This window comes from Pimephales promelas, chromosome 15 (assembly GCF_988280905.1).
Source record: "Pimephales promelas chromosome 15, fPimPro1.hap1.1, whole genome shotgun sequence".
Taxonomy (NCBI): domain Eukaryota; kingdom Metazoa; phylum Chordata; class Actinopteri; order Cypriniformes; family Leuciscidae; genus Pimephales; species Pimephales promelas.
This window is the reverse complement of record NC_142783.1, coordinates 16,103,778-16,237,338: the sequence shown is the minus strand read 5'-3', so window position 1 is coordinate 16,237,338 and position 133,561 is coordinate 16,103,778. Positions and strand designations below refer to the sequence as shown.

At 36.6% G+C, this 133,561-nt stretch overlaps 8 protein-coding genes across 8 annotated transcripts; 6 read left to right on the top strand and 2 right to left on the bottom strand.

Annotated features, from left to right (window-relative positions):
- Positions 1-4,630: 4,630 nt before the first annotated feature.
- On the bottom strand, positions 4,631-19,426 carry rragd (ras-related GTP binding D). The gene is made up of 7 exons (XM_039671514.2): positions 19,031-19,426; positions 14,978-15,273; positions 13,676-13,875; positions 13,465-13,579; positions 10,503-10,645; positions 9,238-9,386; positions 4,631-5,245 (listed from the first exon to the last, which is right to left on the bottom strand). The coding sequence occupies exons 1-7, from the start codon at positions 19,158-19,160 to the stop codon at positions 5,094-5,096; spliced, it is 1,185 nt and encodes a 394-aa protein (XP_039527448.2). The 5' UTR covers positions 19,161-19,426; the 3' UTR covers positions 4,631-5,093.
- A 6,649-nt stretch (positions 19,427-26,075) lies between these two features.
- ankrd6a (ankyrin repeat domain 6a) lies at positions 26,076-36,718 on the top strand. Its single transcript, XM_089119960.1, has 15 exons — positions 26,076-26,349; positions 26,444-26,646; positions 28,500-28,598; positions 28,838-28,936; positions 29,274-29,372; positions 29,470-29,568; positions 30,546-30,644; positions 30,785-30,862; positions 31,718-31,822; positions 32,033-32,158; positions 32,442-32,603; positions 32,675-32,827; positions 33,895-33,993; positions 34,089-34,401; positions 35,754-36,718. Exons 1-15 carry the CDS (start codon positions 26,076-26,078, stop codon positions 36,317-36,319), a joined length of 2,574 nt encoding a protein of 857 aa, XP_088976086.1. The 3' UTR covers positions 36,320-36,718.
- Positions 36,719-44,556: 7,838 nt separating this feature from the next.
- gja10a (gap junction protein alpha 10 a) lies at positions 44,557-46,248 on the top strand. Its single transcript, XM_039671581.2, has 2 exons — positions 44,557-45,936; positions 46,210-46,248. Exons 1-2 carry the CDS (start codon positions 44,557-44,559, stop codon positions 46,246-46,248), a joined length of 1,419 nt encoding a protein of 472 aa, XP_039527515.2.
- A 430-nt stretch (positions 46,249-46,678) lies between these two features.
- On the bottom strand, positions 46,679-76,077 carry bach2a (BACH transcriptional regulator 2a). Its single transcript, XM_039671567.2, has 5 exons — positions 75,778-76,077; positions 60,364-60,617; positions 56,215-57,633; positions 49,185-49,391; positions 46,679-49,090 (listed from the first exon to the last, which is right to left on the bottom strand). The coding sequence occupies exons 2-5, from the start codon at positions 60,601-60,603 to the stop codon at positions 48,659-48,661; spliced, it is 2,298 nt and encodes a 765-aa protein (XP_039527501.2). The 5' UTR covers positions 60,604-60,617; positions 75,778-76,077; the 3' UTR covers positions 46,679-48,658.
- Positions 76,078-78,635: 2,558 nt separating this feature from the next.
- manea (mannosidase, endo-alpha) lies at positions 78,636-82,801 on the top strand. Its single transcript, XM_039671592.2, has 5 exons — positions 78,636-78,744; positions 79,333-79,963; positions 80,048-80,157; positions 80,243-80,319; positions 81,405-82,801. Exons 2-5 carry the CDS (start codon positions 79,450-79,452, stop codon positions 82,039-82,041), a joined length of 1,338 nt encoding a protein of 445 aa, XP_039527526.2. The 5' UTR covers positions 78,636-78,744; positions 79,333-79,449; the 3' UTR covers positions 82,042-82,801.
- A 4,840-nt stretch (positions 82,802-87,641) lies between these two features.
- On the top strand, positions 87,642-96,145 carry fut9a (fucosyltransferase 9a). Its single transcript, XM_039671603.2, has 3 exons — positions 87,642-88,027; positions 90,030-90,130; positions 91,571-96,145. Exon 3 carries the CDS (start codon positions 91,579-91,581, stop codon positions 92,656-92,658), a length of 1,080 nt encoding a protein of 359 aa, XP_039527537.1. The 5' UTR covers positions 87,642-88,027; positions 90,030-90,130; positions 91,571-91,578; the 3' UTR covers positions 92,659-96,145.
- An 8,119-nt stretch (positions 96,146-104,264) lies between these two features.
- fhl5 (four and a half LIM domains 5) lies at positions 104,265-107,618 on the top strand. Its single transcript, XM_039671614.2, has 6 exons — positions 104,265-104,307; positions 104,522-104,692; positions 104,874-105,048; positions 105,151-105,320; positions 107,080-107,266; positions 107,380-107,618. Exons 2-6 carry the CDS (start codon positions 104,534-104,536, stop codon positions 107,529-107,531), a joined length of 843 nt encoding a protein of 280 aa, XP_039527548.1. The 5' UTR covers positions 104,265-104,307; positions 104,522-104,533; the 3' UTR covers positions 107,532-107,618.
- Positions 107,619-109,982: 2,364 nt separating this feature from the next.
- On the top strand, positions 109,983-118,972 carry LOC120479316 (transforming growth factor-beta receptor-associated protein 1). Its single transcript, XM_039671626.2, is given in 12 exon segments — positions 109,983-110,033; positions 110,149-110,935; positions 112,163-112,357; positions 113,381-113,535; positions 114,451-114,533; positions 114,788-115,129; positions 115,212-115,269; positions 115,365-115,508; positions 115,855-115,995; positions 117,576-117,735; positions 117,953-118,374; positions 118,468-118,972. Coding segments are annotated over 11 exon segments (2,511 nt in total). The 5' UTR covers positions 109,983-110,033; positions 110,149-110,271; the 3' UTR covers positions 118,615-118,972.
- Positions 118,973-133,561: the final 14,589 nt, after the last annotated feature.

Sequence of the window (133,561 nt, the reverse complement as noted above, 5' to 3'; positions counted from 1 at the left end):
AGATTACGTACAGCTAGGTGTTGTCCCGCTTGTTAAATGCTTCAAAGCAAATAAATAACATTAAATATTGATGTAAGTTGGAATCATTTATTATGTGAGAAAGAACACCATAAAGGTGATAAGAAACTAGAAACTATGTAGTTGCCTGGCTCAACTATGCAAAAATACACAATTGGCCAATCAGAATCACGTTTGAAAAAACTAAATGAAGCCATGTTACTTTTGAAATGTAATATTCATTTCGCTATGATTTCTTATACAAAATGACTATGAAAGATACAACTACACACTGTAAAAAAATATTGTTGGTTTAACTTAAAAAAGTAAGTTACATGGTTGCCTTAAAATATTGAGTTCATACAATTACTGAGATCGGTTTAATCAACAGAAATTCAAAACATTATGTTATCTGAACCACAATATCTGAGTTGATTTAACAAAAGAAAAAAAGTTGTGATAAATCATGGAAATAATTTTATATATCATAGCTCGAAATTCAGTACCTTTGGATAAGTAACATCAGGGCTCGCCAATCAAAATTAAGTATTCTAGGGAGCAGTGTAAATTATTGTGATATTCATTTTGCTATGATTTCTCTCATAACATAAAAGGTCCTAGCCTCAAAGATGATTTTAATTACAAATCAGATTTTGAAGCGATAATAGATGTTGAATATGTGGAAAATGATTGCAATCTCAGCATAATCCAACAAAGAAGAAAGATAAACCAGTAGTTATATAACCGTTAATGAATACTATGGGATAATTATTAATTCATGAGCATTTCCAACTCAAGTGTAGAAACCAGACAGTTTAAAAGTAGCTACTTTAAAAGAATTTTAGAAATTCTATATTTATTATAATTAAATTCACATGAGCGTAAGGAAGGAATGTAGATTTATATGACATTTTTGGAGTTTGAAATGCACAGTATTAATAAAATATGTATTAGGACCTCAACTTTTTGTATGCTGACCCTGTTTTATTTCCCTGAGAACCTTTTAGGTTTACAATTCTGGACATAAGTTTTTTATGTGAGCTTTTACAGACTTTAAAATTAAAGCCTTTGTAAAGTTATTAGTTATTAGTGACTTCAATGCAGTGCCTCTCTATACACTCAAAAATGCGCAAGGTTTCATGTTTCAGCTTTATGAATGATCTTCAGACCTTAGAAATAGTTTTCCAAGGTGATAAACATAATGAAAAAAAATTGCTCAGTACCAAAAGTTACATTTCTAAGCAATTTTTTTATATGGATGTGCAGTTTGTAACAATTAACTGAAGAAAAGCTCACATGTGCTTGTTTTTTGTCATGTATGATTACTGATCTGACATTTAATCTAAACTCAAGAAACATGTGACATGCTACATAACTGCAAAGAACAAAAGCAAAAACATCTGTTGTCATCAACCCTTACTCTAAGGCGTAAATCACATGCAATCTCTGTCAATACAAGAGAAAATAAGGACGGTTGTTACCATTGCCAATACAAGGGCACATACAAATATAATTGAAAAGTTTTTAAATCATTTATAATCTCATTTTTAAATTATTTATTTAGGCACATTAAACTCTTTTTTTTTTCAGCAAAACCTTAATTTCCCTTTTGCTGCATGGGTTGCAAACAAATTGTGGCACATGACATGATATTTGAAAATGGGTCACTCAAAAAAAAAAGATTAAATTGTTAAATTGTTAATTTATCATTAAATTAAATGTTTGCCTCGGTTTCTGAAAAATTGAAATGGTTCTTAGATTTGCTGGATGCTGAGTCTAAATTATAGGTTATCTTTAATGAGGCACTTCTGAATTGTTAATAATAATATTCGGGCTGCATATTCATGTGTCAGCAGGAGGTAAACTCACAAGTCAGATCTGCTGTTCCTCCAACTTTTTCATTCCATCGGGGAAATGGCAATGTCAAAGAAATGCAGGCTGGATGCTGGGCTGTCCTCACTCTTCACAGAATCTGGGGTGTTGATCAGGGCCAATAGTTATGCAACAACAAAGATTACTTTTAAGAGAGGTTAAAACTGAAGAGAGTTCCTCTGGACTTTAAATCATCTCTTGAACCACATACACCCTCACTGACTTTCATTTGACATCAGAAATTGAAATCAACTCGATGCTATCTATCTATAGTGTATCTATCAAGTTTGATTAAGAGGAAAATATTTTCTATTGAAGATGTCAATTTTCCTAGGCCAGACATCACTTATTGAGTTATATATGCTGATAGTAAAAGCATAAGTTAGTGAACATTCAAAGACTTTTATTAATACAGTATTAATCCAATCTATATGTTTTAACGACTTCCTAATGTTCATTATCAAAGCATAAGGCCTACTAATGAGTTTCATTTTCCAAAGTGAATGTGCTTCACTCATAATATTACACATTAATAAGCAATTCGCAAAAAACAACAACTAAGAAGCTTAAATATACATTGAAAATTCATCAACAGTGTTTGTGTACTTGGAAGAACGGCAGCGGAAGTATCTGGATAACTTGACATGAGACTGGCGTGTACTTCATGTCTGACAGCACGAGTTACAAGAAGACTGCTCTCTTTTCACCCAATCAATGAAGACCTTGTATAGAGCCCATAAAGCCTTTTCTTAATGTGGAGCGACAGCTTAAGTCTCAAAGCAATCTAATCCTCTATGACAGCTTCTGATTGGTATGTTCACTGGAGTCGCTGTGCTGACTAGTTGTGACTGATAATAACCACTATGGCTGATAGATTTAAAAAACACTCGGTTTGACAGCAGCGCTGTTTCAAATGCTGCGAGGAAAGAGTCTTTCCTAGATTCGAATATGCTCACACTAGGAGAGTTTCAACTTTCACTTCAACCTCAATTGTGTGCCTTAACAATACACAAGCACAAGAGGAAAAGCCCTCAGTTACAGATCAGTCCTTGCTCTAGGCCTGCTGATAGAGATTATAATACCAAACATGAAATTGTCTTACATAACACATTGTAGTTTCACTACAGATGATTTAGTGTCCATCCAGAGTGGAGCAGCTCTTACGTAAGCGGCTCTGACCTCATGAGATTTACCCATCAGCCCTCATTGCCGAAGCAAAGGTATCCCCTGGGATTAGCACTGGCGCTCTAACCCGCAGCGGGACACTTCCACTGCGTGGGCATTAAAACCCTGACAACACACACCAACCTCTGAAATCGGTTACATGATATTAGCGTCTGGGCGGAGGCGGGACCATGTACTTCCTGTGACGCCAAAGAAGTCAATTGTTTCTTGCGAGCAAAAGCGAAGAGTGGATGGCCTGGGAAGTGAAAAGTGTTTGACTGGATGGTAACCCAATTGTGCGACAATTTTGTAGCATTAAAATATGCTAATTTAAAGAAAAGATATTAGCAAACTTTTGACCACAAGGTGGCACTGCTCCGAAACGTTTTTTTTTTTTTTTTTTAGTACTGTCAGGGCATGGTGGCGAAGACACATACATAGTTTCGTAACGATGTGCCAATACGTTTGTTAAATTTAAGCATTTTACTACAAAATTCAAAATGGCCAATATGAGAAAATTGAAGTGAAAATAAACGTGAGTGCTGCTTTGGACAGTTGGTGGCGCTAGAGGGAGAATTAGAGACTCCAAATTTGCTCTATGAGTGTGCCAAATTTCATAACGTGCCTGCAAACAGTTCTATGGGCTGCCATAGACTCAAGAGCGGAAGAATAAATGGAATAATAAGAAGAACGCCGACGGATACAATACTTCAGTACTTGGCCCCTAATAATTACTGAAAGGGGGGGGGGGTGTCTTCTTGATTTAATAAAAAAAATTGTATATATAAATATATATTTAATAACATATTTTTTCTATATTTTAGTTTTTAATTATAACATTAGTATTATAGTAGAAATTACTTTCATGGGACATGGCTGTGGTTACAAGAGGTAAAAAACGATATAAATACTGTTCGTTTTCTCACACAAACCGCTCGTTTCATGTCTTAGGCCTTCAATGTGTACTTACATTTACGAGTCATTAAATCATGTTTAATTTGGACTTCTCTGTGCATGCTCTTTGAGGTGGACCCCCTAAACCTCCATTGAATGACTGACAGACAAAAACGTTTGACCTAAAAACATCAAAATTGAAAATACTGTGGAAACAAAGACACCTACATCTTGGATGCCCTTGAGGTAAGCTAAAACATATCAACAATTCATTTCAAAGTGAACTATCCCTTTAATAATAACATATTAATATATTAATATTAATTATTTTAAGTCACCCAGTATTTTAAGATACTCCAGTAAATAAACAAAAAACAAAAAATCAAAAGATTAAATTTAGATCAAAGATCATATGGGGAATTAAAAATAAAATAATTACGAATTAAAATAGGAAAATAATTTTTAATTTTAAGCCATTAAATAAGCCAGTAAATACGAAAGGTTGCATTGTTGAATTCTTATAAATAAAATGTATTATTATTATTATTATTATTTGCAAAGAGTTAAGACATGAATGGGAATGGCTAAGTTAGATGTGCAAGATATTTAATGCACAACATTCTCTGTTTTAATTTTGGATTGCTGGAAAGCAGTATAAGTGGCCAAAGAAGTTTCTGACAAACATAAAAATGACAATTTTAAGTTAATAAAGCAAAATTCTTTATGAAACCGAACAGCCGTTTAACCATGAACAAATGACAAAGTAAAAAACATCAGCAGGGGCAATGAAAAATATAAATAATTCTGAATAAAAAGAGTGAAATTCTATTTTAACTGAGCAATTAAATGCCTTTCTTTCTTTTATAGTGCATGAAGAAAGTTAAATGACATGTTTGTGCCCTACTGTACATATGTGATAAATATCTTTGGAAATGGCTTTTACCATGTATTTTGCGGTAATGGCTGAGTTAGAAGGCTGGCTAAGAATGGCATGGATGGCTAAGTTAGAGGTGCAAGATATTTAAGGCATAAATCAGTCTGTATGGCCCTTTTGGATCGCTGAAGAGCAGTGAGTGGCCGTGAAAAGGACTCAGAGCTCAAGCAAAGTCTGTGTGAATCCTTCACACTCGAGTCACTGTAACAGGCTGGATGGCTTTCCATGCTCTTCAATGAGGATGCACCTGAGTCCCGTTTGGCACGGTCTGTCTGCTCCACCTCCTTTGGCTCAGAAGCTTCCGACTCCTCTGCACTTTCAAGCGCACGTCAAACACCTCCTCTATGGCTTTCTTGAAACAGTGGAAATTGTAGTCGATAAGTCCTGTGTGAGCAAAGAGAAGTGTAACTAGTCTGCGGTAGGAAAGTCGTTCGACCCAATCCCAAATTAGTCCACTGCATAAATGCACTTTGAATTAAGACTGACACACATAACAAGAGATGGCATTTATCTTTGATCAAGAGAATGAAAAAAAAATCTACATTAAATATTTATAATAACACCTACATGGAGCTATACTATGAAAGCTAGTGTACAATATTCAGTACCACTTGATGGGTGCCAACTGCCTTTATGAACTCACAAATTATGAAATATTCAGTTTAACCAAAGACTTAAGACATACACAGATACATATTACATTATCATATTCATATACTCAAATTACTATTGCTACATCCCTCGAAAGACTTATTCGATGTGGCACGGCGAAGGCTGTCCCATCATTTATTGTGCGCCAGTGAAGACAGGATTTTTTGGGAGAAATTACTGAATTACACTTTTAAATGCAATTATTGGGTTTTAACTTACTCGAATATATAATAATATAAATGTAAAAATAAAAAGCATATTTAAGCAGTTCAAATGTTGACGTATGTTACTAAGATGTGATTATGAAATCTAGTATACTTTTTACTATACACAGAAATGGATCATAGTGAATATATTTAGACCGTTTGTGAACCCTGTTTAGTTTTTAGACAATTTAATATAACTTTAATAAAACTTTAGGGTCAGTCAATGGCAGATGTCACAGTTGCTAGGCGACAAGAATAGTCCTAGGATAGACCATCCCATTTAATAATACTCAGTCTGACCTTCACGGCCTTCAAAGACGTGACCTTTAAAGTCCGAGTCCTTCGAAGGATGTGTAGCCCTTTGAATTGGGACACATCCTATGAATTGGAGAAAGTGCAATGTGCAATATGGCGGAATAAGTCCCACCGTCTACATCAAAAATTGGTTAAAACATTGTCACTGACTGTTTATGTAGCAAAAAGAGCTTTTGAAGACAGCTGCAGTGTTCACACGCGCGAATGACTGTATGTGCACACTGGCTGGTCCAGTCTCAAAAATGCTGATTTTTTTTGTCATGATTTGAGCTTTTAGAAAACAAAATTAGGACACAGTTGTTGTCAGATTTCATTGGTGATTTCAAATATGAAATTTAATTGAAAGCTTGGTAAACAGCTTTGGAGAATTTGATGTTCTCCATTCAAATTGATGGAAGCTGTACTTGCATGACTGAGATAGCAGCCAAGAGGCGTTCCAGAGTTGGCCCCAATGGGTAATGGGTAGGGTTAGAAGTAGGCGTAGGGGTGGGTGGCCTTTAGGGACAGGCCTAAGTAATGTCCCAATAAGGATGCATCCATTTATGATTTTAATGATTACAATCATTAATTCGATTAATAGTTATTAAAACAAAATGTTGTGAATTTATATTATATATATATATATATATATATATATATATATATATATATATATATATATATATATAAAATGTGTTAATTCACTTTAAAAAAAAAACTTTTGCTGATAATTTACTCACCCCCATGTCATCCAAGATGTCCATGTCATTCTTTCTTCAGTCGAAAAGAAATTAAGTTTTTTGATGAAAACATTCCAGGATTTTTCTCCAATATAATGGACTTAACTGGGCACCAAACGGTTCAAGGTCTAAAAGACAGTTTCAGTGCAAACTGCAAACTGAGTTTCAGTGCAAACTGCAAACTGTTCAAAGGGCTTTAAACGATTCCAGACGATGAATAAGTGATCGCTCATTTAAAAAAACAACAACAATGTTTAAGTTTTATAAGCTCAAATGCTGGCCATGCTCTGTTAGGGTTAGGGTGTGATGCACGTTCGTGACTCTCCAGTTCGAAGTCGTTCATAAAAATGAACAAATCTTTTTCCGAGTCAATTTGTTCATTTTGTTTGTTGAATGAACCAAATGACTCGAAAAAAGATTCATTCATTTTGATGAACGAGTTCGAACAGAAGAGTCACGAACATGCATCACAGAACAGAGCAAGGCGAACGTTTGAGCTTATAAAACGTAAAACTTTTTTTTTTTTAAATAACAGATAGTTTCGCGTAATAAAACGCTTATTCGTCGTCTGGAGTAATTTAAAGCCCTTTCAACAGTTTGCAGTTTGCACTCAAACTGTCTTTTGGACCTTGAACCATTTGGTTCCCACTGAAGTCCATTATATGGAGAAAAATCCTGGAATGTTTTCATCAAAAACCTTAATTTCTTTTCGACTGAATAAAGAAAGACATGGATAATCTTGGGTGACATGGGGGTGAGTAAATTATCAGCAAAAGTTTTTTTTAAAAGTGAACTGCTGTTTTAAATGAGTGTAAAATAGCCTTTAGCAAAAATGAATCAGTTCAGTTCTATAAGATCTAGTAAGATCTATTAGTGTGAATAAATAACTATAATGTATATAATACTATTAAACGCTAAGTTATGTCATCAAAGAAGTCAGTGCTGTGGGTTTCCTCTGAACAAATCCACGCCTATGTAATATGCCTTATTTTCCCCACTGACTAATATGGTTTTGGTTTCTCATGATACTCTCCCTAACCTCCTTAGTATTCCCTAGAATGAATATTTCATCATCAACGCAACTTCATTAGCTTCCCAAGGATTTCACTAATTATCCCATTCTCTGTGAAAGCAGCTTCTTTTTTTACTGTAGCTGTAATTGCTAAAAACAGATTTTTAGTAAAAGCTGATCTATAGGTTATTCCTGTTGTCTCAGTTTAATCTATATGTTCTACATGAAGATATTGTTCAAAAATATTTGGCGCATCAGCTATGTCATATTAGTATGGTTTATTCACATCAAACTTTATAGTTGGGTATAGTTTACCCCAAAATTTTAATTGTATCATCATTTACTCACCCTCAAGTTGTTCCAAACCTGTAGCCTATGAGTTTCTTTGTTCACAAATTCATTCACAAAAAAATGTTGGTAACCGGACGATGTTGGTAGCTATTGACTTCCATAGTATTTTTTTTCCTGCTATGGAAGTCAATGGCTCCCATCAACTGTTTGATTACCAACATTCTTCAAAATATCTTCTTTTGTGTTCAAAAGAGGAAGAAAAAAAAAACTCATACAGGTCCTATCCCTTTAATGGACAATGTACAAGGAATATTGATATTGCTATTGATAACTGGAGACAGGGGTTTGCTCCTTGCTGTCACTTTTTACTCCAGTGAGTATTTCTGTTTTACTTTTTTAAAAGCCAGTTTGTGCTTGGCTTCATGACATCTAAATAAAATCAAATTTTTACCATAATTGCTAAGGAAATCAAATACTCAGTTCAATTAAACTCATTTTAACTACAATTGGAGAATGCCACTGAATGTGGCAACTTGTCACAATAGGAATCAACTATTATTATTATTATTTTTTTTTTTTAAAGTTTAAAAGTTTGGGATAATTATTTTTAATATATATAATATAATATAATATATTTTTTAAATACTCCGCATGGATGCTTTAAATTGATCAAATGTTATAACAGACATTAACAGACACCAAATCAGCACATCTGAATTATTTCTTACAGATCATGTGACACTAAAGACTGGATTAATGTCTAATGAAAAATCAGCTTTGTCATCACATAGAAAACAGTTTCTATAAATTGTAATAGTATTTCACAATATTACAAGAGACTTAAAAAACATTTAAAAAATCTTAAACTATTAAATGTAGTGTATGATCATGAGAATGGAAACCTGCCATTTAGCAATTAAACAGGCTTTTCAGCTACATTTAAACAGTAAAAATATTTTTCTACTCACAAAAAAGTAATGAACCATATGGCTAAGAGGTTTTTGAACAAATTGATTAAAACCCACAAAAAAAAACTCAAAATCTGAATGTTACTGAACCACTAAGAAGCCATTTCGACTACTTCTCCATGTGACAACTACCTGGTCTCCCCTAAATGGAGAATGGAAGATTTCAACAATAATATTACACCAAACATATTTCCTCGTTGTCCAGAAAGCTCACCTTTCCTCTCAAAACTCTCTTCCCTGAGGAAACACACCAGGGCAAGAAACTTGGTGACCTCTTTTAGGTACATGACCGTAGTGTTGTTCAAGTGGATTATGGCCATGGATTCTTTATCATATGGAGTTCCTGCCTCATCTCCAGTCAATCTGTGTGTATATATATATATATATAAATTTAAAAGAACAATCAAAACCAAAAACAAAACCACCTCTCATCATGTGAGAGGAGTTCCAAATACATTACATGCTTCTTTTTTTTTTTGCACTTGTCCTTCAATAATGAATCCGTAATTAACACATGCTTCCTCCGAGGACGGGCGGCTTCCTCTCCCAATTTAGCTAAAGAACAGACTACAGTTGAAAAAAAAAGTGAAATTGTATCTGTGTGGAACAGATGTTGATTCATATCGCAATTATCAAAATGAACAGATGCCCTGTCATAATCCCCTGCTTTTATAACCAAACAAAGTTATGCTATTATGCGTGGATATTACAAATATAGAAATATTTTCACACAAAAAAAGAAAGCACAGAAATGATGATGAACAAATTGAGACGACACAATAATGGGTGTAATTTGAAGCTTCCTGATACCGAGAGCACGGATCAATGCGAACATGATGAATAGGAAAAAAAAATAAGCAGCTTATTAATTTCAATGGGTAATAAACAAGCCGGCTTGCAGAAATTAATTTCACAGCAGCTCGAATAATGTACACATATAAATAAAAGTCGTATTCTCCAAATTAGCCCACAAGCAGGAATGCAAAAATGGGCCGAACTGAATAAACTCCTGAGAGGCAGTTACAGACTAAGGCTAAAATTCGCAGGGTTAACAGTGCTGTCTGCTCCCCAATTCATGGGATAGTGCTGAGGTGGCCCATCTGCTCTCGCAAGCCACTGCGAACCGACAGCTGTGCTGCCCTGGGTCAGGCCTGCGTTCCTGTACCTACTCAGACCGCGGTGTCCCGTCGAATTACAGGACAAATGGGGTCGACGGTGCTGGAGGTGCAACTCTCTGCCCTTCCAATGTTTACATATCCCAGAGTTATATGCTGCTAATCCACAAAAGATTTAATCACAGCCAGCAATGGCTATAGGGAAACAAAGTTGTTGCATGTAGAATTTGTGTGTATTTTTAGATGCATGGCAAGAAATAATTAAAGTGAGGGAAGGCGCAAGGCTTGCCATGCTGCTTCATGTCTATGGGATAAGAACGTGTTACTGTGGATTGAGATGGTGGGGAATCTAGGTGTCACTCACCCATAGATGCACGAGATGTCGATAACCACATCTATCATGTCACAACACAACTCGTAGGTCTGCATGTCCACCGGGCTGCTGTCGGTTGCTATGTAAATCTTACTAACCACATCAAAGAGAAAAGCCTTTTCAATCCCTGAATTCTGCAATGAGAGCACAGGGCCGGGTTAGGGGTCAACAGTTATTCTTAAGAAGAAATGCAGCGGAACAGGACATCATATCTTAGAACACTTTGAAGTGGAAATGAATTACGCAACCAAGTAATCAACTGCATTGCAAGTACTGTTAGAAAAAGCATCTAATTCTATAAAAGCTGTTGGAAGACTGGAAATCCTCTTCCCAAGATAAATGTGACTTTTGTGACTGATGTTTTTTAGTTTGTAAAAGCATGATAGTAGATTTTAAATTGCAGTTAAATACTTTAAATTAATATATATATATATATATATATATATATATTAACCTCTTAACTGTCACTCCCCCTTTTTTTGAATAGACATGGAAATGCACATTTCAATCTTAAATGGTTGTAATTCAAGAATGCTTTGGAATATAGACTTAAGATTGGTCTCGTTTTAAAGAAGACATTTGGCAGATTTTTCTCGAAGTGAAATAAATTAGGAAAGTGAACCAGAAAAAAAGTTATAGAAGTTTGAGTTTATAGAAATGTACAATGTAAAAAAATTAATTATTCATATTTTTTATAAAATATATATTTTCAAAACCTGGGCTACTCTAAAACTGCAGAAAAATCAAAGCCAAAAATCTGAACAAGTTGTGTTTCAAATTTTAGGTTGATATCTCAAAAAATGAGCTTTCAGTGAGATTTAGTTTGGGCGCAGTACCAAAATTTTTCACTAGGGCACAATCAGACTCCATTACTGCCCATATAAGGGCGTCTTCATTTCCATATGTGTTTTGAGCTATCTGAACCATTATTTTCACAAATTTCACACAATTTATGAAGTAGAAATCCTATTCAGAAGTAATATGGGTAGTTTGGCAGATTTTGATATGAATTCAACCTCTAGGAATCACATACAAAGCACACGCATGCGCGTTATAGCTTATTGCCATAACACAAATGGTGAATCTATTTTTTTTTTTCGTAATATTTAAAACATTTTCAGACCTTTTTTTCTAAAATAATTGAATGGATGCAATCTTTTGAACTCTTGGCATGAAATCAAACTGAGGTTTCTAACTTTTTTATGATTTTTCATTTGACATATGACATATCATTTCAAAATAAAGGTCTAAACACGCTTTATGAGTATGAAAATATTCTTGTTGCAAATTGATAAATTACGACTCGTGTGTAAATTATCACCAAATATGGAAACTAGAGATTTCAAATGATATATAGTTTGTTAATATTACTTAAGGTCTTTTCTAAGATATTATTGTTTTAAAAATATAATGGCAAGTGTCCCACCTGTGGGACGGTGACAGTTAACTGGTTAAATAACTACATTGTTCATATTATTCAAAAGTAAAACATTTTATGCTCACCGAGGCTGCATTTACTTACAGCAAAACTGTAATATTGCAAAACATTATAACAATTTAGCTGAATTTTCAGCAGTCTTCAGCCACATGATATTTCAGAAATCATTCTAATATGCTGATTTGGAGCTAAAAAAATATTTCTTATTATTAGCAATGTTGAAAACTGTTTTTTTTTTCTTTCAGGATTATTTAATGAATAGAAAGTTCAAAAGAACAGAATTTATTTAATATAGAAAACATTTCGAAATACTGTAAATGTCTTTACTGTCACTTTTCAAATCAATTTAATGCATCCTTGATGAATAAAAGTATTAACTTCTTTAAAAAAAAAATCTTACTGACCCAAACTTTTGGACAACAATCTACGTAAATAATCTAATTTAAATATATTCCCAGTGTAGGGGCAGAGATCAAGAACACAAATCTATAAAACCAGACAATGCATAAAAAACAGATTAATATATCACAATGCATTGGCAGACGGTTAAGAGATTTCACTCTAGTCTACATAATTTCAAATCTATAAATTGTTTAGCTTTCAAACTTGTAGCATAGTCAATTTAACCTCTGCTGCCTCCAGCTGGCGAACTGCTCAAGTATTTATGATTCTGCTAAATGTGATTGCTTTTCTGCTCAACATAAAAATAAAACACGAGCACCAAGCAATTATATTACGTTTGGGAGAGATCATAATAAATAAGAATGGGTTTTTTAATAATCACGTTGAATATTTTTTCCATTATACTTTACTTCAAGCAGCAAATCACAGGGCAGTGCAAATGTACCCATGCTAATGGATGAATGTGACCATATTTAATGTGCAACAGATAGCAAATTATTCTTTCTGGTTATGCGTCTATATGTGAAAATGATTAGCAAAAAACCTCAAATACATAATTTCTTTTGACATGTTCTTGATACTGAAACCACTTTGCAAGTTATAATTAGTGTATTGCTCTTAATGCTAAATAAGACTTCCATCATGATTTACAACCAATGATATCATAATTGGTCAATTCTTCCTACCTCATTTCATGCACAGACACACAAAAAAAATTATATATATATATATATATATATATATATATGAAGAGTTCAGATGCAAAAGCCTCTAATTGCCATTTGAAATTTTCTTCTTTAATGATGATTTTTATCAAACTTGTATATTTAAGTTCAGTAATTTCACTTAAATAACAATTAATAGGTAATTATCATTGCCATTTAAGTGAAATCACTGAACTTAAATATACAAGTTTGATAAAAATGATCATTCTAGAAGAAAATTTCAAATGGCACTTAGAGGCTTTTGCATCTGAACTCTTCATATATATATATATATATATATTCATCACTGATAAGATTTATCAATGCTGAAAATAAGCGAAACCAAGATATTAAAACTAGTCAGAGTTAAAACTCTAGACAGAGAACTGAAAGATGTTCAGCTACTCACAGATATAAAAATGTTAAGCAGATTCTCAAGGGTGGGAAGTTGAGGGATGAGTTTCTGCACAACTTTACTGAAAGCCTCAAAGATTGAATGATCATAGATGCTCGTCAAGTAGAAACTGAAAGAAATAATACATTTCACATCACAATTCCAACATCTGAAGATACTGTATTTCTTAAAACTGCCACAATCTCTGAGCAGTTATAATACATACCTTAAGTGTATTCTTTCTAAACCGGCATCGGCTAGATCATCATTGGCTCGTTTGTGTATGTCCCTCTGTTTCTCAATCTTGTGGTCATCTGACAGCCCATCCACCTTGTGGATGAACACCTCAAAGTTGATATCTGGGTTGACCTTGTAGGCTCTTGTCACAGTGAGGTGAAGTCTACTCAGTGCCTCCACATAATCATCCTGAACAGGAAGACATCACAGTGTGTTTTTAAGACAGACAGACAGACAGATTTTTAGACAGACAAAATTTTTTAAAGCACTACAAACTCAACAATTGAACCCCGAAAAAAGTCCCCTCAGTCAGCTGGTTCAGATACTTACTAACCTGACTAACTCTACGAACACTAACCAGTCTAAGACCAGCACTGCTTCTTACACAAACATAAAAATAAACCAAATTATTGAACAGTTCACAATTACAATTCTAGCAAACTCTGAAATCAAATTATGAATCGGAAGAATATCTCCAGAGTGTGAGAAACACAAAGCAGAGATGGACCCAGAGCAAATATAGGCTGAGAGAACAGTCTAGCCATCGAGACCGGCAGACACAAAAAGAGCTGGTTACCCCAAAAGCAAAGGGTGTGTGTTCAGTGTAGGACAGGTGAGATCCGAGACAGAGACGCACTTCCTCCTTCACTGTCACAATTACAGTTCAATCAGAGACCTCTACATAAACAAATTCATACATTTTACAGCCATATTTTCATCAAAAACCTTCATTTCTTTTCGACTGAAGAAAGAAAAACATGGACATCTTGGATGACATGGGGGTGAGTAAATTATCAGCAAAAGTGTTTTTTAAAAGTGAACTACTCCTTTAAGTATTTGGCGTGTGGTTACAATTGTAATTGTCCCTAATCCAAGATTCAAGCTGTTTTTTAAAAGAGGAGAGACTATTAAAGTCCCTTAACTCATTGGGCAGACTATTCCAAAAAATTGTAGCTCTGACAGAAAAGGCTGTGTTTCCAATCCTACGTTGTCTATATTACTATATTGTCTAGATTCTATATTGTCTATATTACTATACAGTCCCCTCTGGTAGTTGCTCTGGTTACTCTATTGACCTGTGGTGGTGGCACGTATATGTTAAAACACAATGGTATCAAATTTTAATTTGTTACACTGTTAGTTTGTACATTAAGTCATTTTATAATATTTTATTATTTTGATGTCTTTATAATTATTCTATCTATTCCAAGCTTTGGCTTTATTGTATTATGTACAGTCATGCCAATAAAGCAATTTTGAATAAACAGACAGACAGACAGATAGTCTTCACCTGCGAGTCTATGACAAAGATGAGAGCCCCTGTGCCGCGAAATATCATCTCATAGTCGAATGTGGGGTCGAAGAAATCAATCTGACCAGGAAAGTCCCAGATTTGGAAGCTGACAAAGGAACTGTTGGAAACATCCTCTCGGCAAATCTTATTGGTGCTTTCCAGAAAGAGAGTCTCGTTGGGTGACATCTTGTGGAACACGACTTTCTGAATGGAAGACTTGCCACTTCGCCTCAGGCCCATGAGCAGGATCCGCGGTTTCACCTCGCTGCTGAACGGATCACTGAACCCCAGCACTGTACAACAGCCAAACACAGGAACACTGCTTGAGAATATGCAGCATTAACACGCAGGCTATTTTTGGTTAATGGTAAACCAAAGGCAGAATTCAAACAACTAAACTGAGCCAAAATGAACTGCTAGTGACACAGCTATACCACAACTAATGTTCAAAGGTTTGGGGTCAGTAAGATTAATTTAGTTAACACCTTTATTTAACAAGGATGCATGAAATTGACCAAAAGTGACAGCCTTTTACATTGTTAGAAAAGATTTCTATTGGTAAATTCAGTTTATGTTTGTTTACTAATTTAGTACTATAGTATTGTCGGTTTTGTACTGTAATGCTATATACAGTATGTCCCTTTTTATACACAGAACTGATAGGAATAAGAGTGACAACCTTATATTTCCAGGAAATGTGAGAGGGAGTTGGGTTTTGGGTATGGCATGAACAGACTCACCCTCATGTTGTTCCAAACCTGTACGAGTTTATTTTTTCTGGTGAACACAAAGGAAGATATTTCAAAGAATGCTGGTAATCAAACGGTTAAAGACACCCATTGACTTCCATAGTAGGAAATACTGGGGACCATAACCTGCCTTGTTACAAACACTCTTTAAAATGTCTTCTTTTGTGTTTGTTTCATTTTTGGGTGAACTATCCCTTTAACAGCTAATTGTCACATCACTGACGTCGCCTATAGCATGAGATTTTGCTGTCAATCACTAATGTTAGGGGAAACTGTGCTCATAGAGTGAGACACAGCTGGAGTATTTTGAATTACTCAAAAAGTTCCTAAAAAAGCGAAACGGCTTGATATTTACTGCCAAGTCTGCAATTATCTTGTCACCATGGTTACTGGAATCACTCAAGGTTGATTGACAAAAGATTGACGTTGGTTATGTTTACTGTAGCCAATACAGAAAGTATTTAATTGAAAATCTTGAATTGAAAATGATAATAACTAGTCCAAAATGAAAGTACACCTAAAAAAGATCTGCATGTAAGGATAACAAAAATGATGGCTAAACATTGTTTTTATTTTCCTGTAGATAGCCGAAACCATGAATGTTTTGACATAAAACGTATTATAAAAAGATTAAAGGCGCAGGCGGCATTTGTATAATTTTCTTTTTTTTTCCAACAATGTTTTTTTTATTGATTTTCCAATAGAACAAACAGTAACCAAATAACAAAAATAACACCACAAAAATATATAAAAAATAAAAATATATATAAAAAAATAATTTACAGAAACATTTCAAATATATTAATCAGAGTAGCAGCCATTAAAATAAAACAAAACCGAACAAAAATATGTCACACTTAAAACATTAATATATGCACCCTCCTATTTCTTAAGGAAATCAATTAAAGGTGCTCACATCTCTTCAAATTGCTGCGCTTTACCTCTTGTACGTTAATTTCTCTAAAGTAACACACATTGCCATCTCCTTAATCCAAGAATTTGCAGAAGATATTTCGATCTCTTTCCAACTCAAAGCAATTATCCTCCTAGCCTGCAAGAGGCCAAATTCAATAAGAGTCCTCTGATTATTATTGATAGAAAGATGATCTGGGTATACGCCAAGAATGCAAAGTTTTGCAATGCACGGTTTTTGAGAATTTTTATTTAATTTCAAAACAGTATCATTCTGCATCATTGCACAATACTTTAACATCTAAAATTGCCACAAACTGCTGTTAATAACATCTGCTGGGGGGACAAATTCATACACTCTCCATTAGGCATGTATAGCTAAGAAGTGAAAAAAGAAATGGCATACACATCCCATCAGTTTAAATCATATCAGCAGGATGACTGGTGGAGTTGTGGGCACAGCCTACACTGGCATTCCACTCCTTCATATCACATGCTGCAGATGATTTGATGACTGTGACCTTGCTAGCTCTCAGCTGAGGAATGTCAACTGCATTTGGTGAGACTGAGGGACACTTCTAGTCTCAAAATACAGCCTGCAGTGTTTATCGAAGTGTCTAACAGGGGCACCACATAGTGAGGAGTAGCAGTGTGTTGGTGTTTGTTAAACGGGAAACAACTAATTGTAAAAAAGCAAATCCAGGAAAACTTCAGCTGACAATTATCGTTTGTTTCTTAAGGTGTGTGTAAAAACAATGGAAAGAGTCATAAGAAATGCTTAGCTTAAAAATCAAATTGCTTTCAAAGAAATCTTGTTCTTGAAGTTGAAGCTTGAAGCTAAATGATGCCTTCTGTCTGAACACTCGACTAGACAGTTTAATGCACGGGTAGTTCCAAGTCTAATTTCTGTTCTCTATTAATGCACTGTTTTTTTGAAGCTCATACGTCACTCGTGGACAGAGATCAGAGACAGCAACTTTAACGGGTTGAAGCAAGCAAGCTAGTTTTGGCTGTGATTGCTTGTTTTGAATAGCAACCAGGCTGGATTTGTTATGGAGACCTGGCAACCCTGATTGAAGATAGTGCTGCTCAAAAACAGAAACAGAAACTAGTCAATGCTGCCCTGTGACTTTTTTATTATTAATAAATTAACTTTTCTACTAAATCGCTACATTATAATATGCAGCAAGAGCAAGGAGAATGCAGTGTTGCTGTTTTTGAAGTAATTAAACTCACAGCTTCATTGCTAAAGCTGCACAGACGCAGGTAATTCACACACACATTTCTCTATCTCTCTCGCTCTCTCTCTCCATAGGCTAATTCATTTAAATAAATATTATAATTAAATCAAATAAACATAACCTTACCACACTACTTTATCTCTCTGATTTAAAGCAGGCAGAATGTTAGAGCTAACGAGTGATAGCTGACGTAAATAACAGTGAGCGTCATTTTAGCCCTTTCATTCAAATTTAATGCTGCGAATACCAATGACAGCTTTAACTTGACAATGCTGGCAAATTACCATGGTATAAACGGGATAATCCACGGATAGCTGTGAATTAAATGATTTTAATGCACGACATGGAGACAAAGAACCACCTGTCGCAAAGCTTTCACAAACTTAAATCACTCAAATCCATACACAAACTTATAACAGATGGTCTTTAAATAAAACCAGGCAAGACAAGGTAAGAAATGTGTGCACTCTCATTAATAAAAACCCCTTGTAAATATTTGCCATAAGTATTTCCACCAATTAGAAGTACCAATTTAGGTTACAGTTTGTTGCTACTTTCAAAACCATATCACTGTTTCAAACAGCTATTTTTTGTGATACTGGACTGGTGGCTAATGCCAAATCACCACAGTTTTTAATTTAGTAACACAGTTCCCTTTTTAATAAATCTCTTATGAACATTTACCAAAACACAGTTCCTACCAAAACACCTTACAGTAGTAAGTTATTGGGCTAGTATTCCATTTAAAACCATAATACATAGTAAGAGGAAGAATATATATATATATATTTTAATATTATCAAGTTACGAGCCAAAGTTTCCAACAAAACACTAGTTGCTGAAACTATTATTAGTAGGCCTACTTTTAAACATGATAAATTTAAATATAATCTCAAACATTGTAAGAAGCTTAAAAAATAAATTGACTATTTATTATTAAATATGTATTTATTTTTTTACATTTGGTAGCTAATAACATCAAATAGCCTAACCACAGTTCTGTGACCTGTAGTAACTGTTATTTTATAGGGACTTACTGTTAACATTTTCTGTAATGGAATTACACTTTGCGCCCGTTGGCATTTATAAACATGTAAAATATAGATGTGCCCTTATTTATGAGTGCAAAATTAAATCTATCCCCTAACCTCCTTCATCACAGCCGCAGTCTCCGTCCCCGTCAGTGAATGTGTCGAAATCATCATCGTCGTCAAAATATTCGAACGATAGCGCTTCGTTTTCTCCGTCCACTTCAATGTAGCTCCTTTCGCTTGTCATTCTCTGAGTTTGGGAAATTTAATCTGAGGAGGCAGCCTAACTTTTCCACATTGTCACTTGATATGGCCAAGCCATGGTGAACTTTCACCTCCCCCTCTCACACACACACAGCCCGCCTGCGTGAGGAATCACAGCACATTGTGACTATTCATCACGGTCACCACAGAACGAAGGAAGAGCTGCAGCGGAGAAGAACTTTGAGAAGAGTGAGAGCCGAGGACAGACGCCTCCCTTCCCCAAACAAACAGACCATGGATTCCTACGATGACTGTCACTGTGGATCTCGGGATATGTAGTTTTTTCCCAAACACTTGTTTAGTAAACTTCGCCTAATAGTTTATTTTTATTTTATTTTATTTTTATTGTTTTATTATTATTATTATTATTATTATTATATTACACAGAAATGCTAAAGTGTAGGCCTACACCAAATGGCAAACCAAAACAATTGATAATAATATATTAATAAAGAATAATACATGGTAATTTAATGTATAATAACACAACAATAATGATAATTTATGTATATTAATATATACATAATATATATTGGCCTTGTATAATATATATACTTTAGGCATAACATATACATATATATATATATATATATATATATATATATATATATATATATATATATATATATATATATGGAATTAAATGAGTGACTGGATGCCTGATAGGTGATAGTTTCATTAATCATTTAATGTATGCTGACGATGTAGTTATTATGTGTCCGTACAGTGCTGGCTTACAACAGTTGCTTCGAATTTGTTCAAGCTATGGTATGAAGCATGACATAAAATTCAATATTAAAAAGAGTTTTATTATCATGATTGTTAAAGCTAAAAAAAAAACATAAACTAAATTTTCCTTCTTTTTATTTAGATGATCAAGTTTTAAATGTAGTAAATAAAGTAAAATACCTAGGTCACATCATTAAAAATTATCTAAATGATGATGATGATGATGATGTGCAACGCCAGTGCTGTAAACTGTATGGGCAGGCGGCTTGCTCTTAAATTGTATATGTGTACAGATGAGGTTAAAATAACTCTATTTAGGGCATACTTTACTTCTTTATATACATCCCACCTTTGGTGTAAATACTCTAAAGCAAAGATGAGAAAGCTTCAGGTGGCATTCAATAAACACTTAGGCCTAGAATTTTGCTTAAGCACCCAAGATGGTCAAGTGCAAGTCAACTGTCGGTTATATGTGCCTATGTTGAATGCTGTTTTAAGAAAATGTATGTATAATTTTGTAGATGTAGATTGAGTGTTTCAACTAACAGTATTATTAGGGTCTTTAATGACATTGCATTGAGTGATACAAGGTATTTTTCTTGTTTTTGGAAGCATTGAAAAGAAAGCTTGTATGTCTTTTAAATTTGTTTGGTGTCTGTTTATATGTTGTATGTTAGTCTATATGGACCGGCCCATGGGTCTGAAATAAAGAATAAACAAAGAATAATCACATGTAATGTTGATGACATTTTAACTCTTACGTATTTTGTATTTTAGTATTATTACAAAAATATTAGTTTACATCAATGTATTATATAAATGAAAAACTAAGTATCAGTAAATATGAATATTATTATTATTAATCTAGCTATCATAATTTTATTTCATTTCTAAACTAGATGCTAGTCGAAATTATCTACTTTTTTATTATTTCAGAAACCAAAATGGATTTTAAAGCCAAGGACAGAATGTCATTTGATTTTGAGCTGTCCATCTGTTGCAAGCCGCTGGGTGGCGCTGCGATGTCGCGCGCTCAATATGGAGAATATTCAAGTACGCTTATGAAAGACCTCTTATGAGAGAGATCGCTTCTCAGTCTTTCTTCTTCAGGTTCAAAATTGAAAATATAAATAATTAATACCATAATTGTCATTAAGATTAGTCTAATTCTCTAGTTAACTTTCTAATTTAGCTCTCTTTCTGTTTGTGGTAAAACTTCTCAAAGTCTCAAAATTTATTACACCGTAGGTAGGCATACTTTGTCCTGATGTTTAATGTGAGCTTTGCAACCAAAAAAAGGGAATACTCAATGCACTGCCTAATGCGGAATAAAGACAAGTGCATCATAGAGCTGGACACTCTTAGCTGCACACTAATAAGGTAACATACAGTATGCACAATGACTCCAGATTGAACTTAAGCCCATCATCTCTTGAAAGCTCGCTGTCATAGGCATAGCCTCACATGATTTGCCCCTGCTTCATACCGCCACAAAGCCAGCAGACTGCAGCTGATGTTGGGGATTTCCTCTGGGACAGCAGACGGGTGAGTGTGTGAGGTGGTGTGTAGTACAGATGTTTAGTCTGTGCACTGCTGTAAGTGGGCTATATGAACTCTGGCCTCTGCTTTCTCACACACTGATGCTGTGTATATGCTCTGACCAAACGGAAACTCTAAAAAGGTAATTTATTAGTTTTATTATTAAGTCATCTTTGATTACCTTTTTAGTTGATTATTATGTTGATTATTCAATCTTAATAAACTCAAAGTTTTTTTTTCAACTGGTTAATGGTTTAAAAAAATGGTCATCAATCTTTATTTGAAACATTGTAATGCCTACAATATGTAGACATAAGATAAACAATCTATTTCATAACTATATTGCACTGCTATTACATGGTGGAACTAATTTATTAAACAGATTGATATTTAATGCATACAATATGCTGTTGTTGCTTACAGTGACAGTTGATTTGAATGTGCTATATAGTTTTGCTCTTAGCAGAGTGAGGTTCAATTTAAGTTGATCATTATATAGCCTTACAAGATCAGCTCAGAAATGACCCGAGGATCAGACTATAAGCAGTAAGGCCGGTACTGTAATGACATGGAGCTGTACATCTGTTCCAACGCATTCTCACCCCAAGGCGTCACCTTTGACCATGCTTCAATATTTGACGTTTTAGGCGCCCTTTAGCGTCACTTACATGACGCGATCCTACGGCGTCATCTAACTGACGCTAAAGGAAAGCGTCTGTTAGAGGACGCGGTTAGGTTTAGGTGTGGGGTGGGGGTAGGGTACATGCGATCCTAGGGCGTCATCTAACTGACGCTAAAGGGCGCCTAAAGCGTCAGATATTGAAGCATGTCCAAATGCTTCCCAAGGCGTCAGTTAGGTGACGCCTTGGGAGTGAGAATGGGCTGTCTGTTCTGATTTCAATTTCCAGATAAAATATATTATAGGCCTACTGTAAAATAACCACAATATATGCTGAAGCATTATGTGATTTATATAGATTTGACCTGAAACAGAATTATGTTGTGTTCTTTGCATGTGTAAGTTGCCAAAGGAAATTTTATGAGCAGAGATTGTAACTGTTTGTTAACCATTTTATGACAGAGTACCTTATACCGATCCACCCTATATCCTGCAAACACTTTTAATCTTTGTGTTATCTTAATATGTATAATTTCCCTGTGGACAGAGTAATGCAATATTCATGAATCCGTGAGTACGGCCTTGAAAACAACAAAAACTGCATGAGCAAAGCACACGAATCCAGAATTGCTGTTGTGCATGCAACCCACTTTGAACTCCCAGATGTTGCTTTTACATACTTCATGATGACTTCAAAGGAGAAACATAGTAGAATGTCATTAATACGGAAGTGCTGTGTTGAGAGCTGATTGAGTTATTCTAAGATCTGAGAGACATTAACATCTCTGTCTCCTTGACATCCAGCTGGTCCACCCGACCAAGTGTCGAGGAGTCCATGAGCAAGACGCCTAACCTAAGCTGCTTCTGACGTCGTCGGTGAATGAGTGAGTGAATGGGTGAATGTGAGGCACTATGTAATTTACCATTTACTTAGCTTAAAAATGCACAAAGACAAATATTGAAGTGTATGTTCATGCATAAGTCTCAATATGATATGACCTGTAGTAAAAACCAGTACTGACTGCGAGATGCACAAAATGTTGGTAGGGATCGATTGTGCTCAAGAAATAGGTATAGAGACTTCTGTCAGATATGAGCAAAGAGTATTAAAAGTGTAGTATAAATAAAGTGATGTATTAATTAAACATTTGTGACCTATACTTCCAGTATGAACAACTTAAGACCAGCCTGATAACCTAAATTATTTCAAATATTTAAGAACAAAGCTTGTTTCAGTGCAGTGTGACATCATAATTCATGAGCTTGCCTAAAAGTTTGAGTGTCGTTGAATTCATGAACTTCATGAACTGTTGAGCAGCATGCAACAGTAGTATTTCTATGTTATATATACTGTATATATATATATATATCCAAAATCCCCCTCAAACCTACGATCGCTACAGCCTTACAATTTTGAGCCTCCCAGGCGTGAGACAGATGAGGAACCAAACAGAAATTTAAATAATTCCTATCGAAGAAACATAAATATCTGGTGTGAAGAGAACCAGTGGAGAGTTGGTCAGGTGTCTTGGTAAATAAATATAGGCATAACTTAGAGGTGGGACGGTACATGTATTCGTATTGAACCGAAATGTATATATTATATATATATATATATATATATATATATATATATATAACATAGAAATACTACTGTTGCATGCTGCTCAACAGTTCATGAAGTTCATGAATTCAACGACACTCAAACTTTTAGGCAAGCTCATGAATTATGATGTCACACTGTACCGAAACATATTCATATATATATATATATATATATATATATATATATATAGCTCTTCTACATCTGTCCTGTGCTCCAGTTGGAGCTCCTAGGACTCAGAGACTAAAATCTTTCTCTTCTTTTTTTTTTTTTTTACAGCACATTTGGTCCAGGCTTTTAATGTGTCCTTTGTTTAATACATATTTTAAGCTGTTTTCACCAGACTTCAGAGCAAATCTCTCTAATGCTGCAATGTTTCTCTGTGCAATCCAGATCTTTTCAGTGAGAGAATGAGCACATGCTCTTTTCCGAGAGATACTTATTCTTTAGGCATGGGACAAAAATGTCCTATATTCATTTAGTCCCATTTTCATTTTTTCAAAGTGTTATTTTAGTATTGTATATGGTATTGTTATTGTTATTTATTAATTTTGTGAAAATCATTGATAATAACAGTATTTTAGTGCTTATCATTTAGTATTTGTTCATATTTTACATATTTATATTTTGAATGTGTAAATGTAGCCTAATTATAGTACTTATACTTTACTTATTTACTTATACTTAAGTTTTTCATCTAAAAGTTATATTTTATATTTTTCAGTTCTCTTACGAGAGGTTCTCTCGTACTGCGTAATGTCGCTAGGGGGAAAACCTCTTTTCCACAAGATATTGAAGCCAAAAATTATCCTTAATTAATCCTTGATGTAAAACGCGTTGTGGCAGCATGCAGACATAGGCAAGATGGCTCACGTACCTATTGGCTGTCCTGCAGGACGAGCCTTTCCTTCTGAAGACGCTGGCCTTATCTCGCCGCCTTCAGTTATGCTTTCTGGCATTTATATCCTTTTTACTGTGCCGAGTGTGTGTTCAATGCTGTGACTCACACTCTTTTTATCTAAAAAGCAGCATCTTTTGTGCCGAGCCGCACTCAGCGACGGGGACCACCATTTCATCTGCGTTTCCTGCCTGGGTAAGGATCATGCAGCTCTCACGCTCGCTGATGGCGGCTGCCATCATTGCGAGCTATTGCCCATGGTGACTTTGGGGACTCGCCTGGCATTTTTCTCAGAGTCTGCACTTCCGCCCGCGAAAGTGCCGTGCTGTAAAAAGCACCCTACTCAGTTGGCTCCCAAGCCTTCTCCAGCCTTAGAAAGCTTGCCGGTTCGCCCGCCAGCTTCTCTCCAGTCGCTCACCGTCAGACAGCGGCCACCATCCGCCACTCCTTCCGCCATTAATGATGACGAGATAGCTGCATCTGTAGAGGAGGCCAGCTGCTCTATCCTGGCGTCGGACAGTGAGGATTGGGTGAGCTCTGTGGACATCCCCCCCTCTGCTCGCGAGTCTTTAGGGAAACGGGCCAGTATCGAATCCGGTATTGATGCGACTGGTGGGATGTTTCCTGCAAAGGGACCACATACCTCTGTCTCAGCAGCATTCTCCGTGGTGGACGGTGATAAAGAAAGAGGATACCACTCTCTTCCTCCAGTAGAAGAATCTGTAGCAGCCCATCTCTAGCAGCCCTCTGCTGGATGGCAAGCTAAGATGGCGCTACATTCTAAATGTGTGTTCACACCAGAGGCGAATAGTGCGTCAAATCCGCGCCTACCGCATCTAGTTATACGCTTGAACACTTTGAATCCATCCGCGAGTCAAGAGCAAAATTGACGCGTGTAAAAACAAAAGTTTGAAGCGAAATTTATGCGCGTCAACCGCGTCAGAATCAAAACCCGTTGGCGGCCATCTTTTTTCATCTAGATCGAGCATTCACCGCTCTGTATTTGCTCTGGACAACAGAACAGCATCATAGGGATCATCGTCGGCGTATTTGTTTCGACCAGACCCTTCGGAGGCAAACCCAATTTGACGAGTTTCGCCATTTGCTCGCTCCAAGAATGGTGCGCCTGGATGACGGCCGCTGTCAGCAGTACTTCGGCGTGTCCCGAGCCCAGTTTGATGACCTGTTGTCGGATCACCCTTGCCCTCATCCGCCTAATATGTAATTTATTTTTATTTTGATGATAAATAGAGCCAGCCTCCAAAAATTATTAACCTGTCCTGTGATTTTTTCTCTCTCGCGTCCAGACACGATCATATTTTTCAATTCTCTTACGAGAGGTTCTCTCTCCACCTCGGGATGGGGAGCGCTGCTCGAGGGAAGACCATTCTTTGGCCAGTGGTCAGAACGGGAGAAGCTCCTACACAAAACTGTCTACAAAGGATTGCAGTCGACAACACGTTTTTGTCCCCGAATAAAAGGTCACCACGACTTGGTCCGCTCGGACAACATGTCAGTTGTGGCCTACATAAATCGCCAGGGTGGCGTCAGGTCACGAAACCTTTACAGGCTGACGGAACGCCTCTTGGTCTGGGCTCAGCACAATCTGCGCTCATTGAGAGCAGCACATGTGCCTGTTCACCTGAATTTGGGACCAGACAGACTGTCCAGAAACAATGTTCCAGCAGGAGAATGGTCTCTGCAGCCCAAGACCGTCCTACTGCTGTGGGAGGCATTCAGCAGAACGCAGGAAGACCTGTTTGCATCCCAAGAAAACGCTCACTGTCAGAAGTTTTTCTCCAAGAGCAGGGATGTGCTTGCCCACATCTGGCCCCGCTGCCCACTCTATGCTTTTCCCCCGTCTCGCTCCTGCCTCAGGTACTGGAATGAATCAGGGAAAATGGATGCTCAGTGCTACTTGTGGCTCTGGAAAATCAGGCTTGGTTCCCAGTTCTGATGCAGCTGACAAGCACTGCGCCATGGCCAATACCGACGAAGAAAGACCTCCTCTCTCAGGCCAAGGGCTCGATTTGGCATCCTCGGCCGGAGCTGTGGTCCATGCACGCATGGGCCATCAACGGGTACCTGCAAACGTCCTGGAAGGAGTGTTAAACACGATCACGCAGGCTAGAGCGCCGTCTACTAGACGACTCTATTCCTCAGAATAGTCTGTGTCTTCTGGGTGGTGCATTGTCCCCATTGGATCTGATGTCACCAAGGGCCTCTCTCGAACACACATGCCAACCCTCTCGATTTTTCCAGGAGACTCCCGAATTTCAAAGGCCCACCCGAAAATCTCCCAAACCGACCGAATTTCTCCCGATTACCACCCAGACAACAACCGTCCGTCACTGGGCGCTGTTTCAGACCGAACAATAATAGGGGAAAAGGAAGAAAAGACCATGGCGAATAAAAAGAGAAAATATGCCTGCAAATTCCTAACTGAATGGAAAAAAATAATTCACGTTCATCCAGGATAGCTCGAAGGGATTTCCCGACCCCTTCCGGTTTGTTATTTTTCCCGGGAAACTCCGCATGGCCGAAACTCGCATGGCCGAAACTCCTTTATGAATAATCCAACCAATATGTTTGTCTAATGTTGACCAGTTGCCAGATTTGATTAAATGCATTATATTCACACAATCCACAGACCATAGCACACAACTGAAGTTGCATCCAGAGGCCAGACAGACTCACGGAGGCGACTGGCATCTCACACATAAAAATGAGCATCAAACATGATATACCTAACCCTCATACATGGGGTGTCCGCATTGACAGTAAAAGGGGTGTTCGAGGCACACGGCACATACAATACAATACTGCCGACAGTTCAACAAGGAGCGCACAGCTCTTAAAGGGGCCACACCTTATTTGTACTCGCCAACCAACCAACCCCCCCAGCGTAAGTTCCCTCTTCTAGAGAGAACCGATGTTACGTTAGTAACCGAGTACATTTTATTTCAATTAATTAAACTGATTTTTAACCATTTTAGTTAATAACAACAAAATAGCATCAAGCTTCAGATATTTATAAAGATATTAATATAGTATTAATGGTAATTTTATATTTATACATTTCTAGTTACGTGTATATAAAAATCAGCCTTCTGATGATTAATTTATTTTCAGAATAGATTTCATTGGCTGATTATTTATTATAAATATTTTCCATGACCATACACATTATTATCCTACTGTGTTGACAAACTTAATAACAGAAAGAAAAAAATTTGCAGGGATTTTTTTATTACTTTTTAAACTTAAGTGAAGTCAGTTTATGAACACTTAGGCCTATTTTCAACATTTTTTTATCAAAAAAGAGGAGCATATTGACATGCGAAAAATTTCCAGAGACAGACCTGAAATCAAACCAAGAGCTTAAATCATAGAGTTTGCTTATCCTGAAATATTCCCTCTTGCCCATGTGCAAGACCTAAAGGAAAGACTACAATGAATCCCCCTCTGTTCATGTGCAAGGGATTACCCATGTGACTCTTTTAATGTCAGTAAAGCCAGCTGGTCATACACTCTCAATCCTGCGTGCGGGATTGTGCCACATCTGCGTATGATTTCTTTTTACGAGAGCATGCGTGAATTGTTTTCCACAGGACGTTTGCTGTCCAGCTCACCTGATCTAACTTGACGGTCCCCCGGAGGCAGCGCAGGGGGGATGTCGGCGGTTACCAAGGCGGGCTGGAAGATGTAAACTCATGGTCTATCTCTTTTGCTTCTCTTTTTGTGTCTGTCAACCATTATATCATTGAGTGAATGATAAGACTGCTTAAGCCCATATTCTTAAGATTTTTTTTTTTTTTTTTTTTTTTACTGAGGCCTAAATTTGCAGTCTTTAGCAAAAGTTTGATCGGTCGGTCACACAACTGTGCTAAATGTTAACCATGATCAAACTGGGTGTGTTTTTCTTTTTTTCTAGGGTCATCAAACAGCCCTGCACCGGGCAGCTGCTGTGGGGAACCTTGACGCCATCTCTGCCCTCATCCATGGAGGCTGTGCACTTGATCTACAAGACAAGGTCTGTTCATTTGCAATCCAAAAATTGTTGCATTATGAATATTGTAATATCAGAACTATGGCATACTGTTCTAAATTATACATAAATCTTGCTAGCATGTAAATTAACCTGTCAGATCTACATAAAAATCCAGACTTTAGTGTGTTATTGTGCTGGAGTTACTTTAACCTACATGAAAAAGATTTATGTGTGGTAAAATCCGTGCTATAGAATATGGAAGAATGATTTTCTTTCATCAGGAAGGAAACACTGCTTTGCATGAGGTATCATGGCATGGCTTCAGTGCATGTGTAAAAGTACTGGTCAAAGCTGGTGCCGATGTCCAAGTGAAGAACAAAGTAAGTAGAATTTATTTGCATTGAAAAATATTTATTACACTTTATTTTAAGGTTATGTGGTTATTGTACTTATTCAAATAAGTACTGAGTAAGATTAATGAACTACATGTACTTACTATAGAGTTACGGATAGGGTTTGGTTTAGGGTTAGTTACTTGTAATTACGCATAATTTACTGTTGTAAATACATTTAGTAACATGTAAATATGCCACCAAAATAAAATGTTCCCAAAGAATCTTCTGCTAACATACTTATAACATAACAAGTGACATTTACATTTAAAAGGATATTCTCATTCTATATGCAATGATTTATTAATTACTATTTCATTTTAAGGCAGGAAACACTCCTCTACATCTAGCCTGTCAGAATGGACATTTCCAGAGCGCTCGAGTGCTACTGCTTGGTGGAGCGCTGCCTGACAGCAAGAACAATGCACGTGCACTCTTTTAAAATCATTTTAAGAAATGTTTACGATTATACATAACTTGCAATGTGAAAGTAAACATTGGAATCATTTTTTTCCTTGTAGGCAGGTGACACATGTTTACACATTTCTGCACGCTACAATCACTTGGCCATGATTAAGATCCTCTTGGGTTCTTTCTGCTCTGTGGCTGAGAAAAACCAGGTCAGATCCTCATTCTGATTGTTTTGGATCCAGCACTAATGTCGTTCATTTGTAATGTTCTAGTTTCAAAAATATTTTTTCTATTAACTTAATATGCAATTATTCTATAAGCTGTCAAAAGATACCAAAACTATAAATACATAATGATTTATGGATGATGTATTATATGACCCTGGACCATAAAACAAGTTTGAATTGAGATTATACATCACTGAATAAATAAGCTTTCCGTTGATGTATGGTGTGTTAGGATAGGAAAATATTTGAAAATAGGGATTCTGAGGGTGCAAAAAAATATGGAGAAAATTGCCTTTAAAGTTGTCAATTTCTCTTGATGATTTTGCTGCATCCACTCACAAAAATTATTTTTTTATATATTTAAAGTAGGAAATGTACAAAATATCTTCATAGATCATGATCTTTACTTAATACCCTAATGATTTTTGGCATAAAAGAAAAATCGATAATTTTGACCCATACAATGTTTGGTTGGCTATTGCCACAAATATACCCGTGCGACTTACAGTATGACTGGGTTTTGTGGTCCAGGGTCACATATGAAGAGTTCAGATGCAAAAGCCTCTAAATGCCATTTGAAATTTTCTTCTAAAATGACCATTTTTATCAAGCTTGTAAATTTAAGTTCAGTAATTTCACTTAGATGACAATTAATAGGTAATCTTCATTGCCATTTAAGTGAAATTACTGAACTTAAATATACAAGCTTGATAAAAATGATAATTTTAGAAGACAATTTCAAATGGCACTTAGAGGCTTTTGCATCTGAACTCTTCATATTATACTTCGACAAAACTGTAAGACTGAAAAATTCTGAGACAAAAGAACAAACAATGAACTGGTCTTTGTCTGTTTTAAACTCTAAGATTGTGGTTTAGATTACAGCAGTTTTCTCCTGTTAATTCCATATACGATTACAGATTGTCATAATCTTTAGGGATAAACTACATCTTTTTCAGATAGGAGACACTGCACTCCATGTCGCTGCGTCTCTAAATCACAAGAAAGCTGTAAATATGTTACTGGAAGCAGGAGCTGACACAAACATCAGAAACAATGTAAGTCATGTAATCTCATGATATGCCTGAATATTGTAGGGTCTATCTACAATCAATCAATATTATCAATATTTTGCCCTTGACCATGGCATTTAGCCGTATCTGTTAAATAACAACTTACATGCTAAATCTGTCAACAGACAGGCCACACTGCTCTTGATAAAGCCCAAGACCATAACAACCGAGATTTGGCTATTCTTCTTGCAAAATCCAGCCAGGTAAGCAATGATATTTCAATTATATAGATTTTCCATTTAGAACCAGTTCATTGTCCCATTTGACATTCTCATTTTAGCTTTGTGTCTTCAAATGGTGTAGTTACTCCACTATCACTATCTTAAAGGGATAGTTCACCCAAAAATGAAAATTCTGTCAGTAATTATTCCCCCTCATGTTGTTCCTACCCCGTAAGACCTTTGTTCATCTTCGGAACACGAATTAAGAAATTTTTGGATGAAATCTGAGAGCTGGATCACTCCTGCATACTAGTCCATAGGCTTCTTGAGGGATTGAAACTTGCCGGCCTCAAAAAGTTATTAAAAACATCGTTAAAATAGTCCAAGTGACTTCAGTGGCTCAATCTTTTTTAACGATTTAAATCACTATTTTAACGATGTCTTTAATAACTTTACAACAACAGATCATACACTGTTAAACTAGTAACCTGCTTTGAGGCCAAGAGAGAAGGAAATGAATATTTGAAACAAAGTCATTATTTTTTTGGGGGGTGGGGTTTGCGCACAAAAACTGTTCTCGTTGTTTGATAAACTTAAGATTGGGTCACAGTAGACACTTGTACTATTTTAACAATGTCTTTAATAACTTTTCGAGGCCGGCAAGTCTCAATCCCTCAAGTAGCCTATGGACTAGTATGAAGGAGTGATCCAGCTCTCAGATTTCATCTAAAATATCTTAATTTGTGTTCCGAAGATGAACGAAGGTCTTACGGGGTTGGAACAACATAAAGGCGAATAATTACTGACAGAATTTTTGGGTGAACTATCCCTTTAAACCATCCAAAAACCCTATTCAATCAACAGCTCCTCTAACTCAAATTGTGTCTCCCTGTTCAGGTCCAGAGGTTTGCTCGTGGAAAGACAGTGAGAAAAAGAAGAGATGTGTTACGCGCCCAGAGGAGAACTCAGTCCCTCCCCAGAGCTCAAACGTCCCGAGAGAAGGTGGAGCATTCAGATAAGATTCACCCATTTAAAATGACATCTGCCCTGCTGCAAATTCATCATTTGTAATGCGATTGGAGTCTATAGGCCAGTGAAAAGAAAATATCACTTGACTTACTAAGCTTTCATAACTCTAGAAGAGATCAGGAGATCATGTGATTATTTAGCCTAAAACTCCCTCTCACGCTGAGCACTGCCATCATTGTGCAGGACTGTACCGAAGTGGCTGAAGACACAAACAACAGTGATCAAGTCTTTCACGGGATACAACCTGAACGGAAAACAGCAACTCTGAGCCCCTGCACGAGGAGAAAGATCCGGAGTCCAAGAACGAAGGTAGTGATATTAAATTCATTTTATTATTAATTACAGTAATACCTATTATAATATTGAATAGTATCGAATTTAATGTTCCATGTAAGGGATGATGTAAAGTAATGATAAAACAGGGGCTTATTTTGCAATAATGCTGACATGTTAGTTATACAGTATTCTGTTCATTAGATTGCCTAATAACTTTATAAATAAACATGAAATAGATTTAAGTTCTGTTATTTTAATATTAGTAAAATGAATCTTAATAATTCTAATGAAAAATGTTTTTTTTCTATTAAAAAAGTTGGAACATGTGTCCCGGAGAGAGTATCAGCTCCATGAGAGAGGATCTCCTTCCCAGAAACTGAAACACAGCAGCCCCAGCTCTCAGGAAGAAGATCAAACTCCGGGAAAAGCCTATCAGCTTTATACACTATACCGAGACAGAGATGGACAGATAAAGCAGGTGAACTCAACATTAGAGCTGTAGTGCAGTGTTTGTTTTAAACCTCTTAACCAGTGACTGTGTGGAAACAGGCTCCTGCAAAGGACTGTCATTGTAAGCCCCTGATTAAAACGCTGGAGAAAAAGCTGAAAGCCACAAAGATGGAGATGAGGTCAGAAATTCACACTGTCCAAGAGGAGATGAACTGCAGGCTCGGCAGAATAGAGCAAAAACACAAGCATCAGGTACTGTAGGTCTTTTCTGTATTTTGTAACTTTTTTGTTCCTTTGTAACTCCCCTGCTATCTTTCAGTTAGATTTTTTCTTTTCTTTTACTCACCAAAGCTATATTTATTTAATCCAAGCATTCAGTAAAAACTGTAATGTTGTGAAAAATATTATTAATTTTTTTTATTTGTATATATTTTAAAATGTAATTTATTCCGGTGATGGCGATGCTAAATTTTCAGCATCATTACTCCAGTCTTCAGTGTCACATGACCCTTTTGAAATCATTCTAAAATGACCATTTGATGCTCAAGAAACATTTCTTGATTCTTATTAATAAGAATATTAATATTTCTTATTAGCATTTCGTGCTGCTTAATATTTTTGTGGAAACTGTGATTCATTGATGAATAGAAAGTTCAAAAGAACAGCATTTATCTGAAATATAAATCTTTGTATCATTATAAATGTCTTTACTGTCACTTTTGATCAATTTTGCGGAATATATAAGTATGAATGCCTTTAAAAAATCTTAGAATTTTTTGACATTTTTTAATATTTTTATTCATTTAATTTAAAGGTGCTCTAAGCGATGTCACACGTTTTTTAGGCCAAAACATTTTTTGTCACGTACAGCAAACATCTCCCCAATATCTGCTAGCTGCCTGTCCCCTAAACACACTGTAAAAAAAGCGGTCTAGGCTCCACAAATGGCAACAAAAACAAACTGCGGCAACCCGCTCCACGAAACATAACAAACTGTTCCAGCCAATAACTGACAAGAAGGCCCAGGGGGTGGGGTTTGGGGGGTCAGTGCAGATGAGGAGGAAGGAGGGTCTATCTTGCTTCCATTTTGTTTGAAAATACTTTAAACGTCAACAAGAAGTCATGTCACCCGACATCACTTAGAGCACCTTTAAGTTGTATCATTTAGATTTAGGAAGACTTGATCAGTTTTAGTGCATGTCTCTTTTTTTTTGTGAAGATTTCTTTGTTATCCCTATGGATAAAATAAATTAAAACACTTCTGAAACCAATGCCACTAAAAACATGGGTATTAGAGACTCATATCTCTTCCTGTTCAGGTTAAAGTGCTTGAGAAACTCGCGCAGGAGCGGACGGAGTGTCATTATCGAATCAATCAGAGGGCCACGCTGGAAAGCATGGAGGGCGAGAGAAAACAGGTACATCAGCTCTAGAGAAGAGATGCAAGACCACACCATCGCATCAGTCTAGACATGATTAATCAAGCGGATGTTGCTCGGTTTTATCTTTCAAGCAGGTAGCTGCTGCCAACGCTGTAAAAAGCTGGTGCATGTCTAAGATTCAGGATCTTGAGGTGCGAATGCCTGCAGACACACAGTACTACAAACTCCTGCGCTCTCCATCAGTGGATCACTCTCTGGTGGACTCAGACCCTGAGGGCGTCCCGCTGCTGTCACTCGTCTCTGAGGAGAGCTCCAGCTCACTGGCCACCTACGTCAATGTGTTACCCAGCCCAGGACCAGCTCCTAGCACCGATGGGAAAAGTCTGGAGTTTGGGGACACGCTTGGGAGGAGATACTTTGAGATGAAGCTGAATGGTTCATCAGGTTTGAAATCAATGCTTTGGAAACATTTACCTAAAAATAAAATAAAATGTATCTACAGTACAATGCATTTTTTGTTAATTGTATATATATATATATATATATATATATATATATATATATATATATATATATATAGTGCCAGAGAATAAAAAAAAACGTTTTTATACATTATAAACTTTATAAAGTTTGTAAACATTACTATTTTTTGTTTTTGAAAGAAGTCTCTTATGCTCATCAAACCTGCATTTTAATCAGAAATACATGAATGGCAGTTATATTTTGAAATATTATTACAATTAAATAGAATGGTTTTCTATTATAATATAAATATATATATTTCTGTGATTCAAAACTCAATTTTCAGCATCAATATTCTAGTCTTTTGTGTCACATCATGATCCTTCAGAAATCAATCATGCTGATTTGATACTCGGCTATTATCAATGTTGGAAACTAAGTTGTGCTGCTTAATATTTTTTATAACCTGTGATACTTTTTTCAGAATTCATTGATGAATAAAACCAGCATTTATTCAAAATGGAAATCTTTAAATGCAAAATGGAAGTCTACTATTACTTTTTTTTTTTTTATCAATTTAACACGTAATTCTTGCTGAATAAAAGTATTAATTTCTTTCAAAAAAAGAAAGGAAAAAATTACTGTCCCCAAACCAACAAAAGATTTCTATTTTAAATTAATTCTTTATTTTTTACGTTTTAATCATTAAAGAATCCTGAAAAATGTCATTCAGGTTATAAAAAAATATCAAGCAGCACATTGATAATAAATCAGCATATTACAATGATTTCTGAAGGACAATGTGACGCTGAAGACTGTATGGCTCATAAAAATTCAGCATTGCATCACAGAAATAAATTATATTTAATAGGACATTAGAATAGAAAACCCTTATTTTAAATTGTAATTATAATATTTCCCAATATTACAGTTTTTTTCTGCAGTTTTGATCATATAAATTCAGGCTTGATGAGCATAAGAGACTTCTTTCAAAAACATAAAAAAAATAGTAAAGGTACATGATTTTGTCCATCAGAAATTGATTGAGAAGTTGTTAGAGGGGAGGGGTTGAAAAATTAGATGGATTGGTCGGTGACATCAACCCAAGCTGTTTTTGATGAAAACAATGAATCGTTCTTAAAGGCCAGAAACAGGTTTCATTTTTTACTTCATGTTCACTTTAAACATCAAACTTTAAACTTAATATTTTAAATGATTTCATTGTTTTGTAATATGCTGTACTCTATGATATTTTAAAAGAAGATATTTTAAATTTATTAAGAGCCCAAATCAATTAATAATTTGTTTAACTATATCTTTCCATATTCACACAGATGATTATAGTGATTATCTTAACCTGACAGCTCCTTCCATGGTCAAACACAAACCTCTTTCACGGAAGCTGGCGACTGCTGACGCCAGGTGGCATGGAGCAGAACTGCAGGAGGTTGAGGTCTCAAAGCCCGGGTCAGACAAGGGGGGTGACCTCTGTGCCAGCAGTAGCCTGTCCACGTGCAGCCAGCGATTCAATGACAGCGACACAGAAGCAGAGCTCGGGCCGGCCTGGAAACACGGCAGGCACCTGAAGGATAGGGTTAAAGCACATCACGCTCGAACCCAGCAGCACGGCACCATGAAGACCCTGGAGGTGTTTTCCCAACGGCCCCCAGAGGCCAGCTTCATTCAAGAGCGGGCTAACTTGCACGCCATGGAGGTGACGCAGCGTTTCTTTGAGACGGTCTCCACGCAGCTGGAGCGCTGGTATGAGAGGAAGATTCTGGAAGCTCAGAAGATGTCGGAACAGAAAGCTCTGCAGGATAGAGCCAGTCTTATGGAGAAGATCATCGCCCTGGAGGAAGAGCTACAGAGGCTTCGCACTGACTCTAAAACCAACTCTTGACACATATGGTACAATGCCCACAGGCCCGAGAGGTCGTAGCAATAAACAAGATTGGAGCTTTGTAAACTGTTGCAGAGTAAACTTAGTAAAACACAGGGATGCAAAACTCTTTTAAATGTATTGGACTCCTTTTTAAATTTTCCTTTACTATAGTAATAACAGTAAATTATGAATAATCATTTTTAGAATTACAAGTAACTAACCCTAAACCAAAACTACAGTATAGAGTAAGTAGATGTAGTTCATTAATATTACTCAGTACTTATTTGAGTTAGTACAGTGTATCTAATATATAGCGTATTTATACAGTGTATGTAATATAGTGTAACCTAAAATCCTTTCATCATTTGATTTAGAGTTGAAAAATTGGCTTCTTTTCACTGAGTAGGAATGTGAATTGGATTGGCCACATCCCACAGGAAGTTCACATGTAATGTGTTCACATTACATGTGAACTTCCTGTGGGATGTGGCCATGGGTAACCAAATGTTCCTCTCTGGAGAAATATATAAAGTGTATAAATAATAATATATTTACAATATAAATAATATAAGTAATAAATATTGAGCACTACATCCACGTATTAGAATGATCATGTGACAATAAATAGTGGAGTAATGATGCTGAAAATCCAGCTTTGCATCACAGTAACAAATATTTATTATCTATTTATTAATTACATTTTAAATCATAATAATACTTCACAATATTAGTGTTTGTTCGGTATTTCTGAAAATGCAGCCTGGATGACCATAAAAGCCTAGTTTTTTCCCCCATATATATATATATATATATATATATATATTCTACCCTATAGCTAGAATTACTAGATAGGCTACTTGTTATAAGTATGATTTCTTGTTCAGTTCTTCAGTCTGTGAACCTGTTCAGGCAAAATGTAATTAAAATGTTGTAATTAAATTGCATTGATATCAGTTTAACTTGATAATAAAGAGAAATGTTTGCAAAGAATGCAGTTTTTTGAATGCATGACCATAGCTCCACATTTCTGTTTTGCAGGAGTCTAACGAGTTGTATGCATAATCATCCTATATATAGTAGAATTTCATCATTGTATCTCATCGTTTCATAGTCTACTTTTCATTAAGAATTTATGTCTTTTCAACTAAATGATTAATGATTGTGTTCATAATAAATCTGAGGTTGAAAACTATTTAATACTTTGCAAGTACAAGACTATATGGAAGAATATTTGATCCTGATCTGAATCATAATCCTGGGTTTGTTCATTGACCAGAGGAGAACTGGACCCCCGACTGAGCCTGGTTTCTCCCAAGATTGTTGTTCTCCATTTTGTCACCTGATGGAGTTTGGGTTCCTTGTGAACTGTCTCCTCTGGCTTGCTTAGTTGGGGACACTTAATATTCAACAATATTATTCAACAATATTATTTATCTGACTAAAAAAAATAATCGATAAGTTCAACAACAAAAACATACGTGTTTTTTTAACTCATCAAAATAAAATAAGCAATTAGCAACTTTATTATACATGATTGAACTGTTTTTTATTAAAGTCAGTTTAATGTTTTAAGTTGTAATGACTTAAAGGTGATTGTAGGCTACTTAAAATTATAAGGTATAAGTATAATTTTTACAGTATAATGACGCTGTTGAATGAGAACTGAACTGAGCAGGGTTGCATTTCCAGATAACGATGGATTAGCACTTACGACGATTTTCTACAAGTGACGTTACCAACGTTTGTGTTTATTTCACGTGGATTGCACAAAAACACACTTGGCAGCTGTGTTTTAAGTGCTACTTAAGAGTCGCTGTCCGTATGTCAAGTGCTGAAATGTCAGCTTGTGGAATGGCTCGTAATTGTAACACACACTTGTATTTTTAAATCTATAAAAAACACAAACGGGTGGAGACACCAGCAAGATGGCTGAACCAAGAAACAAAACAAAAACTTTTTTTTTTTTTTCAAAAAGAGGAGCTCAATGTCATTTTAAAGGAGGTGGAGCCATACAAACATTATTTTCAGCGGGTTTAAGGGCAGTCCAACAAATAAATAAAAACTAAAAATCTAGGAGGATATTGCTAGAAAACTCACTGTATTTTGAGGCATTAAAGGTTCAGGGAAGGAGGTCAGGAAAAACTGGGAAGAGCCTAGGCACTACAGAGGACAACATAAAACAGGTGGTGGGCCCAATGAGTCCTCCCTTCTCACAGCAAAGGAAGAAAAGACCTTGTCAATACGGGACAAGTGCTTCAGATGGCATTTGTGGTGGTATTGACATCCATGGAGGAGTAGGGTAACTAACCTGAGGCTGAGTCTCAGAGGAACTATCAGTTTCATCTGCCATCTCCCAACACATCTCCTAGTCCTCCAAACAACCCTCCCAGGCATCAGCCTCTATTTTCTGTTGTCCAGACTGCAGCCACAACACCTCAGCAATTTGAGAACATCTAGTAGCCTAATGTTACATCTTTTTCTGCAGAACTTATAGATGAAAATGAACTAATTTAATGATGATCTTTACAATTGATACAACATTTAACTGACTTCAGTTGAACCACGGCCAAAATGCATCATTTTCCTGTAATTGTAAGCTGCATTGTATAAAGCGCTATTAAATGTGACAATACTAAACTAAAAAAAAACAAAAAACGATCCGTCAAGTCTAGCGTTATTTTTAGATGTTTGAAAGGGAAAGCTAGTCACTGTTCCTTACCTCGTTCACACGCAAAATCTCTCCTCTGTAAATATCCGCAGGCGTGCTGGAATCTCATTATCTCCAAACAGTCAGATCAGGGCTGCACGAGTCTGTATTGATTGAATGAAATTAATCTATCAGCAGTGAAGTAATCTATCAGCATGGTGGACGTCCATCTAACTGCCGCCATTCATTTTAAACTCTCGCCCCAACAACAAAATACTTTTACACTCCAACAAAAACAAAAGACTGTTACTGTCATAATGTGGTTTTGTGTCTTGTCATTTCATTATCAGTGGTTCCCTGTCCATTAATTGTCCCAGGTGTTTCCGATTTCTCACGCCCCCTTGTTACCTTGCCTCGTTTGTCTCTGATTATTTTAGCCCTGTGTTTCAGCCTTGCCTTTGTGAGTTCTTGTTTAATGTCGAATGGTTGATGTTGGTTGTTCCTGAGTCCCGAGTCTAGTCTCTTTGTAGTCTGTTTAAGTTTTGGAGTCTGTTAAATAAAGCATGTTCTTCACTTGGATCCAACTCCTTATTCTTGCTTCAACCGCACAGTTACATTGTTACAAATTTAAATATTTTTATTTTTGAATATTTAAATTGACAGTAAAAGTATAAATAAAGGAAAATTTATAGAGAATAATTTTTAAATTAATATTCACGGTAAATCACGCTAAACCCCGGGTAAATGGAATCCTGGGCTATGTTGATTTAAGTTTCACAGAGCTCATTATTTTTTCCCTGGGTTTAATTCATAAATTCATAAACTGCCGTTTAACAGCACACACTACATTCCTAAACCCGGGCTTGGCGGGCTCACTGGCTGGAGCCGATGTGTGTGCTGCACACACACACAAAATAGCCGTGGCCACGATGATCAGTGCTGCATCAGCTGACTCAGGCGTGGCAACCATCTTGGTTGAGGGCTCTGGCGTGTCGGTCATCTTGGCAGAGGACTGAAAATGGAGGCCATGATGGGACGAGACTCTGAAAGGACAGCCATGATGGGATAAGACTCAGGCGTTAGAGATTTGACAGGCTCGGCAGGCGTGATGTGAAGAAGCTCAAGCTCGGCAGATGTGACATGAAGAAGCACAGGCTCGGCAGACGTTGAGGCACTTGGAGGTTACCGGAAACTAAATCAGGCTACCAAGAAGAATGCGTTTCCCTTACCTAGGATTGAGGATTCGTTGACTAGTCTAACACATGGCGCCTGGTATTCTACCCTTGATCTTGCAAGTGGATACTGGCGGGTACAGGTGGAAGAAGGAGACCGGGAAAAGGCCGCATTTACCACGCCCTTTGGACTGTTTTGAATGGAATCGAAATGCCCTTTGGACTCTGCAATGCCTTTGCCACGTTTCAACATCTGATGCAGCAGTGCCTGTCTGAGAGGGCAATTGGAGGACTCCACTCTGGTCTATCTGGACGACGAGATTGTAAACTCACCTGACTTTGATTCCCATTTGTTACATCTAGAGCAAGTATTCCGAGTCATGGAAAAGTATTGATTGAAGCTCCAGCTTGGGAAATGTAAGCTACTTCGTAAGGAAGTAAAGTTCTTGGGCCATCTGGTGGGGGCTGTGGGAGTTGCAGTGGACCCCGATAAAGTTTACCTTGTGCAAAACTGGGATCCCACTAGAACAGTGAGACAAGTGAGGTCCTTCTTGGGATTTGTGGGATACTATCGGCGCTTTATTAAGGATTTCTCTAAGATCGCTAAACCACTGAATCAACTGTTTGCCGGTTCAAGTCCTTGTGGCCGTGGTTCCCCTTCGGTAGACTGGAGCCCAGACTGTGAGGTTGGGTTTCAGAGGTTGAAGCAGGAGCTGTTACAGCCCCGTCTCAGCCATTGTTGAACTGCGTCGGAAGTGGACATGCACAAAGTTGACAAATCCTGCCCATGAAACCCGGAAACGTGATAATCCCCTATTACATATGCCAGTTGGAGTCTCCACCCAGCGGAGCGGAACGATTCCAACTACAGTTACTTCAAGATTGAGCTATTGGCCATGAAATGCTCCAGGCGTACCATGTCCAATTGGGACATCAGGGGAAGGAGAGAACCATGTCCTTGCTGCGAAGACATTTCAATTGGGTTGGGATGGATGTGTTTGTGGGGGCGTATGTGCAGGAGTACCCCCGATGTTGACACTGTTTAAGGCCAAGAGAGAAGTGAGAGTGTCTCTGGTTCATCTCTGGTTCACTCTCTTCACCAAGTATGCATGGGCAATTCCGACTCTGGACCAGACGGCTACCACCACAACAAGTGCACTTTAGAGGGCAGTGTTTCAGCCATTTGGGTGCCCCAAAATCCTCCACTCTGACCAGGGGCCTAACTTTGAGTCCCAAAGGATTCGGTAACTGTGTCAAGTTTGTTATCGTGTACAAGTTGTTATCGTGAGAGAAACAAATGGGCACCAATTCGTCAAACCTGATAGTGGATTGAAGGTATACTTTTCACTGTAAAGTGGTGTGTCATTGCAGATATCCTGTCATCCTCCGCCACATGCTGCCATTACTGTTCTGTGGTAAGAGAAGACTCAGTTATTAACTGCTGGATTGTGTACTCACCATTGCTGTTCTGTGAACAGAGAGATCCTGTCAGCCGCCGCTGCTTTCTGCCAGCAGTTGCTCTGCGAAAGAAAGGTGACACTTAATTGTCTGATGCTGTCCCGTGAAAAGAGAAAGTCCACTTTCTGCCAGTATCTAACTGTAGTCCCCAGTGTCCTGCCTACCACTTACTGTTGTCTGCCGCTCTTCATTGGAGAGTCCTGGTCCTCTGTCCAATCCCCCCCACTGTGGTCCTACAAGCGGAGATACCCAGTCATACTTACCTGAAAGCTAACGCCCTCGTTCCTCCACACTGCTGTTCTGTACAAGGAGATGGCCAACTGCTCCATTGAAGACTCCTTTGACTTGCACGGTGACGCGAGCGCAGCCATCTGACGACGATTAATGCAGGCAGGCTCTCACTGCAATTCGGACGAGAGGACTCGACCAGCGCTTCGGAAGGGGGACAGATCTCGGGAGACGAATGGGGAGCCATCACTGCGTACGAATGGGGGAGCCTGCAATTGTGAAAATACACTGTATTTTTAGATATTCTTATTGTAGCTGGGGTGAAAATGGCAAGTCAAAATTGATTGGAAAGTGGTTTGGAGAGTGACAATGAATGGAGCGTGACAGGTGATGGGAATTAACGATTTAATTGGTTAGGGCTTGGTGATGTTTTTGATTTGGAAGCGGCTGGATCTAATGTAGGTTTTGAAAGCTTCAGATGACCATCGACCAAGGGTTTGACTTTGTTGTTGGGAAAGACCTTTTTGTGCAGAAGTGGTTGCTGCTCCGATGCGAAAGGAATGGCTTGAAAATGAGTTTGCTGTGATGCCGGATTTGATGAGGACTGCTTTGAGGTGTTTTTAGAACCAGATTCTCGTGGCTGGACGTTTGGAGTCGAAAAGTGGATCGAGAGGGGATTTGAGCGTAGAATGTTTATACTGAATGTATTTTAGCAGAAAATGGTACGGTTGGATGGGAGTTGGCAGATTGAAAATGTAAATAAATATTTTGTTTAAAAAAAAGATATAGTTTCATTATTTATCTGTAAATCTGAAAATGTAGGGTGAATATCATGGTCGAAATTAGATGTGATGGTCAATTCAGAGCAGCGGAGAAAACAGAAAAAAATATTAGTATTTGGGATCATGGGTGCTCACTCAAGCCTTCATGAAAAATGAAAGCAGAGTTTCACATGAAAAATGAAAAACTGTACAGCACGACAGGTCAACAGCTAATTAGTAACATCCTCAAGAGAAGGCAGCACCAGTTCAACAAAAACATACTTTTTCTGCAATTGTACTTTATGAATGTAGTAAAAAGTACATTTCTGCAATTTTCCCCAATTTAAGGATCCTACAAACAGTTCCTCAAAAAATGCATAGAATTCACTGTGCACATTTTAGCCCCAATCAAGGCAATTACATCAAATGAAGCACCACAGAACAAAGACCAATAGATGGTGTTCCGCCGTTCGCTTGGTACCGTATGAACTCATTATGTAATGCAACGTCCCTGATGTGACTTCTGGCGTTTGCAGTTCAAGCTTCTGCAAGGGAAAATCAAATCAATCCCCCATTGACTCTGTCAGCATGTGATGGAAAGCTAATTAAAGGCCCAGAGGGATGGCTGGTCATTTTATGAAGCATGTAGTGTGATCGGCGAGATGATCCAGTTGTGCAGTGGCTGAGAGGTTCGGACAGGGACAAATCAGGATAACAAAATCACGTGCACATGCTGATTGGTGGATCCCGGCTTGTCACGTTCCCTCCTGTTGTTCCAACATAAACCCATGTTTTGTTTTGTTTTGAATCAATTGCTATTGGATTTAAAGGGTAGATGCACAATATTGTGCAAATATGCTTTTAATGAGATTTGTGGCACATAAAACCAGAAAAAAATACCACGCTAAACAAATCACTGCAGTATTGATGGATTGAGTTTAGGAGGGGATGGGGTGGTGTGGGGGGGCCTGATGCAATCGAGCGCAAGGTCTTTCATTTGACATTGAGTGCTCGCAAACGTAAACAACATGGAAAGCTTTGGCCTAAACTCAAAGGGGAAAACAAAGAAAAATGGTAAATTAGAGTTGATACATCTATCGTTTTGTGCTATAGGTGCTGGGTCAGATAAAAAGATCACCTTTTGGAAATTCCATACGACAAACATGCACAAGAAATTAAACACAGTTTGCTATTAAAACTGGGCTTTCCTATTATAACACTTAAGATTAACGGTTAAATAGGATGAAGATGCATGCTTACTAAAGTTTGAGACCCATTTTGTTGTTCGAGTCAACCCGGTAGCTCAGCTAAAATGAGTGCGATTGCATGAATACGGCTCACTAGAGAGCAATATCATGATATTTTGTGTGGCAGAACATTGTATTGACTGACTGCATGAGGGACATTCGGTTGGTTGGCAACTTTTTATGTGTGTGGGGGTGCTGTTTTCAGCAATTGCTTGAAAAGATCAGCCATGGGGCATTGTCCTGTCAGTTTCTGATCAATTTCTAAATCCCGTGAACTCGCTGCATGAAACAACTGTGGGGAACATTCACTGTAGCCGACATTATGCGGAGAGACTGGCTGTGTTTTAATGTGCAAACTCCATGGCTTTAAAATGAAGGAATGATTTTCCTCGTTGGGGAAAACATGCTTGTTTATATACCAAGGAAACTAGACAGCCAATCCCACTGAAATGTAAGTGCATTTTAGGTTGGTTTTTGCTTTGATTCGCTTAGTTATGTCATTTTGTTTGTGCCTGTGAACTATCACTTTGTGCTAAATTAAACATTGCATGTGCATGTCTTCTAGACTTTTAGTGATTTACGTCAAACATCCTTACTTTGTATGTCGGATCCATGCAAAAAGTCTCATGCATGACGGCTATGCCGTTTTCATGCAGAAAAATAAAGAATAGACCAACTTGAACAATAGGCTAACCTCATATTTGTTTTGTCTTAAACTAAGCACGAACATGTTGCGGTGAAGATGGGGGACTGGAACTTGTTGGGGAGCATTTTAGAGGAGGTTCACATTCACTCCACCATCGTGGGTAAAATCTGGCTGACCATCCTGTTCATATTCCGGATGTTGGTTCTCGGCGTGGCGGCCGAGGACGTCTGGGTGGACGAGCAAAGCGAATTCATCTGCAACACGGATCAGCCGGGATGCAAGAACGTCTGCTACGACCAGGCTTTCCCGATATCGCTAATTCGCTTTTGGGTACTGCAGATCATTTTCGTTTCCTCGCCTTCGCTGGTGTACATGGGACATGCTCTGTACCGGTTGAGGGCTTTGGAGAAAGAACGACACAGGAGGAAAATCCAGTTGAGAGCCGAGCTGGAAGAGATGGCACCCCTCTTGGAGGAGCACAAGAAGTTGGAGAAGGAACTGAGGAAGCTAGAAGAGCAGAAGAAAATAAAGAAGGCTCCTCTGAGGGGCTCCTTGCTACGCACATATATTATTCATATCCTTACCAGATCAGTGGTGGAAGTGGCGTTCATTGTGGGGCAGTATATCTTATATGGCATAGGACTGGATCCTTTGTACAAGTGCGAGAGGGTGCCTTGCCCGAACAGCGTGGACTGTTACGTCTCCAGGCCGACGGAGAAGACTATCTTCATGGTTTTCATGATTGTCATTGCAGGGGGTTCGTTGTTCCTGAACCTTTTGGAAATATCCCACCTGGGGGTGAAAAAAATTAAACAGACTCTAAGCGGTCTCCAGTTCGTCGAGGACGACAGTCTTTACAAACCCAAGCATTCGACTATTCAGCAACTGTGTGTGATGACGGACTATTCGCCTCACAAAAACCCGCAGTTGAAAACGTTTATCCCGCAGGGGCAAACGGACCCACCGCCGTTCTTAAACAGCACTTGCGTCGGTTCGAGCAGCGACATAATGCGGCACAACAGTTTCGCCGCGGCCACTCTCCCGGTGTCCTGCATAACCCAACAGCCCCGCCAAATGCGCCAGCCCAGCCAGGGAATGATCCATGAACTGCACTCCCAGGCATCCATGGAGATGCTGGAGGACCGGGAAAACCGAAACCACCATCTAGAGAGCTGTAACGGCTCAGAGATGGACGTTAGGCCTTTTAACTTGGGTCATACCGAAATACCAGCCTGCCTTCGAAACGCTCTGCACAGGCCCAGCCGCTTGCCGGACCTGGGGGGTGATACTTTAGAGTCCTCCGAGAGTGACTTTTGTCCACCAAACAGAAAAGCCAGTTTCATGGCACGTATGCCCTCGGACAGCATGTCCGGCAGTCCGTCCTGTCCTTCCACTAGAAGTTCGGAGTCCGAGCTGGGCTCCCTCAATGACCTGCCCATGAACCCACCACCAGGGGGTGGACGACGGATGTCTATGGCAAGTAGACACACAGCCACTCTGCTGGTCATATAAAAGCTTTCTTATCCAAAATGACTTTTTGCATAAACATGTATCCCATTTAAGTATTTATTTTGTAACAGTTAAATGAATTGATTTTGTGGTTCTTAACCAAAAAACTGTTAAAACTATTAAGAAATTGTGTAAAAACTGCCAGCTACATTGAAGAAATTTTACATTATTATTATTATTATTATTATTATACATTATTACTTTTCAAATGTGTGCCTAATTTGTTTACTTTTTTTACAGAGTGTATTCTTGGATATCTCTTCCATCATGAAAAAGTGAGAAGGACAACAGGAATGTAACAGGCCGTTCATGAGCAGAAATGAATGGAGATATCAGCGACAAATGGTTTAACTCTGATCTGCTCTGCTTGGAAAGCACTGGTTTAACACGGCTTTATTGTGGTATAAACAGTGCTGTTTTGTACCATTGATTTTTTTTTTTTATTGTAAGCACCTTAATTTACCAGTAAAGCACGGTGTAATTATTTTCCATGTCTAATTATGGAAGCCAAAAGACATCTGTGCATGTTTCTAAAAGCTTCAGACAGCTGGAAAAAAAAGCTTACATCCATAAAATGTGATGCAAGCTGATGGATTCTCTACGAAGAAAATAAAAGTTTTCTTATTTCCAAAAGTGTTCGTGTTTGAATTCAGGGTGAATACAGATCATGCAAATTGTATGCTCCTCTGAGCAAATGATGCAACACGCGTTCAATCTGCATAAAACATGCTTGGCAATTTATTTAATATCCTAGTAGACAAATTCAATGTGGACACATTCAAGAATGTAACAAATACAGATTGTGATCATTGAGGTCACAACTTTTCAAGATTTGATTAACAAGGGAAAGCAAAAAAAAAAATCATTTTCAAAGAATCCCACAAAAACTGTAACTATAAACAGAATATGTACAATACATACAAAATATACATAAAAGAAATGATTGTAAAACATCTTTTAAAAATGTTGTAAACCAGTTCTGTGAGTCGAGAGGTATATCGATTTTATAGGTAGATCTGTGAATGTTCAAACTCTCCCTACTGCATGTAAACTAATAATGAATATTCATATTTGCCCTTATCACAACTATTCAACTGTGATGCATGATAAAACAAGGCCATTATAAAATGCTTTATCCAAATTCAAAGGTCATGATAGATATTATATATACATATATATATATAATTTAAAAAAAATCTGAATATGCACAGAATTTTTAAAAATTTAATCTGGTAATTTGTAAACATTATGAAGCCATATTTGAAATCTTGTTAGTCAATTATTTGAGCGTCATCGTTTATGGTGCAAAACTGAACCCACATGACAATATGAGATTTTTTAAGGGTCAAATCTATTTGATTTTTTCCCAATACAGACTTAAGCTAACATGTGACATGTTCGATCAGAATCCCAAAACTTTTGGTACAAACAAAATATTAAAAAAAAAAAATCTGCTTTAATCACATATTCATGCAGTTCACAATAATTTGAAGTAAATAGACTTAATTAAAACTCACCTTTGAACTATAACATTGTGACGATATAGATGCAAGTCACTTAAAGCAACAACAATGTAACGAAGCAATGAGATTTTTCCAACTGTTGTCACCTTAAGGCTTGAACTTTCACCTCATGTTATTAAATCAAACGTGTAAAAGTGTTATAATTACACTGATTTAAAGGAGGGAGTGTATTGGAATCTTTTAACGGCGAAAACATTCAATTAATTGAACCCCGGGAGTGGAGTGTGGTTAAGTGTACAAGTTAAACATTTAAAAAATAATAAAAGGTCCACCCCACTAAAAATATCTAACCAAAACATAAGAGAGAAAAATAATATTGATTTGCTTTGATATCTGACAACAGTCAAACGACAATGTGCCTAACACCCTGAAGGAATTAAAACAGATCAGAGAGATCAAAATGTGAGCTGCCAAAATGTACAAGGTCAGAATGATTCATTTACGTTTTATGTACGCTTGGAGAGTTTTATACACAACAGACATCCCTGATCAAACATATCAACAGTCTAGAAAACTGAGCTTCGAAAAAATCTGTAGAAAAAATCTGGACCGTATCAAATGGTGCCTCATCACAAAATATTTGAGGGGACAATCATATATAGGCAGCTAATCGTCAATCCTGACTGGATTGCTTCATGATCTATTCTGAAATTTTGCAGAGAAAGAAAGATCCGATGTTCATTTCTCAGTGCTGAAAAACAGATTGATTGCAAATTCAGGCGAGAAGCTGTTTAGTTTCTCTGTTATTCAATTTAGTTTTTTCTTTATGCACATTAGGAATGCTTGAACGCACAATAGGTACAAGACAAACGTCAAACACTCGATATTATATTTGCATATTCTGCTTGATTTGAAGTTGCCTTGCCACCAAAACTAAGTTTGAAATTCCTGAGATAAATCTGAGAACTATATATATATGAATGAAACGAAAGTAATAATCAAAAAAGAAATTATTTTAGCATCCTATACAGTATGTATGAGAACACATCCATGTGCACGCACAAGCAAAAACACATGAGGTGCACCATGTAAACAGAACAGTTCCCTAAAATGAAAAAAAAAAAAAAAAATTATATATATAAAACAACATTGGAAAAACAATAAAAAAAAAAAAAAAGTAACATTAACACGTATTGACCCAATACTCAAAATGCAGTTTACCAGACTCAGTTCCTCTCAATGAGCTCTTCTGTCGTACACTTCACAGTCATTTCTTGGCAAAAATCAAATGTCACACTTGAGCTGCCCGTCTGGGAGGGCTCCGACCTCTCCTGGGGCGGCACAGCCTCTCGGTCCACTCTGAGGTGTGGGTGTGAAGGTTCAACTATGGTGTGACCGTCAGGGGACGACACCACTTTGCCATGTGAGGTGAGGGTGATGTCTATACTGGTGGGACTGGGACAGATTCTACGGTCTGTACCGGTCGAACCGGATAAAACTGGGTCTTGTTGCAGACCATACAGAGATAGAGACTGATCCGGACTCCGTTGTTCCTCCCTGCAGACCTCCTGAGACAGAAAGGAGAAGTTTTCCCACAGCTCCCCCATGCAGGTTTTCAAATGGCTGCGTTCGGTTAGGAGCTTCTGTCTCTCGCAGACCTAATGGAGGAGAAGCACACACAGTAATGAAGGTGGACAGAAAAATCTAGATTCTGCTGGTGAATCTGGTAGGGTTGTTTCTGGTGTTGCCTACCAGTTTGTGAATCTCACGCTCCAGGTTCTGGATGCAGTCCAGCTTTCTTTTCCTGCAGCGCTGAGCTGCGACTCGGTTTTTACCTCGCCGTCTCATGTCGTGGATGAAGTCTAGCTGATCCGTGGTCAGTTTGTGCATCTTTATCATCAGCTGAAAGTCGTTGCGTGGAAGCTCTGTGATCTGGTCGACTGAGAAAGGCAGTTTCACCTGCAAGTGTACAGAGCATAGTTAGATGCATTTGTTGCAATATATGCTACTTAATATACAAGCAATTATAATAAGTTCATTTGGAAAATTTCACACATCCTTTACAGAATATATGGTGCTTCACCACTAGATGACACTGTCATCTAACTTGTATGAAGTGTTTTTTTAATTTGTTTTCAGAGCACTGATATAGTAAAGGCCTCATCTGCTAAAATGAGCAAACTTATCAAATTCAAACAAAAGTTTAGGAAGAAATGATCACAGTATGAACAATATATATATATGAAGAGTTCAGATGCAAAAGCCTCTAAATGCCATTTGAAATTTTCTTCTTTAATGATGATTTATCATCAAACTTGTATATTTAAGTTCAGTAATTTTACTTAAATAACAATTAATATGTAATTATCATTGCCATTTAAGTGAAATCACTGAACTTAAATATACAAGCTTGATAAAAATGATCATTCTAGAAGAAAATTTCAAATGGCACTTAGAGGCTTTTGCATCTGAACTCTTGAAGAGTTCAGATGCAAAAGCCTCTATGTGCCATTTGAAATTTACATATATACATATGCATATATATATATATATATATATATATATATATATATATATATATGTATATGAAGAGTTCAGATGCAAAAGCCTCTAAATGCCATTTGAAATTTTCTTCTTTAATGATGCTTTTTATCAAACTTGTATATTTAAGTTCAGTGATTTCACTTAAATAACAATTAATAGGTAATTATCATTGCCATTTAAGTGAAATCACTGAACTTAAATATACAAGCTTGATAAAAATTATCATTCTAGAAGAAAATTTCAAATGGCACTTAGAGGCTTTTGCATCTGAACTCTTCATATATATATATAAATATATATAAAACTAATATATATATTAGTTATTAGTAAAACTCCTGAAAGATTTTCACAGAAATGCTATATGACAATAAAATTATTCAATATCAGAGCCTTTGTTTCAAAATATTTGGTCTTTTACACTTAATAAAGGATTTTGGGTACACTACCAGTTTTGGGGTCAGTAAGATTTTTTAAGGTTAAGATAACTTGATTTGATCAATTGAGAGTCATATTTTGTCAACACAAAAGTTTTCTATTCATCAAAGAATCCTGAAAAAAAAAAAAATCAAGTTTTCGACAAAAATATTAAGTAGCGCGGCTATTTTCAGCACTGATAATAAGAAGGAATGTCAGCATATTAGAATGATTTCTGAAGGATCATGTGACACTCAAGACTGGAGTAATGATGGTGAACATGCAGCTTAACCATCACAGGAATAAATAAATACATTTTAAAATATATTAAAACAGAAAAAAACAAAAATGTAAAATATGCTATAATATCTTCAAATCATAACTTATTTAATAATATATATTAACAGTTTTGAATGTATTTTTTAATGAGCTTCATTTGACTGGCTTTAGATTGTCATGCAAATGAAGCAGCGCACAGGACACATTATGGTTCAATTAAAATTCTGTAAATAGAGCAACCCGTATTCTTGTTTCAGTGCAATGACAGATATGACACCTGACTTAAAACTCAGCTGAGGGAGTCCGTCATGTTCACCATGACGAATACTCCCTCTCTCTGCTGTGACCTTGTGCCACTGCTCAGTCTGTGTAAAATGGAGGTCTATATTTAACCACTCTACTACAGAGAGCTCCGTAATAAGGCTAGAATGACAGATTAGGCTTCCAGCAGCACAGGCATGTTTTCTCCTCTCCTTCTCTCTGAAGTCAGGTCGTTTCTGGGAGAAGACACTCATACTGTGAAGTAGGGCTCATCTGTTAGCCAGTGAGGTGAAGCGGCCCATCATCAGATGAGAGCCTGGGGGCCGCTGCCCCACTTCTGTCTGGGGACCTGCAGCTGGGAGCTTTGAGTGAAGGGCAGAATAAAGACGGCTATAGAAAGATTGATTCAGCAGAGATTTCTACACTATACTGGGCTGAAATTTGGCATTTTGTTTTAACCTAATTTTCCTTTTATTTGTGACTAATAAAAATAAAAAAAAAAATCATCAAATAGTAGCATGGTATTATCAGTGTTTTGGACATGTACTATTGTATTCTAACAATAGTTGAATAGTTAATTTTTGGAAATTATAATAAATAATTTCCCATTTAAAAAATCTAATAACACCCAAAAATAATGGTACTTTATTCAATGAGAACAAGAATATTTATGGTCATGTCTTTAGAATTTTCAAAGTTTTGAATACAGTGAGTAGATGGAGTTGTTATAAATGTACAGTATGTATGATTAAATAGGCTATTCATGTAATTATTTTTATATGGGATAAAGTCAGATTGAATAATGATTACGGTAATACGTTTATAAATGACCGCAGATGTATGTCTGAAATATGGCACTGATGAAGGGTTGAACCTGAAAACATTTTGCGCACCTTGCACTTTATTTGTGGCCTTTGGAAACACTTTTTTGGATCTACACACAACGCAAGAAGTTTGTTCATTCATATGTTTGGGACTAGACTAGTGTTTGGTGCTACGCCTTTCCATTCTCTCTACAAAAAAGTTTCAAAGATGAAGAAGAAGAAAAAAGAAAAAAAAGAAAAATCGATCTGCAAAGTGCAGTAATTATTTATATCTGTAAAATGTAATAAAATCAAGAATCTGCGATTTGTTGATTCTCTTTAACTGACAAAAGAAAAGAAAAAAATCCAATGTTTCCACTGATCAATTTAATTTAGTACAACACCCCAAAAGAGGTCAAATAACACTAAAAGATTATAGAATATCCAAGTTAAACCGTTTTGAAACGTCCACAATTAGCAGAAAAACTGGAAATAGGTGAGGGTAACGTGTTTTGGTGTAATATTAGCATCCACCAAAGACATGAGCTGCGTCCGAAATCGAATACATCCCTACTATATAGTATGCGAAAAACAGTACGCGAGCAGAGTAGTATTTCCGAAATCAGAATTCGAAAAACTTTAGGCGAAAAGTAGCCTACCCGGATGACCTACTACTTCCGGCGAGATTCTGAAGTGCGCATACGATGGTCACTTTACTATCCCATGATGCCACGAGAGAGGAGTTGTCGTTATGTTTGAAAATGGTGGAAACCGGAGATGCGGCTGTAACGTTAGAAGATAAACACAGACACACATCCGTATCTCTATTGATTCATTCCTGTTTATTTATCAATGGTAATATCACAAGCAAATAAATGTTTTTTTTCTTGCCAAAAATCAACATCTGTCATTGTTCATAGGGGTTTTGTGTGTGTTTTATGAGGTAAAATTTATTAGGTAAATAAACGTTATTTGAGAGATTCCTTAAAAGGCGTGATCTGCGAGCAGCTGACCGACGCCTCCTCTTGGTTGTCGTCTCGGACGATGTAAAAACGCAGATGAAAACAGAAAGCAGATCTAAAAACAGCTCGAAGTTGGTGCAGTCACTGGAATCGGCTCTTTAAATTTTCGCACTGTTGTGACAGCGTACGTCACGTGACAACAACATGGCGCATGTAGTGCATCCGGACTCATTCATACTACCCGTATTCATACTATATAGAACATACCTTTTTAACAGTCGTGAAGTACGTTCTTTTTTAAATATAGTACCTACTCTATAGTAGTACACAATTAAATATAGTATAGATATAAATATAGTAGTACGCGATTTCGGACGCAGCTTCAGTCTTTGCATGCAAAGATGGGTCATGGCTCACCACTTTGTGCCAAATATCAAGAGAAAATTGCCAAATTTCTCAAAGCAAGATTGCAAAGTATTTAGGTCTTTTTACCCACATTGTGAAAAGTTGTGAAAGGATTCTTGGAATCCAGAGGAATCTCAGTCCGTATAGGGAAAGGCAGGAAGCCTCTGTTGAATGTGCGTGACCTCAGAATCATGCACATTACATGAGAAACCATCAAGCTGCTATGTCAAATAAAGCCACGTGCTTGGAGTACTTTGGAAAACTGTTGTCACTTGACACAGTCTGCCGCTGCATCATGAAATGCAACTCAAATCTCTATTACGCAAGGAGAAAGCTATACATCTGTTCAATGCAGCGATCCTGCCAAGTTCTCTCGGCCCGAGCTCATCTAAGATGGTCTAAAAGACAGTGGAAATGTGTGATGTGGTCAGATGAGTCCAAGTTTCAGCTTGTTTTTGGAAAAAAACAAAACAGACTCAGTCTGTTCTCAGTCCCAAGTTCTCAGTCCCAAAGACGAAAGGGAGAAACCAGACTTTCATCAGCGACAAGTGCAAATCTGTCATTATATGGGGATACATCAGTGTATACGGTATGTATGACTTGCATTTGTTGGAAGGTAACATTGATGTGGAGATATACTGTATACTGGGATTGTACAGAGACATACAGAGGACATCTTTACTACCCTGTACTACCAGCAAGAGGACATCTTTCCTGGGAAGCAAGACAATGCCATGCCCCATGCTGCACAAGCTACAACAGACACTAGACTTTCTAGACACTCTTGACTGCCTGTCTGCAGTCAAGATCTGTCTCCTATTGAAAATGTATGGCCCATCATGAAGGGAGAATCGGACAACAATGACCATAGACTGTTGAGCAGCTGTCTTAAATCAGGCAAGATTGGGCAAAAATCCCACATGCAGAACTGCAATAATTAGTATTCTCAATTGATAAACATTCAAGAAGTGTTTAATTAAAGGAACGGTGATGTGAAACGACAGTAAACGTGCCTCTTTCCCAACTTTCTTGGAGTCTGTTGCAGCCATCAAAATAAAGTGTGTGAAGAAATAGTCAACTTTATAGTTACCTAATACCTACTCAATGTGTATCTGAAATGAATAAAAGACATTGCCAATTTATATAGTCTGTTTGATGTACTGAACGGTCTAATCACATCAGTGAGATTTAGGGCTCTTTCATTCCTTTTGTTTGGTCCAGACTTTCGGACTTTTCAGTTTGGTCCGAATCAAAATTACAGGTGTGAAACCTCCCCTGGACCACGGTCTGGACCAAACAGATGAAATTTGGTCAGACGAAGAGAGGTAGTCTCGGTCCAGATCAAATTGAAAAAAGGTTTGGTTCGTTTCTAGTGTGTATGGTTCAGACTTTTAGACTTTTTACAGGAAGTTCTGGTGGTTCCCAAAAAGACAAAAAGCAGAAGGTGGCAGGAAAAATGAGCCGTGGTAGCACATGGGGAGAGGAGGAGACGAGGTTTTAAACTAAAGTATGGTCTGATGACTTCTTCTCCACCTTTCCTGCCGGCGACAATAAAATGTTCCCACGATGAGGGCGTTCATTCTGCAATTTGAACTAGCATTGTGTATAGTTGGTGCTGCAGGTAATTATGCCATAAAGTTAACAATATAGTTGCAAAGATATGCGTCTGTTCATTCATGTTGCCAATGTTACCCGCTGAATTGACAACACTCAGACGTCAGACGCAGGTACATTTACTAAACCAATCAATGTCAAGATGGAGCCCACATAGATAATGACGACAGGACGCAAGTATGTCGCGTAAAGTTCTTTAGTGCGCTGGCATAATTGCAGTGTGAAACCAAAACTTTCTGAAAGTACAAAATGTATCAAAACGTGAACTTTGGTTCGGACCTTGGTGCGGACTTTCAGGTGTGAAAACGCCCTTAGTTACTTTATTCATTCCTTGAAATCAGTAATCTGATTACGTAACTTGCAGTACTTCTTAACTTGCAGTATATCTTATTCAGTTAGGCTTTAAGTAAATTTATCTTGTTTTATAGATTTTTTGGGAATGCAGAAACTTGGCACAATAATATACAACTAAGTTGTGAATATATCAGCCATTTTACAGTGGCTTAGAAAGGTCATCCAATAAGATTGTAGAATCTATCAGTTTCATAATGCTGCAGTGAAATATCTGGGATATATCTGAGAATCCCATTAAAATGCAATATCTGTGTAGTCACTTGTAAACTGAAAAAAACTCCTGAATTGGGTCATTAAAAATCAAACGAGATTTGAATGAGACAGCAAATTATCATACACAGATTCTTGAACTGGCAATGTGTCAGTGTTTTGAGGAGGAGGAACAATTATGTCATTGAGACCTGAGGAACAAGAATGGCTCAGAGCTTATTGCCATGGCAACCCTGCAAGTGTTTGCCAAGTTCCTGCAGTTTTAATCTCAATTTCATGGTGAGGAATCATGTGGGAATGTTTTGTAATGATTACATTTTTCGTATGCATTCATGAAGATTTTGCTTTTTAATGGGATAAAGTATTATATTTGCATTTGTGCCAATCAAAAGCTCAAATTTCGACAGCAAGTGCGCTAACCACTGGAACAATGTTGCATAGTTTTAAGGAATGAAAAAAAAAAATTGTGTTTTGTAAAACTTTGTTTTATTTTGATTAATTGTGCTACTACACTGCAAGTTGTTTCTTCTTATTGTTCATTATTTGGAATACACAGAGGGTTTCAGGCAAAAGTGACACCACTAATCAAAAGGCTTTGCGAATGAAGTGAATTGGGCGACGTGTTTGCCGCGAATGTCTTCCACGCAAGTTGAAAAATTTGAACTCGAGCGAATGTTCAAGCGTCTAACTAGACGCGATAGACGCGTATTTGACGCTCTATTCTCGTTCGGTGTGAACACACCATTAGCCTTTGTATAATAACTTCTTTACCTGTGTAATAGATTTTTTGGGTGGGGAGAGTAGTTAAAATATACAATTTATTTTCTTTGGATATTTGCTGGTTAGCCTCCAAGTTTTCCAATAAAAATATGTTATATATGTAAAAAGTGAAAGAATCAATAAAGTGAAACAAAATTTTCCAAAATGTATACCAACCTCTTGTCTGCGCTCTTTGGTGGGAAACAATTCGCTATCTCCATCAGAAAAAGATCCAGATTCATCACTGGAGTTAGTGTCATATGACTTCTCGCACTTGATCTTTGGTGTCCCCGAAGTGCTATTCTCCCGGTGTTCGAGCGCCAGACATCGCGCCATGGTGGAACAAGGAGAGGTAGAGAGCTCAAACTGGGGCAGGCTGGAAGGAGATCCTCCACTGCCATCCTCAGCGTAGGAGTAGGAAGAGCAAGAGCTGGAGGTTCTGATGTGAATGTCGGCACGAGACGAGCGTGGACACATTTTAATGGGCACCGGACAGCTGCTCTTTAGGTGCCGGCGGTAGGGCAATGGGGGCTCTTGGGAGACAGAAGTAGGGGACAGTGTTTGGGAGCAGGGGAATGACTGGCTGGAACCTGCCCATAGGTCTTCCGGGGTTTCCTGTCCCAAACAGCTCTCACCAGGATAAGAGTGCGCCGGTGCCACCAGATGGTGGGAAGTCCGAGAGGAAAAGATGACGCTTTTTCGGTCGCTCTCCTGGTCAGCTTCTTGCGAACAGGTCCTCTCAAAAGAAAATGACACCCCATCAGTTAATTTCTCAGCCTTCTTTGAAGACATCACATCAAGTCCCCCAACAAAAGCCTGATAATTCTTTTGGAAGTCACCCAGAGCAACTTGTTGTTCTCGAAACGGAGAGGATTTGCTGGCGGGTTGCAGATCAGTGGTAAGATAATGATTAGAAGAAGTGACTTCCTTTTTAACAAGGGAGCGCAGGCACACTGGTGAACTTTTGCTCACAGGCAATTCAGTTGGTGTTGAACTATGTTGCCTTCCCTCAAACTCCATTTCCATGTCCATCTCTAGCTCACAAACTTTACCCCTACCCAGACCATCCTGCTCCAACTCAGACAATTCCAGTGGTACACAAACTTCTCCACTGGCTGGCTCTGCCTTCACCTTTGAAAGATCCAGGCTCCGGGCATTGCTGCTGGCGACGGTATCCTGCAAGGAGCCAAGAAAGCTTGAGGTACTGCTGTGTGAGGAGGTGGTTGAGTTGTGCTTAGCATGAACCTGGTGGTACTTTCTATATTTGGGATAACGAGGGAGGTCGAAGGTTGGAAGATGGAGGTTGTCTGTGACTTTCAATTGCTCAGTTTCAGGGTGCAGCCTTGATCCGAACAGTGGAGGTTTGGAGTCACTCGGTCGCACGTTTCCGTCCTCTAATGGGGGACTCTGGCTGGTGTGCATGCCATCAACCTCACCTTTCATCTGGGCTTGTAGGAAGTGGAAGCAGGAGTCTTCAAGGTTGTGCATCCCCAGGAATTCTGCACAGCACATGACATCCTGGATGTTGTCCCTGTTGAGTAGCAGCTTGGCTGTGTAAGCAAACTGCAACAGCGGGGCAAAGCCTTTCTCTGTAATCTATAGAAAAAAAAACAATACAATATTTCATGGTCAGTAGTATGAGTAGTATTTTATTTAAAAGAGCCACTTTTGTAACATTTTATTTGTTCCCCAAAGACCACTTATATTGTTACTCAAGGTATCCTGCCATAATTTCCATTCATTCTTTACCCCCTTTATCATCCCGAGATTACAAAATGCTTTTTTGTACCTTTAAGACCTTAAAGTAATAGTGATGCAATGATATTTCTAATTAATGGCAGACATTTTTAATACTACATTGTCCAAATAAATACATTTAAAAAGAACACAAAAATCTAAAATGATTTTAAATGCAAACATGTAATTAATCATACCATTCTAATGTACGAAAAATAGAAGTTTATTTTGAGATTACATTTAACTGTTATTAAATTATTATCGTTTTGAACAATTAAGTGAGTGTTGTATGATGACAATTGCAATGTAAAAAATAAGGAAATGAGCATACACAAATTATTTAATATCGATTGATATTTATAGACAACCACAGAAAAGTGAGAGGTCAGTAAGTTTTTGAAAGAAGTCTCTTATGGATGCATTTATTTGATGCTACATTTACACAATACTACATTTTGATGAAAAAAAAGTAGTATTGTGAAATATTATTACAATTTAAAATAAATGTTTTCTATTTTTTATTGAAATTTAATTCATTCCTGTGTAACTTTTCAATATAAATAATAATAAATAAAAAAAAAATCGTACTGACCCCAAACTTTTGAACGGTAAAATATAAATAATAATAATTTAAAAAAAAAAATGCAACTGAAACCTGCATTTCAAAAAGTGTAAAGAAGGAAACCCCTTTTATGAACTCCATGATATCTTCTTTAGAAAAGGCTACACAGTCAGAAGACATGTTTTGACCACAAATGTCCAAAAATGCTTATCCTCAAATCAAATTTTAAAAATCGCAACTGTGTGTGAGCTTTCTATCAAGGTCTTTCAAGCTTTATGTCATGTAATAAAATGAAGTGAACCGCATAGTGTCAGGAACCAAAATAAATCGCCCTTCTCATCACATTCAATCACACCATCGCTCTCGCAGGTATCCACGAATGCTCAGGGCAGCGATACTACATCAAGAACATCATCTTTAAAATAGAAAGTCATCCTGCTGAAAATACAGCTCCCGCAGACATTCAGTCAGTCCTCCAAAGAGCTGCTAATAAATAGAAAAGCTTGGGGGGGAAAATGCTGAGCATTCTGTAGATCTATTTTCAGCTGGCATCAGCAGCTGCCGCCTGCAGAAGCATGTCTTTATGGAAGCCAAGCGCCATATGAGACTCCTTTAATGTTATAACCAGCAATCCTAATGAGGGCAGCAGGCAGGGACGCATGCACACACACACAAAGCAGAAAGGAAAGACTCCACACTATAAAGCAAGAGAGGAGCAGCTCAGCATGACTCTGAGGAGGAGAGAATGAGATATGGAACCAATTTCCTGGTCATTACAGAATACAATTTGACATTAAGTGTTTTGAAGATGAACGATAATTAATATATAAGTAGAGCCAAATGGGGGGCCTTCTGACATATCTGGGATATTGTAATACAAGTTTGAGCTTTTGAAATCACAAAGCACCTAAAGTATACAACACAGAGAATCAACCATGAATAAATCATACTTCATCAAGCACTGTGAAGTTCTGAAAGGAAACTCTGCCAACACTCCTGGCAAACACAACAACATAAGCAATTATATCAACTCAAAGCTGCAGATGATGAAACGCGTTTTCTCCACTGACACATTCCTTCCAGACTACTCTTCTATCTATCAGTACAATAAAACACTTGTTGTTGAAACACAACATTCCTAAAAGAGAAATCTTTTGATTACAATTACAGGAAAAACAGTAATATTGTGAAATATTATTACATTTATTATTTTTGAAATGTAATTTAGGGCTGTGAAACAATTAATCGTGATTAATCGCATCCAAATGTCCAAAATAAAAGTTTGTGTTTACATAATATATGTGTGTGTAGTGTGTATAATTATTTTGTGTATATATATATATATATATATATATATATATATATATATATAAATACACACACATGCATGTATATATTTAAGAAAAATTTGCATGTACTGTATACTTTATATATATTTACACATAATTAATATTATACATAAATATTTGATACATTAATAACACATTTTTCTTAAATACTGTATGCATATGTGTGTATTTATATACAAAATAATTATACACACTACACACACATATATTATGTAAACACAAACTTTTATTTTGGATGCGATTAATCGCGATTAATCGTTTCACAGCCCTAATGTAATTTAATCCTGTGATGCAAAGCTGAATTTTCAGCATTCATTACTCCAGTCTCTAGTATCAAATTATCCTTCAGAAATAATTCTAATATGCTGATTTGGTGTTCATAAGAATATAATTCCAAAGAATATTACTAACCATGTTGCACTGCTTAATATTCTTGTGGCATTATTTTCTTTGATGAAAAGAAAGTTCATAATAATAGCATTTTTGTAACATTATAAATGTCTTTACTGGCTTCTCTTTTTATCTATTTAACGTGTCCTTGCTGGATGAAAGTATTCATTTCTTTCAAAAAACAGAAAATGTGAGGTTTGTGAGGTTTTCAGCGCAGGTCATTTAGGTGTATCCTTGCCGGCTGTTAATGTATTCTGATTTGCACCTCTGCCAAATGAGGACACTCACCTTCTGTGGCAGGTTGATGACCGGCTCATGTTCCGTCTGGCCCCTGAGCAGCAGGGAGAAATACTGGCTACAAGCTGCCAGCACTGCCTTGTGGGCACGGATCTCCCTCCCCTCCACCAGTACTGTCACATCACACAGGACGTCCTGCTTCCGCTGTTCATTCAGGCACAGGAGGATGTTGGCACAATGCACCGTCGACTCATACACATACATGGGAGCGTCAGGCTTCTCCGTAGACATTCCTTGCTCAGACCCTGGGGACGAAAGCAAATAAACAAAACGGGTTACGTGACTGCTTTGCATTTTGAAACGTGGTTTCATTAATTATTGATTGCAAGTTTGACGAAAGAAAATAATTATCACAATTACTGATGCAAGCGCACAGATATGTCTCAATTCAAGCTGATGACCAATTAGCAGCATGCGTCAGCTTCAAAAGCGGACTGATAATTAGAACTTTGAGAAGTGATTTCCCAAAGTAACAAGACAGCAAATCGAGTTTCAAAGAGGCCGTAGTTGCACATAAATAGCAAATGTTTAAACAAGTGCAATGGTCTGAAAAATAATGACAGAATGTGTAAAAAAAGCACACTGAAGCTCATAAATAATGATAGATGATTACTTTACAGGCCAGTTGCTACATATAGAAAGCCAAAAATGTGTTGCCGACTGTAAAAAATGTAAGTGTATAATAGGGTATATGGGCAGCCATCTTAAGGGAGTGTAATGATGGCTCTGCATGGCCATATAATGGCAAAAGCATATGATAGTGGTAGCCTCTGTTGCACTATTCGTGCTGGTTCCATTTTTAAGATGATAACAATGCCAATGCTTAAAAAAAAAAGAAACAAGTTTAATTCACACCAACTTGAAGTCAAATGTCTACTGCATATGGCCCCCCAAAATAATTAGATCCAAAAATCATTAAGTGAAATTCATTTATGGGAAATTTTTAAGAGTAGAAATTTTATGTATCAACATAAAAGTCTTTACTGACACTTTTTCTAAACAAGTGTGTATTTCTTTTAAAACCATTAACAAAGAAATCTTACGGTCCCAAAACTTTTGAATGGTAATATATATATATATATATATATATATATATATATATACATATATAAAATACTTCAAGTATTATTTAATAGGATCAACCTTCTGATGATGGTTAGAAACCCCAAATACATTACATTAATAATTTTTGTTACATTAAAATTGCATGTAAAGAATGTTAAACAAGTTGCATATGTTAAACTAATCCAAAGAATAAACTTAATCCAAAGAATAAAAAAGAGGATTATATTGTACTATTTATTTTATTTTCTAAGCGAAAGCTAATCTATAAGTAAGATAAAACACTGTAAAACAAATATTGGTGGTTTAGCCAAACTTAAAACAAGTAACCTGGTTTCCATCAAATTTGAAATAAAAAAGTAGTTAGTAGTACAATGGAGATTGGTTTAATCAACAGAAACTTAAAATTTTGTTATTTGAGCCACATAAATTGGTTTGACAAAAGAAAAAAATGTTTGTTTTTTTAGTGTATGAGAATTAACAACAATATTTGATAAGCAGTCATGTCATAAGTGAGAATATTTACAGCCCGCTTGTTAATAATGCAAAACAGTGTTGTAGTACTCGAGACTCGGACTTGTCTCGGACTCGGTCTCGAGACCATATTTTAATGGTCTTGGTCTTGTCATGGACTCGTGTCCATTTGGACTCGGAATTGACTCGTACTCGAACATTTTTTTTTTTAGGACTCGGAATTATTCCCGAGTCCACTCGAGTTCAATTCAAAATATTTTTCATGATTATTAATGTATGTTAATAAAATATTTCTTTAAATTTATTGACATGCCCAGTGATTGGTGATTTTCTAGTGCGCAACTGCGCATGACAAATTGTAATAAAATTACTTTTAACACCACCTACTATGTGGCCTTTTTACCCTAAACTGATCATATTTTTTAAACTCTAAGTAAATTCAGTAATAAAAAAAAAGGATTTCTTTAAGTAAATAAAAGTAAATTAGGTAATCAACCCTCACTGGTCTCGGTCTCGACTCGGACTCGACCGTCTCTGGTCTCAGACTCGATTCGGACTCGACTCTCTATGGACTCGGTCTTGACTCGGACTCGACTCTCTCTGGTCTCGGTGTCGACTCGGACTCGAGTGAGGTGGTCTCGACTACAACACTGATGCAAAATAAAAACAAACAAAAAAAAAACATTGAGGATGATAGAACACCTGATTTATTTAGTGATTCTACAAAACTAGATTTGGTTTCTCTCTGTTATTCTACTTTATTCAGTTCATTCCTGGTATTGAAAAGTTGAAAGGAAGAACTAGAAAGGGGGATCTTCCAATTATTTTGAAGCAGAGAAGATGAGCTGTTGAATAGCATTTGCTCACTCTAACAGCATATTTCACAGCATATTTCTGCATCTTGGCTTTGGCAATCTCAACATCAGCTTGTGAATCATTCACACATTTCCAAATAAATCACATACAGAGAAAAATGTCTGATAGCAACTGTCATTCGCTTGCTCTGCCAACACTAATGCGATATCAACACCATGTCAATTCATTCAGCGATGCCACTCTGAAAAGGAAAAATGCCATGCAAATAAACTCAGGGAATTACAGCGTGTTTCATCATCGACATTGATGCATGACTATGTCAGACAACCATGACCATAATGCAGATGAGCGTCTTCACAATGGAGCTCAAAGTATGGTCCATTGTTATTGCTGCACAAACAGTACAATGAAATATGTTATCAAAAGACAAATTACTCTTAGAAAAGTGATCCTCTGTAAACTCATTCAAGTGCAAAACTAGGCGTAACGGTCGCTGTGGAAACAGACCAGTGTGGTGGTCTCCCTAATTTACGAAGCCCCCAATTCCCCGACCTAGATCCACTGCCAAAACCAAAATGGCTTTATATTATGGAGTAATAATTTCTTTGATGGATAATACTGTCATGAGCATGTACACTAGGAAGGAACAAACAGTAATTAGATAAAATGTATATAAAATCGGGAGTGCGGTAGCACTGAATTGTAATTGCAACACAAATTTAATGTACATTTATTCATTTTTAGCATTTAGTCATTTATTTGCAATAAACACTTTAAGTGGGCTATTAAAAAAGTGTTAGTCTTATGTTAAATTATGTTTACAGTGTGATATCATATTGTGTGTGAAAGAATTTGTCCACACCACTTCTGAGCACAAGTCAACTGTAAGTGTTGTGTAAGGTAGGCACTAGGCAGGTTTTTTGTGTTCATTTCTATTTCTTGTTGCTGTGCAGGCTCTTTTATTGTATATGACAGTGTAAACAGCTCAATAACCCTTTTATTTAAAGGCTTAGTTTAGGTCCCTTAGATGGGTCCTTTTGATTAAGATTGAATCAATACTGTCAATAATATTTAAATAGTGCTTTTCTGGGTACTCAAAGCTCTTTACATATACAACTTTCGCCAGTAAAGGTAATGGGCGTGAACAACGTGCGCTACACAGTTTAGCCAATCACAACACACCGGCCCAAACTAACCAATCTGAGCCCATTGCCTGTTTCCGAGAGAGGTTTCATAGACTCAGGATGTAAACCGGTCGTTCAAATGACAGAGGAGAAAGCGGCTTACAATAAAGGTGTAATTGATGAAAAATAAGACTTTTAAAAAAAGAAAAACACACAAATACATGTTATATTGCACCCCATAAACAAAATCATGCAAAGAAAAAAAGCAGTAAACCACCCCTTTAAATGAGTGTTCTCACAGATACACTTGTGTATTGCAGAGTTTTGGCGAGTTTTATATACTTGATATTGTTTCTTAATCAAATGTGGTGTTTTTAGTCCGGTTAAGCAAATACATTCAAATAATCAGTCCAATACAGCACTAATTTAAAGAAAACCAGGCTTATTTAGTCAGAGAAAACAGTGAATTGCTGTCCAGTTTTCAGTGAATTATTCATTCCAGTGAGTGTTTAGCTTTAAAACACGAGCTCTGTGATATTCTTTACAATGTACAAATTCAGGACAATGTTTTTTTTTTCTTCTATTATGTTGCTGTGTTTAGTAATTCTGAATAGATCCATGTACAGTAGTACCACTAGGCATATAATGCAGTCAGGTCAACACTGTTGGTTTAGGATCTCCATGTGGTCCTGTGTTCAGCATTCATTTGTTTTACTAATTTAAAATCAACAAAATTAAAATAAGTCCATTAGATCCCACATGTAAAAACATTAAATAATTGATTACAAAGCACAAACACGGTGACCCCATTTTCCAGAGAATCACCAAGACATTAATTAAAAAGTACATATAATTCAAGGCCTCCTACTTCAGGGGGTAATATGGCCGTTACGACCACCAAGAGAAGCCTGGCCTAATTTCATCCTGACCTGATTACAGCAGCTCTTCTTTCATTTCCAACCATCGAAGAGCTTTCTGAGAATAATAAGAGTGCTGTCTTGTAAAAATAAAAGCTTACGAGATGGTGAGATAGTTTACCATGCGGAAAAAAGAGAAACTATCAGTCAACAACTTTAATATGATTAAATGTGCTGTAGAAACATGTATCCAAAGTTATTGAACAACTTGACCAAAGAATTTCCATGACAGTGATTGGATAGGATTCTCGACGGCTCTCGAGCTGAGAAAAGATTGATGAATAATTGAGCATATACTCGTAAAATATATGGGCTAACCGCTATGGTTTCTAGCAAGAGCAGCGATGAAGTGCAGCCTGCTGGCTGATGCTTTTAAACCTGCAGGTCGGTATAGAAAACCACACAGGACCAAGCAGAATGACACAACACACCTCAGATAACAGCTCATCTTGGGGGGGATTTTCCAGTAGGAGATTCAACAATGACATCATAGTTTCAACAATGAACTATTGTGCTCAAAATAAGGTTAGCCGTCTCTCTTTCAGAGGGTCACTGTCATATTCACAAGCCTGTATAAAGGACGTGAACAAATGGTGTTTGAAAGAATGGATCTCATTGAAAAAAAAAAAATTAAATGCAAGCTATTTTTTGGTACTCTGTGGGAAATGTCCCACACATCTACCCTGCTTCAGGTCCCAATGCAAGTTGGACACAAAATACCAATAAAATGTCCTTATAGTCAACATGGAGTAAATACACTTGTGCCAGTCCACGTAGGCCTATTTAAATAAATTACAGTTAGGCAAAACAGTTGTTCATTGAAAGGCAAAGATGTGTTAGCTAAACAGCTGAAATATCACTCCTCAAGTCTTTCAGGGCATTCCTAAGCAGGCTTTCCAGTGCAAAGATAGGGGGTGACTCAATGAGTATTTTGAGCACTGGTTGCTGAAACAGAGCTTGAATGAATCATGATTTCTCAGACTGAAGTGAGAAGTGACTCATAATGCTCTTTAATATGGGCAGAGGCAACCGTGACACAAAAAACACAGCAAGCAAACTATAAATATACGCAGAAGCTCACAGTGAGGTGCATAAACATAATTCAGAACAAGCAGTACATTATACAATTAGCAGATGGTCATGAGCTAGGTATTAAACCATTATTTTAAACTAAAGTAATAAGTACGTGCATTACAATAAATGTACCATAAATAAGGGCTGTTGGGCATAGCTTAACTGCTAACAGTTTACAATGGCTTCAAATGTGATTTATACAATTAAAACAGAGTCAGAACTAATTATTTAGAAAGAGATATATCAATATATTTAAGAACTTAGTCAATATTCAATATCAATTAACATTCCAGGCAAAGTATATTGAAAATGTCTAAATGCAATTAAAAGTACTCCATTTTCTTTCAAACTTCCGTTCAGAGATTTTATGCTTTTCAAAATGTTTTCATAAAAAGGCTGCATTTATTTGATCGATGTTAATATATTTTATTTAAAATGTAGGTATTTCTTATCATCAACATTTTTGTGTAAACACTGATACATTTTTTAAAGAATCTTTGATTAATTAAAGGATAAAAAAATAATGCTGTTCTTTTGAACTACTTTGTAATAAAAAAAAAATACTTTTTTTTCTATTGGAAATTTTACCGACCCCAATCTTTTGAATCTTTAAAACATGAAAATTGTCAAAATGAATCTTCTGTAAATATTTTGGAGCGACCGTAATGAATCAGTGAACTAAAATTACGTTTTTGCAATTGAAGTTTAAATAAATTTAAAAGGCACTAAAACATGTTAGCTCAGGTCCATAACATACAGATTTTGATTTTAATAATGTATTAATGTTAAAATGAACATGAACTAAGGTTAATATATGGTTGAGTACTCATTTTTAGTAGAGCCTGAACGATAAAGGATTTTGAAGGCCGATACAAACATTTTTTTGGTATTTTTTTATTTATTTTTTTGTTTTATTTATTATATGATAATGCCTTTTAAAAAGAAACTTGTTAGCTAGATTTATGGTTAGCTAGTCTATGATGAACCATAATTTAGCAATGGATTGTCATACTGCAAATTGTAAAACATACATTTTCAATATAACAGGCCAAGGAGAGATGATACGTCTCATTGCTATAACTGTCACGCGCTATTAAAGAAAAACTTCAGTCACATTGTCAAAAGTTAAAAGGACAGTCAGTCAACTACACTGTAACAACGTAACGTAATTATTACTAGCTAATTCCACTGCACTCTCGGCTTATTTAACAGCAGCAAAACTGGACATGATAGTCACAAATTTTGCCATGCTTATTTGAGTAAAGAGAACTGATGGGGATGTTATTTTAATTGTTGTTCAAGCAATGGATGTCTCATGACCAACTCAACGAGTTGCCCTCTGGTGGACAAACTATACAACTCCAACACTCATGATGACATGGTTCAAGCCATTTTAACTGCCGATACCGATAGTTTTGAAAATGCCTAATATCGGCCGATAATATCGGCCTGCCGATATATCGGCCTGGCTCTAATTTTTAGTTCATGTTTACTAATATAGTTAACAAATGGAACCTTTGCAAAATACATAAAAATATGTTAAATACATGTGGCTTAATTTTTAGCTTATGAGGTGAAGAGAAAAAAAACGTTCAGTTTGCAATGAGCAATGCTTGACAACACAATAAAACTACCGATACACTGTAATGAACACAGGTGCCTAGACTGCGCTTTTGCAGTTTGACTTCACACTTGATTGTAACAGGAGCATGCTAGTTGGGTCACGTCATGTCACTCGCATATAGATGACATGTCAGTATGACCAAGTCCTGGACATCCTTTGTAAACAGATGGTAATTGAGGCCAGCATGGGAGGCAGTACCCATCTGAGGGTGACTGATGGTTCAGCCAGCAGGCTGCACCTGATTTGCTCACTACAGGAAAATATCATACATTTCGGAAGAATATCATGCAAGTACTATGGCTTCAAATAGCTCGAGAGAAATGATTAACAATCTTTGGGAAACATTGAAAAGCTTTGAAGATTTAATTTGGCTATGATCTCACAAACTGATCATGAAACATCAAAAAGGAGGAATTGGGGGAAAAAAGAAAAAAAAACTCTGAAATGGTTTGAGCGCTCATTAAAATTTCCCCACGCTCTATAAATTTGACGAGGAACAAACACACATTTGAAGACAGTTTACTACTTTTTATTCATGTAAGACAACATAGACAACAAAGGCATGTCAAGACAACAAAATCGGTTTCTGTACTAATTAATGACGTGACGAGGCAAAATGCTTGCAAGAACGATGAACCATGTTAAGTAGTGTCCTGAAATGGTATTTTGATTTATTTCCTTCTTTTTGGGCCACTAATTGGGCAAAACTATTTGATTAATTAACGCCTTAGCTCATGAGAAATTCCCTGTTGTAATTACAATCTCAGAAGCATTCCCGTTTCCAGGACTCAATTATGCTCCTTAAACTGCAGAACCAAATTACAATGACATTTAGAATCACCGCCCTGAAGTTGAGCTGAAGTCCACTGTTGTCATTTCAATAGATCTTTCCTAAATAAAGCACAAGTATATCAATCCACTGGGAATGACCTTTCTTTCCTGTCACTTCATTTTCTAGGATGTCGTCTTCGTCTCTCTTATTTCAGCTGAACCACTGACATCACATACCGCCTGCGGTACATCTCAGTCTGCAATGAGAGCATAATACTGGACCACTCACTTTAAGTCAGTCAAAGCTAAATAAAGCAACAAAAGAGGTAACAAAATTCAATGAAATCCAGGATATTCATGATCAAGTTACACATTATGAAATGGATAGTTCTGGTCCTGGAAGTTGATTTTTCAATCCAGCTGTACTATGTGCTGCACATAACGATGTTCTTTAGCTGTGACTACATTTACAATACAGTATAGCATCTTGTACCTTAACTGAACCACTATAATAAAGACTATAAGAACGATATAACTGCACGTCATAGAGAGCACGACCCAAAGAGTTTATGAGGTTAAGTGCAACCCACATGTCATTACTGAAACCCATGCGTGTTGTTTACTGCTTACTATGCAGCTGGTTTCCTGCATTCATATTCAGCTGTGTTACTTTTACCTAAGTCAGCTGATGACCTACTTCAAACAGAGGATAAAAGTCAAAACTCCGTTTTTATCTGTCTGTCAAAGCGGAAGATTCCGGTAAAACAAAAAAAAAACAAAAAATGCAGCGGTAAGCATCGTCACACTTATATTCAAAGGAATAATGGAGATGAGATGGGGGTGTAGCTGGAGATTTGTGTATGCTACTTCAGCATGAATGCATCTGGAGGCTAAACATTTGGATTTGCAGACCGAAGCTGCAATGGCTGAGATACAAAAATCTTTTGTCAATAGGCATAAAACGTCTCGTAAAGAAACGATTATTCTGCACCACTAAAATGTCACTCTTGCACTATTTTAAGAAAATGAATATACTCCACATTCCATTAAATCACTCAATATTAAATATAAAGTATATTTATAGCATATGTTGCAAGTGAACACACGTCTGTTTTGTATCAAACATTAAAATGTATTGAATTAAATATTCAAATTTTGTCAAGATTTGTCAAGTTTGTTTGCATTTTATTTTATTTTTTAAAGACAAATGTATCAAATATTATACACTATTCTTCATAACTAACCCCCTCCCCAAACCCAATAGCCCAATTTTTAATCTTTTTTTTAGTTTGTATTTTTTTTTTTTTGTATTTTCAAAGGTTCCAAATTGTATTATCTCGCCTATGCGATCATTGCATTTTTACAATGGGGTAACATTGTTGTTAAGAATTTACACAACACAAGGAAGCTTGATTTTTTTAATTAAATTGAAAAAAAAGTAGCACAAATAAATACAATAGAATAAAGATACAAATAAAGAGAAACGTTTTTGAATAGGTCTAACACTTCAGAAATAGGCCAACAGAAACTGAATAAAGTAATAAAATGGAAAATAACTGGGTAGTATTTTAGTCCTGACTAAATTAAATACATAGGCTATTTATCCTGATTCCTTAAACTTAAAAGCTATCATTTTATTGTTTTGAAAACACAATTAATGGCAGACACATAAGGCTGCCGTCACTTTAAAAGCTAGTGCACGGATCCTGTGTTCATATACCGTGACTGTCACATGCGTTTTATGCTTATTAAAAGACATAACTAAGAGGATCGAGGATACTAACGAAGACCGACATTGACACAATTTTGCGTGTTAAAGCAATAATTAATCTGTGAAAAATAATTGTTGTTATAGCCCTACTCGCGAGCTGAGGCGGCGAGAGGGCGAGAGAGAGAGAGAGAGAGAGAGAGAGAGAGAGAGAGAGAGAGAGAGAGACTGGTGAATCACTGTGTGGAGTAATTTACTAATACAACACGCTAAAGTGAATCAATGGTTGCGGAATTTTCCGCATTATAAGTGGGAGACCTGTGGGAATTATTAGAATTATGTGCAAATTCAATACCTGCTCCGAAATTCATATCCCTTGTATTATCCTTATTTTCACTCAGTTACCACAGCCAGAAAACAAAAGGAAATATAATCAGCAAAGCTTGAAATGGCTCAGCGATTTACTGCAGAACAACTACTGATCGCAATAATATATTAGCGTCACTGTCACTTAAAAGGACTGTGTGTAACTTATGTAATTTGTTATCTAAAAACAATATTTTTATTCATAAATATGTCCTCAGTGGTGTACAAATACCTTGTAAACGAAAAATGTATGACCTTTATATACAGTACATGGGACGGGTAAGTCCATGTCATTAAGTCATTCCACCATCTTGAAAAACTATAATAGCAGAGAGGATCAAAAATTACTTGGCAAACGCGTTTCCACAATGCGGTTTTGTTCAGAGCCAGCGTCACGTGACTGAAAGCAGCAAAACCGGACGAGCAGAGCAGTGAGAGGCGCTTGTCTAAACCATAGGCGGTCCAAACCCGGCAATTTTAAAAAGCTGAATTACAATTTTATTTTCTATGGCGGATCATACGGATGCCGAGCCACAGGAGAAGTAATCCTGGTCACTAAAGTCCCAAATTGAACGAAAAAGGACACGTGACCACAGCACAGAGTACAAAAAACAAGATAATGACGGGATAGCTTTTTCCAGGTGGATAGAGCGAATGAATGAGAAAGATTTCAAAAGAGTCCTGCTGAAGTCCTGCTTTCTCCTCGACAGGTAAGTCGATGTTACAGTCTTAATTACAAGCATTTTTTGCTTGGTTGTGTATATAGACAGTAGAACATTTATGGCGCTTTTCAATTACCAGTACCAGCTCGACTCGGCTCGCCTCGGCTTGGCTCAGCTCGCTTTTCGTTCCGTTTTCCATTGCAGACAGTACCGCTACAAATAGTACCCGGTCGTCATAGGCCTACGCCTTTCGTTCCTCCTTGCCCAATCAATCTCTCACAGGATCCTCTCTTAGGCCACCAAACAAAGGAAAGTCTGCACCACCCCCTCGTTTGACCACGGCATATTCTTCCGAGTTGCCATAATATTAGTAGTTAGTTTAGTAACTATCTCTGGCCAAACTATTTAAAAATAGTGGGGTTTTTCTGGATACTCCATCTGGCGCATGTAATGATGACGCAGTGAATAGCGACGATTCTCTCTGACCAATCAGCAGTCGGCATTGTTTTCACGTGACATTTTAGTATCGCCTTAGCTCGCTCAGAACCTCGCCGGAGGTGGTACAAAAAAAAGTACCCGAAAGCAGGAACAGGTACAACTTTTACACAGTGGAAAACCAAACAAAGGCGAGCTGGTACTGTGTAGTGGCAAAGCGCCATTATAGTGAAAAGTATTTGATGAATAACATTAGCAGCTACTGCGTAAAGTAGAGAAGGCGCTAAAAACAAGGTTTGTTAGTTTACTTTCTGTAACCTAGATTTTCGATAAGAATACATTTTAATAGAGCAAATGATTGTTCTTGCATTATTTGCACATAGTAAAAAAAAATGCATGGTGAACGTTTGAAGAAATCAGACCAATCATAAAGGACATCACAATCATTTTTTTATTTTATGTCAGATAGCCTACGTCTCGCCTCTTTATACCTGACTACCATAAAATAAAGCAACTTTCTTTTAGGGAGCTTCTTCTTTTTCTCTGACTGAAAATATCTGTAGCCTACTGGGAGTCGAGAGAGTGGTAACTTAGTTACAGGACATATTTATATCACATTTAGAAAGAATTCCTGTAACTAAGTTACCAAATAAACAGAAACAGACGCGACTGAAGAAGTGTGTCCTCTTTCTTTTGTGAAACCTAACAGTAATTTATTTCTGTGTGACTAATGTGACAAATAAAGAAGGCATAAATACTAATTAGAATAGTTCATGTTTTTCACAGTCAGTTATTCATACTGTAACATTTGTTTGTTCGCTGTGTCTAGTTGCAGTTTGTTCGAAATTACAAACCTGTTCACCTGAAGAAAAACTCAGCAAAGTGCTATTAGAAGACATCCTGTCATAGCTTTTTGGTACATAACGGCTACCGCAGATGCAACGCGCATTTGAAAAAGCGAGGCGCTGGAGAGCACAATTTGTTTGAACGCAAAATACAATTTCACCGCTAGATGGGAGTAAATCTCACACAGAGTCCCTTTAATGATGGATTTGGTGAAGAAGCAGTCAGTGATCAAAATATTGATTTTGAAGATGTTGAAAATGATATGTTTGAGATCGTGGATATGAGCCAGATGCTAAATGTATTGGGAAATGAGCTCTCAGTGATGATTGTTAAAAATATCTGCTTAAACTGAAACATTTCAAGCTCCAAAAGGTAAAAAAAATATGATGCTTTATTTTATTCTTCGGTAATTGTTACGCTAATATCAGTAGTGTTTTATATTATCGGCACAGGTAGAGAGAGATCCATCCGTGTTAGATACAGATCCGGACCGCTAGAGACCTGAATGTGTAATAATGATTGGCGAAACATTTGCATTTAAGTAATTAATTTTAAAAAATTGGTGCGGAATACTCTGAGTTTTCAAAGTGGAAGTGTGACATTTTGACAGTTCACTATCAGCAACAACATTGCCCATATTGTTACTTGACCACAAAGGGAATCTCCTAATGGCCCCATTAGCTGCGTGTTTGTATTCTCTCAGATTGAGTCGATCCCTCAGACTAACACTACTCTAGCTGTCCAACAGGAAGTTAATCAGTACTCAATGAGTTCAACAAGTCCACACAGTTAATAAATGACAGCTGTGGCCAAGTGCATTCCAGCTCTGTTTATTTCACCCTTTGCTCCATATGAGCATTATAGCCATTGGTATGATCATATCATGACCTGGCAATTCATTATTAGCTGTGTGAGCTGCTTTAATCACAATGTTTGGGTACAGAAGGATCTTACACATGACTTAGCAATATTGTGGTGAAAATTACACATGCAGTGAGCCGAACTGAAACTAAATGAGCAAAACCAAAACTCTGAACACACCATTCAGTGATTTGATGGTGCAGATTGAATAAAATTGAAATGCACACATAGTAGTGTTTGTTCATTCAAAGCAATCAGACAAAACGGCTAAAACTTCTCACAGACACACTGAAATTAAGAGGGCGGTTTTGAATTGGGCTAAGCAACCATAAAACAACCCTTCAGAAACCCTATAGCAGCCACATACAATGCACAAAACACAGTGAGAACACCTGTAACTGTATAGCAAGTCATTTCGGGTATGATTATTTCATCTCAAAGCTAAATATGTTGCATCTGAGATGCTGATCTGTGTACAGTGCACAGCTCTTATTGAGAAATATTGCAGCTTTCACTGCTGAATACTAAAGGTCACGTATATGGTGACTCAAGCACTTCATGACACAGAACCGGAATTCTGTTTTATCAGACTATTACAGAAGCAGTTTCCAGTCAGTCAATGAAGAAACATCTGCTAGGCTTGCAAACACAAACAGAAGACATAACATCTGTTTCTCAACCGGTGATAAGCGACAAACCCACAACTGCTGACAAAGGTGCTTTCATCAGAAGAACAAGCCGCTGTTACATGACTAAGGAGATGTTTCTGCATAGTCAAAAGTGAAGATGAGGCATGATTAGTGGCCATTGATATTATATGTCTAAACACTTTTGGGAATTACAAAGGTTTTGGAGTAAAAAAAAAATCACGAATAACACTAAAATAGATCAAAGTCCTATAAGCCAGATCTTTGCTGTGATAAATATCCAGAACAAATATACAATCTCCTGATAAATAGCACTGAACATTAGTGATAATTGGTTCTTCTGACGTGTAGTTGCATCTCATTACCACATTAAGACCAAGATTCCTCATCATTACCACACTAAGGTTACAGCTCTAAATAAAGATGTAGGTAAGTGTCAGAGAGGTAGTGCTTTCCTATGCAAATCTAAGTTAAAAGGTGAAAGTGTTAACTCTATCCATATATAATGAATCTGAGTATTTCTAGAATCTGGTGAAAAGTTCCACAACGAACACAGGAAATCAGCTGCTCTCCTTTCTTCGCCACAAAGACCTGTGAACATCTCTTCTCACAGGATGTAAACCATAAACCCACAAACACTTCATCCACCCATAACCGAATCTCATACCCTCCCTGCTTAATCAAAAACGAATCAAATCTGGGTCTATGTGGTGCAACGCAATTGGTTTCATATGCAGTAATAATGGTCTAATGCATGAGATAAAGATGATCTTTCAGAAGAGATTCTGAAGCATACGGGTTTTAAAACTGGTGCAGGCAAAATATAGTAATAAGAAAGCAACAAACACAAGTTTGTTTTGGCAGGCTGATAGTTTCATAAAGCCAACCAATGCCCTCTCACTTCTTCTTTCAGTACAACATAGTGATGCAATACCTCGATTTTTTTTTAATATGTATGTTTCATCATCCCCACAATTAAAAAAATAAAAATTATCATAAGTTAAAGTATAAGTTGTCTATAAATTATAAGAAACTTTAAGGAACGATCAAATCTATAATTTCCTGATTTACTTTCACATTTGAATGACTTGGTTATCAGTTGATCTTTACTTCACCCCAAAGTCATCATAACACCTCTATTTAAAGACATGACAATTTCTAGATAATTTTATGGTCTGAGAAACATCAACATTAGCCCAATTTTAACGGAGTAACTACACAAACGAACACTGTGTCACAAAGTTCTTAATTTTGATTTACCTGGTATACAGTTTCCCTAATTTTGAGAATGTTTTAAGTCTAAGATTATGATTTCAGTTAGATAAATAGAATAGAGATAGATAGATAGAATCATAGTTTTTATTTTATATTTTGAATTATTTATTTTTTTAGACATTCTGTAGAAATGTTCTGTTATTGTATTTAAGTCATTTTTTATGTCTATATACCTGTATTAGTGTTTACTTCAGTTTTAGTAATCAAGTTGAACAAAATAAAAATGAGAAGTCTTGCCTTGGAAACTAGCTGAAATTTTTTTATGGTTATGGTAACTATAATAACCCTGCATAAATGCAACATTTTTCCTTAACATGACTGCATTAATAGATAGACATTTAGATAGATAGATAGACATTTAGATAGATAGATAGATAGATAGATAGATAGATAGATAGATAGATAGATAGATAGATAGATGTGAACACACAAAAATGGTATTAAATGTGGTCTTGCTGAATCACTGTTTCCTTTTGTCTCAGTCAGTCAGAGTGCAGTCGGTCGAACACATAATTGTGCCTGCTTCCATCCATCTACTGGTGACTAAATGCAGCACAAACCTCCAGACCTAATAATGTCAGTGCAGCTCCTCTGACTGACTGTACGGTCCGAAAACGTTGACGTAAGCTTTCTCACTGTGCTGAGACGTCGCCTCTTCTGGTGTCATTATCAACTCACTCTTATCGACAAGACGCTCACTCACACCAAAACAGACATAAACTGTAAAGAGCAGGTTCACTTACCTAAACTTTCAGTCGTTCCTGCACGAAGATATTCTGCGAGACGCGTTCACATGGTCTCTTTCTTCCCGCTTCGTTAACAGCTGAAGCTTGCACGGTTTATTAGAAGCAGGAGGAATGGTGTGTTCAGTGTCTGAGTCTATGTTGGATTACATTCGAGACCGCGTGCTTTTGCTTTGCTCCTTGCTGATTGTGGGATTTCCAGCACGCGCCTCCTCTAAATTGCTACATTGTTGACATTGGGGCGATGACGTCATGGCGATGCGCCCATAGTAAAGAGATAAAATATAGCACGAGCCATTCAGTTTTTCTACAATTTGTGAATCTAACTAACAACTTAACATCATACCTGTAAATTAATCACCTCTGAAGTGCCACACATACTGCGGATACGAGAATATCGCATTTGGCGAGCTAATGATTTCACAGATAATGGGATTTTGACACCTCATGCAGGCAGCATTGATTTTTAAAACACTCTGGAACACATTACATTGTGACTTTCTTATTTTTTTATTTTTATTTTTTTTAAGAATTATGACTCTTTATAATTATTTAAAAAAGTTTTAGTTTTTTTTGTTATTATCATCCTTATTTTAATTATTCATTTTATTTTATTTGCAATTTTTAAATTAATCTAATCCATTCAAATCCATTTTCCACCTTTTGCAATAAAGTAAAACTGTCGCAGTAGCCCAATAAATCATTATTACCTGTATGTGTTGAATCACATGTACTCAGTCTGAGAAAATAACATTGTATTCACGTTTTTAGGCTACAATAGTGAAAGATGTAGAAAGTTAAATTGCAACCACAGTTCAGGTTATTTAAATATTCAATTTGTATGGTGGTTGTATTTAGATTAGAGCTAGAGTAAGCATAACAGCATTTAATCTCACTGTACCCCAAAGGAGCTGGCAAGCAATTATATGAATTATCGGGTTGTTGCAGACGGCTCTCGCTTCTCCTTTGATTCTGATCCAAACGAGCCATAATTTCACTGTTAGGTTAAAAAAAAAACTGTGACAGATTCTCAAAGGCGCAGAGTGGCATACTGACATCAAAGTCCTTTTTATCACAGAAAATGGAGACCTTAAGATGCTAAACGTGCCTCAGCTCTGCATCCATCCTCACAAAGCATCAGTGGAACCTGTCATAGTGTGCATGGTGCACTTGGGAAATGAAAGCTTTCTAGCTTTGTTTGAGTCACTCAAACACCAGGGATTGATTGTGACTTCTAGCAGTTTAGTATTAATATTGGAGTATATACACTCTAAAATCTACATCCAATAAGCTAGATTTGAAAGTGTAAATTGTGAATAAATGTATTGTGCCTTTAATTTGAAGTGTGCCGACCCAGAACTCTCTCTTTTTAATTGTTAGCCAATTTTTAATTTTATTTAATTGATGCAATCTTGTGAAAAATCAGAATGTTATGAAGATTATGATGTGTGTGTACATTATGAACAAATCAATGTTCATCCAAACAATCAGATAGGCTAACTGAACAAACACAATGAGCTTAAAGGGATAGTTCACCAAAAAAATTTAATTTCTGTCAGCATTTACTCATCCTCATCCAAACCTGCATGAGTTTATGAGATATTCCAGACAGTTCGCGTTAAAAGGTTAGTTCACCCCAAAATGAAAATGATGTCATTAATGACTCACCCCATGTCATTCCTGTAAGACATTTTAGATAGGATATTTTAGATTTAATCCAAGAGCTTTCTGTCCCTCCATTGAAAATGTATGTACTGTATACTGTCCTTGTCTAGAAAGGAAATAAAGACATCATCAAAGTAGTCCATGTGACATCAGTGGGTTAGTTTGAATGTTTTGAAGCATTGAAAATACATTTTGGTCCAAAAATAACAAAAAGTACAAATTTATTCAGTGTATTCTCTTACATCAGCAGCTGTGGACTGACTCTGTGGCAGCTGTGAATGCAGATTGACAACAGAACTGGAAGAGATTTTTCAAAAATTCTAACTAACCCTGATGTCACATGGACTTCTTTGATGATGTATTTATTTCCTTTCTGGTCAAAGACAGTATACCGTGTATACATTTTCAATGGAGGCACAGAAAACTCTCGGATTAAATCTAAAATACCTTAAACTGTGTTAAGAAGATAAAAGGAAGTCTTATGGGCTTGGACTGACATGAGGGTGAGTCATTAATGATATAATTTTCATTTTTGGGGGAACTAACCCTTTAAGCCAATTTTTTAAAAAACTAAAGAAAGAAACTCATACAGGTTTTAAACAACTTGAGGGTGAGTAAACGAGCACAGAATTTTAATTTTTGGGTGAACTATCCCTTTAAATGCAGCCTCGTTGTAACTCCAGTTTACCCACTTTATTTTAATGCAAACAGCGCCCCCTCATGGCTACAATTGAAAATGCGATTCGTTCGAAATTTCAAACCAAAATATCATTTTTTTAATCTTCTGTTTAAGGCAAAAACCACATTTACTACGTGTATAATACATTTCATATTAGCCTACCTTTAATTTCCAAAGGACCTATTTGGCACATTTTTATTTTGAAAACGCGAAACACAGGCAGAAAGGAAATTTGAACTTAGTTGATCCAGACTGAAACAGACAGCGACTGAGTGAGACGATAAAATTACTATCAACCTTCGTCTGACAGCTGTCATTGCAATCCGGGTTGATTTTCACAGCTCTCCGACCAACGAATTTGAGAAGACTTGGTTCATGAATATTAATCAGACACCGTGACTGGCCTTTCGCCAATGGCTCTGAGGAACGTGAACGCAAGCTAATTAATATTCATGAGTTTAGCCTTTTTTCATCTCCCGCCCAGTAGATTGCAGTATAACTCGTTTGTATTTTCCGAATAAACAAGACAGAAGAAAATATTGTTCACTGATACTTCCGTATTAGATTAAAGCGTTAGATATGCTCTGTTCACGAGATGTGTCATTTGATGTCTGTCAAGAGAGGTATGATGACGCTGCATATTTTCAAAATGTAATTATTATAAAACTTGTGATTGATTTCAGTCGTAGTTGCACATGTGCCAGGGTGAAATAAATGTACAATATACCTGCTTTCTATTATATTTTCTCTTCCCCGGTTGCAGTTTTAGGTCTAAAAATGTTTAGTTTTTTGTAACGAAACAAATTGTTGATTTCTTTTAAATATGGACAACGTGTTATGGTGATTATTTTGGTAGGTTAACCATTTAAAAGCAATAATGTCCATGCATTTTCAGCATACTAATATTGTCTGCAGTATGTTTAAATTAATAGTGATTTTCACAAATGTTGCTACATCAAATCAATGTAGGAATGACCTATAAATGAATAGACGAAACATTCCCTGTCTATCTGCATAGGTTAAAAAGTTAATGATTATAGTATACTCTAAAGAAGTTGTGCAACACAAGATGCCTTGATATGACCTACTGCCTTATTACAGAATGAGTTTCATTTAAAGTTATTTATTTATTAATAATATAATAATAGTATTTCAGTATTTATTTATAATTATATAAATAAATAAAACACCCTCCCCCACCCCTCCCCCAGCTTTTCCAACAGAAGCCAAAAGATGAAGAATGAACCTTGAAAGTTTACCTTAACATATTTGTTCCACCATTGACCGAACATCTTCGGGGGAATGGACTTTAACTGACCTCCAGGGTAATGGCACGCTTTAGGCGTAAATCATGTTTTGCACTTATCGCTTTAGCCTTGGCTGTTTTTATTATAACAGTTATCTTAAAGTCTCTGAGTCCTGAGGATAACAATTTTGCTGGTCAGTTTACATTAAGACTTATTCCACCTCCAAGAGAAATGGAAGTATCCGCTAAACCTGTGCAGATGATGCAGGCAGAGAAACCCGATAGCCTGGACAACAATATGCAAGATTTCCCTGAACCAAATTACAATGTGCAAGATTTCCCTAAACCAAATTACAACGTGCACGCTTTCTACTATGTATGGTATGGGAACCCTCAGTTTGATGGAAAGTATGTTCACTGGGATCATCAACTGTTACCACACTGGGACCCCAAAGTGGCCTCAGGTTATCCCACAGGACAACACCAGCCTCCTAATGACATCGGGGCAAATTTCTACCCTGCACTGGGTCCATACAGCTCCAGAGACCCATCAGTTTTAGAGGAACACATGCGACAGCTCCGAACAGCCGCAGTTGGTGAGAAGCCACTTTGAAATATGTATTATGATTACTTATTACAGTTGCTCCATCCATCTACTGAATATGCTTTGATTATTTCAGGTGTTCTAGCGGTTTCGTGGTATCCACGTAGTATGAACGACGACAACGGTGAAGAAATTGATAACCTGATGCCTTTGATTCTGGATGCAGCTGACAAATATCAGTTAAAGGTGTTGTAGATACACATGAAGGTTTGAGATTCATAGTCTTGCTTTTGCTTTTGTGTCTAATGCTTTTTTTGTGTGTCCCTAACAGGTTGTTTTTCACATTGAACCATATAAAGGACGAGATGATGCTAATATGCGTGAAAATATAAAATATATTGTGGAGAGGTACGTTTGATGTCTTTTATACAGCTCTCACTATTCATTTACTTAAAAAAAGTTTTAATTTCTTAACATTAGTTAAATAAATTAAATAGTAACATTTATAAATCTAGGTTGATGTACATTTTTAAAATTGGGTCATTGACAAATGCAGCTTTAAAAAATGTATAATTTGTTGGGAACAATGTGTTTAAACAAGTTTTAAGCGTATAACTTTTCAAAGTGTTTAAATTCATTTTTTTTTTTACTTTTTTGTCTGGCGGTAAAACTTAGTTTTTTGTCAGGTGTTTAATTTGACCTGTATTTTGTTGGTTTAAATCTAGAATTTACATTGTTGTAACACCTGATGTACTAAATCAGTTATTCACAGGGAATATGCTGAATACTGGATAATTATTATTTTCATTTCAGTTACATATTAAAAGTAAAATACAAATGTTTTAATCAAAAGTCATCTTTGAAGTAAAATTTGTAAATTGATCAAAAACAGAATAATTCATATGTTGCATGACGTTCGGAAAGTAAGAACTGGGAGAGGCTACAGTGCAATAGGTTGTTTTATATTGATACAAGTCAGTTGAGAATAATAAATTAAAATATAAAAAATGCGTTCATTAAAATGTTTAAAACAACTTTAATGAAACACTATATTTGCAAGATATGCTTCTCTTATAGCCGGATAATTTTTTAATGCGCTCCCTGTGTAATGCTGAGTTTTCAATCTACGACATTTTTGGTGCGAGGGTGGGACAACCTATCACTCATTTAACATCATAACAATAGCAAACCACAACCATTCAATGACCCAATCAATTCCAATGGAGTCACACTCTACAATCTTTCTTTTTCATAAAGCCGTTTCACTCGGATATACATCACAATAAAGAAGAAAAGGCAATCACAACTTCCATTGCATGTTGACTTTAAAGTAGAATGATTGTTTTTGCTATTTTGTCCATAAGAAAAGCGATGATATTAATCTCTAATGCTGTAGTTCAATTGAAATAATATGTAGTTATTCTATCATTGATGAATGATTAATGTACAGATTTGTATGTAATAACGCATATATATATATTGCATTTTTACAGGTATGGAAACCATCCTGCTTTTTATAGATACAAAACAAGCACTGGCAAATTTCTTCCACTGTATTATATATATGACTCCTACTTACAAACTCCAGATGTCTGGGCAGAACTGCTTAAGCCGAATGGTATATCGACCATTAGGGACACACCGTATGATGGCATCTTCATTGGACTTCTTGTGGAAGAAAAGCATAAGAAGGACATAAAGACTTCTGGATTTGATGGACTCTACACGTATTTTGCAACCAATGGCTTTACGTATGGTTCCTCAAATCACAACTGGAGATCCATCAAAACTTTCTGTGATTATAATGACTTGGTATTCATTCCAAGTATAGGACCAGGTTATATCGACACCAGCATAAGGCCTTGGAACTCCCAGAATACAAGGAACCGCATTAATGGGAAGTATTATGAGAACGCTTTTAAAGCGGCTGTGGAGGCAAGGCCACAGATGATCTCTATAACTTCTTTCAATGAATGGCATGAAGGAACGCAAATTGAAAAGGCCGTCCCCAAGACATGGGGTAAAACTGTATATCTTGACTACCTTCCTCATAAACCTACAGTTTATTTAGAGTTAACACAAAAATGGGCAAACAAATTCAGTGAGGAGCAGAAGAATTGGCTGGAGTAAAGAGAAGTTATTTACTTCATAGTTAAAGGGATACTCCACTTTTTTTTGGAAATAGGCTCATTTTACAACTCCCCCAGAGTTAAACAATTGGGTTTTACCATTTTCGAATCAGCCGATTTTCTGATATTTAGAAGAGTATCAGTAACCAGACATTTTCTGGTCCCATTGACTTATATATATTTTTTCCTACAATGGAAGTCAATGGGACCAGAAACTGCCTGGTTTACAATTCTTCTAAATATCAGAAAATTAGCTGAATTGATTTGAAAATGGTAAAACTCAACTCTGGGGAAGTTGTAAAATGAGCCTATTTCCAAAAAAAAGTGCATTATCCCTAATTTTGTTCAGTTTGTTTTACTTTGCATGCCTTTTACCACTCTATATGACAACTTGACTGATTAAACTCATCAAATATTAATGAAAAATTGCAATCAGAGATGTCCTGCCTGGAGGCTGTAAATAACAGTCGTGCTTTACACTAGACGTTCTTAACCTCTCTGTACACTCAGCTTAAAATTGAAATGGAATACATTTATTTGGAAATATGCACTATAAACTGGAGTTCTGACAATCTTTCTCAGAACAACTCAATAAGTATGTGTACACTGTCAAATGCTTTCAAATTTAACGTAAGTGCATTAAACACACCAAATATAAAGCGTGATCAAAATAATTGCCTGTGGTTGTCATGGAATTACAATTAATTGATTAATTTATTATTATATTAATGAAAGTTATTACAATAAATTATTTAAAAAAAAATCAGTGTTGCTCATTTTCATACAGCATATATTTATCAATAGTTTTAAGATTTTTGCAGTGATATTGACTCAAACGTTAACGAGAAATATAAAATATATTTACTGAATTGTTTCTCTTGAACAATTGCTGCCTCAATAGAGGGCCACAATTAGTTTAGTTGTGCACTTGTTTGACTTACATGTACACAAATTTAGGGGACTTGAGCAGACACATTTAAAGAGCTAGTCTGAGCCCTGCCACAGCATCACAAACAACCAGTTCACTTTTAAGAGTTTTATATCAGCTTGTGACAATTGAATGTTTACACACAACAACTTGGGAAGTGATGGCTGCAAGAGGGGGCAATGCCAAAATAAACAAAAATGGAAGTAAACCATAACTAAGAATCCACGAAAACAAATCAACAATGTACACTTACTCCCTGTCTAGCCACAAACCAGGAGATTATCTCGGGCCAGTTGTTCAAAACATTTAATCTGGATCAAAATGATCCGGATTTGAAAATCCCATTTTTTCCTATCCAGGATCAGGTAATCTGTCTTACTTTTATGCCGGTTTTTCAAAGCAACATTGGACTGGATCACCCTGATCCAGATACACAGTTTTCAAGATTACCAAATCTGGATTACCAGTGCTCTAAATGGGACAACATATCACAATGTGGGCTACCAGCTATGTGACGAACAGGTAGAAGAGCCAACATGGGGTCACTGTAAGTGTTTCTTATTTTGAGACAAAACACAAATGGGGACAAGATCATTTTTATTTTATTTTTACTTTACTATACTGAATAGCTTAATTGTTAGCCTATGTCTACTTTATCACTGTTACAGCGGTTACACAAGTCAAGTGCAAAATATAAATAAAAGTATACACTAAATGATGCAAATGTATTATTTGACCAATTTTAAAGGTTTACTACATTTTCTTCCTGAAATCCACCTTGAAATTCTACCCCGTTGGGATCAGGATAATCCTGTTTTTTTGGATCAAAGTTATCCAAATCCCACTGACAAGTTTTGAACAACACAAACTGAAGGTTTGATCCAGATTAAAACTAGGATTGGATTCTCTGATCTAATCTGATTTCAGATTCCTTCTTTCCCTTTTGAACAACCCATTTTCAAGATTTGATCCAATCCGATAACCAAAATCCGATCAGCTTATCTTTGAACAACTGGCCCCTCATGATAAGGCGTATATATGACACACCAATTCGTATTTCCATTTTTGGCATGCTATCAACACGCATATTCGCTTTTCAGCGTGTTTATGAACACCGTTGGCTGTATGACTGTATAACACAGTCTCATCCCAAGACGTCATACAACTGACGCTTTTGACCATACGTCAACATCCGCCGTTTTAGGGTACCCTTAAACGTCGGTTAGATGACGATGATCCTGGGGCATCATCCAACTGACGCTTTACCTTTAACGTCAGTTAGATGACGCGGGTAGGTTTAGGTCTGGGGTAGGGTTAGGATTAGATAGCATCATCTAACCGACGTTTAAGGGTACCCTAAAACGGCGGATGTTGACGTATGGTCAAAAGCGTCAGTTGTATGACGTCTTGGGATGAGAATGTTCTGTACTGTATATATAAATATTTGACCTACCCCAACCCCGTCCCTAAACCTACCCGTCACTGGGGTTAATAGCATTTATGAGTCTTCCCCTACCATCCTAGGGAAAAAAATATCTCTCCACAGATGTAGCTCTAAATTTTGCTTACACGCGGAATCACTCGGACATTTAACGGCATAGACGCGGATAGCTCAAAATGCGTATAGATAACACGCCACTTGACTTGAAAGTGGCGTGTATGTTTACGCAAAAAAAGAAACAAACTATCATGAGGGCAACTGCTTAAAAGGTGAAAGCATTAACAATATGCAAACAATAAAGCAATACTTTTAGATTATAGAGTAATCCAGACGGTCATACACTACCACAGGAGTATATAGCTTCAACAACCTGGGCCTTGCAGAACACAGATTATGCTCAAGAAAAGGTTTCTCTTTGACAGAGTTCTGCCCTGTTTTTATGTTGCCTCCCTCGTGGTTGGCAAGCAGGTGAAGCTGGGGGAGCAATCAGGGTACATGGAAAGACCTAGGAAAGCAGGTGACACAAATAACAAACAGAAGAAAACATACCACAGTACACCATACAGTTAACACTCACAAGTTTGTATTGTTGTCAAAGAACTCAATAACTCACCTGCAACAATAACAACAATAAATCAAAAAACGTCTCTGGATGTAACACCACCCTCCCATAAGTTACAAACATGACCCCTAAAAATGTGTGTAAAGTCACAAATTGGATTTCTACAACATGGGTTAACAACAAACTTAAACCACTTACAGTATACTCACTTTTAACACATTTTGGAGTACCCATCCCTTGGTATGCTGGATGTCAAGGTTGTAGGCCAACTAATGTAACCAAAGACCAATGCATAGACAAATAAACATATAGAACCACAACGACTCACAGCAGTGTTCTTGAAATGCACTTTGGACACTTGGTCTTTACTTACGATTGATTTGTCCTTCAAAATAACGTGCACAGGAAACAACAGGCGCAAAATATAAATTGAAGATAAATGGTTCATACCCAGAACTCTTAGAATGGAGGAAATTTCAGGGACAGAGACAACCTGAGGAAAAGCCATACTTTTAGACTTTGCAGCCAGAATTCATTTCCAAGCTTTACAGTCTGAAATTAGGTGACCTGAATCCAAGCAGTATAGAAACAAACTCTGGCAACAGACTTACTATCTGTTCTTTTCAAAAGGAGCAAACTTTCCTTTCTGACTTCCTATGCCTGCAGACTGATGTTTAGACTCATATGTTTTGTGGGTAAGTACAAACTCATCTGCCATCACTGCAGCTTCAGAGATTATGTTTACCTTTTGCTCATTCAAATGAACAGCTACTGTATGTTCTCAGGTGCACATTTTTAAACGTTTCTAAGATGAGCTCTTGCAACTGCTCAAGGCTTGTGACCCCACTAGAAAGACACCACTTCTCAAAACATGTTTTCTCCTCTTGTGCAAACTACGTACATTTGTGTTCATTAAAGCATTCAAAAGCATTGGTGATAAGCTTCAGGCAATGATTCGTAAGCTTTTTCAACACTGCCGCTTTGAAGATCTCATAATCAAGAGACTGTTCAGTTGGAAGTGCAGAACACACCTCTTGCACCTTACCATGAAAATTACTATTACACCCGAATTTAGCAGCGATGCGTTCAAAGTATGAGTCTGTCTCAGCCTCTCTAAAAGGCGGAACAAGTTTTATATATTTTGTAACAAAAAAAACGAAGCTGTACAAGAATTGCAGATAACTTAACAAAAGCATCCTATCTGCTGTGTGCCATAGAAAAATGACCCATAAGTAACTTTAATTAACGCTGTCAAGTAACAAATATATAGAAAAATGACCCATAAGTAACTTTAATTAACGCTGTCAAGTAACAAATATGCTTCACGGGTAAATTTAAATGAATTGCTAATTACAACACTGAAATAAAAAGTATAAATCCTGTACAAATAATCGTAAAATAATGGAAATACTCAGGAATTATGTAGCAAACATTTTATCAATCTATTATGACGTTTTTTTCGTCGCCACTTTGGTAATGTTCTTTTTTTTTTGTCTGGAGTGTGATGTACTTTTTAATATAATGTCATTATGTTGCTGCATTGATGATCATTGTCTCGAATATATATATATATATATATATATATATATATATATATATATGTCCTTTTCAATGAACACAAGAAAGCACTGTAATCTCTGCTGCGAATGTCTGATACTGTGTCACAATTCAGAGGCTGCATCATTCGAAGGACTTAAAAAATAAACGTTTCTTGTCACCTATCAACTGACAGTTGTTTTTTTAAAGTATCACATCAGAAACGACTCGAGTGATGGAAACAGCACATTTTGTAAAAAAAAAAAAAAAAATCTTCATCCACAAAAAAGTAAAGGAATAAAATAAAATAAAATAAAGTTTCTAGCTCAATTGTAGTGGTTTTTGACTTGTGTGAAAAACAGTTAATGCGAATAATGGGAGATGGAAACACATTTGCCAAACAAATTCTGACATAGTAAACCCACTTGACTGATCGCTGTTTTGATAGGAATTCCGGCTCTCTTTAGGGAGCCGAACCGGATCATTTGCTCAGCTCAGTAATAAGAGTAGCCTATGGCTTGTGTGTGTTACTCATCTTATTTTCTGACCAGATATTAAAGATGATCTTTTCGCCAACTGTGATGGGGTCCATTCCTCTTACCGAATCTGAGAGGAATGGACCTTAATTCTTTGACAACAATAATACAAACTTGTCAAAAAAGTCGATAACTCAGCCTCAACGTCTCTGGGTATAACATTACTCATTTATGAAAACCTGACTTATTAAACTCATCAAATTCCATTCAGAGATGATCTGATCTAAAAGCTTTAAATGAATTGCCTGTGCTCGCTGCTCAATTAATTGATCGTGTAATTGCTTCTTTTTTAATCAATCTATTAATGCTATTAATCAAACGAACCTGTTTTTAAGACAATATAACATTAAATTAAACGTTTTTAAATGATTTTTAAAAATCACAGACCAAATGCATAGGCTAATACACTGCTGATTGGAATAGGCTACAGCAATGATGAACAAAGGAATAATTCTTGACTACATAAATCATCCAGTCTAACGCCACTGTTGCATAATTCATTTCCCATTTAATTTCTTTGCATTCCTGCATTAGCATGTATTAACTCCACATGCGCGCGCATGCACACGCACACACTCTAAATCTATAATTGCATGCATGATGCATATGAACAGCACGGATACTGGAAAGGTATGTGCATGTGGGGAGGGCGACATTATTCTACATCACATCACACGGCGTTACATGGCGTCTTTTCCAGCGACGCTCTTGCTCGCGCTCTCCGTTTCTGACCCATAGGATCGAACGTGTTTTTTTTTTTTGTTTTTTTTCTTGCACGCGCTGATTAGAGTCTGTCATCATTGCGGACACATTGCAATATGCAGTGATGCACTGACGCGAAGGCTATGGGTTCAGGTGCATCGTATCCAAATATTGCCTTCGTCGGAGATTTTTCAGCCCCATTCCGACATGCGAAGCGCGTGGGATGTAAATAAAAGAAGCGCATGATGTGGCTTTGCCTCGAGGATGATTGCTGATGGAAAGGTGAGACAAACGATTTTACCGATATGAAGGTTACCTGTTTGCTTTGCATATATTGCACGACACGAGTAGATGCTTTAAATATCACGCACTGCGTGCACCATCATTTTTTCATTCATCTCTTTGGGGATTTTGAATTATAATAATTAAACAAGGCACGAGCGCAGGGACAGTCATGCTCATGGGATGCTTCATACGTCCTTTTGGATGCGGGTTTGCTTAAAATAGACAAAGAACTAGAGATGCTAGAGACAGAGATACAGAGAGAGAGAGCGTGTCACATTTAAAGAATAGCCATATATATGTCAGATGTGACAGTCTGCTTTAAGATGACCTTCAGCATCACTGGTGGATAAAGCACATCACCTTGCACGGTAACACATTCATTTATGTTGTTATGAACTGCAGAAACACGATTTTAGATGAGTGTTCATTAAATAGCCTGTATAACATCATGTCACTGATGGGATAGACACAAATTCCCAAATCCTACTAAATAAACTACACTAACGCTTTATATTTAATGGTTTCGCATCTTATTTTCATCTTCATGTCCTTCATGCACATTTTCTATTTATTAGACGTGAACACTCAAGCCAACTATACCAGCGTGCAACTCTGTGTCCCAAATCCATCACAATACATTTAAAACGCATGCATTTCTTTCTCTAAGACTCCCAGAGAAACACAAACATGCAACCTCGTTGCTCTATCTGTTTACTTTAACAGGATCATATGTGTCTTGTTGGCCAAAAATGTGTAAATGTGTAATAGTTAGCAGTTCAGAAACAGGATATGCCAAACACTTTGTTAATTAAAATCCCCCCAAGGGTCTTTAAACAGCTGTTTATTGCCCAATGTTATTTTAACCTTTAGAAATATATCATGCATTAGCAATAATTACATTCTGTAATGAAGTGGATGTCACACGTGTATAATCTCCCTGCAGACTTTTGCTTTTGCGGTGATATAATGTGATTGAGTCACAAATGCACTGATAAACCTTTTAAACAGCTGTTATGTCCACATGTGGATGTATGGTAAATGGACACTGCAGAGATGAATCGAAGCTCATTTCTCAACCGCAGGATATAGTGTAGTTTAAAACCCCACAGCTGAAATGCATTGAGTAGAAATATGTGTTTGGAAATGACTCATGAACACATAAGACATTTGACATATAAGAATCCTACATCATTTTATTATGAAATGTCTTTTTCATTGTTAATAGTCTACGTTAATAGTCAGATGTATGACTCATTATTTCACTGATTTCTTTAATTATGTTAGAGATTTTAAAAAGATCTGACACAAGTTAAATATAACAGGATGTTGTTAAGTGGAAGCGTAACGATTTGTTTATTGGCAGATTTCACGGCCCTTGTGAAATTACATCTAATTGAGATGTTTATTCTGTTCATTGAAGTTTACCTACTAAGTTAATTGAATGTAAATTCGCTTTTAATTGTGTATTCTGATACTACTAATACCCTTTAGTTGAAGATGTTGGCTAATTAAGAAGAATGTGCAAAAAATGTACTGGGATGTTTTAAGGAACACCTTTAGCTCTATGGGAATGTTGGATATTGGAAATAATAATAATAATAATAATAATAAAGAATAATTATGTGTTCTGTAAACAAAATCTAGTGTTTCCAGATCCTTAGCAAGATTTTAACATCCTGCTACTGTCAATATTTTGTGTAAAAATGGCCTTTTGCTTCTATTATCTCTTGACATCCTGGAGATGGCAGTGTTCCCATGTGTAAAACGTATTGTCTGAATGTTCTTTGTACTAATTCAGAATTATTTTTGAGGATTGGATTGGTACAGGGCCACAGTACCACCTGCATTTTGAACAGTGGTCAATAAATATTGAGTTTCCTGTTCTTAAACTTTGACATTTGGTTCCCCCAATTTACAATGTTTGGTTACACCATTTCTTTACCAAGTGTTTTGATTATAGTGATGTAATCCATTTTCTGTCTTTTTCCCTCATGAGAAGACCTATGGTTTTAAGACTGACATTCTTCTGGTAGTAAAAAGAAGAGCCTGGAACATAACAACATAATCATTTTACCTACTGGATATCAGCAAATCTGTCAGGTGAATTTTTTAAGATTATTTACTTTCAATATATATATTTTTTTCAGTGCTTGTAATTAGCTGACTTTGTCATGATGATAAATATATATATCTTTCCAACAGAATTTACTATTTCATGATCTATTATGGAACTGTAAGTCTTAAAGTGGATCCCCACACATTAAACTGCCTATAAATCAATCTGATATCAGTGAGTAAACCAGACAGTATTTTAATATCTGAGGTGTCCTTGTACAATTTTACAACACAAACGTCCTAGACATTTAAGTGCTTAGGATGTTTCTTGGCTATGAATTATGTTAATCTTTAATTACAGTAGCATACGTATGATCTGCTGACAGACAAGGCACAACATATGTATTGCAAATGTCAAAGTTCTTGTTCTGAAATATGAAATGCATTTTTAAAGTATACGCAAATTAATTCACATTGTACAGTCATTCAGTGTACACTGAAAAAAAATATTATTGGTTTAACTTAAAAAAAGTAAGTAACCTGGTTGCCTTAAAATTTTAAGTTCATTGAAATGGAAAAAGTGAGTTAATACAATGAAGGAGATTGATTTAATCATCAGAAACTCAAAATAATATGTTATATGAGCTAAATAAATTATTTAAGTTGATGACAAAAGAAAAAATGTGATTACAAATAATGAAAATATTTTTTTTACAGTGTAGTTATGTAGTTGTTATGCGTTAGGTCATATTTTTATTAGTAGGCTACAGTAACTTACTGTACATCATATTTTTCCATTTTGTAAAGAGTTAACATGCAGCATGTATTGAAGGTAGTTAATATAACAGCTTAAATTTGGGGAAAATTGGAAGTCAATTGGTATAAAAACACTTAATTCCTATGCAATATATAATATAATATAATATAATATAATATAATATAATATAATATAATATAATATAATATAATAATAGCTTCACATTATTCAGAGAAATAACTGGCTGTTTCCAAGCATTTACATTGTTGCTCCGAGCAAGATAATGCATGGTATAGGACCTTGAATTAATATGCAATATATTAATATTTATGTATGCTGCATTATTATTCACATACAGGAATAGGATATATATTTGTTACCAATCATGCAAAGCAATGATACATTTACAGAAATATATCCTTGTGGGACAAATGCTTTGCGCGCGGGGTCACTTTAGGTCAAAGAATCGTCTGTCGGTGGTGGACGGGAATACTGATATGGCCGCTGGAATCACTACCGGTTGCTGACAGTTTTAGAGTTAGAAAATATATAACAGCAGTCTCAGCAGGATATTAAAATGTATTCATTTAGCTCGAGATGCAGTTCATTAGAATGTGCTGAGTCTTAAAGAAATGACTTTACGATCAAACCAGACTGCTGTCTCATATAACAACCTTTTCTTTCTTTTTCTTGTTTGCCTTGCCACCATTTCCCGTTTCCTGTTTAAGGCCAGAGCATGCCATCTACACCAACTTACAGAATCCTACGACCCCTCTTGCTTGGTATCTTTTTATTGGGATGCTTTGTGACCCTGTTTTTAATGTACATTAAACCATCCACGAGCTGGCTGTCAGGCCCCGTCGAGTCGGAAACATCCACGGCCCGAGTCAAAAGCCTCCTTTCCAGCAGAAGTGACCAGAACCAGACCACCATCCTGGTCTGGCTTTGGCCTTTTGGAGAAACCTACGACCTGAACGTCTGCAGCTCTTTGTTCAGCATCGATGGATGCTTCATCACCGCCGACCGCAACCTTTACAACAAATCCGACGCCGTCGTCATACATCACAGGGACATCACCAGCGACCTCTCCAACATGCCGCCGGCGTATCGGCCCACGTTGCAGAGATGGATTTGGATGAACTTCGAGTCACCGTCACATTCGTCTCAGTTGCCTGGAATTGAAAACTTGTTCAATATAACTCTAAACTATCGGCAGGATGCCGATATAGAAGTGCCTTACGGATCGATTGTCGCTGCCCAAGGAGAGGAGGACTTTGTGCCGCCAAGCAAGAACAAGCTCATTTGCTGGATCGTCAGCAATTGGAACCCAGATCACGTCAGGGTGAAATACTACAACGAATTGTACAAGCACATCGAGGTTCATGCATACGGACAGGCTTTCGGCGAGTACATTTCCGACCAGGACTATTTCCCCACAATTGCCAGCTGTAAATTTTATTTGGCGTTCGAGAACTCCATTCACAAAGACTACATCACTGAGAAATTGTACAACCCACTTTCAGTCGGCACCGTACCCGTGGTGCTCGGGCCACCTAGGGAGAACTATCAGAACTTCGTGCAGGGAAACGCTTTCATCCACGTCGACGACTTTCCGTCTCCGAAGGAGCTGGCTGATTACCTCCTGTTTCTTGACAAAAACGAGGAGCTTTACCTGAAGTACTTTGACTGGCGTAAACACTTTAAGGTGAAGAAGGCATACTTCTGGGCCGAGCACACGTGTCTGGCCTGCGATTACGTCAGAAGGCACAATGAGTACAAGGCAATTAACAATCTTGACAAATGGTATTGGGGTTAATCCGCACCTAAACCACTGGACCAGCTTAATGAAAGTTGCTTGACAATAAGAGCTTCATCATGTAACTTCATTCAAATGAGGGTCTGTCTGTTGTGAGCAATTACAGACTTTTATTTTTGTAAAATCTCCCAAAGTAGTTGTACATTTACTTCGTGTTCAGTTTCACGTGTCTCTTAACCTGGATGCAAATCATGCATTTTTAGAGTTGAATGAGTACATATTTATTAGGAGAGCAGATTTTGACCAAAATTCACAAAATACATTTGAATGGATAGTTCGCCTAAAATGATGGAAATTACTATTTATTTGAAAAGAAACATATTTATTATTGAACAAATGCACAAAATCCATTTAAATGTCACCTACTTGTCTTGTATGACTTTCTCTCTTCACAAAAGAAGATATTACCTAAGTGATATTTGTATGCAAATTGTGCATTTTAGAGTTTAATAAATAAGCTAATTTTGACCAAAATGCACTTAAAGGGATAGTTCACTCAATCATGATGCAAATCGTGCATTTCAGAGTTGAGTAGTTACTTATTTATATGAAAAGGAACATTTATGTTGACCAAAATGCACAAAATCCATTTAAATGTCATCATCATTTAATCAACCTATTGTTGTTGTATGACTTTCTTTTTAATGTGGAACACATAAGGAGATATTTTGTTCAGTGTTTTTGCCCATGCATTTGAAAGTCAGTGGGGTCCAAAACATCACACACTAAAGTTATTTTTCCAAAGTGTCTTTTTTCGTGTTGATGAGAGAAATTTCATTTTCAAGTGAACTATCCCTTTAAATCTTCGCTGTTTTCATACATGACATCAAATAAGAAATCTGTTTATTTAATGAGAGCCGTGCACTTTCTGAAATTGAGATTTTTATGCTTCTTTTATATCATTGGTTATTGTGTAAATGTTAGTGCTAGAGACATCTATGCAGTGTTTACAGAACTTATGTTGTGCAAAATGTCTATGTACTGTAAATGTAATGTGTAGGCTATAGTATGTGTTTTAACTTAAGACAACCTGCCTTTTATTTGTTTTGCGCACTCATATTTTACATGCTATGTTGGACACCATAGTGACCATCATGCACTTGCTACTGAAAAACAAACATGCCAGGAGTGCGTTATTGCTGATTATGTCTTGCTGTACTGAATAACTGCTGATAATATCACTGTTAAGTAGCTTATATGGCTTCGATATGTGATACTGTTATGTATCAATGTGTACTGTAAAGTTTTGTTTTTGAAATATTTCAATGTTACTTTTGTTTTTTAAGGCTACTGAGAGCAGGAGGCTAATATACATAAAGTCATGCGTGGGTGGTGCCATATTTACAGAAATGAGAAGACCTTTTCCAAGTGTTGCCAAATGAGTAGACGCACTTGATGTATGAGACAAACGAAGTCATAATATGAGAAGCATAATGACTCACTTTTCTAATTCTGAAGTTGCTTTAGTCGTAAGCTTAGAGGATTTGTTTGTTGCCAAAGTTTTCTTTCGCAAAAGAGATGCTTCTGATCTTTGGGTTTAAATCATCGCATTTCTCAGATCGGCTTTCATTTCATTGTGAAGGACTGTTTTTGATGGTCTAATATTAGATGAGGGTAAACGAACTGTATTATTGATCAATGAGAACATTTTCAACTGTGGATCACAGACTGTGCTGCTTATGCTGTCACTGCAAAAAAAAAAAAATCATGTTCTCAAATGCTATTTTGTCTTATTTCTAGTAAATAAAATCTAAACTGCTTAAAACTAAATATTTTTCTCTGAGAGAAATATTTAATTTACTTTTTTATGTTTGAAGGGATAGTTTATCGAATAATTGTGACATGAAATTATAACTATCCCTTATAACATAATCCTCACAAAATAATGTGTGATTTATTCACCACTCTTTTTTTAAATATCCACTTAAAACAGGAAAAAATGTGCCAAAATATATTTTTTTTCTAATAATTTTAACCATAAACTTCTGTAAATTTTGCTAGATTCTTAAAGCAAGGGAAAAAAAAAGTACATTTATTTTCATGTAAACGTTTGGCGGATGAAGTTTTATCCCAGGTATCGAACCTCTGGCCTTGGTTTTGCAAGTGCCATGCACTGTTTGAGCTTCTGGAATGCATTTGTCAGATAAACTATTACATATTCAGTGAAAACAGAATGTTTTTAAGGATTTTTACTGGGAAATAAGACAAAAAGTGATTAGAAAATTGATTTTTGGACTGCTTATCTGCTTATATGAAAAAGCACACTTTAATAGATATAAAAGGATGCCCAATTACTCACACATTTTAAATCATTCTTGTTTTTTTTATGTCTGAAGCACACATTGTGGGTTATGGTTAATGTTGTGTTGCTGTTTGTGTCCAATTGAACATGAACAATAACAGCATCATCAAATATCCCATGCCTGTTTGTTTTTTTACTTTTGTATTCATGAAGTACCATCAGTGTTTTTTTTTTTTGTTTTTTTTAAACTGTGCTATTCTAACAATGTCCATCTGTATATTACTCAAATGTGCACACTTTAATGCACCAGATTTTTTTTTTTTTTATATGAACTCTGAGGAAAACTGAGATGATGCATAATATTGTCTTGGTTACTACACGTCTCAGATCAACGTTTGTCGAAGATAATTGGTTTGCCGTGAATGCTCTTTATGCATTGTAAATAGCCGGATTGTTGGACGATCTCAAACCTGTAGCGAATGCCTGAGGATGAAGTGCTGAAATGAGACAGACAAAGTAAGCTATTTCTGAGCCTTTGCACCGAGGAAGAAAAGTCTCCTGCTGAAGACAAAGATGACAGTGTTATTGAGAGGCCATTTTCTGTCTCTAAAGCGGTTTTCACAGTGATCGTCCATATCGTTTTTTTGGGGGGATTGGGAACAAGTCCTTTGAACACTGTTGGACTGGAAAACTTTGGCTAAAAGTTTCTCTTATTTTCAAGTGTGTGATTTATTGAAACGATGATAGTACAAAGATGTATTGTGACTAAAAATGTGAAATGTAAAATAAGAAAGACATGTTTATGGTTTCATCATGGTGTACAAAGTGAATCAGAGATTGCTTATTTTATTTACTTACTGACCATAATTGCTGAGTTGTATTGATTTGTGGTCTCTCTCTCTCTCTCTCTTTATCTCCCGTGCACAAGTGCTGGCTGTGAGCTCTTGGTACCCTTTAAAACAGCCTTTGCATTATGAGTGTGTTAGCGGTGTCTGACTCAGAGCTCTGGCTGACTCACACATGTAGGCTGGTCTCACTGACACCGGCATGGAGTATGATATCTCCTCTATGCATTATGGACTCGAATGCAAAATGACCCACATTCCTATTGTGCTGAGGAACTCGAGGGTGTATAGAACTGTTCTTTTCAACGTTAATTGCCAAAACATTGTTATTTGCCAAATGATTTACTGTAGATGTCTGTTAGTAAAATAAAGAGACGGAAATAAAATTATGTTCACAGAACATTTAGCTTCCCATTCTGATTTCAAGTGTAAAAAATTTATACAAATAGTTCAACAAAAAATATTTACTCTCTCATATATTGTTGAAAACAACCGTTGTATGCCTTATATTTGTCCAAAAAGTTGATTGTGACCACATCTGTCAAGATAACAGACAATTAAATACCATAAATGAAGAGTTCAGATGCAAAAGCCTCTAAATGCCATTTGAAATTTTCTTCTAGAATGATCATTTTTATCAAGCTTGTATAAGTTCAGTGATTTCACTTAAATGGCAATGATAATTACCTATTAATTGTTATTTAAGTGAAATTACTGAACTTAAATATACAAGTTTGATAAAAATCGTCATTAAAGAAGAAAATTTCAAATGGCATTTAGAGGCTTTTGCATCTATTTATTGCATTTATTCTTATGATAAATTTGGGTGAGAAACAGACCAAAATAAAGTTGTTATTCTCTGATAATCTTTTAGCTGAAGCTCTAAAATCTGTGTATAAAACTAAAAATCAGTTTTATACATAAATGAGCAGAAAACAGTTGTAATGAAAATTATTCAAACCCAATTGCAAATCAGGTTTATCGGCAAATCTGACAGACTTTCTGCTGTTTGCAATGAACAAATCAAACAAAAGTAATTCAAGTGGCTCAACACAAATGTTTCAAATGGTTTATAACTGACGCTTTTAACCATACGTCAACATCCGACATTTAACGTCGGTTAGATGACGCTATCTAATCCTAACCCTACCCCAGACCTAAACCTACCTGACGCTAAAGGGTACCCTAAAACGTTGGATGTTGACGTATTTAGATGATGTCTTGGGATGAGAATGTGTTGGCAAATTCAACTGAAAATGCAACTTTTAATGACTTCTGCAGGCTTAAAATGATTCAACCCCTTCATGGATTGCATCTTTAGTATTCCGTAGAACACCTTTTACTGTTATGACCTGCAGCTGTAAATAAGATGTACTGCCAGACACCAGCTTCTGGCAGCATTTCTGGTGAATCTTAGCCCATTCCTCACGAGCAATGGCCTCCAGTTCAGTAATATTCTTGGGTTCGCTTGATGCAACGGCCTTCTTCAGAACTGGAGAGTTCTCACTGTACCCAAACAAAGAGCTCATTATAGCAAACTGTCTTAAACTGATATGACAAAAAATTGTGAACTGTTTCTTTAAGCAACTGCATTGAAAAAAAAAACAGCTGCAAGCCTACAGAATTTCACCACCCGCATTAGTCAAACAGCAACATGCTTTTTCAGAAACATATCTCAGACTGGTAAAAATAGCCCACCAAATCCACTTTACACTGAATGATGACACCACAGGCGCAGTTTGGTGTGCTGGCCATCAAATCCCTTGCTGTTGTTCTGACCTCTCTGTGTTTATACTTTGGCATTCAATAGGACAATAGGTCACACAGTTGTTCAGGCTGTATGCCAGATGAAATGGCAAAGTTAATCCAGTTACTACATATTTCTGTATTACTTTGAAGAAATGTGAATGTTTCTTTGCATGTTGTGTGTGTGTGTGTGTGTGTGTGTGTGTGTGTGCGTGTGTGTGCTGTGCGTGTGTATGCACATGCAGAGGACAAGAATATAATCAGAGTGTAAATCCATATAGGACTGAGCTTAGGCATTAAATTCTATTCCGCACTGGGATATTTAAAGATCTGATCAACAAAATCCACAAACAGATAAATAATGTAGATCACCAAGCAGATTTTACACAATACCATCTGAAGCATTGCTGCCACAATACAATGAAAACTACCCATGAAATTTAAGGCCCTGCATTTTTTCTCTGGTGAATCACAAGAAGGCATATTTATTATGAATTCATAAACAAATTAAATGTAATTTACTTTAGCTAGATGATTGCTTCAGGCTTCTTCAAAAGTACAGTATTTGGTCAGTTACATGATTAAATAACACAAAATTCAGCTATCCATATGCTATCCATCAGCTTGAAGATTTTGTCACTTGTCGAATGTTTATAACATATCCTGTAAAACGTACCACAAGAGATTAGGAAAGAGTCTGGATGGCTGTGTACGGGCCGCCACGCTACGGTTTCGTAGAATTCTTGAAAAACTCGAAGAGTGTTGGTTTATTTGTATAGTTTGCATAGTAATTACAGTTATTGCGTCCCTGTGTATATTGCGTGAATGAGGGGTGGTGTTTGGCCAGATATTGTGTTTTGCGATTGGTAGTATGCCATACAGAACCATTGAAGCTACTTTAACGCAGGGGCTTAGCCAGTATTGGATCAGGGCGGCCCACCCACATTACTCACTGGCCCGCCCAGGCATGTTTTATAAAAATACATTTTTAGATTATTTGTATTATTCAAATGCATTTAAGAAAATATATCAATATATATCTGATTTATTGTTGACTGCTGTGCTGTGTGTGTTTATTTCGTTTCCCGAATAAAATGGAACTGTTAAAGCAAGTTATAGAAAGCCTCCCTCCGGAATATTATTGGTTGCTGGGGGTTCCGACAGGAAAACTCTCAGCGGCGCCACAATAATGGCTAAACACCTTTCTTTAAAGGGATACTTCAGAATTTCGCATTGTATCAGTAGAAAACCAGTAGTATTTTCGAATTACAGTAAAATCATCATTTTGCGTCATGGGAGGATTTTTGTCCCAGAGGCGAAAGACTACAGTCAGTGTTCCGCATGTTTTCACCACGCCCACCAAGCTAAGCTAACAGGCTCTTGCCTCTTGGTCTGTGTAGAAAGTTTGTATAGTAGGCTAATCACCAGTGTTGTAGTCGAGACCACCTCACTCGAGTCCGAGTCGAGACCGAGACCAGAGACGGTCGAGTCCGAGTCGAGACCGAGGATGAGGGTTGATTACCTAATTTACTTTTATTTACTTAGAGAAATCCTTTTTTTTTTACTGAATTTACTTAGAGTTTAAAAAATATGATCAGTTTAGGGTAAAAAGGCCACATAGTAGGTGGTGTTAAAAGTAATTTAATTACAATTTGTCATGCGCAGTTGCGCACTAGAAAATCACCAATCACTGGGCGTGTCAATCAATTTAAAGAAATATTTTATTAACACTTAACAGGCATTAATAATCATGAAAAATATTTTGAATTGAACTCGAGTGGACTCGGGAATAAGTCCGAGTCCTAAAAAAAAAATGTTCGAGTACGAGTCAATTCCGAGTCCAAATGCACACGAGTCCATGACAAGACCAAGACCATTAAAATATGGTCTCGAGACCGAGTCCGAGACGAGTCCGAGTCTCGAGTACTACAACACTGCTAATCACGATGGTGGAATGGCAGAAGGGGATTTTGAAGATCTGTTGTGAGAATCTGATGCTTGCGGCTACTTGTATGAGGAACAAGAGGCGGCCGGAGCAAGACCTGAGCCCGGCCAGACTCGAGCTGGGGTGGGCGAGAATCTGATGCTCGCGAATACCTGTACGAGCCGCAATAAAACGATAAACAGTTGCGGGAGATAGAGGAACAAGAGGCGGCCAGAGCGAGACCTGAGCCCAGCCAGACTCGAGCTGGGGCGGACACCTTAACAACTGCCTTTCAACAGCCCATCATCATACGCACAAAGTAAATGTGAAAATCTAGTTTATAACTTTCAAAATTTCCTGTCACCTTGTCCCACCAATCCTGCCTGGTCTTAGCTGAGAGAGCGTCTCAAAATCCCTGAAGGGGTTTACAGTTCTGCAAGATCATAGCATTTGCGATTTTTCCTCTTTGTCTCTTTGTCCACCAAACCTATCTTATTTCCAACTGAGAGCTCTGCCGGGGCTTGCCTGTTTGGAGCAGATGGGAAGGGCAATCGTCAACTCAGAAAAAACTGAATGGTGTGAGACCACTTATTGCTGTAAAGGCCACCTGATCTCAACCCAATGACTCCACTTACTGTCAACACTTTGTTAAGCATCTTAGTCCTGAGGAAAATGTGTGAGAATGAAGTAGCTGAAGAGATGCCTTCTTATATCAGTGTCAGATCAGCAGATTTTAAAGCAGATGTGTCACAACCGATTAATTAGACTGTTGGTATACCATTGTAAAATGGTTTCGGTAACAGGGAAAAAAAGTTTGTTAAAATTATCACGTTGTCTAGATGCACTAAGGCCAGAAAAGGCCTTATTATTCATGCATATATATATATATATATATATATATATATATACACTCACCGGCCACTTTATTAGGTACACCTGTCCAACTGCTCGTTAACACTTAATTTCTAAGCAGCCAATCACATGGCGGCAACTCAGTGCATTTAGGCATGTAGACATGGTCAAGACGATCTCCTGCAGTTCAAACCGAGCATCAGTATGGGGAAGAAAGGTGATTTGAGTGACTTTGAACGTGGCATGATTGTTGGTGCCAGAAGGGCTGGTCTGAGTATTTCAGAAACTGCTAATCTACTGGGATTTTCACGCACAACCATCTCTAGGGTTTACAGAGAATGGTCCGAAAAAGAAAAAACATCCAGTGAGCGGCAGTTCTGTGGGCGGAAATGCCTTGTTGATGCCAGAGGTCAGAGGAGAATGGCCAGACTGGTTCGAGCTGATAGAAGGGCAACAGTGACTCAAATAACCACCCGTTACAACCAAGGTGGGCAGAAGAGCATCTCTGAACGCACAGTACGTCGAACTTTGAGGCAGATGGGCTACAGCAGCAGAAGACCACACCGGGTGCCACTCCTTTCAGCTAAGAACAGGAAACTGAGGCTACAATTTGCACAAGCTCATAGAAATTGGACAATAGAAGATTGGAAAAACGTTGCCTGGTCTGATGAGTCTCGATTTCTGCTGCGACATTCGGATGGTAGGGTCAGAATTTGGCGTCTACAACATGAAAGCATGGATCCATCCTGCCTTGTATCAACGGTTCAGGCTGGTGGTGGTGGTGTCATGGTGTGGGGAATATTTTCTTGGCACTCTTTAGGCCCCTTGGTACCAATTGAGCATCGTTGCAACGCCACAGCCTACCTGAGTATTGTTGCTGACCATGTCCATCCCTTTATGACCACAATGTACCCAACTTCTGATGGCTACTTTCAGCAGGATAATGCGCCATGTCATAAAGCTGGAATCATCTCAGACTGGTTTCTTGAACATGACAATGAGTTCGCTGTACTCAAATGGCCTCCACAGTCACCAGATCTCAATCCAATAGAGCATCTTTGGGATGTGGTGGAACGGGAGATTCGCATCATGGATGTGCAGCCGACAAATCTGCGGCAACTGTGTGATGCCATCATGTCAATATGGACCAAACTCCCTGAGGAATGCTTCCAGCACCTTGTTAAATCTATGCCACGAAGAATTGAGGCAGTTCTGAAGGCAAAAGGGGGTCCAACCCATTACTAGCATGGGGTACCTAATAAAGTGGCCGGTGAGTATATATATATATATATTTATATATATATATATATATATATATATATATATATATAACTTTTTTGTTAATTTAAATAAAGCTGAAATAACATAAATAAAAATATTAGATGAATTTTAAACCATTGCCAATAACTTACTGAAAAAAGTGCAAGTTGAAGAACTAAAATAACTAAAAGTAAAAAATTGAATAAAAAATGAGAAAGAACTCATGCGTTAAAAACTAAAAATGCTGGCTTTCGGGTACTTTAAGCTTTGAAATCACACAATTACGTATATACATACAGTACACACATTTTAATCTGCACTCGTTTGTCTAGTTTCAGAAAAACATGCTGCATGCTCTGGGATGCCTAGCAACCAAAAGTCTGTGCATGTTTGTTTATTCTGAGATGAGCTGCTAACTGTTCGGTTGGAGGTTAATCTAGTGGTCGCAACAGCCATACTCTGAGCTTTAAAACCCCTGGTGACGGACGTTCATCAATTCAAATATCCAGCAGGTCTTGACACCTGGTAAGGAGAACGAAAAGACAGACATGAACGCTTGGGAGAGAGACCCAAAATACTGCTGTCAAGAGTTACGTAATTGTGGCATGATGCAGTTCTCCAAACTGAGGACACTTTTACTTTAAAAGACACTTTTGCAAAGAAGATGAACTGAATGTCATAACACTGAATAAATCACCAAGAAATGAATGCAGTGTTAATGTTAATGTCACCAGGATTTGAAACAGATTATGTGAGCCAGAAACTGCAGAAAAACTAAGGTAGCATTGATCACTGCTATCTCTAAGAGACTAACCCCCCTATTTGCATGCATGATGGATTTAACCGGTGATCTTCTGAGCTATTTTTGCACTGAGATTTCTCTCACTCTCTTGATAAATGATATGACTACAAACTCAGCTAATTAGCTGAATGCAGCTCAAGTATCAAGTGCAAAACACTGCAAACAAAATGGATCACTTCAGTATGAATCTTTATATGTAATGTATATATCAGATTACTGCAAACTTTCCACAAGCATCACAGCAACAAAAAAAAAACAAAAAAAAAAAACAAAAAAAAACATCTTTGGATGTTAAAATGGTCTTAAAAAAAGGCTATGATAAAAGGTTAACAAAAAATGCACTGTTTATTAAAATGCTAAATTTGGTATTACATTGGGGGTGCAAATGTATAGGCGCTGGTAACCTAATGCATTGGTTTGCTTTGGACAATGGTGACACCAGAATAAAAATATTAATTCTGAAGCTGTTTATTTTAGACAAATATGCTTGTACTTTGTCACTGACTAGATATGTCACTGACACTAAAATTCTGTAAATTTTTTTTTATTTGTCATTTTCTATTTTGACTGAACACAAGACAGATTGTCAATATGCACAACACATATGGTTGCATTTTAGCAATATATTGCGACATGACATATTAGGACACCTCATTTACGACTCTTAAATGCTTTGTTCATCACGATAATTTTCATTAATAACTGAAACTTTTATGAATTTTGAAACTTAAAAACAATCACTTAGGGGAACTATACAAAGAAACTACACCATATAATGGACTTCACTCGGAACCAAACGGTTCAAGGTCCAAATGACAGTTTCAGTGCAAACTGCAAACTGTTGAAAGGGTCCTAAATGATTCCAGACAATGAATAAGGGTCTTATCAAGCGAAACGATCGCTCATTTAAAAAAAAAAAAATAACAAAGTTTAAGTTTTATAAGTTTAAATGGTCGCCTTGCTCTGTACTGTGATGCACATTCATGACTCTCCTGTTCGAACTCGTTCAACAAAATGAACAAATGTTTTTCCGAGTCAATTTGTTCATTTCGTTTGTTGAATGAACCAAATGACACGAAAAAAAAAAGATTCATTCATTTTGATAAACGAGTTCAAACAGGAGAGTCACGAACGCGCATCACAGAACAGAGCATTTGGTTCCCATTAAAGTCCATTACTGGAATGTTTTCATCAAAAACCTTAATTTCTTTTCGACTGAAGAAAGAATGACATGGATATCTTGGATGACATTGGGGTGAGTAAATTATCAGCAAAAGTTTTCTTAAAAGTGAACTACTCCTTTAACCACAGACCATTTAACCAAAAAACTATTTCAAAAAAAACTCTAGAATGATGGAACATATCATGTATACCCTACGAACCAACTCTAGATGGAATTTTAAGGCATTTAACAGAACCCCCCTGTGTGAAACCTGTTGAGGAAATTGCTTCATATTTCTTGTAAACAGAGGTCCAATCAACCCAAAGCAATTTTAGAGGCAATCACTGCAAAATTTACTTTCAACTCTCTCTAAGCCTTCAGCAGTTGCTTGAGGGCTCAGATGTGGAGACAGTAAGATATCAGGTATCTGGTCAGAGCAATCGCTAATTCCACTGATATGTGAGACACAAAGTATTGTAACTGTATTGTAATTCATATGGCTAAAATTATGATTCCTGTAAGTCTCACGGGATATGTATACAGAAAAGTCCAAAGGTCTCGGAGTCCAATCACTGATTTAAGAGTACACAAAGGGAATAGCATTTCAGTGGCACCATTCACTTATCATCTTGACCATAAGGCATGTGTTGTGATTGGACTCCCATAAAAGGTGCAGAGATAAGCAACTGGACCAATCTCCCCAGGGATTTCAGCTAATAAGAGCAATCGTATTTATAGAGGGTCATTTTAATGCATCCACTCAATCACTGGCCGTCTCTCCCTGCAGCCCCTCGGAAGCCCATTGAGGAACTGAAGGTTTGTTTTACTCACTAATACAAATGGCAGTCTGCTCTTCAGATATCTTCAAGGTGGTTTAAGATGCTACAGAAAGAAACTAGTTTGCAGAGGCCATCATTTTAGCGTGTTGCGTCTATTTTAAGTGGTGTTCGTATTTTGTGGATGACACCTCTCTGATTGCCTCAGCCTGGTATGTTGTAACATTTTTATGATTCTGTTTACTGCTTTTAAGACATAAACAACGATGTCTACGGAACGATTTGACTGCCATTACTGCAAGGACACCTTGCTCGGAAAGAAATACATCCTTAAGGAGGACACACAATATTGCACGAAATGCTATGAGAATCTGTTTGCAAACTGCTGTGAGGTGTGCTCTTTGCCGATTGGGTGCAACTGTAAGGTAGGCATTGGAAAACAATTACCGCCATCACGATTCACACGGTACATTTGAAAATTAAACTTATTTTTTTTTTAATGCAACTGAACCAAAAGTTTGTGAGAGCAATTAATAAAGACTTAAAATGAGTGAGAGGACAGATTTGCAAGCTTCTAACCAGACTTTCTCTGCATGCATAATGAAGGACCTTTCCTACAAGGACCGGCACTGGCATGAAAACTGCTTCAAGTGCGCCAAATGCAGTCGATCATTGGTGGAAAAACCATTTTCGGCTAAAGATGACCTTATGCTTTGCACTGAGTGCTATTCTCATGAGTATTCTTCCAAGTGCAGCACCTGCAAGAAGACTATCATGCCAGGTAAAACACTTTGTATCTTTATCTGTTTTGAAAAATTTATTTAATAAAAATATCTCATAAAATGTTAAGGATCACAGTGTAAATATCTGGCCTTCTGCTCAGGATCACGAAAGATGGAGTACAAAGGGAACAGCTGGCATGAGACATGCTTTCTGTGTCAACGCTGTCAGCAGCCAATAGGAACCAAGTCCTTCATCCCTAAAGATAACAATTACTTCTGTGTCCCTTGTTTTGAGAAGCAATTCGCCTACCAGTGCTGTGCTTGTAAAAAAGTAAGTCACATTGCAAGGAATCAGACATTTGAAAAACAATATTACAGTTCTTTAAAGTTATAGTTTAGCCAAAAATGACTCGCCTTCCCTCATGTTGTTCCAAACCAGTATGGCTGTATTTCTAATGTGAAAAACAAAAGGAAAAGAAAAAATGCACTGGTAATTTTTTCATGCAACTGGGCATTTTAAGATTCAAAAAGCATGAAAAAGCACCACAAACAGTTAGAGCATGAATTGTGCTGTACTCCATAATATTTTATAGTGCTTTTGTATTTTTCTTTAACCATGAAAGCTTTGTCCCCATTTATTGCAATTGCATTTAAATGAGCAAGCAATAGGTTCAACATGAGGATGAGTAATTTGCTGTTTCCATCCACTTATTTTTATGCAAATTTTCATCGCATTTACAAAAAAGTCTAGATGGAAATGCATGAATTCAAAAAACGTGCATAAAATAACACAGTCTCATCCCAAGAAGTCATATAACTGACGTCTTGGGACGTATTTTGACCGTACGTCTAGGGTATACCCTAAAACGTCGGTTACATGAGGATCATACAACTGACGCTTTACCTTTAACAAAAACGTATACACTCAATTGAGGCAGATCGTTATTTTATCCGATATAAGAAGACATGTGCTGAGGCATATTTTACCTCCCAGAACTTTCTCACACACAGTAAAAAGTGATCAGATAACTTAACTTTATTTGTTGTGGTGCATTGTGGGATAGAATGAGTGCACTCGATAACATTCACTATGGTTTTGGACACCACTACAAATGGCTGTCCCATCAAATAATGCCCTATGACTTGTTTTTTTACAGTGCATGATTGCATTTCCAAACAGGCATCCACCTTCAAAAGCAAAATAACATGATAACATTTATTGAGCCACAGTGGCTTCCTCGTGTGCAGTAACTTACATTTTTATTACAGATATTTTGCGCCCAATTTCCCAGGAAGAGACAGCATTGTTCTCCTGAACATTTTATTCGCAAATGTTTAGGCGCATTCGAATTTTACACATAAGTTAAATTCACAAATTTATATGGAAACAGTTAATGACAGAATTTTTTCGAAACTCTCATGTTGTCAGGGTTATTACAATGTTTGTTTAGTTTCATTGTGTGTGGGTGCAGTTTTCTCTCCCAGTCATTGTAGGTTGACCCCAACCCTAACCCTCCGTCACTATTCCTACGTTAGTCCACTAATACAGTTCAAGGAGTGAATGAAAACGAGTGTACATTGAGTGTACATCGGCGGTGCATTGCGGGATAGATTGAGTGCACTCAATAACGTCCACTATGGTTTTGGACACCACTGCAAATGGCTGTCCCCTCAAATAATACCCTATTTGACGATATAGGGGGCAATGTTGGGTTCAGCTCTATTGTGTACCAGTTTGTTCCCTTAGTTACTGATTATCACCATGTTTCTAACTGAGTTCTCCTGTTACCTCCTGAGTATTTATACCGCTGGTTCAGTTCCGTTCTCTGTCGGTTCTCGTCTGTAAAGAAAGGGGTTTGTTCCTGTGATCTCCTGAGATTTTGGAGGTTTAATAAAGCCTGTTATTTGAATCGTCTTTGTGAGTGCTACCCATCAACTCATTTTACGTTTTATTGAATTGGTGGTTAAAGTTGTGTTTCCTCACGAAATCGGGTTCGAATTTTCATTTTTGCGTGAACTATTCCTTTAATGTGTAATATTGTCCTACACGTATTGTACTGTACTGAAATCCACACTTTTCAATCCCGTAGTCCATTACAACTGGCGGTGTCACGTATCTTGATAAGCCCTGGCACCGCGAGTGTTTCACTTGCATTGGATGCAAGAGACAACTGGCAGGCCAGCGCTTTACCTCGAGAGAAAACTACCCATACTGCCTGGATTGCTTCAGCAATCTGTATGCCAAGAAGTGCGTGGGCTGCACTAAACCAATTACCAGTATGTTTTTATTCTTTACATCTGACGGCTATTTTTTATACGCCTCTAAATTAAAATTAAAAATTTCATCAGGATCGTACTTGCCTGTAAAACAACGATGTGTGTGTGTCCAGGCTTGGCAGGTGCTAAGTACATCTCGTTCGAAGAGCGGCAGTGGCACAGTGAGTGTTTCTCGTGTATGCAGTGCTCTGTGTCTCTGGTGGGCCGTGGATTCCTCACCCAGCGGGATGACATCCTGTGCACCGACTGTGGAAGGGAGAAGTGAGCTCCAGGGTCAGACAACCACAACAGCTGCACAGTCGTCTAACTGTTGCAGGAAAGCTATTGAGGGCAAAATAGATTTAGATTTGGATTTCTGCTCACATAAATGGAACGATGAATAAACATGAACAATGAATAGATTAATTATCTGTGTCGCCTGCTGATTAGGATGCTTAATGTTTTGTTTAATACGTTTACGACAATTGTCCTCATAAAGCATGGAATAATATTGAAAATGTTTGAGAAGTTCAAAAGTTCAAGCACACACAAAGTGCGCTTTTAGTCAATAAACTTACGTTTTCTTCTTGTCTACTGGCTGTTTTTTAAAGTCTAAAGACACATAAACATGCACTTCACACTTCATACTACAACTACAATGTATACGTTTAATCCCACCAGTCACAATTGTGACCGCAACTTTTTTCTTTTTTCTGGAAGCTCAACAAAAAATGTTGTTATTGACTTTGGGCAAGAAATTCAACTTTTAAATGACAAAATAGATTCTCTTGATTAAAATCTATTAATGTCATGTGTCTAGTGTAAAAGGTCACATGACCAGATCAGTTTACTTCCTGCTTGCACATCTAGAAGAATGTCAGACTTCCTCAGACTAGAAAAACTACATACTACAAAAAGTAGTATGTAAAGAAATCTTGATTAAAACCTTGATCATATTTTCCACATATATTCTTTAAAGGGTCTACTAATGATATATTTTGAGAATTATACTCAGCATATATATTTTGCTCATAAGACTTGTAAACACAGTGCTTCAATTGAAAACATACGTATTGGCAGGTATTGGCAATCCTACACTGAACATGCCACACCTGTGAGGGGGATGGATGATCTTGGCAAAGAAGAAGTGCTCACTAACACAGATTTGTGAACAATATTTGACTTTTTTACCAGACTATTTGGCTCGTTCATAAATAGTAGAGCATGTTTGCACATGCTCTTCAAACAAATCTTTTGGAAAACTAAAAGACGTAAATTACATTTATGTATTCTAAATAAAAGGCACTGTACTGAATGTCAGCTTGCTTATTTTGCTCAAGATAAGGATTTATTAGGCCTACCTCCAAATGTGATGCAATATAGAAACGATGCCTCTATCCACAGGTCGAGAGCTGTCGTTCAAACCACACAACTTTGCGATGCTGTTTGCGAATGTCCGTTGGAACGATATGGTTTCGGGAAACACCGACTCGTTAAACTTGTGTGCAGATTACGACGGAACTTGCAACCATAGTAACGATGCTTTCGGGAAACGCACCCCAAACGGCTTGACTTGAACTTGATTTTTAAGATTATGACTTTTAAAAAGAATTCAAATCCTCGTAGACTTTGTTATTACAACTTGTAAACTCTGGATTTTTTGATAGCTTTAATTTACCTGACCACTGCAGCGTCATGCCTGCGGCTTCAAGTATAGACCATTTCACAAGATGTAAACAACACTGGTCCAGAAGCACTTCCTGTTTCAGTTTTTTAACAATACATAAAAGCTGGGATAAAATACAACCAACAGAACATATAAAACTGAATCAAAAGTTAAACAAACATCTTTAATATGTTTTCTTTACATGTGAAATAAAGGAAACAGTTACTAACTGAAACAGGAAGTGCTCCTGGACCAGTGTTGTTTACATCTTGTGAAATGGTCTATAGTAGCTAGTGAGCTTGTTATATAATTTTTTGCTGCAATTCCTTTAATTAAATATTGGTAATGCAAAATATGTCTGAAAATAACCAGACATGAAATATAGCAAACAGCAAAGAGCTGGACTATGTGCCTGCCCTGTATAAATAAGATAAGTCATCTTAAAAGGCATTTGCACATTGACAAATACTGTGGATTTGTATTTATTGAGTCCAACTGCTCTAAGTACTATTATGGTAATCTATGGTAAACTAAGACATGGTGTGAACACACCTCTAATCTCATATAAATGTAGAAGACATATTTAAACATATTTGTCAAAAATGTATGATTTATTTATGAATAATTGAAGAGTTCAGATGCAAAAGCCTCTAAATGCCATTTGAAATTTTCTTCTAAAATGATAATTTTTATCAAGCTTGTATATTTAAGTTCAGTAATTTCACATAAATGACAATTAATAGGTAATCTTCATTGCCATTTAAGTGAAATTACTGAACTTAAATATACAAGCTTGATAAAAATGATCATTTCAGAAGAAAATTTCGAATGGCACTTAGCCTTTTGCATCTGAACTCTTCAATTACTGAGTGCACCTTAATATATAATCCACTTGGATCCACTTGGAGAAAACTAGGGTATACAATGAATTTTTAACTAAAGGTTGTATGTCTTTGTGTCTCTTTCTTGGATATTTGGCATTGTGCAACCAGCCTATTCAGAGACATCAGAGTAAAAGCAGTAAAACTGCTGACACCAACTTCCTCCCAGGATGAGAATCACATGGTAAGGTCAAAATACACTTGAGCGAAAAAGAACACTGACAGCTCCTAGGCTAATGAGGTGAGACCGTTCTTTACTCGTTTCATTTACCATTGTGGCTAACACACACTGGGAAATATTATTTGAATTGGTTGTATTTGTATTATTTAACCTAATGTTTTTGCTTTGTTTGCAGCATGTTGATTTCTGAGCTAATTGGAGAAGTAGAGAAGGCTGTTTTCTTTCTCTAGTACCCAGTTTACTTGGTTTCCCATTTATTTTTAAGTGCAACTGTGAGCTAAATTAAGAGTAAATAACCATGAAAGTCTTTACTTCTGTGCTAGTCTTTCAAAAAATTCCCTCAGGGAGAGGCAGAGACAAATCCAGTATTCAATGTTTGGAGTGTTTTGGCAAAAACCTCTATATTGGGACCAAAGAGGGACTCATCGAGTACATCACAGTAAATAGCGTGAGTGGTGAAGAAAGCCTTTCAGTGCAGGAGGTGGGGAAGAGACAGATGGGCCGGAGCGGAGCAATCGGCCAGCTGACGGCGGTCCCTTTTCTGAACCATCTCTTAGTTCTCTGGGATGGTTCAGTCACGGCGCTTAACATGTTCTCCCTGGAACCCATTCCTGCCCTGAAGAAAATCCAGAACGTGTCACTCTTCTATGTCAGTGAGTCAGTGGTTCAGACTGATTCAGTGGAGCTCATTGCAGCCTCAGCCAAGAGGAAAATAGTGAGCATTTATAAGGTGTGTGTGGACAGATGGGAGTGTGTGAGACAGGTGGCTCTGCCGCAGGAGCCTGTGGTTCTGGCTGCGCATGGGACATGTCTGTGTGTGGCCACTTGTGACAGATATTTGCTCCATGATTATCAGAGCCAAACCACCTTAGATCTTTTTCAACATAACCTGGGAAAACAAAATATCATTGCCAACAAATGTGGAAAAGGAGAATTCATTTTAAATGGGCCTGGGAATTTGGGTAAGAATGTTTAAAGCCTTATCTCATATGAGTCAAACACAAAAGAATTTTAAAAATATAAACTCAAACATTTAACATTAATTATTCTTCTCTTGTCATGCACCTGGCAATTACAGCAGTATTTAAATTATTGCCTATTTATTTCTATTTTTTTTATTCCCTTTTATTTTCAATGAGTTTGGCCTAATTCATACTTATGCTTAAAGGGATAGTTCACTTTGAAATTAATTTTTGATATGTTTTAGCTTACCTCAAGGGCATCCAAGATGTAGGTGTCTTTGTTTCCACAGTATTTTCAATTTTGATATTTTTCGGTCAAACCGTTCTTGTCTGTCAGTCATATAATGGAGGTATATGGGGTCCACGTCAAAGAGCATGCACAGAGAAGTCCAAATTAAACATGATTTAATGACTCGTAAATGTAAGTACAAATTGATGGCCTAAGACATGAAACGAGCGGTTTCTGTGAGAAAACGAACAGTATTTATATCGTTTTTACTTCTTGTAATCATATGACAAAATGATCTGACGGCACGGGCGCTTCGGTCTGCACATCACTTGCACGGTTGCAAAAAAAAAAAAAAAAAAGTCAACGTTGTCTGTTGATATATCGAAATTGTCTTACATTGCAATTTCCTGTATATCTAAATATTTTAGGTCTTTACAGTGAAGGGTAACACTTCTAACACTTTATTTCCGGCGCTTGCACTGTCTGAAGCGCCTTCGCCCTCAGAGTACTTGGATGTGACTGTGATTACAAGAGGTAAAAATGATATAAATACTGTTCATTTTCTCAGACAAACTGCTCGTTTCGTGTCTTAGGCCATCAATGTGTACTTACATTTACGAGTCATTAAATCATGTTTAATTTGGACTTCTCTGTGCATGCTCTTTTAGGAGGACCCCACTTCCATTATATGACTGACAGACAACAACGGTTTGACCTAAAAAATGTCAAAATTGAAAATACTGTGGAAACAAAGACACCTACATCTTGGATGCCCTTGAGGTAAGCTAAAACATACCAAAAATGTATTTCAAAGTGAACTATCCCTTTAAGTGAGAACTCCATTAACTTGGACAATAAAAGAGCAACTTCTGAAAATATTTTTTATAATTAATTTTTTTTTTAATTGCAACACTTCACACATTGAGAGCTAATTATTGTGCAAATTAATTATTTGCTTTCAAAAGTAAGAAAGTAAAAGCAGCCTATATGTTATGCAGGCATGTTTGTGATGAAGAATGGTACTTCCCAGCATCCTCCTGTACAGTGGCCTGATGGAGTGGTGGACGCTGCAGTGCATTTCCCATATGTGCTGGCTCTACAAAATCAGACTGTTCATATCTACAGCATTCTGGACCAACAGCTGAAGCAAACTGTCCTTTTACAAAGTGCCAAATCTCTCGTATCAACAGAAGGTTCGTTTTTACAATCCAATATCAATCTTTCAAAAATCATTCATCAGTCAGTTCAGAGACACTATCATTCTTGATTGCTCATAAATATAAGTTCTACATTTTAAAAATAGAATCTAATAGTTTAATTATACTGTTTCACACAAAATATGCTACTTCACAGAAGTAAAATGTGTTGCTTCCTATAGTGACTTGTATTGATGTACTAAAAACTAAAAACTGCGTTTTTCGTGTACAGACTACAATTTTGTCAAAATGATCCCTGTTCAAACGGATCTGGGAAAATGACTAAAAACGTTATATTAATCGTGCCAGGCCAGTAGTTGGCGATGTCACTTTTTAAAGAGACACTAGGCTACAGACTGAACACGTAATACGCATGCACATTACCTTACTGTTTTCACAAATTCGCATTTTTGCAGTTTACAAGATTATAACATCGTTTTTAAAAACTTGCACATTGAAACCTGTTTTCAAAGGTCCCCAAAACACTGTTTTCTTGTAAATGAGCGACCAAACCACATAGAAACATTTAGTTTTTACGATGTATTAAAACATAAACATTTTTCCTTTGTGTTTTTCAGATAGGCTACAGAGGGCAAACGATTGTCAAAACGATTCCCATTCACACAGATCTGTGAAAACGACTATAAACGCTGTATTATTCTGTCAGGCCAATAGTTGGAGATGTCACTTTATAAATATGCACTACGTGCCTATAGACTGAACACGTAATATGCATGTGCGCATAATGTCACCGTTTCCACAAATTCACGTTTTTGTAGTTTATACAGACAATAACAACATCATTTTCAAAGGTTTGGGTTTTCAGGCCTCCAAAACACCTTCTGTGTAAAATGAACGACCAAAACACATTTTTTTTCTAGTTTCAGTTGAAAACTGTGTCAACGGCCCCTAATAATAATATATCTTGTCATAGGCTACTTTTATATTATACAGTCATTTAATGGCACACTTTTAACTATTTCCTAACTCTTTCTTCTTTACATCTTTTCCACTTTATAGAAAGTGTTTTTGTTGTTGCTGACAAAGAGATTCACCGGCTGTCACCAATTCCGCTGGAGGATCAGATTCAAGAGCTGGTTAAGAGACAGCGAGTTGATGAAGCCCTGACACTGCTGGACAGGGTTCAAGATCTCTTGCCAAAGGATTCGTATAAGGTACCACTGATGATAAAGTACTAAACAAAGTGGATTTATGTCTTATCTTCCTTTAATACACAAAGATGTAATGCATAAGCCAGTGTAAATCAGGGAAGTCTACAATACCTCCCATTTAATGGCACTAAAAAATGACAGTCAGACACAGATAGATAGATAGATAGATAGATAGATAGATAGATAGATAGATAGATAGATAGATAGATAGATAGATAGATAGATAGATAGATAGATAGATAGATAGATAGATAGATAGATAGACAGATAGACAGACATACAGACAGACAGACAGACAGACAGAGTTACCTATTCTCTTCTTTATCTGGCCTTTGTTACACAATTGTCAGCATAAACTCCTACTTTAGAATGAAGAATAAAGAATAAAGAAAAAACACAGATTACAGCATCTACCAGCAGGGGGTAATGGACCATGCTCTTTGACCCATTGGTGTCAATAATACCTCATTAATTCATCATATGCTAACACATGGATTATGTTTAATGAGTAGGTATATTTTGCTAAAAAGCAGATTCATGTGAGAATAAATGCTTAAAGCATAGAAACCACACATAATACCTTTAATGGTGCCATGGGGTCAGTGAAAATGAGTAGGTCTGTGGCTGAGCTTCTTAGACACACTGAGCAAAAGTAATTCATATGAGCACTTGAACCAGATACACAGATGTCACTCCATTAGGATTCAATCTTTCAACGGTATTAAGCAAAGATCATAATATGCATTAGTTCACAGACTGAATGTATGAGCTCACATCAAATATACAAGATTTAGAATGAAATGTTTAATATATATATATATATATATATTGGAGAGGAAGCTGACATAGTTATTATGACAAAACAACAGCTCAGCTATAGATCTCAATCCTTCATGTCATTCATCACTTTCCTTTTAGGATCTCCATAAAAATGTCATCTGTACATCTGGAATGATACAGTTCTACAGAGAGGCTTTTGTGGAGGCAAAGGAGCTTTTTATGTAAGTAATGCTTTAACATTTAATTTGCTTTAAAAATAAATGAATACTGCAAATGACCGCAAAGCTACACTGTAGTACAAATTGTACACTCACAAAAAAATACAATTTCTGTCATTCACATTTCACATATAAATCAACGTGTTGCTGTTTCTTTTTAATTATTTGTGAAATTTACTTACAATTTTGAAGTGAAAACTGCAAGTACAGTAAATCCAAAACCAATTTTTGTTCCATGTAATCTTTTCATTTTCCAGTAAAGGTGAATTAGACCCAAGGGAAATCATTAGCCTTTATCCAGCTATGCCCGTGAGTGAAGACTTTACACCTCAGACAACATCAGTTAGCAATGCCAAGGACCTGTGGACGTTAAGTCGAGACGACAAGACGAGATTTCAGCAATACCTAAGCTTTTTGGATGACTTCTTGATAGAAGTCAGGCCAACAGGACAGGGCCAAATATGTTCTCGAGACATTGACTCTGCGCTCTTTAAGTTGTATTTGGAACAAGCAGAATATGAAAAACTGGACCAGCTCGTGTCGTCTCAGAATGACTGTAACCTCCAAATGTGTGTGCCTGACTTGGAGCAACACAAAAGGTTTGCGCTCGTAGTTTGAGGCTACTTCAACGTTTACAGGTTATTTTCTACAAAGAGCCCAAATAATTTCCTGCCATTTCAGGTTTTTCACACTTGGATTGCTCTATCAAAGCCAAAGCCAGCATTTCAATGCGATTCAGGTATCTTTGAATCATACGGAAAGATCAAGAGTGAAAAGTATAGATGAATCAGGAAGGAAAGTAGGCCTAAGCTAGTTTTCTTTTCTTTTTTTCAGACCTGGGTTAAAATTGTGGAGGACCAGAGCGAAGACCCCTTACACATCAGTGTCTTCCAGCACATAGTTAATACTCTCTCAAATCTGAAACATAAACCCATCATCTGGAAGTTTGTAGACTGAGTTCTTCAGAGAGACCAAGAGGCAAGTATATACTGTTTATCAACAGCAGAGGGCAGAGCTATACAGATTTCATTTAATTTAGTTTACTGTTTTGCCCTTGGCATGGCAATATAAAAGAAACAACATTATGTTCCTAGAATTTGAACAAACTAGCTGTAGAACAGCAATGTATCTAAAATAGATTTGTGTTGTAACAATGTAAAAGTCTTTACTATCACTTTTGATCAATTGAGTGTGTCCTAATAAAATTATTGATTTCTTTTAAAAAAATAAAAATAAATCTTCCTGACCCCAAACAGCATTTTGAACAGTATTTGATTTATTGTGTTTGAAATGCTTTTAAATCATGGTCTTTATTTTAATATAGGCTGGAATACTGATCTTTACAAAGATGCATGCAAGCAGCCACATTATGTTTGCACCGGAGGAAGTCCTTACCATTCTCACCAACTATGCAGTTGCCATGATGCTTTACTTGGAATTTTTAGTCAACGAATTACACAGCAAGGTACTATTCTGCTTGCAGCCGGATGAGGATTTGCAGGGTCACGAGGAATCAGATTTACATTGAATTACAAAAAGCTTATCTATGAAACAGTGTAATTTTAGTATATAATATCTATTAATATCTCAAATTTGATTTTATTACTTAAGAATTTTTTTCAGTTTTCGTTTTAATTTGTTACATTTTTACTAATTTTGTAATGTGCTTTTGTAATTTTTGATAGTTTTAAAATGTTATATATATAAATTTGTTTTTGTTTTTTTCTCGCTTTGCTTTTATTTCAGTTTGTAATTTTAGTACTTTAACTTAGGGAAAATTAGAAATAATGCAATGGCAACTAACTAAAATAAGTTTTTCATATAATATTTTTATTTTATTTAAGCTTTATTTTACTTAACAGAAATGTGTATAATAGTTTTAGGTTTAGTTAATGAAAACAACAACAACAACAAAAAATTCAACATTCATAACAAAACGCTTCCTCCTCAGTCCAAAAAGAGATTTATTGAAACTAAAGGTAATGATAAACAGGGCAACTTTTTGAGCAATGTTGCTGGGCAATCTTGCTGAGCGATTGTTGCTTGGTCACTTTCCCATTAAAAATGGCAAATACATTTCTATCTGGATCATTTAGATTGGTCAAGAGCCCTGCGTCTCATCTGGTTGCCCATTGACAGCAACATTGCACAAAAAGTTGCCCCATCATCACTTAAGCTGCAAAAAACCTTCTTCTGAACATCTGCAATTCTGTGGCATCACATCAACACATGACCGTCCACCACGTTTACACATCAGCACTGGGCCATCAGAAAATACACCCGGTCATTCACAGTGACGTAATAAGGAGAAAGCAGGATAAATGCTATTATTTCTAAGTCTCAGGGACGTATTACAGAAAGTTAAGTCTTAAATTAAAGACTATCAAAATTCAAACAGAAATCACCATGGTTACTAAACAGATAGAACTCAAAAATTTGGATGAACCTACAATAAAGGCCCATTCACAGCAGGGACCATAACTACAACATTAAAAATATAGTTGTAAAACACTTTATTTCGATAGTCCACTTTAGACATTCTATGAGTAACTTTGCAACTACATGTCAACTAAGTGTCATTAGAGTATTAGTAGACTGTCTGCTTAATATCTGCTAAGTTAACACTTCATTTTGTTGGTCCCCCAACATATATTCTACTAACTATAAGTAACTTGGCAACTACAAGTCAACTTATTCTACTAACCCGAACCTTAACACCTAAACATAACCTACCAGTCTACTGACAGTCTTCTAGATCTAGACTACAAACACTCTAATAAGAGTTAGTTGACATGTAGTTGCAAAGTTACCTCTAGTTAGTAGAATTTCTGAAGTGGACTATCGAAATAAAGTGGAACCAAATTTTCCACACTCAATCACAACGAACAATACCGACACAGAAAAACAACAGGTTCCACTTTATTTTGACAGACATTCAGATATTCAGTGACAAAATGTATGTAACGATGAATGACATGACTCCTTTAAAGTCAGTTTTCCTTGACTGAACATTCCATTTAAGAAGCACATTTTCTATATTCGCAGGAGGAAAAGCATCACACCATGCTCATATCATCATACGTCAAATGGATACTGCAGTCAATCGAGGCTGACTACAGTAATGAAACCAGCAGGGAAGAGATGAGACACAAACTACAGATGTTCCTCTGGCAATCGTCTTCATATAATGCTGATACTATATATGGTGAGCACAAAAACATGCGGATAAAGACCTTTGATACACTGTCAGAAAAAATGTAGAAAAGCGGTCAGTACCCTTTGGGAGTAAAAAGGTGTACTCTTTGTAAGTGACAGCTTTTGCAACCTTTCTTTTTCTGAGAGTGTACTTCAAATGATGTTTTCAGTTCCTTATGCCAAGAGTCCATGGATGAAATAAACTGCTATACCTTTTATTGTCACAGATCAAATATCAACTTCGTCTCTTCATGTGGAGAAAGCGATTTTGCTTGGGAAATCTGGTAAACACAAAAAGGCCCTGCAGGTTTTGGTCCATGAAGAAAAAGACCAGCAGGCTGCTGTAAGCTACTGTTGGAGGACCTCTGCTGGACGAGACAGGAAGTTCACACAGGGAATGTTCCTCACCCTGCTTCAAATCTACCTCGAGTCCACTCATCATGTGATCGCAGCCGTGGACCTGCTGAACCAAAATGCAGCGTCTTTTGATTTAGTCAGCGTGTTGAGGGTGCTGCCGGGCTCCTGGTCTCTCAAACTGGTCCTGCGGTTCCTGTGTGAATCAATGAGAGGAACGGTGCATGAGAAAAGAATGAGAGGTTTGGAGATGAGCCTGGCCAAGGTGGAAACTCTAAGATACAAGCATGTCTGGGTGAGACATGCTCTAAGAACAAGTAAAAAGAGCATCTCAAATATTCAGTATTAACCCAAACAGCAATCCTAATGTTATTCTTTATGCTCCCAGATGGAAGCAAAGCATGAAAAAATCAGAGTTGACAGAGGATGTGTTTGCCATTCATGCCAGAAACGTCTAACAGGGCCCGAGTTCCTGCGTAGGCCGACAGGAGAGCTGACACACGTTTCCTGTCATGGTGGTGAAAGCGGTCACTGAACAACAGAACCACTATTATTCACACCTATTCCCATTTACACTGCATTTATTCTCCAGATGCTGCCTTAGGTTGCTTACAATAAAGACTGTAATTACTTGGACAGCAAGGCAGTTGCTAGGACAAATTGCTGAGAATATATGGCACAAGCTAAGCTAGCCGCAAACACCAACAGGAAACCACAACAACAGTACATAGGCCCACAATGCACTTCTACACCACAACACTGTAAAAAAATATATTTTCAAGATTTGTTATCACTACATTTTTTCTTTTGTCAAATCAACTTAAATAATTTATTTAGTTCAGATAACATATTATTTTGAGTTTTTGATGATTAAATGAATCTCCTTCATCGTATTAACTCACTTTTTCCATTTGAATCAACTTAAAATTTCAAGGCAACCAGGTTACTTATTTTTTTTTAAGTTAAACCAACAATATTTTTTACAGTGAATATACAGCACTGTAAAAAAATATTTTCAAGATTTGTTATCACAACATTTTTTTCTTTTGTCAAATCAACTTAGTTTATTTAGTTCAGATAACTTATTATTTTGAGTTTCTGATGATTAAATCAATCTCCTTCATTGTATTAACTCACTTTTTCTATTTGAATCAACTTAAAATTTCAAGGCAACCAGGTTACTTATTTTTTTAAGTTAAACCAACAATATTTTTTACAGTGTAGCTGGGATGATATTGCTAAATTTAATACCTGTAGGACTCGATATATAATATTACAATTTCAAATAGCTCTTTTACATTTTAAAGTTTTCTATTTCAATATATTTTATAATGTAATTTATTAAGCTGAATCTTCATCATCATTACTCCAGTCTTCAGTGTCACATGATCCTTCAGAAATCATTCTAATGCTGATTTGATGCTCAAGAAACATTTCTTATTATCCTCAATGATAAACAGTTGTGCTGCTTAACATTTTTAGGAAACTATGTTAATTTAGTAATTTGATGAATATGAAGTTAAAAAACAGCATTTATTTTATATATATATACATTATAAATGGCTTTATGCATCCTTGCTGAATCAAAATCTTAATATCAAATTTCAAATAAAATCATTTTTTCATTAATGTTTTTTCTTTGGTTTTTGAAATATGTCGTAGTACTTTCTCTGCAAATAACAGACATAGTACAAGCCAAAGCCTAGGCATGCCAGTATAAATAAATACGAATAAACTATTCTTTTCAACCATGTCCATTCATGCTTCATATAGATTCACTGAGGCTGAATGTCTTATGACCAGGCTGAAATGAGCTTGACATACTATAGTCCTCGACATGGGTGCCAGAGAACAAACTATATAATAAACAAGTCGACATGTCTTTTACACCCACTGGACTGGGTTGGCTCAGCTCTGTCTGCTTCGAGCCCAAGCATGGTGTGGAATTGGCAGCCTGACAAACCCAGGCTGTACACCACTTCAGGACATGATGGTGCTCTCCAGACAAGCCACCTTATGTGGACAAATTCTTAGACCAGACTGTTTAGTTTGTGGACATGACAAAATAAATGAGAAAAACACCTCAAATATGTTATACACATGAATCATTATATACCGAACAGACTGTGATATGTCAAAGTGAATTACTGTTGCTTCCATTCCTGCTTTGAATAAATGTCTTGCTACTCTCTTCCTAGCTGGCTTTAAGTGGAGTTTAAACATAGATTAAATATAGATTAATGTGGCAAACGATCTATTTGTATCTAAATATATATCTAGTGTATATAGACCATTTTGCAAGATGTAAACAACACTGGTCCAGAAGCACTTCCTGTTTCAGTTTTTTAACAACATAAAATCTGGGATAAAATACAACCAACAGAAAACTGAATCAAAAAGTTAAACAAACATCTTTAAGATGTTTTCTTTACATGTGAAATAAAGAGAACAGTTACAAACTGTATCAGAAAGTGTTTCTGGACCAGTGTTGTTTACATCTTGCAAAATGGTCTATAGAGAGTGTTCATAAGCTTATTCATTGGCCAAAGGGATGCATTTTGAGAGCACATGTATTTTCTCACAAATCTCACAAAACCATGTCTAGGTCACACTATATACAGTATACACACAATATATAAATATACAGTATATATATATATATACTGTGTATAACATTATTTCTCAAATTGAGATGACCTTAATGCATTCACACATTTCACATTTGCCTTGTTTAGATATTTAGCAGTGATTAGTGTTTAGTGAATAGTGATTCTGATGGTGTTCTTTTAATTTTAATCAGCAAAAATTAAAAGGCAATAGAACAAATATATATCACTATGATATATTCACATTCCACTAATGAAAATGGTGTGTGCATATGTGTGCAACAAAGAGTGTATAATATTCAATATGAACAGTATTTATGTGTTGACCACACTGACTGTGACTCATTCTGCCCCCGGTTAAAGCTGTCCATTTGTGTACAGGGCCGGGCCGATGGTCATTTGGGTGGACTCTGAGTTTACTTTAGGATCCCTCCCTACTTTGATAGCTGCCTCTTTGGGCATTTCAATGTTTTGACATTTCATGGCTAAGCAGACTATAAACCCACAAGCTTGCAGTTTTGCAGCAGTTTTAGGCTTTATTTAAACTAGCTTCATTTGACCTTTCAAATGTTATTTATGCTCACAGATACTCAAATAATAAAGCAATCTGGTGCAGATCCTTGCTTATATGGCCGGTCAGCATGTCCCCTGGAGAGGAGCCCGGGATCTTTAAAGGCTTCTGCACAGATGGCCAGTTTACACTTGAGGAAACAGGATGGATGCAAAAATCAACAGTTACAGAACAAATTGTGGTAGAGAACCAGGCATTGGTCCCTCTTTATAAATATCTACACCACAGACAGAGGAAAGGAGGAAAAAACAAAGACATGTTCCTTTCATGCTTCTAAATATAAAAGCAGACATCTAAAATGCTGGTGTTTACTTCAAAACATTCAGTAGATGTTTCGAATTGCATTGGAAACGTACCCTGCATTTCAAAACAGATTCAGTTTTAGACTTTGTGTTTATTCATGGCTGAATTTAATGGGCATATAAATGAAGTGGTGCCATTTTATGATTGATGACGGAGTGTGTCAGACAAGAAAACACGTTAAATGATGATACTATTGTAGATATTGTTCGTAACATTGTGTGTGTACAGCAAAGGAAAAAGAGGCTACAATTTGCAAGAGCTCACCAAAGTTGGACAAATGTTGCCTGGTCTGAGTCTCGATTTCTGTTGAGACGTTCAGATGGTAGAGTCAGAATTTGGCGTAAACAGAATGGAAACACGGATCCATCGTGCCTTGTTACCACTGTGCAGGCTGGTGGTGATGGTGTTATGGTGTGGGGGATGTTTTCTTGAAACACTTTAGGCCCATTAGTGCCAATTGGGCATCGTTTTAATGCCACGGTCTACCTGAGCATTGTTTCTGACCATGTCCATCCCTTTATGGCCACATCCTCTGATGGCTACTTCCAGCAGGATAATGCACCAAAGCTTGAATCATTTCAAATTGGTTTTTTGAACATGACAATGAGATCACTGTACTAAAATGGCCCCCACAGTCACCAGATCTCAACCCAATAGAGCATCTTTGGGATGTGGTGGAACGGGAGCTTCCTGGATGAGCATCCCACAAATCTCCATCAACTGCAAGATGCTATCTTCTAAATATGGGCCAAGATTTCTAAAGAATGCTCCATTTTATGATTGATGACGGAGTGTGTCAGATAAGAAAACACATTAAATGATGATCCTATTGTAGATACTGTTCGTAACATTATGTGTGTGTGTGTGTATAGTAAAACTTTTCATTAACCTGCTCAATAAATATGTTAATTATTGAATGTCATTCCAAAAGAATGTATGTTTATCGTCAATGACATTAATGTGCTATTCGTACACAAGCTAGATCCAAGTTTTGGCAGAGGTAAAAATAATCCATTTTGAATATCTAAATTTCAGTATTTGGCTTCATAAGTTGTTTTTCTTTCCTTTTTGGAGCTTGGCAGCTCTTCAACACCATGAACTCTAGTGTTTGTGTTCCTCTGGAAAAATACCAACATAGTGCTTTTGAAATGCAAGAGTGTGAGTTAATATTGACAGATTTATTTGGGGTGAACTACCTCCGAAATGCTCAGTCAGCTGTTGGTGCCAGCGATGCCAACATGCTATAATCCTGAGACATCTGTTGGGCATCTGAACAACAACGCATCACACTGTGAGCGCATACTGGTAGCATCAGGTAGGGAGCTGCTTGAAAACAACCATGGGAAGCGGGACTGTATGTACAGTAAGATGAAGCGCATCTCGGACACTTTTAGCAAATACGCCACAAATGATTGCGACATCTTTTTTATGACACATTTTTATGGCCTCAGCGGTTGCTGAGACACAAGGGGAATCTTAATTTGCAACCTTTGGATAGCAATAATGGTGAGGTACCAAAAAAGCACAAAGATAGAACCATCTCTAATTTGCAGTTTCCTTGAAGAAACTAACGCTATAAGGGAGTAAATCCGAGAATAAATAGCTCAAAGGATGATCAAAACATATCTATTTTTCAACCTCTATAAGCAACGCTGTCATTTCCATAGCTTTCTTTACCTTCGGTTTTGGAGCCAGGCCACCAGGGGATAGTCACAGCATAGACCACTGGAGACACCGGCGGAGAGGCGAAGACCACAGGCTCCTACCATGCATCCTGGCTCCCAGACATGGCCTGCAGTGTGGTGTGTAGATTAATCCCACAGCAGGGCATATGGTATTTGTTCATTCCCAGCACACTCTGCTTTGTCTAGCCATCACACAATGGACTGAATGCTCATTGTTAGCATGTTTGACGGCCTTGCAATTAGTCTAATTAACATGTAACAGTGGATGTCAAACTTTAGCTGCCTACCAATTTGTCATCAGAGTGCTATTTCAAGCCTAAGACAAAATGTCTTTAGTATGCAGAAGAGCTATGCAAGCTGGCAAGGTGAACTGGCTTTAATCTTGCAGTAAATGGGGCCTTTTGCATGCAGATGTTTTTGAGAAGTAAATATAGATTCATGAACACGCCGTACTCCTGTACTCAAATGGAAACCTGTTTATCTTCTACTTACAGGTTATTAACGTAATGAGTGGGACTATAAGGGCTAATGACTCCATGACATTGGTCGCTGTCCATAGAAAACTCTTAGCTCAAATGTATTAATTAAGGTAAAATTAAGATATTGAGTTTGAATATTATAAGGAATCAGTCAGGAAATTTACAGATCTTGGAATCATAAAACAATATTGCCATGCTGGCACTAAACCGAGTGCATGCTCAAGGGTGGTTCCCTTTGGCTGGCGTTTGAACTTGAGGACCCGAGCGTAATATACATTTAAAGAAGTTTTCCTAACCCTACTGCATCCCAGCTTCTGGGAAGAAAAGAATTTGCTTTTGCTGACTCATGAAAGTCCACAATGTGGCATTGTTATCCTTGGTTATAGTTGTTATGATCCTCCACTAGTTAAAGGTCATTTTTAACCATTCATGGTGGTTAAAACCACCATCATTTATCTACATATAATTCCATACGATTCTCCACTTTATATGTCATTGTAATTTTTTTTTTTTTTTTATAAGACAAATTCAGCATGGCTGATGAAAGTGGTAAAGAATTCTTCTTAGAATATAATGATCAATATAATAGGATCTAAGGAATCATTTTGGTAATACAGATCATAATTTCAGATAATATTATGTTATTTTATAAGTTCAATATGGTTGTTGGGTAGTGGTTTAAAAATGAATCCTTTTTGCTTACAAATGAACACACCCAAACAAAACACAGCATGGTGGGATAGGAACTACGCACAAGCAATTCCCAGTGGCACATGTTGAGAAATTACGAGGCCCCAAACACAGTACCACACAGTAGTTCACGCATGTCATCAATTTTCATAAAGTTCCCATGAAAACACATCTGTTGAACCCTGGCATAATGAAAACTTTTACAACACCCTAGCTTTTAATCGAAATTTTACAGTTGTATCAGTATCAGTACAGCTGTTTGTCCAAAAGGTGAATCTTTCATAATCATTATCATGCTTATTTACACCAAGCCATTTTTTAATAATGCACAGTGGGCGAGTGTGTTTTAATTGAACTGCGCTGCTGGAGAGTTTGTTGGCTGAGAAAAGATGTGACCTAATAAAAAGCAAGCAACCCCTCTATGTAAATGTCACAGACACATATAGCATAAAAAATGTGCTCTTCTTTATCTAAGTCTATGATTGTTGGATTATGTCTTTATATTGGCAGCAAAGGTTTCAACCTATAAGTAACCTGTCACAGTTTAGAAATTTCAGAAATACACATTGTGTATATTCACAATAACGAGCACTTGGCATGAAGTTGACTGTCAGACGCTTATCTCACATGAAGATAGATGGAGATTGAGTAGGCGCTGCTTTAAAAAGCACACGGCTCATAATGTGAGGCTCTGGCGCATTTGTGTCCTTTAATTTGGAAAGGGCGTTTCAGAAATGTCACGGAACTTAGAAAAGATAATGGAGGGTAAATGTATAGATTACAGTGGATTTCCAAGGTCCAACGATATAATTTGGCTAATTTCAATGGAACAAACCCACAGCCGGAAGCCTGTAAATGTAGTTTAACACACTGATAAAAATCTTCAATTGACCTTAAATGTTTAAATTGTTCGAAGAAAAAACAAAAGGCGCTTAACAATGAGCCTTTAAATAGTGCATGTATGTTCTGCCAATCATTTCTGAATTCCACCAAAAGCATCATATTTATAGAATATACAACATTATTTACAGGTAGTTTATGCAATGGTGCCATGTTTAGAAAGCAAGCAAAGGAGTTTTTTTTCCAAGCAAAATTGCCTTTTAAGTGGCGATGAAGGATAAAGAAAACCTGTCCAGATGAAAATGTTTGGATCTTGGCCACCTGCTCTGGTTTGTGGATGAATGAGCGGATATTTTAATGGAGTAACATATCTTTAAGGAAAAGCAAATCAAACCGAGTAAGAAAATCTTCTGAAGGTAATTTGTCTGCAATTGTCAGTTCTAAGTTGGAACATCTGTAGAGGAGGAAATTTGAAGTTTTATTTCTACCACTAATAGCTGAATTTCGACCAAACACAAGCGAAGGCTCTAAACCCACACTGTAAAAAATTTCTTGTCAAATTAACAGTAACTTACTGGCAACAATTATCCAGTACTTGCTGTATTTCATTTAACAGTAAAATTACCGTAACACTAACAACAGTACTGTTAAGCATACTGCAAATTAAATAACATTATTTTACTGTAATTTCTTACCATATTAAAGTACAGAATTACACTGTTAATTTTTAATAATACTGTATAGTATGAAATGTTATTGTATTTATTTTATAGTGCTACTGTGTAACCTGTAGAAAATCCGTAGAAATATTATTTTAACTGTTAATGGGAAATAGAAAAAAGAACAATTGAAGCTTTAACTGCACAAGGTTTATTGTGTATTTTCAAACACATTAGTACATTTACATAATATACATTTAAATACATTAATACAATTAAATACATTAATAATAAAAATGTAATATAATACAATAAAAATCATGCATGACAATCATGAACAATTATGCATAAATACATGCAAAAATTATCATGAACAGGTAAAATAGAAAAGATTAAAGGGGTGCTATCTGATCAATCTATTAGAAAGATAGTTCATAACAACTCATCCACCCACTCCCTGCTGGGGTAAAACAGCTTAAACTAGTCTAAGATTGTCTATTGGTTTGAGATAGACTGTCTAACTGGTCAGTTGCTGATTTTAAAGGGTTTTTGGCTGCTTTCTATCTAAGGGACCAGATTTGCAGGGCTGGGAGACACATATAAACTTATAAACTATAAAAGCTTTGACGAGTAAACCACCAATCCAGATGAGTATAACAAAATGACAAGTTATCCAGTGTCCTTTAAAAAAAAAAAACTAAACACAAAACAACCTCATCATGCACATGTGCCATGAAAAACTTGCATTACGCTATCAATAATTATTTATATGCAGACTTATGTTCTAACTTTTGCAATAGGAAGTTTTCTATCCAAGCTTTTATGCAATTAAACCTTAAACTGTACAACAACGTTTATTTTCACACAACAATTCTAAACAACTTGCAGATAGACAAAATTCACAGATGGATAAAAATCCGTTTAAAATGTTCTCAGTGGGTCAGTACTGGACCAAGGTATAGTAGTAGTAGTTAGATAAATAGAATAATTAAATTAGATTAGATTTACAATTCATCGGTCATCAAGATGGATAGGGGTCTTCTTAACATGCACAGCTCACACCTGTGGAAAAGGAGAACAGACAAGACAGTTAAAATATAGTACGTTTTTGTTGTTGTTTTGGCTAAACAGCAAAAACAGACAAAATGATGTCTAAAGTGTAATTCACTTAATACTAAAATCTTGTTTGTTGGACTGTTGTTTAAAATCAATTCATTTACGATCACGTGAAAACGTAGGCTAAATCTTGCTTGTGTGATACTAAGTTACATGACTTAAAAAAAGATTGACAAGGCATCGCGTTCCCTTCAAATGAGTACATGTCAGTTTACACATAGTAAAAAAAAAAAAAAAATGATATTATAGCCGACAATACTGTAGTATATGCAGTGAATGGTTCCTACCGGAACACCCCCAGGCAGTTTGTGTAGTTGGTATGACCCGGGTTTTTTGTTGTTGTTGTTGATTCTAAGTTCGCTAGTAAAGTGTTCAACACCAGGGGCCCGTTTCAATAAGGAGGTTCAACCAACTCTGAGTTAAAGCTTGAACTCAGAGTTGACTTACCCTGAGATGGGAAACTCTGAGTTTTCGGTTACAGAACAGCTGAAATGAGTTAGTTCAATCAACTCTGAGTTGACTGACTCTGAGTTAAGCGCTTGCACCACAACTATAAAAAGCCATTATCAATGGAGCACAGATATTATGAGTCACCATGGCAACAGCGCCAGACAAAAAGAGGTGTTTGGTGTTATTAATTACCAAGTAATCTAAATATTGTAATTTAATTAAAGGGATTACTCTTAATTCTTCTGTAATTTAAAATAAAATATGATGCAATTACATTAAATAGGCTACTACATAAACCAATTAAGTATAAAACAATAGTGGATTTAACATACATTTTTAAAAGGTATATTTTTTATGTAACCTTCTCCCTCTACACACTTTGATGAATTCAAGAATAATTCATGCAATTGTATATTGTGAATTTGAAAGAATTAAAAGTGCAATTTCTTGTCTCTCCTCTTTGTATTAATCAAGTGGTTGAGGTTGAGATTTAGCAATTACTAATATGTAGACCAATACTTTCTAGAGATAGTAGCCTGATTATTACATTAATCTAACTACACCGTTGAAGATGTCAGTTAATAATTCATAACTATTTTAGAGTAACTTACTGTTATAATATAGAGGTGAAACTGGAAGAATGTTATTCAACCTAAAGTAGGCTACTATTACTTTGATAAAATTTTACCTAAGTAAAAGTAAAAATACCAGTCTAAAAATCCACTCAAGTAAAAAGTAGTTAATTTAAATTAAAACATGAGTAAAAGTTGCTGAGTAACTTGTGGGGGTGGGGTGGGGGACTCCCCCATGTGGGGAGAGTTGAGAAACATCTCAGATCACGGTTTATGGTATTAAACAATTATTAAATATATAAACTGCATTCTTAAATTATGGTTATTATTATCATCAGTTAAAATGACAGTTAAATAAATTAAACATTTGTTCAATAAAACATATCAACTAACTTCAATAATTGATTATGAATAAGATTAACATCTTATTTTTTATCATTAATAACTTATTAAATTATGTTTGAAAAATAAGTGAGTTCTATTAAATGTTTTTTATTCCTATTTTTTTTTAATGATTTAATAGAAATATATTATCAAAAACGGTGGTAATCAAATAAAAGTTTAGCAAACGTTTTAAATCCTTTTATTTTTTGGGAAAAGTGCTACAAAACAGATTTAGTCAATTAAACCATTGACAAACAATATATATTCCTTAAAGAATGTGTAAATACATTTTAGTATTATTGTTGGAGTTTAACAGCACTTCCTCTTTAAAAAAGGGGAGGAGACCGCAAGAAACTCTGAGTTTACTGAAGAAAACCTGCTCCCGACCAGGTTAGGTTCACGGAGTAAGTTACCATGGTAACTGACTCTGAGTATAAGTTACCTCTCTTTCAGAAATGGGCTTGACTTACTCTGCTGTCTCAGGTTTAACTTACCTCCCTTTCTGAAACGGAAAACCCAGAGTTTCCCTCATTTCAGGGTTAACATACTCAGAGTTTTCACTTAACCTCCTTTCTGAAACAGGCCCCAGGCTAACTCCCTCGTGTATGTGTCGTTAATGATAACCAAAGATTAACAAAGACCACAACAAATACTGTAAATGTCACACATAGCTTTGTATTTTGGACAAAAATACACCTTGGGCGCTTTCCGCGGTCCAACTTTATCACTGAGGTAACGTTATAATGGCAGAACGCCAGGGGCCCGTTTCAATAAGGAGGTTCAACCAACTCTGAGTTAAAGCTTGAACTCTGAGTTGACTTACCCTGAGATGGGAAACTCTGAGTTTTCGGTTACAGAACAGCTGAAATGAGTTAGTTCAATCAACTCTGAGTTGACTGACTCTGAGTTAAGCGCGTGCACCACAACTATAAAAAGCCATTATCAATGGAGCGCAGATATTATGAGTCACCATGGCAACAGCGCCAGACAAAAAGAGGTGTTAGGTGTAATTAATTAACAAGTGATCTAAATATTGTAATTTAATTAAGGGGGTTACTCTTAATTCTTCTGTAATTTAAAATAAAATATGATGCAATTACATTAAAAAAGCTACTGCATAAACTATAGAACAATTCAGTATAAAACAATAGTGCATTTAACATACATTTTTAAAAGTTATATGTTTTATGTAACCTTCTCCCTCTACACACTTTGATCAATTCAAGAATAATTCATGCAATTGTATATTATTAATTTGAAAGAATTAAAAGTGCTGTTTCTTGTCTCTTCTCTTTGTGTTAATCAAGTAGTTGAGGTTGATATAGGATTTAGTAATATGTAGACCAATACTTTCTAGAGATAGTAAGTATTACATTAATCTAACTACACCGTTTAAGATGGCATTTGTAGTTAATAATTCATAACTATTTTACAGTAACTTACTGTTATAATATCAGAGGTGAAACTGGAAGAATGTTATTCAACTTAAAGTAGGCTACTATTACTTTGATACATTTTTACTTAAGTAAAAATACCAGTCTAAAAATCTAAAAAGTAAAAAGTAGTTAATTTAAAACAGTAAAAGTTGCTGAGTAACTTGTTTAACAGTGGGGGTGGGGTGCGGGACTCCCCCATGTGGGGTATGAGAGTTTCACAGTATAAGAACCATCTCAGAAAATATCACGGTTTATGGTATTAAACAATTATTAAATATATAAACTGCATTATTAAATTACGGTTATTATTATTATCATCAGTTAAAATGAAAATGAGTTAAATAAATTAAACATTTGTTCAATAAAACATATGTAATCAACTAACTTCAATAATTGATTATGAATAAGATTAACGTCTTATTTTTATCATTAAAAACTTATTAAATTATGTTTGAAAAACAATTGAGTTCTATTAAATGTTTTTTATTCCAATTTTTTTAATGATTTAATAGAAATATATTATAAAAAATGGTGGTAATCAAATAAAAGTTTAGCAAACGTTTTAATCCTTTTACTTTTTGGCAAAGTGCTGCAAATTTAGTCAATTAAAACATGGACAAACAATATATTCCTTAAAGAATGTGTAAATACATTTTATTGTTAGTGTTTAAACAGCACTTCCTCTTTAAAAAAGGGGAGGAGACCGCAAGAAACTCTGGGTTTACTGAAGAAAACCTGCTCCCGACCAGGTTAGGTTCACAGAGTAAGTTACCATGGTAACTGACTCTGAGTATAATTTACCTCTCTTTCAGAAACGGGCTTGACTTACTCTGCTTTCTCGGGTTTGATATACCCCCCTTTCTGAAACGGAAAACCCAGAGTTTCCCTCATTTCAGGGTTAACATACTCAGAGTTTTCACTTAACCTCCTTTCTGAAACGGGCCCCAGGTCAGGATTTACACGAAAATAAGCGTGAAAAAATCAATAAGAGGAATCGGCACTTTAATTTTATAACAATAAATCCGAATCCTAACCTTGGATGTCCGATTTCAGGATACATTTATCGATTAGCAATTCCTAACCCCTGTAAGTCATAAAATAATGAACGTGCAGGCGCTTCCACCGACTTAACGTGGTAAATAACAAAATGATTAGACCATTTTGACCGTATAAGAGGTTACATATGAAATATATGTCAATAAAATCACATTTAATCAAGTAAGGCTATCAACATAAAAGAAATCCGCGTCTGACTTATACAGACGTAGAACATTCCGCGGCCACTTCTTTCTAACGTTAACGTAAGTAACTCATATGGTTTGCATAAAAATATGAATTACTAACCAGATGTATGGCGAAAACGTTGCCGACCGACAGCGACGCGATGCACGGCCTGCGTGTTCTTACAGAGGGAAGGGAACTGAAGAGTTCTTCATAAAATGGCAGCTTGTTGTGGTTATTTTTCGCGGTCATTTCGTACTAATGTATTTGCATTTACAGTAATATCCCAAATGGCTACATTGAAGAGTAGCCTATCATATACATATTATATTAAAATGTCTAGAATATATTAAATTGAATATAGAAATCGTGGTCAGCTATTCTAAATAACTTTAAAGTTATTAGCTAGAATCCGTTTGCATACACATTATAAGAATTATTACTTACCAGATGAAGAAGTTGCAGGTCGGCAGAAAAGACAGCAGCACCACTGACACGACAGAGAAACTCTTCCAAAGTCAAATATGCTCTCATGCACACCCCACTGACAAATTATGTCATAAATTATGACTGTTAATGGTCAACCAGTGCTACATTTTTATTTTAAATGTAAGAATAACATTAGTAGGCTAGCAATTTTACCCGTGGAACTGTGTGTGGTGTTTTTCGCGGTCAATTGCACTGCTGTATTTAGATTAACAGTAACTGATAATTTCCCAGAATGCATTGCAATTCTACAGTAACATACTGTCAACTGTGTGCACAGTACATAACTGTTGAAAAAACAATTTAATACTGTGAAAACAACTAAATCTACTGTAACTTACTGTACATAGATTATACAGTAAGAAACTGTTGAGAAAAACAGTATAATCCTGTGAAAACAACAGAAATCATTTACAGTGCACGTTTCTGGCAAGTTTAGCCCTGTGGTTTCAGCTGTTCTATTTGTACACCATAAAACCACAAACTGCCCTCTCTGAATTTATTCATATATCACTACAAATAGCTTAGGTGTCCCCTTAAACCAACATAAACACCTTCAAAAGTGACTCTTTTAAAAATGCATCACTCCTCCTAACAAAAAGGAATTTTACTCGTTCTGGCACACTAAACTTCATTTGTTGTCCTCTTCTGTTTTGAGGCCAGAATGTTGCTTTTGAGGAAAAACCTCAGAAGAGAGGAGACCATCATACATGTGGTTCTTAAAAGTCAACAGGTCATCAGTTGTGGTTGCTAAAGAGCAAGTTTGGCACATGATGAATTACAGAGATCATTGCAGCTCTCACAGTCAAATACTCCTGAGGTTGTTTATGCCAAGCTTCTATATTAGCCCAGACTTTCCGCTGAGGACCTGTCTACTCATCCGGACTCCAACTGTTTATGACTCGCATCATTTATAAATGCATTAGCATTTTTTGTCCCACAATGTAGGTCTTGCTTCAGTTTGGTTAATTAACTGTTTATTAAAAGAGGAAATGCAAGTTGTAACACTTATACATTATTAAAGCATTTATGGACCATTTAAAAAAGAATATTGCACCATATCGAACTTTGGAATAACTACAGCCTCCATTAACCAGTAAATAAAAATTATAGATATATTTTATATCTCATAATCATTTTAAAGTGTGTATGTTTGCCTAGATCTTTAATGTCTACAGAGGAAATGTAAACTCAGCACCAAATACCTGCATCTCACCCTCTGCATATTATCTAGTCAGACAAAGGCAAGCATTAGTTTAGTCTGTATTACATCCTATTAGCTACTTTCCAATGCATTTAAAGGGGTCATGATGTTTTTATTTTATTTAAATGTTCCTTGAGGTTCACTTATAATGTTGACAAAAGTTATATATATACATATATATATATATATATATATATATATATATATATATATATGCTGTATATATATACACACACACAATGTTACGAACAATATCTACAATAGTATCATCATGGGTCTTACTTTTGCCCTTGGAGTAATTTTATCGATCAGCGAGTGGTGCCAAGCGGTTGTAGTATCAAAAAGTATCAAAAAGGTCAAAATTAACGTAAAAATTCGAAAATTATTATAATTCTGACTCTAGAGAGGCAATCATGCAAATAGGTCTGTAGGGCCTATGAGTTGTATAAATGAAGATGACGCTGATCTAGGTGCATGTTGTGAATCAGTGTCTGCATCCAAAGTTATATATTATGGATTTCTTAAATAACCAAAATTTAACAAGGGTAGATCCTCAAGGGGAGTGCAGCTAATGATGCTTTGAAATGATACTCGAGTGGTCAAGAATATTACATTGTAAAAAAGATTACCTTTGATTCTTCCATCCTCATTTTTTCCCCTTGCAACCCAAGGACACATTTCCCTGAGACACATGGAAAGCTGATTATAACTGTACAGTATAGCTCTTTTTTTTTTGCTTTCACTATTGCATTGCAGAACAGTCCCCTAAACTCCAAAGTG

Excerpts from the sequence above, each read along its gene's own strand:
- fhl5 (XM_039671614.2), top strand. The coding sequence starts at position 104,534 with ATGTCTACGGAACGATTTGACTGCCATTACTGCAAGGACACCTTGCTC. Across the intron at positions 104,693-104,873 it reads CGATTGGGTGCAACTGTAAG|GACCTTTCCTACAAGGACCG; the intron begins GTAGGCATTGGA and ends TGCATAATGAAG. Across the intron at positions 105,321-107,079 it reads AGTGCTGTGCTTGTAAAAAA|TCCATTACAACTGGCGGTGT; the intron begins GTAAGTCACATT and ends TCAATCCCGTAG.
- fut9a (XM_039671603.2), top strand. The coding sequence starts at position 91,579 with ATGCCATCTACACCAACTTACAGAATCCTACGACCCCTCTTGCTTGGT.
- gja10a (XM_039671581.2), top strand. The coding sequence starts at position 44,557 with ATGGGGGACTGGAACTTGTTGGGGAGCATTTTAGAGGAGGTTCACATT. Across the intron at positions 45,937-46,209 it reads GTGGACGACGGATGTCTATG|AGTGTATTCTTGGATATCTC; the intron begins GCAAGTAGACAC and ends CTTTTTTTACAG.
- manea (XM_039671592.2), top strand. The coding sequence starts at position 79,450 with ATGGCACGCTTTAGGCGTAAATCATGTTTTGCACTTATCGCTTTAGCC. Across the intron at positions 79,964-80,047 it reads GCTCCGAACAGCCGCAGTTG|GTGTTCTAGCGGTTTCGTGG; the intron begins GTGAGAAGCCAC and ends TGATTATTTCAG. Across the intron at positions 80,320-81,404 it reads ATAAAATATATTGTGGAGAG|GTATGGAAACCATCCTGCTT; the intron begins GTACGTTTGATG and ends GCATTTTTACAG.
- ankrd6a (XM_089119960.1), top strand. The coding sequence starts at position 26,076 with ATGTCAGTTGTGGCCTACATAAATCGCCAGGGTGGCGTCAGGTCACGA. Across the intron at positions 31,823-32,032 it reads CTCAAACGTCCCGAGAGAAG|GACTGTACCGAAGTGGCTGA; the intron begins GTGGAGCATTCA and ends ATCATTGTGCAG. Across the intron at positions 32,604-32,674 it reads GAGATGGACAGATAAAGCAG|GCTCCTGCAAAGGACTGTCA; the intron begins GTGAACTCAACA and ends GTGTGGAAACAG.
- rragd (XM_039671514.2), bottom strand. The coding sequence starts at position 19,160 with ATGACAAGCGAAAGGAGCTACATTGAAGTGGACGGAGAAAACGAAGCG. Across the intron at positions 10,646-13,464 it reads TGCTTAACATTTTTATATCT|AATTCAGGGATTGAAAAGGC; the intron begins GTGAGTAGCTGA and ends CTCTCATTGCAG. Across the intron at positions 5,246-9,237 it reads AGAGAGTTTTGAGAGGAAAG|GACTTATCGACTACAATTTC; the intron begins GTGAGCTTTCTG and ends TTGCTCACACAG.
- bach2a (XM_039671567.2), bottom strand. The coding sequence starts at position 60,603 with ATGTCTACGGAGAAGCCTGACGCTCCCATGTATGTGTATGAGTCGACG. Across the intron at positions 57,634-60,363 it reads TCATCAACCTGCCACAGAAG|ATTACAGAGAAAGGCTTTGC; the intron begins GTGAGTGTCCTC and ends TTTTTTCTATAG. Across the intron at positions 49,392-56,214 it reads CCAAAGAGCGCAGACAAGAG|GTGAAACTGCCTTTCTCAGT; the intron begins GTTGGTATACAT and ends GTACACTTGCAG.